The sequence below is a fragment of the Amblyomma maculatum genome, unplaced genomic scaffold, assembly GCF_055883805.1.
Source record: "Amblyomma maculatum isolate TAMU_Amacu unplaced genomic scaffold, ASM5588380v1 scaffold_20, whole genome shotgun sequence".
NCBI classification, from domain to species: domain Eukaryota; kingdom Metazoa; phylum Arthropoda; class Arachnida; order Ixodida; family Ixodidae; genus Amblyomma; species Amblyomma maculatum.
The window spans coordinates 887,536-1,031,714 of NW_028146745.1; the positions used below are offsets into that span (position 1 = coordinate 887,536).

Sequence of the window (144,179 nt, forward strand, 5' to 3'; positions counted from 1 at the left end):
TGTTTGTTAATGCTCGATGTCGCGAGTCACACCTTTATCAGTTTTGTTGTAGCGCAAGATGCACCGAGATCTGTCTTGAAGGTTCCGGCCCCTCGGGTGTCTTTCCACAATGTTCCAGCCCGTGCTGGTAGCTGTTTGCGAGGTTATCTAGATTGTTCTGGGCAGCCTTTAAATTGAGCGTTGCCGAGAGTGATGGGCATTCTTTATTCGACGATCGACGAGCCCGTTTGTTTCTATCGCCGCCGCCGAGTTGCCTAGTTCTTTTGCGGGTGCAAGTCAGTCCAAATAAAGAGTTTCTTTAGTGCAATCATCGACCTTTTATTTGTGTCGTCGACCTCGTCACCACTACGTGACATCTGGTGGAGGTGCTGCCTTTGATCCTTCAAGCGAAGACCCAAGCCGTGTTCCTGTCGCCCTGGAAGACCAGCCTACAGGTCACCGAGCCAGTCGCCGACTTCAAGGCCTAAAACCCGAACACGGTCTGCTGCCTGACCCCATTCAATCTCGGAAGGGATCGACGCTGACAATGGCCCAGCCTACTACAGCACCGGTTGTTTTCGTCCAACCCCGTGAGCCCCCCTGCTTCCACGGACGACCGGATGAAGATGCTGGAGACTGGATGGACCTTTTCGACCATGTGGCAGAATTCAACTGCTGGAACGACGCTGCGAAACTCAGGCAGGTCTACTTTGCTCTTCAAAGACATGCCCGAGTTTGGTACGAAAATCATGAGGCAGCTATGAAGGGTTGGGAGATTTTCAAGGAAGCGTTTTTGACTGCCTTTTCAAGCATCGTCCGAAAGGAAAGAGCCCAGGCCCTCCTTCAGTCAAGACTTCAACTTACTGACGAGCCTGTCCTGGCATACGTTGAGGAGATGAAGCGCCTTTTTCGACGCGCCGACCCTAACATGACCGAAGGTGAGAGAGTCAAATTTTTAATGCGAGGCGTCAAAGAATCGCTTTTTGCAAGTCTTGTCCGAAATCCACCAAAAGCCGTGGCGGAATTTGAAACGAAGGCGTCTATTATCGAGAAGACGTTGGCCACCCGGATGCGCCACTACGAGCGACCACTTCAGCCGTACTGCTCAACCAACTACCCAAACGCATCTGCAAGCGGAGAGAACCTTCGGGACCTCATCCGGGAGATCGTGCGAGAGGAGCTCCGCCGAATGCTACCATCATCTCAACACCCCAGGTGACGACGCTCGCGGCGTCCGTGAAGAAGTTCAGCAGGCGCTGGGCGTTCCTAAAGCGACGACTCCGACGGCTCCAGAGCATGAATCAGTAGCGATGGACTATGCAGCAGCATTATGTCGTCCTACACCCCGACGCGACCTCCCAAGCCCTCGTCGCTACCATCCTGCTTCCGAATGCCGCCCCTTGGTTCCCACCCGCCAAGTCTATCAACGACCCCCAAACCTCAGGAAGTGCGACGCCTGGAGGACTGCAAACAACCGGCCATTATGCTTCCACTGCGGTGAGGCCAGCCACACCACACTCTGCGCCACTGCCCGTACCGACGAATCGGTCTCCGCGGATTTGCACTCGACGCTCCACGACCACGCCCAGGTGAACGACCACAAGAAATTCACAGCTATCTGCGTAGCGGTGAGATTGCGCTACCAAGCCGTCGGTTCAGATCTCCATCGCCTTACAGGGCCCGGTTTGCGTCGCCAAGCCGTAGCTATGATGAGAGTATGCGAGGAAGCTCCCCAAGCCCGCGCAGGGGAAACTAAACAGAGCAACCTTTGGAGGTGAGGTTGCTCAACGGCAAAAAGACGAACATCCTCCACCGCCGACGACCACTAACGACGAAGCAGCAATTTCACCGCCGCTCCGCACGACGTCACTGACGACAACACGACCAGACTGCAAGCAGACACCGCCGCCCAGCGAAGTAACAACGGTATGCCCCGGCCATGACCTGATGAAACGACGGAGCCGAGATCGGACACTAAGGCCCACGTGCAATGCGAGGACGCCAACAAGTTACCTTGAAGTTGATATCGACGGTCGCAGAGTCACTGCCCTAGTAGACACCGGAGCTGACTATTCAGTCATTAGTGGACCGTTGGCCTCTCAGCTCAGAAAAGTTACCACCGCTTGGGATGGCCCGCTGATTCGCACTGCAGGTGGCAACCTGATTACTCCATCGGGACGATGCACTGCAAGAATAACAGTAAATGGGCGTACTTACCCCACCAGCTTTGTGGTCTTGCAGCAGTGCTCCCGCGATGTGATTTTAGGCATGGACTTCCTAAACGAACATAGGGCTATCATCGACCTGCGATCTAAGCTCATCAAGCTCTCTGCAGACAAAGCCATTCCTGCTACGACGACGTCGATTCAACACATCCCTCTAAACGTCCTCGATGAAGAATTGACCGTCCCGCCCCGATCAAGCATCGCAGTCTGCGTAGATAGCGCTAACATCGAAAGCGCTGAAGGCATCGTCGAAGGAAATATCGAATTGCTCTTAGAACGAGGTGTCGGCATCGCAAGAGGCATCGCGAAATTCCGGAGAGGTCAAGCTCAGGTGCTGGTAACCAACTTCACCGAAGAATACCGGCATCTCAACAAAGGCACGACGATCGCTTTTCTAGGCGAATTAGCGGACCTCCAAGATGTATTCGCCCTCCACGACCAAACGCTGAAAGACGCACCGGACCTGATCCATCAGCCCACATTTGACATCAACCCGGCATTGACCCACAACAGGAAAGACCAGATTCTCAGTCTGCTTCGAAGCTACGGAGAGTGCTTCTCATCATCATCGAAGGTACGACAAACACCACTGGCCAAGCACCACATAATAACGGACGAACACGCCCGACCTCTGCGCCAAAGCCCTTATCGTGTATCGCCGCGAGAACGCCAGGCCATTCGCGATCAAGTTGAGGAAATGCTGCGTGATGACGTAATCCAGCCATCGAACAGCCCCTGGGCGGCACCAGTCGTTTTGGTGAAGAAGAAAGACGGCACACTTCGCTTCTGCGTTGATTACCGCCGCTTGAATAGCATAACGAAGAAGGATGTCTACCCGCTTCCCCGCATCGATGACACTCTCGACCGGCTCTGGAATGCAAGGTACTTCTCATCGATGGACCTGAAAAGCGGATATTGGCAAATTGAGGTGGACGAAAGAGATCGCGAGAAGACCGCATTCATCACACCGGACGGTCTTTTTGAGTTCAAGGTGATGCCATTTGGCCTATGCTCCGCACCAGCCACATTTCAACGAGTAATGGACACAGTCCTGGCAGGCTTGAAGTGGCAAATTTGTTTGGTATATTTGGACGACGTTGTTGTCTTCTCGTCAAACTTTGAAGACCACCTAAAACGACTACAGACAGTGCTGGAAGCCATCAAGTCATCGGGACTAACTCTAAAAGCAGAGAAGTGTCACTTCGCCTACGAAAACTCCGGTTCCTAGGTCACATCGTTAGCAAGGACGGTATTCGCCCACACCCGGAGAAAACAGCTGCAATCGCACAATTCCCACCGCCTGCCAAAAAGAAAGCTGTGCGCCGATTCCTTGGGCTGTGCGCTTATTATCGACGATTTGTCAGAAACTTTTCGCGGATCGCCGAACCGTTGACGCAGCTTACAAAGGCTGACGTACCTTTTAAATGGGAAGCGCTGCAAGGAGAAGCCTTCGACGAACTTAAGCGCCGCCTGCAATGCCCTCCTGCACTTGGCCACTTTGATGACAACGCCAAGACCGAAATTCACACCGACGCGAGCAGTGTGGGCCTAGGAGCCGTTCTCGTCCAGAAGAGTGCCGGACAGGGAAAGGTAGTCGCCTACGCTAGCAGGTCCCTCACAAAAGCCGAAGTCAATTACTCGACGACCGAGAAGGAGTGCCTTGCAATCATCTGGGCCACTTCTAAGTTTCGTCCATACCCATACGGCCGACCATTCAAGGTTGTTAGCGACCATCATGCGCTCTGCTGGCTGGCTAATTTGAAAGATCCCTCCGGCCGCCTTGCCAGATGGAGCCTACGACTTCAAGAATTTGACTTGACTGTAGTCTATAAGTCAGGCCGGAAGCACTCCGACGCAGACTGCCTATCACGCGCTCCAGTCAACGCTCCCCCGAAGTACGATGACGACGACGCCTTTTTGGTACCTGTAAGCGCCAGCAGTTTCGCAGAACAACAGCGATCAGACCCTGAGCTGAAAGCGCTAGCCGATAACTTGGAAGGAAAGACCACTTCCCCTCCTGGTGTGTTCAGGCGACATTTATCATCGTTCGCGTTAAGCAATGACCTCCCAGTGAAGAACTTTGCAACCAACAAGACCGCGCAGCTTCTTGTAGTGCCTAAAAACCTCCGGGAGGACATTCCGCAGGCGTTGCACGATTTGCCCACAGCAGGCCATCTAGGATTTGCGCGCACGTTGCGTCGAATGCAGGAGAAGTATTACTGGCCGCGACTGCCTGTCGAATTTGCCCACTACGTGAAGACGTGCCGTGAGTGCCAACGGCCCAAGACGCCGCCGATCAGACCAGCAGGACTACTAAACCCGATTCCGCCCACAATCCTGCCCTTTCAACAAATTGGGATGGATCTCCTCGGCCCCTTTTTATCTTCGTCTATGGGTAACAAGTGGATCATCGTGACCACTGACTACCTTACCCGTTACGCCGAAGCAAGAGCACTACTAAATGGTACCGCGGCAGAAGTCGCCAAATAATTTGTCGAACAAATTCTCTTGAGACACGGCTCCTCAGAAGTGCTCATCACGGACAGGGGAACGGCGTTTACGGCAGAGGTGACGCAAGCCATCCTGGAATACAGTCACACAAGCCATCGACGAGCAACTGCGTACTATCCCCAGACCGATGGCCTTACGGAGCGCCTGAACAAAACGATCGCGGACATGATCGCTATGTACGTCGACGCTGAACACAAGACCTGGGGCGCCATCTTGCCGTACGTGATCTTCGCTTATAACACGGCAGTCCAGGAGACGACCAGAGCGACCCCGTTTAAGCTTATGTGCGGCAGGGAGCCCACGACGACGCTCGACGCAATGCTGCCGCACGTAACCAGTGAAGACAACCTTGACGTCGCCGCCTACCTGCAGCGTGCAGAGGAAGCCCGACGAATCGCACGGCTGCGTATTAAAGACCAACAGCGCACCGACTGCCGACGATACAATTTACGACGACGCCAGGCAGAGTACAATCCAGGAGACCAAGTGTGCGTTTAGACACTAATTCGCCGCCGCGGATTAAGTGAAAAGTTGTTGCGTCGATACTTTGGGCCATACAAAATCCTTTGCCGCGTCGCACCACTGGACTCTGAAGTCATTCCCGAAGGAACGTCAGCATCACAACGGCGACGCGCACGCCCAGAAATTGTACATGTTGTACGACTGGAGCCATATTACGCGCGTTAAAGAATCTGTGGTGTTTAAACTTTGCAGTGTTTTTGTTTCAGTTTCTTTGTTTTGGAACATTGAGGCGATGTTTTTTTTAAGGGAGGAGTAACGCCGCGAAACCTTCAAAACAGTATTTGTTGTTTTTTAACAGCCGCCGGCATACAGGCTTATCACTCTGATTCTGGACCGCGTATCAGTTACACAATCTTTGTTTGTTAATGCTCGATGCCGCGAGTCACACCTTTATCAGTTTTGTTGTAGCGCAAGATGCACCGAGATCTGTCTCGAAGGTTCCGGCCCCTCGGGTGTCTTTCCACAATGTTCCAGCCCGTGCTGGTAGCTGTTTGCGACGTTATCTAGATTGTTCTGTGCAGCCTTTAAATTGAGCGTTGCCGAGAGTGACGGGCATTCTTTGTTCGACGATCGACGAGCACGTTTGTTTCTATCGCCGCCGCCGAGTTGCCTAGTTCTTTTGCGGGCGCAAGTCAGCCGAAATAAAGTTTCTTTAGTGCAATCATCGACCTTTCATTTGTGTCGTCGACCTCGTCACCACTACGTGACAATATTGTTACGGACGACGAGGAAGAAGAAGCGGGCAGTGGCGCGGGCAGGAGCGCTCGCGCTAGGCCCGGGAACATTCAATAAACGTCATCTACCATCGTTATCGGTCATGTTCTGTGTCCTGTCTTCATCGGCTTGCCGCTACGTAACATTTGGTTGGAGGTGCGGCGTACGGCGTCCCCATCCTCGCCTTGGAGCTTCGACGCCATCTTCAAGCCGGGACCATCACCGAGGGCCCAGGGACATCGCCGAGCAGCTTCGCCCCAGCCCTTCAAGCCCAGACCTGAACAACTACCACCGCCCAGCCACCAGCCCGGACCTGAAGACAAGGAGAACAGACATACTGATCAGAACCGAGATGAAGGACCCGAAAGACCCCAATGACCCGAAGGAACCGATGGGAACGAACACGCAACCCCCGCCAAAGCTGCCCGACGTGACCTCGAGCCATCGGTCCCATGGACTCTGGTGACGGATGGTTGACAGCTCCAAGGGAGGCGGATCACCAACGCATCACTCATCGTACCGGCAATCTCCTTCTTCCTCTTCTTCTTCAAGCATCCAGACACGCCCATCATCATGCCATAAAATCATTAACATCGCTAAACTTCCTCGTCTACGATCGGGACGATCGCTCGGTGGCCCCGGGTCATGTTACGGACGACAAGGAAGAAGAAGTGGGCAGTGGCGTGAGCAGGAGCGCTCGCGCTAGGCCCGCGAACATTCATTAAACGTCATCTACCATTGTCATCGGTCATGTTCTGTCTCATGTGTTCATCGGCTTGCCGCTTCGTAACAATATATAAAGCTGTTGTCTGTCGAGCAGAAGGTTAGGCCTCGTGTTAGAATCTTTTCATCACTATCTTTTAAAAATTTGGAACAGTCAATCAAGCTTCTATCATCTACGTACTGGCACTTAGATGAAACACGTCGCGGTTATGAAAGCGTATGAGGTATGCCTGGCTTCCTAGCTGCTTCGATATGTCATCACCATCAGCAGCAGCAGCAGCGGCAGCGGCAGCGGCGGCCCTCGAGGGGCCCTCGAGGTCCGCCAACGTGAGGCTGGCCGCCTTGCACTGGCAGTACATGGATATGTCACGAACGAGGCCGTACAGGGCGACCTCGGATGGTCGTCCTTTGAAGCGCGTGAGACCACTGCCAAACTTGCCATGCAGCGTCGCCTGAGTGCTCTGCCCGACGGTAGATGATCCAGGTAGGTGTACAAGTACATAGTACTTAAATGCTACAACACCAAGTGGATGCTCCGAACTCGGAGGCTGCCGAAAAGTACGGAATTCCGCAAGCCGGCCTGTCAGAGGTACCCCATCCTGCGTGGAGAAAGAAGATCCGAAACCAGGTTCGGGAAGCGGAAACAGAGAGATGGCTCAGAGAAACACAGGCGAAGTCTGGCGGTATATTCCAGTGCCAAGCATACCATCACTAAAGCAAACCTCTACGACAACACACGAGGCAGCGGGCTGCTTTGCGAGGCACGGAGCGGCGTGCTGCGCACAAGGACAATACGAGCCAAATACACCGAGGGCTTGGATACCCGGTACCCCAGGTGCGGCGCGGCCGACGAGACCATCCAACATGTAGTGATCGAGTTCCCAGAACTGCGACCCGCCCTCACTACAACAGCGGCAACACCAACGGAGGCGCTTTTGACAGCACTCAGTCTACAGTCGACGTCACTACACGAAGAGACTAGGGTAATCATGAGGGCAGTGGAGACGACAAAGCACCGCCTCGAGGACTGGTGGCGCAACAGAGAAGCCTGTTAAATTTCTTCTTTCTCTTTCTTTCTTACTTCTTCGGACTATTTGACTGAACATTAAGCATAGAATTTTCTCTCACTCCTCAATTTTTCTACCCGTTTTTCCTGGCCTGATCCAGAACTTTGTGATCCCCCGATACAAAGGGGAATGGCTGCGGCGGCGGCGGCGGCGGCGGCGGCAGCAGCAGCGGCGGCGGCGGCGGCAGCAGCAGCAGCAGCAGCAGCAGCAGCAGCAGCAGCAGCAGCAGCAGCAGCAGCAGCAGCAGCAGCAGCAGCAGCAGCAGCAGCAGCATTCCGAAGGCAGGAAATCGTTGCACGGGGCGGCAGAAGGTTAGGTGGATGGACGAGGCTAAGAAGTTTGCAGGAATCAAGTCGATGCAGCTAGCACAGGACCGGGCTAATTGGAAAAATATTGGAAAGGCCTTCGCCCTGCAGTGGGTATGGTCAGGCGGCGGCGGCGGCGGCGGCGGCGGCGGCGGCGGCGGCGGCTGCTGCTGCTGCCGCTGCCGCTGCCGCTGCCGCCGCCGCCGCCTGACTATACCCACCGCAGGGCGAAGGCCTTTCCAATATTTTTCCAATTAGCCCGGTCCTGTGCTAGCTGCATCGACTTGATTCCTGCAAACTTCTTAGCCTCGTCCATCCACCTAACCTTCTGCCGCCCCGTGCAACGATTTCCTGCCTTCGGAATGCAGTTTGTTACCTGCGACTATCGGTTACCTTCTCTTCGCACATGTCCTGCCCATGCCCATTTCAGCTCCTTCAATTCCGATAGAATATCAACAATTTGAGCGATTTATCTGACCCACTCTGCACTCTTCCTATCCCTTAATGTTAGCCCTACCATTTTTCGTTCCGTAGCCCTCTGCGTTGTCCTCAACTTAAGTAGAGCCCTCTTCGTTAGCCTCCACGTTTCAGCCCCATAGTGAGTACAGGTAAGATGCAACTGTTGTATACGTTCCTCCTGAGCTATACCGGTAAGCTGCTGGTCATAATCTTCGAGGGCTTACCAAATGCGCTCCATGCTAGTCTTATTCTTCTTGCAATTTCGTTTTCTGGATCTGCGGTTACTATCTGTCCTAAGTAGACATATTCACTACTGCCTTCCGGGCCTCGGTACCTAACGTAAACTGCTGTTCCTTAGCGAGGCTGTTGAACATTACCTTAGTCTTCTGCACAATTATTTTCAAGCCTGCCTTTCAACTTCTCCTTTCTAGATCACCAATCACACCTTGCAGTTCATCTACTGGGTTACGTAGCAAGGCAATGTCATCAGCAAATCGCTAATTACCGAGGTATTCTCCACTACCATTACCCCTAACTGCTTCCATTCCAAGTCTCTAAACACTTCTTCTAAGCAAGCTGTGAATAGTTCTGGGGAGATCATGTCCCCTTACCTAATACTTTGCTTCATAGGAATTTTGTTACTTTCTTTATGCAGAGCAACGGTTTTTGATCAGCCACTATATCTTCTTTCACGTACGGCTCGTATACACCCTGATTTTGCCTGCATCACCGCCGAGGTTTAAACTAAGTCAAATGCTTTTTCGTAGTCAATGAATGCTATGTATAAGGGCTGACTACATTCCGAGAATTTTTCTATCACTTGGTTGATTGTATTAATGTGATCGATAGTAGAGTACCGTTTCCGAAAACCTGCTTGATCCTTTGCTTGATTGCAGTGTAAGGTTGTCCTGATTTTATTAGAGAACCTTAGTAAATACCTTATACGTACCAGACAGTAAACGGATTGGCCTGTAATTTTTATGGTCCTTAGCGTCCCCCTTATGAATGAGGACAATGTTTGCATTCTTCCATGGTTCCGGTACTGTCGGTGGCACCAGGCACTGCGTATACAGGGTGGCTAGATTTTCTATACACAATATTCCCCTCCGTCCTTCAACAAATCTATAGTTATCCGATACTATTCAGCTGCTTTCTTTCTTTTCATAGTTTTTATTGATTTTGTAAACTCGTCCTTCGTCACTGGCAGAACGTCTCTGTTTTTCCCTCCCCCTAATCTGATTACTGTCCTTACTACTCTGGCTAATGTGGAGATCAGTATAGAACTCCTCGGCTACTTTGACTATTTTGTCCATATTTGTGATGACATTGCCTGCCTTGTCCCTTAGCGCATGCATCTGTTTTTTTCCTATGCCCAATTTCTACACCGCTTTAGGGCTTCCCCCGTTATTTACAGCATGCACACTTTTTTCCTTGTTATACTTTCTCATTTCGGGCACTGCGTTTATTGATTAGCTTTGATATCTCTGCTAAATATGTCCGGTCTGTTGAATTGGAAATTTTCATACTATGGCGTTCCGTAATCACATTTTTTGTCTCCTTATACAGCTGGCCGGTATATCCCCTCTATCTATCCTACTGCCTACGTATACAGCGCACTCAGCAACGATAGCTCTGAAATTACTGTTTATTTCTTCTACGCTAATGTCATCCTTGGTTAGAGCTGAATATCTATTCTGTAGCGCGATGCTGAACAATTCTGCCCTCCCCTTCACCGTTAATTTGTTGATGGACTTCTTTGTTACCAATCTGTTTCTTTGCTTCTTCAGATTTAGACTAATTCGGGACTTTATCATCTTGTGGTCCTTGCTTCGCACTTTCCCGATAACCTCTACATCTTTCATAATTGCGTGGTTAGAACGCATTATGAATTAGTCAATTTCACATTTAGTCTTCCCGTTAAACCTTTTCCATGTTCACTTCCGGGTCTTTTGTTTTCTGAAGAAGATGTTCACAATTCTTAAGTTATTGCGCTCTGCAAGCTCAACTACGCTCTTAATTTTGGTTCCACACAAACGTCGTCGGTTCCATATAGGTTCCAGATAATATATCTGTATTCAGATACTATCAGTTTGCTGTATGTAGAACTCTACACATCTCGCGTCTCTGACCCTCTTTGTATCGTGCAAGATACGCATGCGCAGTGCCTACCGGCAACGTCATGCACTGACCACTGCCGGTGATACCAGCACGTGCCGGCATCGATCAGCCACTATAAAAGCGAACACCTTCTATCAATAAACGTTCATTCTGTTCTGGCATGTCCTGACTGATACATGGTGTCAGAAGTGGGCCGGCTGTTGGCCTTTCGAACAGTGTCTTGAAGGAAGCAGGGAACGTCCGTGCTAGCCGCCAGATAATGGAGCTACTCAAGCCGCCTGACCAACTACTTCTGTCTGGGAACATCGCAAAGAAGTGGGCGTTGTTTAGACAGAAGTTCGAGCTCTTCCTGCAGGCTACAGTGTCCACCAAAGAACCAAGGACGGAAGCGGCTAAGACGGCTCTGCTGCTGAGTGTTGCTGGGGACGAGGCCCTTGAGGTATTTAATAACTTTACCTTTTCGGAGGAGGAAAGCAAGGACGACTATGCAACGGTCGTGAAGAAGTTTGAAGTTTACTGTCAAGAGCAGCAGAATGAAGTGTACGAGAGATACACGTTTCGTTCAAGAATCCAGGCGGAAGGTGAAACCTTTGAACATTTTTTTCGTGACCTGCGGAAGCTAGCCCAGAGTTGCAATTTTGCAGCATTGAGTGACTCAATGATACGGGATCAAATAGTATTCGGCACAAGTAGTCCGAAGGTCCGGGAGAGGATGCTTAAAGTGAAAGACCTTACGCTGTTTAAGGCGGAACAGATCTGCAAAGCTGCGGAAGTGTCATCGCAGCAAAATGAGGCCTGGGGCCAGCTAGAAAGGCAAGTGGCTTCAGTGAAACAACGTCAGCGTTTCCGTTGTGGCAAGTGCAATCGAACACACGAGCGAAAAAAGTGTCCAGCGTTCGGGAAGACATGTTTTGCGTGCAAAGGGGCCAATCATTTCGCTGTCTGCTGCCAGAATGAGCCTGCAGTCGGTGCAGTAGTTCACGAGGAAAGCTTGGAAATCCTCAATGTCAGGGTCTGCACTGTCGAAAGAACACCTGATTGGATGGTTGCAGCTAAAGTAGCCAATCAAAATGTTCTTTTCAAAGTAGACACTGGGTCTCAGGCAAACTTGCTGCCCTATTCGGTCTTTCGTAAATGCAAAGCAGAGACAGTCCTGCAGCCAAGCAGCTCCATTCTTCGGTCCTACAGCGGGGACGAGATTAAACACTTCGGCACGGCGACCTTACCAGTGGTGATGAACGACAAGTCCGGAACTTTCACTTTCTTTATCGTGAAGAAAAGCAAGCAGTCAATACTTGGACTACACGCAACTGAGTCGCTGGGACTGGTGGTGCGTTCGGTGGAAGCCGTGGACACGGAGTGTTCTGAAAAAGTACTGCAAGAATTCCCGCAGCTCTTTCAAGGTACCGGCTGTGTTGCCCGTCCATACCGGATGGTTCTGCGCGAAGATGCCATACCAGTGATACAGCCAGCGCGACGTGTTCCGTTGGCATTACAAGAACCACTGCGGGAGGAGCTGCAACGCATGGAAAAGGCCCACATCATTCAAAGGGTCAACGAGCCAACAGACTGGGTGAGCCCACTAGTTATTGTTAGGAAGAAAGATGGCAAACTGCGGGTCTGCATGGATCCTAGAAACATTAACCAGTACCTGAGGCGGGAACACTACCAGATGCCAAAGCGTGATGATATTGAGGCGGAGCTCGCTGGCGCTAAATACTTCTCTCGTCTCGATGCAAATTCTGGGTTTCATCAGATTCCATTGGATAAGGACACATCAACAATTTGCACATTCGCTACACCGTTCGGGCGTTACCGCTTCTTGAGACTGCCGTTCGGGATTGCTTCAGCACCAGAGGTGTTCCAAAAAACATTGAGCGAGGTATTTGACCGAGCCCCAGGCGTGCGCGTGTATGTCGATGACATTCTGGTATGGGGTGCGACACGTGAAGAACACGATGAGCGCCTCCGTGGGGTATTGGAACTTGCAAAGCACGCTGGCTTAACGTTCAATGCCAACAAATGCAAGTTCGCTTGCACAGAGGTTGAATTCTTGGGCGACATTATCAGCCAAGACGGGATAAAGCCTAATCCTACGTTTACAGCATCATTTGCCGAAATGACAACCCCGGCTGATAAGACGGCTGTTCAGCGAATGCTGGGGGTGGCCAACTACTTTGGGAAGTATATTCCGCGTATGGCTGATAAGACCAAGCTGTTGCGAGATCTTATCAAAAAGGACACAATCTTTCAGTGGACAGAGAAACACGCCGCTGAATGGGCTGCTCTTTGCTCTGTTTTAAGCAGTACACCCGTGCTGGCAATTTTTGATCCAGCTAAGGAAACAAAGGTCAGCTCGGACGCATCAAAAAACGGTCTAGGAGCTGGGCTTTTGCAACGTCACGGGGATAGCTGGCGACCTGTCGCCTACGCATCGCGTGTCATGACTGAAACGGAACAAAGGTACTCGCAAATTGAGAAAGAAGCACTGGGAATTACCTTTGGCTGCGAAAAATTTCACCACTTTGTTTATGGAAGAAAAATTGTCATTGAAACGGATCACCACCCACTCCTAGCAATTGCATCGAAAGATATTGGCGATATGCCGCCAAGGCTTCAACGTTTTTTTTTACGCTTGATGAAGTACGATTATTCCCTTCATTTTGTACCAGGGAAACAGTTGCTGCTGGCCGACATGCTGTCGAGGTCATCGCCCAAGGAATCAGCGGACACCACCGGCTTCCCAGACGACGTAGAGGTTCATGCCGTTGGAGTGGTCACGGATCTGGTGAGCAGCAGAACAATGACTAGACTTGTGGAGGCTACTGCAAAGGATCCTGATCTACAGTCTGTTATAGGTTACATTAGAGACAACAGTGATCTGTTCGGCAGCCTGAAGCCATTCGCTGCAGAGTTGTCCTTCATAGAAGGAATCGTGTTAAAAGGGACGAAAGTAGTCATTCCAAAGTCTATGAGGGCAGAAATGCTTCGACGTCTACATGAGGGTCATTTGGGCTTGAATAAATGTAAAGCAAGAGCTCGACAGCTAATGTTCTGGCCCGGACTCTGCTCCGATATCGAGAGGATGTTAAACGGTTGTACTGTCTGCCAGAAATACGCGTACCAACGACAACGCGAGCCTTTTTTGATGCGGCCAACACCTCATTACCCTTGGTACAGAGTCGGCGTGGACATCTTCCAGCACGGCTGTAGTTCTTACCTGTGCGTGTACGATGCCCTCTCCAACTTCCCGGAAGTTGAACAACTCAGCGACACCACAGCTCGCACTGTTATTGACAAATTAAGCGCCATCTTTGCCCGCTACGGGATACCAGTAGAAGTTTGCAGTGACAACGGTCCCCAATTCTCCTCCCACGAATTTGCTGTTTTTGCATCCAGGTACGAGTTCCAGCACGTGACTTCGAGCCCTGGATTTCCACAATCTAATGGACTTGCCGAAAAAGGCGTTCAAATTGTGAAAAGAATCATGAAAAAGACGCAGGAGACACGTCAGGACTTCTGGTTGGGACTGCTGTCCTACCGGTCGACTCCATTGGAGGACGGTCGTTCACCGGGTGAGCTCCTGCAAGGCAGAAGACTGCGCACGCTGCTCCCTGACTTCAGCCGCCAGCCAAAGACAACTGTCTTCAAGCGCAAGCCACTGGATGCTAATGCTAAATCTCTACCGTGCCTCAAGAAAGGAGAGGTGGTTAGGATTCGTGACAAACAGTGGACCCGCAAAGCGCGAGTAGTGGGACCGGCTGCCCCGCGGTCATACCGGGTCATTACGGAAGATAACAAGCTGCTTCGCCGCAACAGAAGGCACCTAAACTCGACGCTGGAACCCTTCGAGAGCGGCATAGCCGAAAGTGAAGAGTCCGACAGTGAGTGCGAGCCCGTAGACGAGCACGTGCCCAGCCCGAGACTTGTAGCGGCGCCAACTACGGACGGGCAGTCGACGCCAACAGTAAGGCGGTCCTCCAGAATCAGGCGCCAGCCAACCTGGCTACACTACGATGGTAACTTCAACCAAATAACAACTCGCTGACCTTTCAAAGAACTAATAAACAGGGGAAGATGTATCGTGCAAGATACGCATGCGCAGTGCCTACCGGCAACGTCATGCACTGACCACTGCCGGTGTTACCAGCACGTGCCGGCATCGATCAGCCACTATAAAAGCGAACACCTTCTATCAATAAACGTTCATTCTGTTCTGGCATGTCCTGACTGATACACTCTTCTTAGCTGAAACGAGCGCATTTTAACTGGAACTCACTCTATTTAAATGGAACAGCCGTGTTTCCAACTTCAGTGGGTTCCACTTACCGGCAACGTGTTCGAAAGAAACATTATAGCATTCCACATAAATTCCGGCACTGGCGAAAAAGAAACAGGGAAACTTTCGACTTTTGTTCGGCCCTCAGAGCAGATGGCATCATTTGGAATTTGGACAAAACGTCAAGTAGTGCCCACTGGTGCAGCTAAAAGAGCAAACACAATCGGAATTTTTTCATATGGAATCAGATTACGTTTTCGACTGGGTGGTTGCAGTGGAGCACAAAATATGTTTGCCATTACACAGCGTACTGTACACATTTGATTCCAAGTTTGAAACTTTGTTACTGTCTTGACATTTAGTGCAAAGATTACTGCTGTATTTCTTACATTTCCGTAAATGGACACTGACGAGGGCTATAGCAAAGGAAAGGAAAACATTAGGCTTGATTACGGATTCTTTCTTTTTATCTTGATTATTGGCACAATTCAAATTCCGTGCACTTCGTGTACTTATGTCGCATGTGTGTCGTATATTCTGGGGCTGCGTGTTTTTAATGCACAAGTTTTCTTTTACTGTTTTCCAGCTGTTCGTAACTGGAAAACGAGCTCTGCTTTTGAAGGAGCTGCTTCGACTGCTGAACTTAAAGTCGTTTGTCATTTGCCGATATTGCTGCCAGACGACCCGCAATGCTGTGGTGATTCAGTATCGAAGGCCAAGTAAATATACATAATCCAACGAAAATTGAGGTGCGAAATATTCGTGTTCATAATCTCATGTACTAGCAAAATGGTGTTCGGTGGTGAGCCACCCAAATCTGAAGGTCCCTATTGAATTGTCGATAATAAATTCAGGTTGAACAGTATTTGTGGGTAAATTTGGAAGAGGTGAGATTTTGGGTATCCATGCGGCCGAGTTTTGAGGATGCGGGCAAATACCCTATGATAACATGTTCCGCGGACAGATTCTACATATATGGTGTGCTATACTAACGAATTAAAATAATGAAGACCCGCAGCACAACATGGGTGCCGCGCATTTCCCCGCCTGGGTTTGGTATATATGGGCGCGGACACTGTAGAGACGTGCATCTGCTGTCAGCTGCGAGCGCACTGCCGGAGTTAACCGCGGAGGCAACGACACAGCACACCGGCACCCTTTATGTTTCACCTCTACATGCAAACGCGGCAGGCGCGGTTGGGTTCGAACATTAATTGGTACTCCGATTCCGGCACTCTACGAGTGACGCGCTCAATATCACATTCGCTGCGGAGGCGATCTTTCTTAACATCGATGAAGGCTAAAGCATGCCGCTGCGCGCAAAGGTGGAAATGGAGTCCTACGTTTTACAGGCAAAGCTGCTTTATTGCTAACACTCATAAGCAAAACCAAATAAAACTATTTGGAGCAAAAATGTGGCGAGAACGTGCAAGTTCCGTATTCCACAAGTTCCTGTTCAGCAAGCCGCGCGAACGAATACATGCTAACAAGTTTGGGCAACCGTGTGGTTCACGCTACAAGCACGTGCCAGTCAGCTTACCCATCGCACATGAGTGAGTGTCTGCACTCAAAAAGCTCATCACGGCGCTTGCCACGAAAAGTTCAATCTCCCTAATCATACTAAACATTCAGTATACCTGCCACAATCAGGTTGACATGACCGTGCGCGTTGTCCAATGACGCCGAGCCCCAGGCTCGCCAAAAATTGCAACGTAGCGAACTAAACTCGACACTTCACACGCAGTACGCATCAGCAGGAGAGCGACGCGTTAACGGGCGGGATAACGAAAGCGGCGCGAAGCGCCTCATTACGGTAAGACATGGGCACGTTCCTGATGCCCACGAATCAGGGCGCCTTTTCAATCATGCCACTTCGTTTTGTTGCGCTTCTCAGTGCTCATCTTTTCTTCTCGCATCTAACTCAGAGGTAAGCTCACTGATTTTGAAGATCTGTTTAAATGTCATTATTGAGACTGCGTCACCTAGTTTCCTACGGCCCAGAAGGCCACGGATAACTATTGTCAGAACCAAATACACAATATGCGAGGTTTGTGCCTCCACGACACAAAGCAGCCGGCCTAGTGCCTAGGTAAGTGCTGACTGCTTGAAAACGTTGCACTTTGCTTGCAATCGCAATGGCTCGTCAGAAACATATAGTATAGTTTCCCTAACTCGCACAAACCGAGACTCCTCGCACATATTCATGATAGGCTGTGCGTTGCCAGTCGGCCTTTGTTTTTTGCTTGTTATTACAAACGATTCCGCATAAGCATTCTTAGCGAAAGCGCAGTGGCTGGTGTAAGCAATGAACTAAAGGCTGCTGGATGCAAGTACGCATGTTCTATTCTGGTCGCGGCGGCCGCATTTCGATAAAGGCGCCAATCGTGTCTCCCATGATGAACTCCTCATGATCCATATGTACCGAAATGCCTACAAACGTATCGCTCATAACTTGCGTCGCATTGCTGTTTTAATTGATATAACACAAAAAGAACGCTGAATTATGCAGACATATTGCTGCGAAACCTACAAAACTGTATTTGTTATTTTTTGGCAGTGGCGGCATGTGGCCTTATCACTCTGATTCCGGATCGTGTATCAGTTCTGTATTCTTTTTTTATTAACGCTCAATGTCGTGAGACGCACCTTTATCAGTTTCCTTGTCGCGCAAGATGCGCAGAAATATGCTTTGAATATTCCGATCAGCTCACGTATATTTCTACAATGTTCCAGGTTGCGCTAGTAGCAGTTTGCGACATTATCTACATTGCTCTGAGCAGCCTTTAAATTGAGCACTGACGAGTGCGACGGGCATTCTTTGTCCGACGATCGACAAGAAAGGTTGTTATCGCCACCGCCGAGTTGCTTAGTTCTTTTGCGGGCGTCGTCAGCCCAATAAAGACTTCGTTTCAGTACCATCACGCCTGTGTCTTCCTTTGGTGCGTACGGCCTTATCACCACCACGTGACATCTAGTGGAGGTGCAGCCCTTGATCCGTAAAGCGAAGACCTCAGCTTTGTTCCTATCGCACTGGGGGATCAGCCTACCGGTCACCGAGCCAGCCGCCGACTCCAAGGCCTACAATACGGACACGGTCTGCTGCCTACTTCGTTGATACTCCGAAAGGCATCAACTTTGGAAATGGCTCAGTAAACAGCACCACTCGTCCTCGTGCAACCCCGAGAGCTTCCCGCCTTCCAAGGACTGCCCGGTGAAGATGCGGAAGACTGGATGGACCTTTTCGACCGTGTGGCAGAATTCAACGGCAAGAACGACGCTGCCAAACTCAGAAAAGTCTACTTTGTTCTTCAAGGACTTGCCCGAATTTTGGTTTGAAAATCCCCAGACTTCTTTAAAGTATTAGGAAATATTCAAAGCAGTGTTTTTGATTACCTTTGCAAGTTCTGTCCGAAAGGAAAGAGCTCAGGCCCTCCCCCAAGCAAGGCCGTCCCGGTCTATGTAGAGGAAGTGAAGCACCTCTTTCGCCGTGCCGACCCTAACATGACCAAGGGTGAGAAAGTGAAATTTTAAAGGGAGGCGTTAAAGAGTCTCTTTTTGTAGGCTTGTCAGGAATCCACAAAAAATGTGACGGAATTTGAAACAGATGCGAATAACATCGGGAAGACGTTGGACACCGGGATGTGCCACTACGAGCGACCACTTTAACGGGACTACTCAAGCCGCTACCCCAGTGCATTTGCAAGCGCAGAGAACCTTCGGGATCTCATCGGGGAGATTGTGCGAGAGGGGCTCTGCTGATTGCTGCCATCATCGCAACAACCCCAGGTGGCGACGCTCGTGGACGTCGTCCGTGAGGAAGTTCGGCAGGCGCTGGGCATTCCTCAAGCGACGGCTGCGGCGGCCGCGATAGCTCCAGCAAAATACGCAACAGCGATGAACTACGCTGCTGCATTACGTCGCCCTGCGCCCCGACGTGATGACTTTCCGAGCCCTCACCGCTACCGCCCTGTTCCTGAAAGCCGCCCCTTGGCCCCCAACCGCCAAGCCTACCAACAACCCCAGGACCCCAGGAAGAGCGATGCCTGGAGGACAGCGAACAATCTGCCATTTTGCTTGCACTGCAGTGAGGCCGGCCACATTCAGCGCCGCTGCCCGTACCGAGGAATCGGTCTCCGCGGACTCAGTGTCACCGCTACGCGGTGTCATTGAGTCACCAAGCCGTCGGTTCGGGTCCCCATCGTCGTACAGGGCCTGCTAGCGTCGCCAGGCCGTAACTACGATGAGAGTGTGCGCGGAAGGTCTCCAAACCAGCACAAGAGAAATTAAATAGAGCTACCTTTGGAGACTCTTTAACATGTATGCCATGAACGTAAGGTTGACTACAATGCGCATAGTGTCAAAATGAACACTTTGTGAAACAAACTTAGGAAATAGCTACTAGAAAACTTCTTTCTTTGAGAAGGGCTCTCAGACGTTCGCTGCCGACCAATATTTATTTCTTTCAAGAATAACTATTTCTGCAAAGTATTTTCCTTTTCATATAAACAAAACCTCTTACGTTTCCTAAATCGTGCTATGGTCTTTGACGCATTTGAATTTTGGTGCTGGCGGAGACTCTTGAGAGTTCCTTGGACTGCCAGAAGATCAAATCAGTCGATATTGTCGACCATAAACCCTGACTGCTCATTGGAGGGTCAAATTCTAAAGTTATAGCTCAGCTACTTTGGCCATCCGATGAGAAGAGAGGGGTCGCTGGAGAAAGATTTGATGTTGGGAAAGACTGAGGGTCACCGGTGAAAGGGTAGGCACCGAACGCGATAGTTAGATGGTATCCTCAAGGCGCTGCAGAGGAAGTTACATGATGTTAGGAAGATAGTGAGGGACCGGAAAGCGTGGCGTGATATTGTCCATAGGGTCAGGAGGAGTCGGACAGGACTGGACGACTGAACTGAACTGAACCTTTGGAGGTGAACTTGCTTCAAAGAAAAGGACGAATATCCTCTATCGCCGACGACGAGTCACGAAGACGCAGACAATAAATCACCGATCCACAAGACGACAACGTCGACGAGATCACGATCAGGCTTCAAGTTGACATCGCCAGCCGGCTACGTGACGACGGTGTGCCCCGGCCGCGACCTCAGCACGAGACGAAACAGAGATCGAACACCGATGCCAACGTGCAATACTAGGATGCGAACAAGTTATCTTGAGGTTGCTGTTGACGGGCGCACGGTTACCGCCCTAGAGAACACCGGAGCCGACTACTCTGTCATCACTGGAGCTTTCGTCTCCCAGCTCAAGAATATGACAATCACTTTGGACTGCCCGCTAATTCGCACCGCGGGTGGCAACCTTATTACACTGTTGGGGCGATGCACCGAAAAGGTTACAGTAAATGAACGTACCTACCCTACCAGCTTCGTTGTCTTACAGCAGTGTTCCCGCGACGTAATTCTGGGCATGGACTTTCAGAACGCGATCACCGATCTACGATCCAAGCTCACCAATCCTTTGACGGAGAGAGAAATTGCTTGTACGACAACTTCAACACATCACGTCGCTCTCAACGTCTTCGACGGAAAATTGACCGTACCACCCCGATCAAGTGTCATCGTCCCTGTGGGTACAAAAGATGTCGAACTCGCGGAAGGGGTTGTCGAAGGAAACACTCAGCTATTACTGGACAGAGGACTTGGTGTCGCAAGAGACGTCGCCCATTTCCGTCACGGGCGAGCTGAAGTACTTGTCACGAACTTCACCGAGGAATACCGGCACCTGCACAAGGGCATGGGGATTGTTTTCCTAAACGAGCTAGCGGACACCCGAGATATCTTCGCCCTCCCCAGCCAAACTGAAGATGGTGCACCAAACGAAGCAATACAGCCCACGTCCGACATCAACGCAGCTTTACCTTAAGAAAGAAAAGACCGGATTCGAACTGTGCTTGAAATCTACTGTGAGTGTTTTGCTTCAGCGTCGAAGGTACGGCAAACCCCGTTAGCGAAGCGCCACACCATTACGGAAGAAAACGCTCGACCGCTACGTCATAGCCCCTACCGTGTATCGCCGCGAGAACGCCAGACCATACGCGATCAAGTTGAGAAAATGCTGCGTGATGACGTGATTCAACCACCCAGCAGCCTCTGGGTGGCACCAGTCATTTTGGTGAAGAATAAAGACGGCACACATCGCTTCTGCGTTGATTACCGCCGCTTGAATGGCATAACTAAGAAGGATATTTACCCACTTCCCCGCAACGACGACACACTGAACCGGCTCTGTAACGCTAAGTGCTTCTCGTCGATGGGCCTGAAGAGTTGGTAGTGGCAAACTGAGGTCGACGAAAGAGACCGCGTGAAGACGGCGTTCATAACACCGGACGGCCTCTTTGAATTCAAGATAATGCCATTTGGCTTGTGCTCCGCACCAGTACGTTTCAATGAGTAATGGACACTGTCCTTGGGGGCGTAAAGTGGCAGTATTCATTATTAATATAAAAAGCGCGGACACGAAGACAAATGACTAGATAAAAGAAAGCCACAGTACACGCGCTGACTAACAACTATGCCTAAGCCCTGCGCTGACTAACAACTATGCCTAAGCCCTAGGAGTAAAGGGCGTAGGCATAGTTGTTAGTCAGCGCTTGTACTGTGGCTTTCTTTTATCTAGTCCTTTGTCTTCGTGTTCGCGCTGTTTATATAATTAATGAATACGTACCAACTCGGCCAACAAAGTATCTTGGTAAAGTGGCAGATTTGTTTGGTATATTTGGATGACGTCGTTGTTTTCCCGTCACACTTTGCAAGCCATCTGAGTAGGCTTCAAATAGTACTTGACGCAATCACGTCTTCAAGTGCAACTTTAAAAGCAGAGAAGTATCATATTTCCTACGAACAGATATTTCTTGGTCATACCGTAAGCAAGGAGGGAGTTCGCCCCGACCAACAGAAAACAGCTGCGGTCAGACAGTTTCTACAACCTGCTGACAAGAAAGCTGTGCTCCGATTCCTCGAACTATGCGCATATTACCGACGATTCGTCAAGCACCTTTCGCTCCTCACTGAAATGTTGACACAGCTTACAAAGGCAGACGTGCCATTTCAATGGGAAGCACCACAAGCGGAAGCGTTCTAGGAACTTAAGCGGTGCCTGCAGTCCCCTCCTGTGCTAGGCCACTTTGATTAGAATGCGGAGACTGAGATACATACCGACGCGAGCAGTCTGGGCTTAGGCACCGTTTTCATTCTGAAGAATGCCGGACAAGAGACAGTAATCGCCTACGCAAGCAGGTCTCTCTCTCGGAAGCCGAAACCAATTACTCGACCACCGAGGAGTGCCTTGCGGTCATCCGGTCCTCTTCAAAGTTCTGCCCGTATACGGCTGACCATTCAAGTTGGTAAGCAATCTCCACGCTGTCAGCTGGCTGACAAATTTGAAAAAACCCTCCTGCCGCCTTGCCCGATGGAGGCTACGTCTTCGAAAATTCGACATCGCAGTCGTGTACAAGTCAGGCCGCAAACACTCCGATGGAGACTGCTTGTCACGAGCCCCCGTTAATGTGCCGGTGAAAGATGACGACGAAGACGCCTTTTTGAGACCGATAAGCGCCAGCCGTTTCACAGAACAGCAATCAGATCCTGAGCTGAAAGCTCTAGCCAATTGCATAGAAGGAAAGACTGCTTCCCCTCCTGGTGTGTTCAGGCGACATTTATCATCGTTCGCGTTAAGCAATGGCCTCCTCGTGAAATACTCAGCAGGACCGCGCCGCTTCTTGCTGTGCCTAAAACCCTCCGGCAAGAAATTCTGCACGCGTTGCACAATGAGCCCACATCAGGCCATCTCGGTTTTGCGCGCACGTTGCGTCGAATCCAAGAGAAGTACAACTGGCCGCGACTGCCTGCTGAAGTTGCCCACAACGTGAAGACGTGTCGTGAGTGCCAACGACGCAAGATGCCACTGATCACCCAGTATGACTACTAAACTCGATTCCGCTGCCAATCATGCCCTTTCAACAAAATGGAATGGATCTCTTCGGTCCCTTTCCATGTTCGTCCATGGGTAATAAGTGGAACATCGTGGCCACTGACTACCTTGCCCGTTAAGCCGAAGCAAAACCACTACCCAATGATACAGCAGCAGAGGTCGCCAAAGGTTTTGTCGCACAAATTCTCTTGTTACACGGAGCCCCAGAAGTGATCATCATGGACAGGGGAACGGTATTCACGCGAACCATCCTGGAATACAGTCATACAAGCCATCGACGAACAACTACGTACCATCCCCAGACCACTGTACTTACGGAGCGTCTGAACAAAACGATCGCGGACATGATTGCAATGTACGTTGACGCTGAACACAAGACCTGGGACGCCATCTTGCTGTACGTGATCTTCGTGTATAACAAGGCAGTCCAGGAGACGACCAGAGCGACCCCTTGCAAGGTTGTGTACGGCAGGGAGCCTACGACGACGCTCGACGCGATGTGGCCGCTCGTAACCAACGAGTACAACTTTAACGTCGCCGCTGACCTGCAGCGTGCAGAGGAAGCCCGATGACTCGCACGGCTGCGTATTAAAGACCAACAGCGCACCGACACCAGACCATACAACTTACGATGACGCCACGCAGATTACAGTCCAGGAGATCAAGTGCGGGTTTGGACTCCGATTCGCCGCCGTGGACTAAGCGAAAAGATACTGCGTCGATACTTTGGGCCATACAAAATCCTTCGCCACGTCGGACAGCTGGACTATGAAGTCATTCCCGACGGTACGACAGCATCACAACGGTGATGCGCGCGCCAGAAAGCGTACATGTTGTTCGTCTGAAGTGTTATTACGCTCGTTAAATAATCCATGAGGTTTAGGCTTTGTAATGTTTCTATAAAAGTTGCTTTGTTTATTTTGGAGCATTGGGGCGATGATTTTAAAAGGGAGGAGTAATGCCACGAAACTTACAAAACTATATTTGTTGTTTTTTGGAAGCCGCCGGCATGCGGCCTTATCACTCTGTTTCTGGATCGCTATAAGTTCTCTATTCTTTGTCTGTTGCAATATGCACCTTTATCAGGTTCGTTGCGATACGCACCTTTATCAGTTTCGTTCTCTCACAAGATGCGCCGAGATCTATCTCGAAGATTCCGATCACACGCGTATTTTTCTACAATGTTTCAGGTTGGGCTAGTAGCAGTTTGCGACGTTATCTAGATTGTTCTGAGCAGCCTTTAAATAGAGCGCTGACGAGTGCGACGGGCATTCTTTGTTCGACGATCGACGAGCACGTTGCTATCGCCGTCGTCGAACGGCCTTCAGTGACGCCTACTCCGGCGGCCCCCGGATCCAACTCGTCCTCGGAGTCCCCGCTGCAAGATACAGGGCCCAGGCGCCATGCTTTCAGCTGTGGTGTCCGGGGCTAGTGCAGCCATGGACCTGCCGCCTCCAGTCCAGCGACCTTCGAAAGCGCAATGCTTTCAGTTCACCCTACCGGAGCCTGCTCCGGCGGACGACCTAATTGATGCACTCGAGGCGGTCGTCGGTGTCGGGGGCCTGCAGTACCTGCAGCACCTCGGCGGAATAAAGTTCCTAGCTGCCGTCTCGTCGATGGCTCAAGCAACTAAGATGGTAGCGGCGGGCAGAATACTCGTCGCTGGAAAGCAAGTACCACTGGCGCAAATGGCTGCTCCAGTGGTTTACGTGACGGTGTTCCGTCTACCCCCGTCAGTGAGCGACGATTCCCTCTCCGCCGCTCTAAGTCCGTACGGCAAGGTCCGCGCTGTTACCGAGCCTGTTTTCAAGGGAAAGAGTTATGTGCGTAACGGAGCGAGGCTGGTAAAGCTAGACATGCTCCGGGCACCACCAAACTTCATCACTGTCGCTGGGCATCGTGCGATGCTGGAGTATCGTGGGATGAAGCGAGTGTGCTCCAAGTGCGGCACAGAGGGCCATTTTGGTGCTTCCTGCCCCGCGGCACGTTGTGGCCGCTGCTCCACGTACGGCCACGAGACAGAGGCGCGCCAAGCAGCGTGTAAACGGTGCGGCGGTAACCACGTGACCAAGCATTGCGTGATGCCGCGCTCGTATGCGGCCGCTGCTACGCTTGATACCATGTCGCACCAAGGTGGAAACGCCGCAGTGTCAGTCCTCCATGAGCCCTCGGTAGTGTCCAGTAAAACCTCCACTACACATTCTGAGGGCGAACTGGACAGGGCGACGACCGCCACCCAGTCGCCGGAATCCGACGTCAGGAGCTCGGAAGTTACGTCCGACGACGAGTCGTCGCGCGTGTCCTTCTCGTCAGTGACTGACTCGGACGCGTCGCACCTTCCCGCCACACCGACATACGAGGGCGCGGCTCTGAACGCATCCATTACGAAGGAGAGGGCTCTGCCCGAGGCCTATTCGGAGTCGGCGGCTTTCCTTTCCCCTGGAGCTACCGTTCAAGCCCAGTCGGAAGACTACAGTCATGAATCCCACCTTCCCAGAACACCTAGCCTCCTGCCCGGGTCGTTGCGCGCGTTGGGCGCAAGTGCTCCCAAGACCCGACGCACAAGTGTGCGGAAAACATTGATTTTGGATGGCGCTCACGAAACAAAGCGCCAGCACTCGGCATCGGATGGTGGAGCAAGGGCGACGACGCTCTCGGCTCCAAAAAAGAAGCCGAAGACCGCCGAGAACGACGCACCGATGGATGTATCGTTTTTTGAGACGTGAGCGCTGTGGCGCCACTCTTCAAGGTGACAGGCCATGACGGCCAACCTCATCCTTTCGCTTTGCGGTGGCCGAAGCGCCGCTACCTTGGCGCTCCACACCAGCCACTGCTATCTTATCGGTGCTACGGCTTCGCCGGCGCCGGTGGTGAATGATGGACGGTGCGTACGGTGCAGTGTGTGTTGGTTCGAGTGTGACTGTGTGCTTTCCTCTATATCCAATCGCTCTGACGGGACGTTTTCGCCGCCTATAGTCCGTATATCGCCGCTGCCGCGTCATCATCGAGCTAACAGCCGGAACCTCAGCGAGGACTTGTGGGACACCGTCATGCCTTTCCATGGCGCCGACGCAAGGTGCACTCGCAAACTTGGTTCGCAGAACTATATCGTGAGTCCTTCGCCGTTTTTTTTGTTCTCCAGCTGCGTTTCTTTGCTGGTTTGGTTTCATTCACTCATTTGTTATGATGGCTAGGTTTCGCTTTCTTATTTTTAGCGCGCAAGGGTTCCGTAATCCCGATAAGCAGCGGCAAGTGCTGCACCTTGCACGTTTGCATCAAGTTGATGCTTTGTTTTTGCAGGAATGCAATTTCCGTACAACTGCAGATGTCATTTCCTTTCGTTCTTATTTTAATGTTGATGCCTTTTTTTTCTTTGACGGACTCGCGGTTTTGCGGCGTGGGTGTCATTTTTCTTAACCCTGCATTCAGATCGAGTGCTCACTGCACATTCGGTCTCGACGGTCGCTTGATTGCGGTGGACGTTTTTTGGACGGCCGGAGAACTCGTTTCGTCAACGTTTACACGCCGGTCACGCGTAGTCTGACGAACGAGTTCTTCAAATCCATTGCACCACAATTTTTGGATGATGTTCCACACGTCCTGCTTGGAGACTTTAACTGTGTTTTGGACTCATGGCGCGACATCAGGGGGCCCAGACAGGGCACGTCACATTGTCATGCAAAAGAACTGGGGAAGCTTGTCCGCTCCCTGTGCCTTCAGGACGCATGGGTCGCACTACATGGGGAGAATTTAGTGGCAACGCGCACTAGGGGTCGGAGTGCTAGCCGGCTAGACCGAGTTTATGTCCCCTCTACCCTGCTAGCCAATTTGCTTGAGTGTGAGGTGCTGCCCTTTCCTGCAGTGGTCGGAAATATTAGCGACCATCTCCCAGTAATGGTCACTCTACAGGGGGCGCCTGGACGCTCCAACAGCCCACTAATGTGGCGAATGGACGCATTCATACTGCATGATGATGAGTGCATTACTACGATTCGCGCTGAACTGCGGGCATTGGTAGCGGATGTAACTGACTTGACTCCCACAGGCTGGGATACCCTCAAGTCACGATGGCGAGACGTTCTCGTGCTCACGGGGAAAGCGCGGCGCATCCGTGTTACTACGGCGCTTAACGACGTCCTCAGACGTATGCGGATTGTACGCGATGGCGGCGAGTTAACTTCCGCAATGGGAGAGTATCTTGACACACTGCGCACTCAGTATCATCGCATCCTTGAAAACAGCTCCCGCTCATCACGTATGGCAGCAGGTGCACGCATTCCCCTTGTTGACACAGCTGACATTGGTTAAGCGCGCTCGCAAGGTCAGTCTAAAGTTCGGCCACCGCAAGTGGATGAAGTAATCTTGGAAGATGGTACTCCCTCTTCAGATGAAGCCGATATCCAACGCATCTTTTGCGGCCATTTTGCTGCCCTGTTTTCTTCCCAGGGCGTCGACCAACGCGAAGGCTATGAAGAAGCAGTCAGCTTCTTCTGCGGGCCCCTCCCTCAGGTTCCTGAAGAGGCACGCGTGGCACTTTCATCTCCAGCTACTATGGAGGAGGTGCGCGACGCTTTAGAGGCCATGCATCAGTCAACTGCGCCTGGTCCAGATGGGATAGTGGCAGGTTTTTACACCACCTTTTTCGACATCATCGGAGGTTTGCTTCTTCTTTCAAATGGCACGAAACCACCCTCGTTTAGCGCAGTGCGCATCGTCTTGCTCCTATAGGATGGCTTGACACCATCAAGCCCAGCGTCTTGGCGACCAGTTACCCTCCTGAACACTGATTATAAACTGATTGCCACTCTACTTGTCAGAAGGCTGCGAGCCTACTTAGAGGACCTGGTAAGCCCTTACCAGTCCTGCGCGATACCTGGTAGGTCGGTGTTTGCCTCCCTTACGTTAACGAGAGATGTATTCGCTTACGCAAATGCCAAAAATGTCACTGGTATATTCGTTGCTTTAGGCCAGGCGAAGGCTTTTGATAACGTAGATCACAGCTATCTTTTTAATGTGCTTAGTTGCTTTGGCTTACCGACTGAATTTGTACGACTCATAAGATCACTATATAATGGTTTAGCCAGCCAACTCGTCCTCAATGGCACCATCGCAGGCAGTTTTGCGGTAACACGAGGGGTAAGACAAGGGTGCCCGCTCTCACCGGCCCTTTTCGTGCTTGCTCTGGATCTTTTTCTGCGTAAAGTAGTCACCGACAAACGAATTCGGGGCTTCCCAATGGTAGGACAGGAAACGCTAGTGGTTTCCGCGTATGCGGATGATACCTGTGTTTTTGTTCGGGACAGCGAGAGCTTCCGAGTCTTCCTATCCATCTTTGACCAATACGCTCTTCTGTCAGGTGCACAGCTCAACCATAGTAAAAGCCAGGCGCTGCGTTTTGGGTCTTTCAGAGATCCACTGCCTGTGGCGGTGAACTTTGTGGCTGCAGTCCGTGTGTTATGGATATTGTTCGAAACAAGTGGAGTTTCTTCCCGTACTTGGGAAGAGGTTGTGTTGCGAGCAACACACGCTCTTTCGGAGGCCGCACTTTTCAGCCTCTCACTAAGGGCAAAAGCCACGGTTGTGAGAACTCGTGTGTGCGCTTTCGCTTTTTATGTGGCACGCGTCGCAATAATTTCGCGCCGTACAGCGGGCCGTCTCGCGTCTCTTGTGGGCGCCTTTGTGTGGGACGGCCGGACTGCGTTGGTTGCCCGTCACTTGTTAACACTGCCGACAAACCGGGGGGGCCTCGGATTGCCGTGCATCCCTACTGTGTCGCGGGTGCTGGCAGTGAGGTTAGTGGGTTCCCTTCTCACAAGGAAGTCTTACCCAGGACGCTCACTACTCTTCTACTGGTTAAGCACGGCACGTCCGGATTTCAGCCCTGGAAGGCATGTAGGCCCCCAAGCGGAGAGGCCGTCCTCTTTCTATCGCGCTGTCGCGGGAATAAAAGAGGCGTTAGACGCTGACTCACCTGGTGCGAGCCTTACAGACACACCACCCATTCAGATTAGCGAACAAATCGCGTGTGCACGCCTTACACCGGATGAAGTCAGGATGACAACCATCTCCAAATGGCGGGCATTGGCGACAGGCCAAATGCCCAATGAAGTTGTAGATTTTGAGTGGAACAGGCGCTGGGGGGTTCTTCCCACGCGCCAGCGCCTCGCCAGGTGGGGCGTGGTGTACCCAACGATAGATTCGCCAATTGTGGGGGCGTAGAAACGTTGCAGCATGTTTTCTTTGAATGCGTTGTTGCACGCACGATGTGGCGCCTCGTGCAGCGCATGTTTAGAGGTCGCGTAGGCCCTGGCACAAGACGCCAGCGTGGCCTTTTTCCACGTTGAGTTGTCGCCGCCACCATGTATGTACTGTGGCGGCGTCGCTGCCTCGCTGAGGCACGTCGGACTCCTGCTCGCGCAATGTACCCAGCGCTGCGGAATCTGCGCCTCGTCATCTGGAAGTACTTGTCTGATCAGCTAGAAAGAGATGGTGAGGCGCGGTTTCTGCGGCGCTGCCATACGCGCTTCTTTGTTGTAGTTGAAAACAGGCTGAAGATGCCGGCCTTGCTGTACTAGCCTGCGAGCCTCGTATCCCTTTCCCCCCCTTTCTTAAGCTTAAGCTTGTACCCGAGGTATTAAGTAAGCGCAGTATTCAAGTTTATATTGCGCCTTTATGTGATGTAATATGTTGCCCTGGCAAACTGCCTTTCTTTTGGGGGAAAGCTTCCACATCTTGATGTGCGTCTGAGTTTTATTTCCCTTAAGGGAAGAGAGGCCGTACGGACAGCTTTGGCTGTGGTTATCATTACCCTTTGTTTGAGCACAGTGAATAGCGTGTATTATTGACTACTGTATAAAAATCGCACCCACGATCGTCTGTGGTTTCAAATGTACGTTCAAGGTACCAAATAAACTTCTCTTTGCTATCGCCGCCGCCGAATTTATTAGTTATTTTGCGGGCGCAAGTCAGCCCAATAACGAGTTAATTTCAGTACCATTACGCCAGTGCCTTCCTTTGGTGTGTATGCCCTTGTCACCACTACGTGACAATATTATCTATGCTATTGGGCCCATTTTACCCTGATTAATTTACTATTGGGTCTATAGGGTTAAATGTGCACCCTGTTGGGATCCCACTCTAGTTTTGAATTAGTTATGTATGCCACTCAAGTACAGATTGTCATCTCTTTGGTAAGTGCTGATATTAGTCGATAAGTGATACTATTTGTGTGCATGTTGTTGTGCTTATGTATATTTTCATAGCGGTGTTGTTTATCTCGTTACAGTTCATTGTAACATCCTTCTTCAATCAAAGTACTGGTCAACTGTGGCAGGAGACATACGTGGGCAACGAAGAGACTGCTTGCACTGATTTACACACATGCATGTGACTACAAATGCACTGTGCAACTGGTGACCGATGCAAGATTGCCCTTAGGATGGTGCATTTTATGAGGACACTCGCCACTGGCGCGCGGAACTTTACGAGTAGAGGGAAGTAATTTTTAACCGACAGCTTATATAGCTTGTCCGTCTGAAACGCCGTCGGCGTTTTAGCTGTCGGGAATGCTTGTCTGTAATACCCGGGTACTGCGCTGAAAAATGTATCGTAGTCGTTTCTAGTTATATTGATTAATGGTTGATGGTTGTGTAATATGCAGTTGGTGATTTATTGAAATCATTATAATGGAATAATTAAGGAAATTAACGTGTTAACAAATTGAAAGGGGTTGTTTAAATGTGTCAAAATGCTGCAAATGAAAAGCCCGTGACTGATGATGGTAATCATGAATATTTGTCTGCCAAATTGAATAATAAAATAATTCAAAAATTGAAAAAGAGGTATTCAAAGCTGTCAAGATGTCAAAATGTTCAGAATGAAAAGCCAATACCCAATGGTACTAATCGAGAGAATTTAATGTTTAATTGATCAAATAATTTTTAGAGCTGAAGAAATCAAAACTTTAAAAAGAAGGATCAAAGTTGTTCAATATGCTCACAATGAAAAGGAAATGCTTCATTATGCTAAAGAAGAAAATTTAGTTCGTAATTAATGAAATACCTATTTTAATTATTCATATTCGAAACATTGCTCAGAATGAAAAGCCAATGGTTCCAGATGCAAAGTATCGGTGTATAAAAATTAATAATTAAAAACAAACAAAATTTATAATGTGACGACAAAAACCGTCCGTGAGTGTTAAACGCTATAGCGTGTGTCTGCGTTTTCTATGTATGTGTTTGCAGCTCCAAACTGCTATACTTGTAAAAATCGTATTGGGGGACATGTTATCAAAATAATTCAATAATGCATTAAATATTAAATACCTATAAAGAAACGATTGTGGCGAGAAGTGAATTGAATATATTATTGATGAAATTTAGCAAAGCAAAGAATTATGACGGCTCATTGTTACTGAAGTTTTCTTTTATGAACATCTAATGTGATGAATTTGAAATGCGTTCAATGAAAAAAATATTTGTGAGGTTACTGTGAAATATTGCCAATCAAGTGGATATTTCTTTTTATGCCTTGAACTTCATGTCCAGGCTCATTTTTATTCATTGGGGCTACTTTTCTTGTGCTTATTGCCATTCACTCTCATGTGTGTCATCTGCTTGCTAGTATTCACAACCTGCTCGAAGAAGCTATGCTGAAGGTTGGATGGGAGAAGTGTGCAGGCACAATGCCAATAGATAACGCTTGACAGTGCTAACTGGTTAATGCTATTGCTAATATAGCCGAGTTATGCAGTGAATTGTTTACCCTTATACTTTTTAATGTTGTTTGTTTTGAAAAATAAGAGCCCAATACTACTTTTTGAAATTGGGTAGAAATATATATCCAACAGTGAAAGAACGAAACTCCAGTTCAAGATATAATATAGTCAGACAAACGGGAACTTATGCATGTCTACTGCGATTGATTGCGCTCTGTAACCATGGAGAAAAATTTTACCTGAAGAAAGACATTTTTATGAAAGGAGATTAAAAATCTATTGAGAGCTTTGGGCACGAACTCTGAAATTAGGAAAAGCTATCTTAAATTTTTTTCATATCGAAATAATGGCGGAACACAGAAACAGCGCATTTAAGTAATAAATAAAGCTTCTAGGCGAATTTCTTCGAATCTGATTTGCGGCACACAGAAAAAAAGATATAAAAATTACGGGGGTCACTGCAGAGGACTACTAGTATGAAAATAATATGATTTTAAAGGAGGGAACAGTGCCAAAGTATGTCATAAAGGTAGTCGTACCCTCCTAGAAATAAAAAAAAAACATTAGTATGTGGAGAACAACGCAGAACAGTGAAATTTGCGTTGTCAGTATTATATTAGAATGTAAAATATTATTTGTGTTTTCATAGGTAACCAAGGTACAAAATTATCAAATTCTCTTTGCTAAAGGGAGACTTGATCTAAACATGGTCCATAAGTGACAACTGGGAGGTGTATGTTCCTACTGTGAGTAATGAATAACTATTTCTAGAGAACCAAGGTTTTAAAGTTTGGCTCATTGCTGTCCACGATTATTTTTCGATTAAAGCTTGCTTTTGAGTCAAAACTTCGTTTTGAGAGTACGGTTGATATATTCTAAGCCAAGCTCATCGAAGGGAAGCAAAAGCTACAGCTTGAAGACTTCTTTCTCCAAGCTGCCTTTGCCCTAGAAGAGCTGCGTTCCATCTGATCACAAAGGTATTAAATTCAATAAGGCTATTGAAGGTTTTATATGCAAAACACAAATCAATACATACAAAGGAAGATGTCACGAATTTTATTTTGCATTGTGTGCCCTTCCAAGTGGCTAACACAGAGCTGTACTAAAGCATGGAATGAATAAATACCAATTCGTTGCCGCTAATAGTTGATTCTTTATGCCTAAATTTAGTAGTAGCAAGAAAGTTTCTGTGTATGCGTGCAATGGATAAATATGAACTCACTATCTACTTCATGTGCAGTTGACAGTATGTGTAAATATAGTGACTTGTATAATATATAAATCAGCACTTTTCAAAAATAATGCTGGTAATTGTTGAGCTTATTTTCATCATTATAACTGCAATAAAACATTTTTATTTTTTCCTTTGAAGGGACCCGACTCAGATGATGGAGCTTCAACTGGATCGTGCATATGTGTGACAGGAAGAACTAAGTTATCTGTGGGAAACATACTGGTTCGCTTAACAGTGGGAACTAGCATTCAACAAGCTTTGTTCTACTGTTTGACGACGAACTTCATCATCTGCCTGACATAACCCAATTTTTTTGGCCAACCTTTGGGATTACCTCCAACCATACTGTGTGAATGTCAGTGAATTGAGGTATAGCTCATGGGTTTAAAGCTGAAATCTGTTTTGGAGAAGCTAGAACTAATCTAGGTGCGAAGTTCGTGCCGATTACGGAATCTTCAGCTGCCACCCAGGTATTATTAGGAAAGTTAATGACACAGTTTTGTTCCTATGTTAAATATTATATTTATTTAATGTCTACAAGCTTTGTTAGGCTGATTGCTTTATGATCCACAAAATAGGCACCAACAGCAAACCTATGTCATCAGTTCCTGCAGTCGACTTCATCTGTTAACATAAACAACTTGGTTTACAAATTAGTTTGCAGGAGGACTTTTTTTTCGGTAATGTGGCAGCCTTTAATGTCCATGATCGCATGGGATGAGAAATCTTTGGAAATGCTCAAGAAATCAACTGATCCTTGGGACATACCTAGTGACCAAATTCTGTGTTACACACACACACACACACCTTTGTATTCTTACTGAAACTGCTTGAAGATTAGGTGCTTAAATTAATCATGTCTCCTACTGGTCCAGAAGTATATACTGCGCATTCGTGACGAACAAAAAATGGGGACGCACACACAGATACTGCGTTCGCGCCCCCTTTTTTGTTCTTTCCACTATTGCACTGCATACTTTTGTATCATGAACAAGCAAGCCAGTCAATACATATTATGCCCATTGTTTCCCTGACTTTCATGTTCCGTCATGTTATTACTCCAGTTATTACTTCCATGTTATGCCTTCCCTTCGAGGTTAAGCCAATATTACAGCTTATCTTTTCAACCATGGCATCTCATTTCTTGAAATCATGAAACACACCGTAAATATCGCTTTGTTGCTTAGAAAAAAAAACGTAATCTAACGATAAAAAATATTTTATTTAACAAAAATATGCGCAACTTACTGCGCAAACCCTCGTTCAAGGCCTATTCTTGATGTCACCTCTCCGTTCTTGCAATTCGCGGAGATCACAAATATTTATGGTTGCATTGGTTGAACTGTTTAATTATATTTGTTATAATCAACATGCAAGCATTTGTAGTGATATGACAAAACGTACCCGCATATCTATTATTGAAGGGAACCAATTGTGGAGCTCTCATTAGGTCGAACTCGAGTGCCTCACTATACACATAACGGTAGGAAGGAGCACTGAGCAAGGTTAGAGGGGGGAAGCCTCAGTTCGCAGGTCGAGCCAACGTTTCAACAAGTGGAATTGTCTTCGTGTTCGACCCATAACGGTTGTGGTTCATATTAGTTGTATGCTTCGGTCTTTCGAGACAGAATTCAATCCTATAGAAAACCTAATAGAATATTCTCGGATGTTCGCAAAACTTTGTTTCCGAAACCTATAATTAACCTTACACGGGATGAGAAATCTGATTACCTGAGAAGGAAAATAAAAAGGCAACAGAAGCAAGGAAATGTACAAAGTTTTCTTAATGTGTAAAACACTGGAAAGCCAAATTTATCTCTTCTTTTTAAAGGCCCTGCCTGACGTTGAGGGATGGATTGAAAAGGTCACACAAGGAAGCGATCAAAACACTATTTAGGTCCTTGCTATATACATAGATTTGAGACAGTTTATTTTTGTTCTAATTTTGCCGTTTGTTTATTTATTTACCCTCAGGGTCCAAGGGCATTGCAGAGGGAAGTGGGGGTGAATTAAAGAAAGTAAAACACAATACAGCAAAAAAATAAAACAAAACTAATGGTAATTATACAGTAAATGGTAACGACTGCGCAACAAGATATAAAAATACAAAATCAGCAGCAACACAACCGAGAAGTAGATGTTGAACAAGCAAAAGCACAAAAAACGACCGCAAAAGTATGTTAAACATTAGAGCAAAATAAGTAACAGCTGTGCGACAAGCAATGGCATCTGTGATTTCAGCAATGGCACGAGGAAGGCGATTCCAACTGTTAGAAGTGTTTGGAATGAAGGAGTTATGGCAGTATTTGATGCGACTATATGGAATTCCTAATTTTGGACGATGATCAATGCGTGAAGGGTAGGACGGCTTCGTCAGAAGTTTCTGTCTGAGATATGTATTATAGTGAAACATCTTATGAAGCAAACATAGCCGAAATACTTTGCGGCGTTCCGTTAGAAGAGGCGATGACAAGGAAGATGTCATGGCAGTCAGCGTGACTGCCATAAGTGCGATAATAGCTAGACAATATAAAGCGAAATGCGCAATTCTGAACCCTTTCTAGTTCTGTAATGAGTGAAACGACGTCTGGGTCCCAGACAGAAGCTGCATACTCCAGTTTCGGACGAACCAAAGTTTTGTAAAGAAGAAGTTTAGTGCGCTAGGACAATGTGAAAAGTTTCTTCTGAGGTAGCCAAGAGTTTGGTTAGCATTATTAACTACGTGATGAGCATGCAATTCTCATGACAAGTTATTAGTTACGTGAACAACTAAATATTTATATGAAGAGACAAATTCAAGAGGATCAGTGTTGAGGTAGTACGAAGGGGCTGATGTGCTAACGCGAGTGATACGCATATGTTTACACTTGTTAGTGCTAAGCTTCATATTTCAACGCTGACACCATTCAGAAATGCTGTTATCGGATTGTAATATGTAAACGTCATGATCATTGTTAATTTTACGATAACACAATCATCCGCAAAGAGACCAATTGATGAAGTAAGGTTTGCCGGCAAGTCATTTATGCATATGAGGAAAAGCAGGGGTACTAAGACTGAACCTTGCGGCACACCGGAATCAAGTGGGGAAAACTCGAGTCAGAATTATTTTCTGTTACGAACTGAGATCGATTAGCAAGAACAGAGTGAAGCCATGAAAGCACCTTTGCATGCAAGTTCATTCTGCTTAGTTTAAAGAGAAGTAATCCATGTGAAATTTTATCAAAAGCTTTAGAAAAGTCCAGGAATATGCAGTCTGCCGACGAGGCTTCGTCAACAATGCAATGGAGGTTATGAGTAAAACATAAAAGCTGGGTCTCACAGGAGAATGTTTTGCGAAAACCAAGCTGAAAATTACTGAAAAATGATTTAGTGTCTAAAAATGTAGCAAGATGAGAGAAGAATACGTGTTCCATGATCTTGCATGGTGTTCAGGTGAGCGATATGGGCCGATAGTTATTAGGACAGTGTTTATCGCCAGACTTATGCAGAGTGATTACTTTTCCAACCTTCCAGTTATCGGGTGCGCAGCCTGTAACAAGCGGGATTGCTGAAAAAGTTTAGACAGGATAATGGACGAGTACGCCTTTGCATATAACAAAAATTTTGAATTTATTTTGTCAATCCCAGTATGGGGACACCTTAAGCCTTTCAATTATGCGTGTCAAATTGTTGTGTCAAATATGATGGGGTCCATCAAAGGGAAGTCTGTGGTGGGATAATTAGATAAGATGGTTACGATTGGAGGGACCGAAAACGACAAATAAAATATAGAATTTATTACAGAAGCATATTTATCCGCAAGAAGAGCTTCACCATTCGTCGATCTAAGGAGGAGATCAGACGTATCTTTACGGTGCACTATGTTCCAAATTTGTTTTACATTAGTCCTCAGTAATGAGGGCAGAGTTTGGTCAAAACATGATTCCTTGGCATTTTTTATAGCTGTTCGGCATACTGCTGCTGCCATAAGATGCACCTCCAATGGAGACTGTAAATTGGATCTCCTAGCAGAAGGGAATAGACGCTTTTTCTTGTTAGCAAATCTTTTTATTGACTGAGTAAACCAAGGTTATTGCTTATTAGTCGTCACGGTTCTTAGAGGCATGTATGCGTTAGTGAGCAAAGCAATCTTTTCTTTAAAAAGATCCAGTTTGCGCTGACCAAGCGTTGGGTAAACCCTAGTAAAAAATTATCTTAAAAAGACATCTCTTGGTTAATCATGATAAAATCAGCTCTGATGTAATCCCTGATTCGTTTCATTTCTTTCTCGCGATTAGGAACAGAAGTATTTAGTTCAAAAGAAAGCAACGAATCATCGCTTAACCCGGGAAGGTATGAAATGGAAGTGACAAGGTCAGGAGAGCTGGTTTTATTTATTTATTTTATTTATTTATTTATCTATTTCAGATACTGTCAATCGCAATCAGGAATTTTACAGGAGTTTGTTCTTTACTCATACAGGCATACACATATGTACAGAAGGGTAAAATCGAAAACTCTTACAATACTAGCAAAAAGAAAAGGAAGCAAGCATATAAAAAATCAAAGATACAGTCATTCACAGGTTGACGTCATCACAGGTTCACATTATACATAGAAAATAAAACAAACACACAATGATGTCATCACTTCCTCGTGGTTGACAATATACAATTTCCGGCAAGTTCAACAAATTTGTCGATAGTCGACTGCGAGACCACTTCCTGATCTAAAGAGTTCCAGTCTCGCACAGCTCGCGGGAAAAACGAGAATCTGTATGTGTTATTACCACAAAAATATTCTTGAAGTGTGAGATGATGCTTATGACGGGTTTCTCTGGAGGTATTAAAAGAAATATAGGTGTCAGGATTTACTTTATTCTTGTTATGCAGGATGAGATACAGAAAATTGAGACGTTGTAGCATCGCTCGGCTAGATAATGTACGAATACCGATCTCGGCCAGCATCTGCGTCGGCGAGTCGGTTCGCCTATATCTGTTACAGATAAAACACGCGGCTTTTCGCTGGACAGCTTCGAGCGTAGATATTTGATTTTGGGTGAATGGAAACCACGCCACGTTCGCGTATTCAATTGCTGGGCGTATAATCGTCTCATAAGCCAGAAGCTTGGCTTCCTTTGTAGAGTAGCGCAGGGTCCTTTTCAGGAAGATTAGTTTTCGCATCGCTTTGTTTGCCACATATTCCACATGAGCCGCCCATCCGAGATCTGGTGATATTACGACGCCCAAATACTTATACTGAGTGACAGAGTTCAGGATGATGTTGTCGCAACTGTACGAAAAACAAAGCTTGGATTTCTTTTTTGTAATTGACATTGATACTGTTTTATTAAGGTTGATGGCCATTTGCCAGTTTGAGCACCATTGGAGTATGAAATTAAAATCCTTGTTAAGAGCAATTTGATCTTGGCGCTTTTGCACTTCTCTATATAGAACGCAGTCGTCTGCGAATAACCTAATCTTGGATTCCACCTTGCTAGTTATGTCGTTTATAAACAGAAGAAACAGGATAGGGGCTAAAACGGAGCCCTGAGGTACACCCGAAAGGACGGGTGCAGTTGGGGAAGTGCGGGCACCGTACTGAACAAACTGGCGGCGATCGGATAAGTAACAGCTTATCCATTTAACAATTCGCTCATCCCCTAAAATGTGCTTAGGTTTTGATAGCAGTTTTGCATGGCAGACACGATCAAAGGCCTTAGAAAAGTCTAGATAAATTACGTCTATTTGGGTTTGGTCGTTAATTGCTTTAGCGAAATCATGCAGTTTCTCTACCAGTTGAGTAACGGTAGACAGACCTCTCCTAAAGCCGTGTTGGTAGGAATGGAGGATGTTGTTTTTTACAACAAACTCTGGGATCGATTTTAAAATTATATGTTCTAAGACTTTACAGCAAGTACATGTCAGAGAAATTGGCCTATAGTTTGAGTGGCAAGACGAATCGCCCGACTTTTAAACTGGCACGATTTTCGCAATTTTCCATTCAGCTGGGAGGCATTTTTCGGAGACTGATTTATTGTAAATTAAGCATAAGTATTTTCTTATAGGTTCAGCATAACGTCTCATAAAGCAATTGGGGATTTCGTCTGGGCCACTGCACTTTTTGTCATCTAAATTTAAAAGCAGCGATAACACACCTGCTTCGGTTATAACTGGCGCGCCTAGAGCATCATTTTGCTCCATATTATCCGGCCTGAAATCATGCGTGATGCCATTATCAGGTGTAAATACGGAACAGAAGTACATGTTAAACGCTTCCGCTTGTTTGTTTTCTTCAGTCGCTGATAACGGTTTTGGGGCGTTGTCTTTGCGATTGATATAACGCCAGAATTTCTGTGGGGATTGCTTGATAAAGTTACTGAGCGTTGTACTGCAAAAGTGTTGCTTCGCTACTTTTGTTTTTCCTTTATCAATCTGTTCAATGAGTTCACTTTTTGGCAGTAGTCTCGAAGTGGGCGTAGTTTGTTGCGTTTCCTTAATCTTTTAATTCTGCGTTTTAAATGTATCACTTCGCGTGTAATCCACGGATTGTGCTTATTTATAGTCTTTTTTACTAGTGGTACAAACTGCCTCAGGCAGTGCATAATATGAGCCTTGAACTGCAACCAGATTTCATCAGTGCTGGCGGAGCCCTCAGTAAACAGGTAACACCTGTTTACTGAGGACTTAGGTAGTTAACACCTGACCTAACACGCTGAATGATGATGACACAGGTGAGTTTGACCACACAATGAATTTTCAGTTGAAATCGCCGACTAAAATGATAGGAACGTCCGGAAAGCATACAAAAATCATATTAATAGCATCATGTAGTTAATCACAAAAAACTGCACACAATGGTGGCGCGTAGCAAATGCCCAAAATCAGTTTCTTAAAAGACACACGAAGTTCGACCCATATCATTTCAAATGAGTCACAACATTCATGCATGACGAAACAAGGTGGTCAGCAACTGCAATCATAACACCTCCGCCACATCGTTGCCTTCTATCAGATTGGTATATATCAATTTTTTTTTGCAAATCAGAAGTTCACTGTTATCGTTCTTTGACGAAAGCCGCTTTTAGGTTAATAATACTATATTAGCCTCCGCTGAATCAACAGCAGAGATAAGTTCATTGCGCTTAGGTAGAACACTTCGTATGCTGGTGTAAAGAACTGCAATGGGATGCGCCGTCACAGATGCCAATCCACTGCCCCTCACACAGTCCTATGGGGCGTCAACCTCTGGCGTCGTAGCCTGAACTGTCTCTGCAGGTGATGAATCGCGAGATTGCGACCTGCAAGAGCGAAAAACCAAAAAATTGGTGTCTGTGATACGAGCATTAGACATACTGTCCCAAATGTAGCGAACGTTCTCGATAAAAGCCTGATCATAGAGTAATTTGACCTCGAAACCTGTCGTCGAAAATGTGCAGAAGCATCCCCAATTTATTTCCTAATAGCACAAACATTGGATGAAAAATCTTCAGTTAAAATATAATGAGACGCTTTAAGTTTTGAGACATTTTTCATGACCAACGACTTTTCCTGGAAGTCCAGTACCTTGAGGATAGCTGGGCGTGGATGCTCTTTCCGCTTTCGACCGAGTCAGTGGCAACGCTCTATGTTAGGGGGCGGAATGTTTAGTTTATCGGAAAAGATATGTGCAAAACTGTCAAGTAAACTATTTGCATTTTCACCTGGATTTTTTTTTTCAGGCCATTTATGTTACTATTGTTGCGACGGGGTCGGTTATCAAGGTCATAATTCTTTGCAACCAACCGAACCACAGTTAGAGTTATGTGTTTTAATTTTGGAACGCAAGACATCGGAATCACTAGCGCTAACTGTTAAGCCACATGGTGACGTTTCAAGTAGAGCCACGCGGGTTTCAAGCTCATCAAAACGTGAGTGAACGGAACCTTGAAAGGCCTTGATATTGTCAAGGTCCTCAGTCATCTGCTTCTGTCGTTCAAGAACTTCGGCAAGCATGGTCACAATGTTATCCGTTTTAGTTGAACATGTTACAGTAGCCGATTGTTGAGCGGCCTTTGCAGAGCGCGTGCACAGTACAGGACTGTCATTAGTCTCATGATGAGTTTCCGGGCTTCTTTGAGGGTTCAAATCTAGGAGGTCCCGTATTGAGCTCTACGTCTCCACTCAACAAAAGACGGCTGATATAATGCATGGCGTTCGAGCGCAAATCAACTGCGTCTTGTGGGCAAATAAACAGCAGCAAAGATCGATTGTCTGATTTTAGGCACCGGTTATTCTCAATGTAACATACCTGCACAATGAAGCGACAGAGCTTTAGCATTGCGTCACAGCCACTGTTGCTTTGCCCACTGAAAAACGAGGCCTCGGATGGCGCTTTTAAGCTCTTGGCTGGGGCTGTCGCGGTGCTGTCGATGTCGACGGTGCGCTCACAAATACCAAAGTTCCGTGGTTACACGCAGAAGCCGAGCCGTTGATCCACCCGGCAAGCCGTAACTATCGCACACAGGGGCGATAAGGCAGTCGGGCGATGTACGGACGAAGGTTTCCGCGTGCTGCTGGTAAGTCGATGACCCGCCTGGGACACATACGCAGATGACGCCACTTGTATTTTTCTATGAAACCGGCTTGACGATGGATCTAAGGATCTGCACAATGAGGAGACAGCTCTTTAGCATGGCGTCACAGCCGCTGTTGCTTCGCCCACTCTAGGTTTTTATGAGCGATTGATGTACATAGAATTGCTCATAAAAATTGCTTAGCCTTCCACTTTTGTCTCCTGCTGCTGCCTCTTTATTTTATTTTACAAGTCATTGAACTATGGGCTCCCATACTAAAAAATCAACCTTTAGAAAGCATTATTTTATTGTTTGCTCTGCTTGCCTGCCCTTGGCCACACTTTTTTTAATAAAGCAAAACATACATAAACGCTGCCAGTGATAGTTGTCGTGCCCAACTGAAGAGAAGGTATGTCCAAACGTTGACTTGGGAACTGCGGCCTACTTTGCACCGCTGTTCACTTTTTTATACTGTGTACTATGTTCTGCTGATTGTTCTACCTGATCAACATAATTCTAATTATTTCATCCTGCTATTCGCGATACCTCAACACTATAGTTTCTTGTGATTGCAAGTACTCAAGCAGCAGCTAATATAATACAATTTTGAACAGAGGTGGAGTCCCTTAAACTGTACACTATACCTCTCAGTATGTAAGTAACGTCAATGGTGGAAACGTTTCTCCCACATGTAAAAGCGCTCCTAATGCAGTTAATTGCTGCCTGATACTGAATCAGTATCATTATCCATATCACACCAAAACCCTGCAGTGTGAATGCACTCAACAGCCAAGCACGTCTGGCTCCCCTGCTACGTCGAGCAGGAATTAAGAAGATAAACCAAGTTAGACACTATGTCGGGCAGAGACTTCGAGCAGGGAAGCCATTGAATAGCTCAACCACCAAGCAAGTTAGGCACCCCTGTCGGGCATCAATGTCGAGGAGAGACGCCAGCAGATAGGTTGAAAAATGTCTAGAATAGTTGGAAAGACGTTCCAGTTACATGTATGCTCCACATAAAAGCCTTACAGTTTAACGGGAACGTTGTTTCACATGGACAGTCTACTTTTATCTGGAACACTGCCCCACATATATAAGCGGAACTTTTCTAAAAACGTTCCGCTTACTAACTGGAACTTTATGTGGAACCAGATTGAGTGTGAGAGCTTCCCCCTGCTATTCCTAAAACCAATTCTATCGTCACGCACTGCCTGGTCTCCTGCCTGCTTTTTCCCTACCTTGGCATTGAAGTAGCCCATTAGTACAGTATACTGCGTCTTTACTTTCCGCATTGCCGTTTCTACATCTTTGTAGAAGCTTTCCACTGACTGGCAATCATGACTACTTTTAGGTGCGTAGGCCTGTACAACCTTCAGTTTTCACCGCTTATTAAGCATAATTAAGATCCCTGCCACCCTCTAGTTAATGCCACAGCATTCATATATATTATCAGCTAATTTTTATTTACAAAGCAACCTAATCCTAATTCTCGCCTTTCCGGTAAACCTCGATAACACAGTACACGCCCATCCTTCAATACAGCATATGCCTCATTCGGCCTCCTAACAGCACTAAGCGCTAACAAATCCCATTTCATACCATCTAGTTCCTTTAACACCACTACTAAATTAGATTCACTAGCAAGGGTTCTAGCGTTAAATGTTGCCTGGGTCAGTTTGCAATGGCGGCCTGTCCATCAGACCCAGGAATTCTTAGCAGACCCTGCTGCGCCACCCACAAGTCTGACCGCTGCCGTCGTGAGTTGCTCCGCTGCCGCTGGTGACTGAGGGCTGGTGTTTTGTAGGGCTGATCATAAGAGGTTGCCAACAATTACAGCACCAGGGTGGCCAACTCCTGTTCTGGTGAGGGAGTGCGTTATCTACAGGCAGCTTATCCCTTATAAATTTGCGCTGTTTTTCGACAAGTTTTCCTTCTTTCCTTTTCATGAATTCTTTTAGTACTTGATGCTCGCCCGTGGCTTATGCTATTTTGACGAATTGGTCGTAAATTCAACTTTCTCCTGAAAGGGTTTTTCTAAAGTGGCTATCCAAGCTGATGATGAGTCATCTAAATATTTTTCCCAGAGGATGAACAGTACACTTTGGAGCGCTACGAGAGCGCACTTGAAATTAATGCTAAGTCCTTTCGTTAAAATGTTTGTAAGTATGTAAATGCGATATATAGTTAGTGCGTTTTGCAGCTAACATTCTAGCGACGAGCCAAGGATGGCGTTTATGCTGGGAGGTTTCGTCTCTAGCCATCATTCTTTTCCGTTTGTTCCAAAAGGACTTCCTGATATGCAATACGTGCTTAAGGAGCTGATTTAGGGCTGGCGTTCGTGATGAAGTCCACTGCGGTGTCCGCCTCGCAGCTGATGTATTTCCTACAATGTGTTGGTGGCTGTGTGAGGGTAATGCGGTGTTTTTTCGAGTCTGTGGGCGCGGGTTGTTTCGCTGGTGTTGTATGCACATGTCGCGGGTAGTAACAATGGGAGTCCGTGGGTGTTCCGGTTCGTTGTGAGTTTAGTGTGTGGTCTGTTGTTCCATCCTGACTTGAAAGGTGCGTGTGATAGGTTCTCGTATTTGCGTCCCTGCTCAATACAGTTTTATATTCCCACAACCACGACATATTTCACCTACGAGACATGGCGTATGTGTTAGTAATGTCACTGACATTTTTAACTTATTAAACGACACTAATAAACCGATTCTAAAGCCAGATATAAACTTCTTCCCAACGAAAGATAGCTCAAATAAATATGGCATTCACCGCGATATAATTTCATTGGCGAGGAGAATGCATACTAAGGGATTATTTGCCGAAAACTCAAATAAGATATCGGAAGCCTATACTCAGAGCCCCTAGAACATATTTCCCTAATGCAGAGCACAGCTCCGAACGTCACTATATATTAAGTCCGTCACAAAAGAAAATATTGGAAAAGAAAGCGAGCTCGAAAGCTCAAAAAACTCTTACAATTTAAAGAGCTATTTATGACAACCTAGCTTCTATAACTGATTTTGTTATCAAGCTGCAGCAAAAAAGGTGGCACTATAGTTGTTCTCCAAGTCGAAAATTACTAAAAGGCGCCTACAGACAGTAACAACTCTTGCCACTATGTAAAGGTAATTACTGTTACGACAGAACAGTTCGGTGAAGTAATCACGTTTAAAATAGGAAATTTATTAACCAGGGAAATAATTATCGAGACTGACAACAAATTTCTTAACCGATCGAACAACCAGCAGGTAGATTATAACTATAATGCCTAAGATTCATGAGATTTCCGCAGAAACATTACTTACCACAGACAAACAGCAAGGCGAACCGTTTCTAACAATAACACGCAAACAAAAATATCTCATAATATTCTTAAATTCAGTTCAGTTGAGTCATTCAGTCGTGTCCGACTCTCCGTGACACTATGGACCATATCACGGCATGCTTTCCGGTCTCTCACTATCTTCCTAACATCACATAACTTCCTCTGCAGCGCCTCGAGGATGCCATCTAACCATCACGTTTCCTGCCTACCCCTTCTGCGGTGACCCTCAACGTTTCCCAACATCAAATCTTTCTCCAGCGACTCCTTTCTTCACATCAGATGATCAAAGTAGCTCAGCTTTAACTTTAGAATTTGACCCTCCAATGAGCGGTCAGGGTTTATGGTCGACAATATCAACTAATTCGATCTTCTGGCCATCCAAGGACCTCTCAAGAGTCTCCGCCAGTACCACAATTCAAACGCGTCAATTATCGGCGGTCAGCCTTCTTCACAGTCCAACTCTCGCATCCATACATAAAAACTACAAAGACCATAGCACGAGTTATAGGGATCTTTGTTGGAAGACTAATGTCTCTACTCTTTACTGGGCGGTCAATGCTAGCCATGGCTCTATTTCTCAGAAGCAGGCGTCTCCAAATTTCATGGCTGCAGTCTCCTTCCGAGGTAACCCTGGAGCCTAAGAAGAGAAAATCTGTCACAGCTTCCACATCGTGTCCATTGATGCTCCAGGACTTGATAGGGCAAGACGCAATAATCTTTGTCTTTTTAATGTTCAGTTTAAGCTAAACTTCTCACTCTCTTATTGTACGCGCATCAGAAATTTGAGTTCCACTTCCATTTCTGCCATTAAAGTGATATCCCTCCAGATGAAGACTTGTCCAGACCGGCCTTCCTCATGATGCACTCAACATAAGCTAAAATAGGCAGGGCGACAGTATGAAGCCTTATCTCATTCCTTTCTCAATTGAAAAGAGATCAGTAAGAGCATGCCCAGTTCTGACTTTGGCCTCTTGCCCTTCATACATGTTCCTGAAGAGACAGATGAGGTGAATTGAAACTCCCATCTCTTGGAGCGCTTGCCAAAATCTGCTGTGATCTACGCAATCAAACGCTTTCACATAGTCATTTGAGCAGACTTAGATGGGTTTCTGGAACTCTCTTGCTTTTTCCATGATTCAGTGAAGGTTGGCAATCTGGTCTCTAGTTCCTCTGCCCTTGCGAAATCCAGCTTGCTCGTCCGGAAGCTCCCAATCCACATACTGCTGCGGCCTACCTTGGAGGATTTTCAACATCACGTTGCTAGCAGAGATAGATATACTTCATAGGTATACGGGTTATTGTTGATTACTACTTGAAAAGGGCTTCTATACTTTCATCAAACGGAATATGAGTGTGTGAGCTGTGACATCCACTTACACAAGTATTAGGCTATCTGGAAGGTTGGTCGTGTTATTAGTAAGCTGAATTATACAGAGCAATTGAGGTATGTAGTGTAGAAACGAAGGCAGCTGGGGCGCGAGGTTTGCTAGGTGGTAATTTGACGCTCACTGCCTTGTCGTGGCGGAGGGGCTTGCAAAATTCGATGAAGTCGTGAGCTCTGCTGTGTAGGGCCACCCAAGATAGACAGGTCACGGCAGAAAGTTCTGACAAAATGTGATTCACTGGAGAAGGTTATGGTAACCCACTGCAGTATTCCTGCCAAGAAAGCCCATGGCCAGTCACAATAGCATTAATGATATGGCGCCGGACGATGAGCCCCCAAGGTTGGAAGGCGTCCCATATGTTATTGGGGATGAACAAAGGGCGATTACTAGTAGCCCTAGGACGAATGAAGCGGCTGGGCTAAACACAAAAGGACGTTCAGTTGTGGATGTGTCAGGAAGCGACCGGAAAGTCCGATGTTGCAAGGAGATATATCACATAGCAACATGGATAGTAAGATCTATGACGCAAGGAAAAATGGATGTCGTCAAGCGAGAATTGGACAGATTAAACATTGATACTTTAGGTATCAGCGAGCTCAAGTGGACCGGAATGGGAGAATTTAATTCCGGTGATCATTATGACTTTTATTGTGGCCACGAATCCAGTGGCAGGAATGGGGTCGCTCTCATAGTAAACAGAAGAATGAGCAAAGCAGTGCTAGGGTACAACCCTAAAACGACCGAATGACTTCACTTCGGATCCAAGGTCACGCTTTAGGCACAACAGTTATCCAAGTCTATGCACCAACCACTACTGCTGAAGAAGCTGACGTTGAGAGATTTTATGCTGACCTGCAATGCCTTTTAGGCCGCACTCCATCATCAGACGTCCTTTTTCTAATAGGAGACTGGAATGCTAAGGTGGGAAGAGAAGAAATATCCGGAATTACAGGCAAGTTCGCAAAATGAAGCTCTGCAGAGGCTAGTAGAGTTTTGTCAAGAAAACAGCCTGACCATAGGGAATACTCTTTTTCAACAGCACAAAAGGCGCCTGTACACATGGACTTCACCGGATGGTCTGTACAGGAACCGCACTAACTGCCATCAAATCCCATTTAATACTATTTAGTTCCTCTAACAGCACTGCTAAATTAGATTCACTAGCTAGGGTTCTAGCGTTAAACGTTGCCAGGGTCAGTTCCCAATGGCGGCCTGTCCATCGGAACTAAGAATTCTTAGCACCCCCTGCTGTGCCACAGGTCTGACCGCTGCCGTCGTCAGTTGCTCCGCTGCCGCTGGTGACTGAGGGCCGGTGTTTTATAGGGCTGATCATAAGAGGTTGCGACCAATTACAGCACCAGGGTGGCCAACTCCTGTTCTGGTGAGGGAGGGAGTTATCTACAGGCAGCTTATCTCTTATAAATTTGCGGTGTTTTTCGACAAGTATTCCTTCTTTCCTTTTGATGAATTCTTTTAGTACTTGATGCTCGCCCGTTGCTTATGCTATTTTGTCCAATTGGTCGTAAATTCAACTTTCTCCTGAAAGGGTTTTTAAATTGGCTATCCAAGCTGATGACGAGTCATCTAAATATTTTCCACAGAGGATGAACAGTTCACATTGGAGCGTGCCAAGAGTGCACTTGGCATTAAGGCTAAGTCCTTTCGGTATCATTGCTTTCGTTAAAAATGTTCGTAAGTATGTAAATGCGATATATACTTAGTGCGATTTTCAGCTAACTTTCTAACGACGAGACAGGGACGGCGTTTATGCTGGGAGGTTTCGTCTCTAGCTATCATTCTTTTCCGTTTGTTCCTAAAGGACTTCCTGATAGGCAATTCGTGTTTAAGGAGCTGATTTAGGGCTGGCGTTCATGAAGAAGTCCTCTGCGGTGTCTGCTTCGCAGCTGATGTATTTCCTACAGTGTGTTGGTGGCTGTGTGAGAGTAATGCGGTGTGTGTTTGAGTCTGTGGGTGAGGGTTGTTACGCTGGTGTTGTATTCACACGTCGCGGGTAGAAACAATGGGAGCCCGTGGGTGTTTCAATTCGTTGTGAGTTTAGTTAGTGGTCAGTTGTTCCGTCCTGACTTGAAAGTTGCGTTTGATAGGTTCTCGTATTTGCGTCCCTGCTCATAACAGTTTCCTAACCTAACAACAGCGACATATTCCACCTACGAGACATGACATATGTGGTAGCAATGTCACTGAAATTTTTAACTTATTAAATGACAGCAACAAACCGATTCTAAAGCCAGATCTAAACTTCTTCCCAACGAACGATAGATCAAATGAATATGGCAGTCATGGCGATATAATTTAATTTGCGAGGAGAATGCGTATTAAGGAATTCTTTGCCGAAACTCAAATACGATATAGGAAGCCAATACTCAGAGCCCTTAGAACATAGTTCCCTAATGCAGAGCGCAGCTCCGAACGTCACTATATATTAAATCTGTCTCAAAAGAAAATTTTGAAAAGAAAGTGAGCTCGAAAGCGCAAAAACCTCTCTACAATTTTAAAAGCCATTTATGACAACGTAGCTTCCAGAACTAATTTTGTTATCAACCTGCAGCAAAAATGGTGGCAGGATAGTTGTTCTCCAAGTCGAAAATTACTAAAAGGCGCCTAAAGACAGTTTAACAACTCTTGCACTATGTAACGGTAAATACTGATACGACAGAACAGTTCGGTGAAGTCATCCTGTATAAAATAGCAGATCTATTTCCCGGGAACTAATTATTGAGATTGACAACAAATTTCTTAAGTGATCGAACAACAAGCAGGAGAATTATAACTAATGGCCAAGATTTATGAGATTTCCGCAGAAACATTACTTACCACAGACAAGCAGCAAGGCGAACTGTTTCTAACAATATTACGCAAACAAAAAATATCTCATACTGTGCTTAAATTCAGTTCAGTTCAGTCATTCAGTCGCGTCCGACTCTTTGTGACCCTATGGACCATATCACGCCACGCTTTCCGGTCTCTCACTATCTTCCTAACATCACATAACTTCATCTGCTGCGCCTCGTGGATGCCATCTAACCATCGCGTTTGCTGCCTAACCCTTCTCCGGTGACCCGCAACCTTTCCAACATCAAATCTTTCTCATCAACTCCTCTCTTCTCATCAGATGACCAAAGTAGCTGAGCTTTAACTTTAGACTTTTAACCTCCAATGAGCGGTCAGGGTTTATGGTCGACAATATCAACTGATTTGATCTTCTGGCAGTCCAAGGAACTCTCAACAGTCTCCGCCTGTGCCACAATTCAAACGCTTCAATTCTTCGGCGGTCAGCCTTCTTCACAGTCCAACACTGGCAACGATACATCACAACTGGAAAGGCCATAGCACGAGTTATACGGATCTTGGTTGGCAGACTAATGTCTCTGCTCTTTACTGCGCAGTCAATGCTAGCCATGGCACTCTTTCCCAGAAGCAGGAGTCTCTTAATTTCATGGCTGCAGTCTCCTTCCGAGGTAATCTTGTAGCCGAAGAAGAGAAATTGTGTCACAGCTTCCACTTCTTGTCGATTGATGCTCCAGGACTTGATAGGGCAAGACGTCATGATCTTTGTCTTTTTAATGTTCAGATTAAGCCCAAACGTCTCACCCTCTTCTTGTACGCGCATCAGATGTCTCTTGAGTTCCACTTCACTTTCTGCCATTAAAGTGGTATCATCCCCATATCAAAGTTTGTTGATACATTTTCCAGCATTCTTCACACCAGCTGAAACCTCGTCCAGACCGGCCTTCCTCATCATGCACTCAGGATATCTTTCTCAATCGAAAACAAATCAGTAAGAGCATGTCCAGTTCTGACTGTGGCCTCTTGCCCTTCATACATGTTCCTGTAGAGACAGATGAGGTGAATTGAAACTCCCATCTCTTGGAGCGCTTGCCACAATCTGCTGTGATCTACGCAGTCAAAAGCTTTCACATAGTCATTAGAGCCGACGTAGATGGGTTTCTGGAACTCTCTTGCTTTTTCCATGATTCAGTGAGGGTTGGAAATCTGGTCTGTAGTTCCTCTGGCCTTGCGAAATTCAGCTTGCACGTCCGGAAGCTGCAAATCCACATACTGCTGCGGCCTACCTTGGAGGATTTTCAACATCACCTTGCTATCATGCCAAATAAGCGTGATCGTGCGATAGTGGGAACAATCTTTGGCACTGCCTTTTTTGGAATGGGGATCTAAACCGACCTCCTCTAATCCTGTGGCCACTGCAGGGTCGTCACATTTGCTGACATATAGTATACAGAACATTAACAGCGTCATGGTTGAGGTTTTGAAGCAATTCAGCTGGAATGCCATCAATTCTGCTAGCTTTGTTCTTAGCAAGACTGGCTAAGGCCCATTAAACTTCACTCTTCAGGATGCCCGGCTCGAGGCACGTAATCACAACCGTCTTATGTTGGTTTTGCACTTCCGGGTCCTTCTTGTACAGCTCTTCTGTTTATTCCTGCCACCTCTTCTTTATCTCTGAGGCTTCAGTGAGGCCCCGCCTCGTTTGTCCTTTATCACGCCCAGGTTAGCACAGAAGCTTCCTTTTATATCTTTGATTGCCTTATACAGAGCTCTTGTGTTCCTCAATTGGCTGTTGTCCTCAACTGCTTGGTACTATATGTTCAGGGAGGCATTCTTATCTCTCCTTGCTATTTTCTGAAAGTCCGGATTGAGAACCTTGTATCTTTCTTTCTCCCCTAGAACTTTTGCCATTCTCCTTTGCACAGCTATTTGCAAAGCCTATTCATATAACCAGTTTGCTTTCGTGCATTTTTTTTTGCTTTGAAACTACCTTAGTAGCAACTTCTTGTATTATATCACGAACATCAGTTCACATCTATTCCGGCTCTCTGTCTGCTAGATATAATTCTTGAAATCGATTCCTCACTTCCCCAGCATATTCTGATGGAATTTGATTCAGATCATACCTGAAAGGTTTTCCTCAATTGAAGCTTAAATTTGGCAACAAGAAGGTGATGATCGGTGCTACAATCGGCCCCAGGCCTTGTATTTACAGCTGGTATAGCGCTTCTCCATCTCTGCCGGCAAAGAATATAATCAATCTGATTCCTGTACAGACCGTTCGGTGAAGTCCATGTGTACAGGCGCCTCTTGTGCTGTTGAAAAAGAGTATTCGCTATGGTTAGGTTGTTTTCTTCACAAACCTCTACTAGCCTCTGCCTAGCTTCATTTGGCTCACCAAGACCGAACTTGCCTGTAATTCCGGATATTTCATCACTCCCCACCTTTGCATTTCAGTCTCATATTAAAAAAAGGACGTCTGATGATGGAGTGCAGCCTAAAAAGCATTGCAGGTGAGCATAAAATCTCTCAACATCAGATTCTTCAGCAGTAGTAGTTGGTGCATAGTCTTGGATAACGGTTATGTTGAAAGGGTGACCTTGGATCCGAAGTGAAATCATTCAGTCGTTTTTAGTGTTGTATCCTAGCACTGCTTTGCCCACTCTTCTGTTTACTATGAGAGCGACCCCATTCCTTCAACTGGATTCGTGCCCACAATAAACGACATAATGAACTCCGGAATTAAATTTTCCCATTCCGGTCCACTTGTGATCGCTGATACATAAAGTATCAATGTTTAATCTGTCCAATTCTCGCTTGACGACAATCAGTTTACCTTGCGTTATAGATCTTACATTCCATGTTGTTATGTGATATATCTCTTTGCAACATCGGACTTTCCGTTGGCTTCCTGACAACACATCCACAATTGAATGTCCGTTTGACTTTATCCCAGCCGCTTCATTCGTCCTGGAGCTACTCGAAATCGCCCTTTGTTCATCCCCAATAACATATGGGACGCCTTCCAACCTTGGGGGCTCATCTTCCGGCGCCATATCATTCATGCTATTGTGACTGGTCATGGGGTTTTCTTGACAGAAAATTTTGCAGTGGGTTTCTATTACCTTCTCCAGTAAATCACATTTTGTCAGAACTCTCTGCTGTGACCTGTCTATTTTGGGTGGCCCTACACAGCAGAGCTCACGACTTCATCGAGTTTCGCCAGCCCCTCCGCCGCGATAAGGCAGCGAGCTTCAAATGACCACCTAGCAAACCTCGCGACCTAGCTGCCTTCGCTTCTGCACTACATACCTCAATTGCTCCGTATAATTCAGCTTACTAATAACACGACCAACATTTCAGATATCCTAATACTTGTAAAACTGGATGTCACGGCTCACACACTCATATTCCGTTTGATGAAAGTATAGAAGCCCTTTTCAAGTATGAATCAACCCTACCCGTATACCTATGAAGTATATCTATCTCTGCTAGCAACGTGATGTTGAAAATCCTCCAAGTTGTGCTGCAGCAGTATGTGGATTGGGAGGTTCCGTACGTGCAAGCTGGATTTCGCAAGGGCAGAGGACCTACAGACCAGATTGCCAACCTTCACTGAATCCTGGAAAAAGCAAGAGTTCAAGAAACCCATCTACGTCTGCTCTATTGATTATGTGAAAGCGTTTGACTGCGTAGATCACAGCAGATTGGGGCAAGCTCTCCAAGAGATGGCAGTTTCAATTCACCTCATCTTTTTCTTCAGGAACCTGTATGAAGGGCAAGAGGCCACAGTCAGGCCAGGGCATGCTCTTACCAATTTGTTTTCAATTGAGAAACGATTGAGACAAGGCTTCATACTGTCTCCCTGCCTATTTTAGCTTATGTTGAGTGCATCCTGAGGAAGACCGGTCTGGACGAGTCTTCAGCTGAAGTTATATCACTTTAATGGCAGAAAGGGAAGTGGAACTCAAGATACTTCTGATGCGCGTACAAGAAGAGAGTGAGAAGCTTAACTTAAACTAACATTAAAAAGACACAGATCATGGCGTCTTGCCCTATCAAGTCCTGGAGCATCAAGGGACAAGAAGTGGAAGCTGTGACCGATTTTCTCCTCTTGGCTTTGAAACTTACCCCGGAAGGCGAGTGCAGCCATGAAATTAGGAGACCTGCTTGTGGGAAAGAGAGCCGTCGCTACCCTTGACCGCCTTGTACAGAGCAGATACATTAGACTGCTAACCAAGATCCGTATAACTCGTCTTTCCAGTTGTGAAGTATGGATGCGAGAGTTGGACTGTGAAGAAGGCTGAACACCGAAAATAACGCATTTGAATTGTGGTGCTGGCAGAGACTCTTGAGAGTTCTTTGGACTGCCAGAAGATCAAATCAGTCGCTATTGTCGACCATAGACCCTGAGTGCTCATTGGAGGATGAAATTCTAAAGTTAAAGCTGAGCTATTTTGGTCATCGGATGAGAAGAGACGAATCGTTGGAGAAAGATTTGATGTTGGGAAAGGTTGAGGGTCATCGGAGAAGGGGTAGGCAGCGAACGCGATGGTTAGATGGCATCTTCGAGGTGCTGCAGATGAAAGTATGTGATTTTAGGAAGATAGTGAGAGACTGGAAAGCGTGGCGTGATATGGTCCATAAGGTCACGAATAGTCGGACACGAGTGAACGACTGAACTGAACTGATATCTATCTCTCTTTAAATTAGTCCTAACTATAATTTATTTCGAGTTTGATTCATCTTAATATCCGCAGAAAGTGAGAACCTACAGGGCACTCCATTCGGGCCTACTTACGCGAATATATTCATGGGAGTTGTAGAATCCAAAATACTAAATCGATTTCCAAACAAACCACTCACTATACCTTCGCGATATTGACGATATGTTCATGATATGACAGCATGGCTTCGAATCATTTTAATTATTCCTCTCGCATCTAATAAATATCACAGTAGCGTTAAGTGTACTTCTCAGTCGTCGCAATTGAATGTCGACTTGCTCGATACCCCTTGTCGAGGGGAAAGCCTAAACTAAAAATTTCTTTGTAGAGAACGTCAACGGATAAACCACAATACCTAGAATATACATTCATCCTCCAAAACCCCGTAAGCAATACATATTTTTAGGACAGGCCACACGGCTTAGAAGAATGTGTAGCAATATGAATGCATACATAAACGAAATACATTAATTTAAAGCAACAGTAATTCGTAGAAACTATCCCAAAGACTCCCTATATATGGCCCGCGAAATGCAAGCAATTTAAGAAGCAACAACGTACTCACGAAACTGCCAAAGGACAAAACTGAATGCCAACCTTTGTTTGCAACAAAATACTTCGATGCCTTTCAAAACATAAACAATATTGTTTGGAAATACCAATCCTTCCTACAGTGTAATGAATGCCTGACGAAAATATTTCCGGAGGCACCAATGGTAACGCACAAACGTAGCACACACCTCGGAGATATTCCCGTACATTATTAACTCGAAAACAAGCATCCAACAACACCACATAATTGCTCTCTCTAGATGTAAGACCAGCAGTTATATACAAACAACAACACATGGTTAAAAGTAAATAAAGCGATTTCACGTTTCGCACTTAATCAGGCGTTAATTGCACATCTTCAAGACAGGACAGTCAATTAAAATATTGTTTAACGCCGATCAGGCAGGCACAAGCACAAACCTCTCGAAAGCTGCTTCCCTGAATTTCAAATAAAGTACCATAAGTTCGAAGAATAAATCATATATTCTCCAGCCACCATTTAAATCTTCAAGGTACAGAAGATATAGAGCGGCATATCTAATCCATAAATTTAGCACATTGCAACCAGCAGAATTATATATCAGCACGAACGTCAAAATCTCTTAAACACTGTGACATATATGCCCTGCATCGCTGGACGTAAAAGAAGACAACGATCAGAAGCAGTGACACAGAAGACGACAAAGTGGCAGCAACGTTTAGTGCTAGAAGAAGGTTAACGCTGCTGTGATTCTGTGCTTTGTGTGCTGCGTCATCCTGGACTAACCTTCGTGCACTAACCTTGCCACGTATCATCTTGGTGGAGGTGATCAAAGATCCCCGTGTGCACACATAAATTCATTTAAGCAGCCGAAAGCTGGATTTGCGCAGCGGCCGCCACCTACCTGGGATCACAACGTCAACAACGGCCACTATGACCTCTGACGAAGCTCCTACAACCGCAACAATATCGGCTCAACGACTCGTCCTCACAAAAGTCCGCCACCCTCACATCTTCAATGGCGAAGACAAGACAGATGTTGACGACTGGCTGGATGAATACGAGCGATGCAGCCGGAACAACCATTGGGACGCGACCATCATGCTAGCCAATCTGATATTCTATTTGGCGGGAACCGCTCGCACATGGTCTCAAAATCACGAGCACGAGCTGGTGACCTGGGAAATTTGCAAGCAAAAGCTTCAGGACTTGTTCGGGAAGCCAATTGGACGGACTCTCGCAGCCAAAACCAAACTTTCGTCTCGCGCCCAATCCACCACGGAGTTCTACCTGGCCTACATTCAAGACGTGCTCGCGTTGTGACGCAAGGCGAACAGCTCCATGCTGGAAATTTAAAAGGTAGGGCACATCCTCAAGGGCATTGCAGATGACGCGTTCAACATCCTCTTCTGCATGCATTGCTCTACCGTCGAGTCGGTGCTTCAAGTTTGCCGAAGATTCGAGCAGGCTAAACAACGATGCCTGGTACATCGCTTTGAGCGCCTTCCAAACACGGCTGCCACATCATCCTGCTATGATCTGGCTCCTCTGCAAAAGCCTTCTCAGTCCGCAACAATGAATCGGATCGTCAGGCGAGAACTCGAGGCATTAGCTCCTGCACCATTCCCGTCTCCAGTGCCTGACACTGTGGCCATGATACAGGCTGTTGTCCGACAGGAACTTGCCAACGTCGGTCTTTCCTCCAACCCCGTACCGCCCTCGTCACCATTGCATCTTGTTCCTGTAGTGGCTGCTGCAACCCCCAGCCAAGCTCCCCCACGTCGCTACATTAATCGCAATCCTGCAGAGTGGCGCACCTCAGATGACAGGTCGATTTGTTTTATTTACCGGCAACACTTCCCGTTATTGCCGCAGTCGCACCGTCCCCCCACCTCGTTCCTATTACAACACTGACCATCGGTACTACTACGGACCTCGACGCTTCCCTGCCCAACCTGAACAGCTCCGCCCCGCATATGATGGACCTGGACACTTCCCTGCTCACCCAGATGAACCTCACACCGAAGCCGTCTCAAGTGTCCGTCACTCCAGCCGATCTCCATCTCCACGGTCTCGTCAATCTCGTTCACCGCTACCTCGTCGCAAATCCTCCCCATCATACGCCGGCGCCCACTCGGGAAACTAGCGAGTGCAGCACCCGGGAGTGACGCTGCATTACCGACCCGGACTGTCAACTCGGAACTGACCCTCGCACCCAGACGTAACCTCATTGACATTTTTGTGGACGGAGTCTCAGTTTCTGCCCTTATTGACACTGGCGCCCACATTTCCGTCCTCAGTTCCTCGCTCCGTCAACGCCTCAACAGTCCTCACACCCGCTTCCTCATCTACCGTTCGTGTTGCTGATGGCAATACAGCTACTGTGATCGGTTTGTGTACTGCGAGAATTACCATGGCCGACCGCCATATCCCTGTCCTATTTACAGTCCTCACCAGTTGCTCTCACGACGTTATATTAGGACTCGACTTTTAACTGCACATTCCGCGCTCATTGACTGTTCTTCTGGACTGCTTCATCTGGACCTGCCACTTTGTCCTGACAAACAGGCCTCTGATACTTCAACTCTGCGTCTCCGCTCCTCTACATTTACTCGTCTGCCACCAGAAGCTGCAGTGTGTGTGCTAATGTCGCCTTTCCCCTCCGTTCCTGATGGCGACTACGTTGTTTGCCCCATAACCGACGGGACACTACAGCGTAGAATCGCTCTCCCTCATAACATTGTGCACGTAGAAAATAACGACGATTATATTCAGGTCTTGAACTTCGGCCTTTTTGTACACGTTCTTCCTGAGGGCATTACTCTCGCCGAACTGACCCCACTGTCTGACGTCACAGTTGCCGCTCTTTTGCCTGACCCTACTGCTAAAGTGTCGACACGACCTGCACCGTCCCCATCTCTGGAGGCCCGCATATCAGGAATGGTTGCATCTAATTTGCGCCCTGACCGTGCTACAGCACTTACGAGTCTTCTGAATTCGTACAGCGATATTTCGATTTTGGTAACCGCCCCTTAGCACAAACGTCCCTCGTTACTCATCTTGTCGACACCGGAGACGCCCGCCCAATTCACAGAAGACCTTATCGAGTCGCCATTTCTGAACGACGCGTCATACAAGATGAAGTGGACAAGATGTTAGCAAAAAACATTATAGAGCCTTCGAGCGGTCCCTGGGCTTCGCCTATCGTGCTTGTTAAAAAGAAGGATAATACCTGGAGATTCTGCGCTGATTACCGACACCTCAACAAAATTACAAAGAAAGACGTTTACCCGCTCCCCAGGATAGATGATGCCCTCGACCGCTTACACGGTGCCAGCTATTTCTCTTCCATTGATCTTCGGTTCGGTTATTGACAGATCGCAGTCGACGAACCGGACCGAGAGAAGACCGCCTTCGTCACTCCCGATGGCCTGTATCAATTCAAGGTGATGCCTTTCGGCTTGTGTAATGCACCCGCAACATTCGAGCGCATGATGGACTCTCTCCTGCGCGGCTTGAAATGGACGACGTGCTTTGTTATCTCGATGACGTCATCGTATTTTCTTCTACATTCCAAAGCCATCTCCATCGCCTTGATGCCATTCTTGGCGTCTTCCGAAGAGCTGGCCTTCAGCTGAACTCAAAGAAATGTAGCTTCGGCCGACGTGAACTCAAGGTGCTCGGTCACGTGGTCGACGCCCGTGGCGTTCAACCCGATCCAGACAAAATACTTGCTGTAAGTGCATTTCTTACACCCCGTTGTACCAGTGACATGCGTAGTTTTCTTAGGCTTTGTTCCTATTTTCGGCGGTTTGTACCTAACTTTGCGGATACGGCTCCTTCACTCACCAATCTTTTGAAGAACGACGCTCCATTTTGCTGGGACAAAGAACAATCCCAAGCCTTTTCTGCGCTCATTGCAGCCCTCACCAACCCCTGGCACACTTCAATCCTTCGGCACCAACGGAGGTACGCACCGACGCCAGTGATCACGGTATTGGTGCCATACTCGCCCAGCAACAGATGGGTCGCACTCGCGTCATTGCTTATGCCAGTCGCCTCCTTTCAGCGGCTGAACGAAATTACTCAATCACAGAACGTGAGTGCTTAGCCCTCGTGTGGGCCATTACAAAGTTTCGCCCTTACTTGTTTGGCCGCCCGTTCTCCATCATCACCGACCACCATGCCTTATGCTGGATTTCTACGCTGAAGGACCCTACTGATCGCCTAGGTCGTTGGGCCCTCCGCCTTCAGGAATACACTTTTTCTGTCGTCCACCTGTCTGGCCGGCTGCACGCTGACGCCGACTGCCTGTCCCGCAACCCGGTAGATCCCCCACCTGCGAGCGAGTGCGACGATGACACATATGTGTTGGCCATCTCTGACCTTTCAAACATTCGCCATGAGCAGCGCTTAGATCCGAAGCTTTGCAGCATAATCAATCGCCTCAGCACTGAACACCTTGATGCTACCCTCGCTCTGTTTGTGCTCAACAACGGCACCTTATACCGACGGAAAATACGACCAGATGGAGCCGAGCTTCTGCTCGTAGTCCCCGAACACCTGCGTACCACCGTTCTTCAACAGCTGCACGACGCACCCACAGCGGGTCATCTTTGTGTATCTCGTACGTACGATAGCGTCCGCCGCAGCTTCTTTTGGCCAGGTCTCTATTGATCTGTTCGTCGTTACGTTGCTTCTTGTGACCGGTGTCAGCGACGGAAGAAGCCCTCGGCTATGCCTGCTGGATCCCTGCAGCCGATCGACATCCCAGTAGACCCGTTTTCCCGAGTTGGCGTTGACCTCCTCGGGCCTTTCCCACTTTCTGCGTCGGGGAATAAATGAATTACAGTGGCCACGGATTATACTACGCGCTACGCTGTCACCCGAGCGATACCCACCAGCTGTGCAAGTATGTGGCTGCGTTTCTTCTCCACGACGTCATCCTGCTCCATGGTGCTCCACGCCAGCTGCTCACTGACCGTAGCCGTTGCTTTCTTGCTCGAGTAGTCGATGAAATTCTTCGGTACTGCTCCATTAAGCACTATTTTACCACCGCCTAATATTGACAAACGAACGGCCTCACCGAACGCCTCAACCGCACGCTCACGGACATGCTGTCTATGTAAGTCTCGGATGACCACCGTGACTGGGATATTCATTTGCCGTTTGTAACGTTCGCGTACAATTCCTCTCATCACGACACAATGGGCTACTCACCGTTTTATCTTCTATACGGCCGCGACCCTCCCCTTCCTTTTGACAGTGTATTGCCTTCCACCGCTAACGCAGTTGCTACGTTCGTGACGCCATCTCCCGAGCTGACGCAGCCCGTGTTATTGCTCGCCGACGACTGGCCTCCTCCCAAAATTCTCAAAAACGGCGCCATGATTCTCGCCACCGGAATGTCCACTACTCTCCGGGCTCTCTCGTCTTGCTTTGGACTCCCGCTCGTAAAGTTGGGCTGTGTGAGAAGCTCTTGCCACGATACGCAGGACCCTACCGTGTTTTACGGCCAGTCACTCCTGTGACATACGAAGTCGCCCCTGTACATCCCCCGCGACAGTCCTCTATGCCACGCACCGAGATTGTTCATGTCGCCAGAATGAAGCCGTACTACCCCTCCAGTAGTTCGTCCTAGTGCGCACCGGGCCTGTGCTTTTCGTGGGGGAGTAATGTGACATACATGCCCTGCATCGCTGGACGTAAAAGAAGATAACGATCAGAAGCAGTGACACAGAAGACGACAAAGTGGCAGCAACGTTTAGTGCTAGAAGAAATTTAACGCTGCTGTGATTCTGTGCTTTGTGTGCTGCGTTATCCTGGACTAACCTTTGTGCACTAACCTTGCCACGTATCAATAAATTCCCCTTGCGCCATAGCTAGTCCGGAAAACAATCCAGTAAGACAACACGTGTACACTCTATCCTCTTTCCGCAATAGCGTAAGCTGCAAGTGTTTTTCCAAACATGCTGCCTTTCATCACCTCCTATTTTGGGTGGCCCTTAAAACGTTCTTCGACAGCATATGGCCGGTGTGGTTCACTTGCCTTTTTTATTGTTCTGTTTTTGTCATTCTTCACTCCTTGCGGAAATCTTTTGAGAGCTGTTCCCAAGCGGGTGTATTTTTATCAGGACCCTTTGGAATGCCTGTCTCCAGTCAAGAAAGATGTGTCTGCGCTAAAATTGCTTCAGGTTCGCATTAATCATATATCCTGCTTTGTTGTTTTTCCTGCTGCTTTCGATTTATTTCCTTTTCAGGTCACAGGATAACCAGTTCTATGCTGAGATATGCATACCATAGAAACGACATAGGCGATAATTAACAGAAGAAACGAAAATATCTTCTTGTGAAGCCACGCTTTTACAGGCAAAACTTCTAAATGGAGTTAAAAAACAGACACGTTTTAGCAGAAGGCGAGAACAGCATTTTTCTTACCCTTTTTAATACATTATGCGCCATACAATTAGAACAGAGTGAACGATATAAGGAAGTTGGGAACAACATAGATATGAAATCTTTGTATAATTTTTTCAGTGAAACAGAGAATATGTACTCATAAAAAAAGCGAATAGCCAGAAAACGTACTGAATCGAAAAAATTGTATGTAAAACAAACTAATAAGGGCCGATCGGTAAACTTAGAAGAGACCACTAAGATGAGAAGAAGGTTCACAAAGTTTCCAGGAATGCTCTGGTAATTACATGGGACGTGTTACGGAAAAAGGAGAAACGAGCAACTGTCTGACATAGAGATATGTTGAACGGAGTCCGCCAGCAGAAACTCACCTGAATAGGTTATCGCGCCGCATAGGCTCAAAACTGGAAGACCATAAAAACCTCGCAAACGTTCGGTGAAAGCTTTTGAAAGTAAGGCCCCGCGCAATGGAGTACCTGCAAAACATTATAAATGTTTGTCGCCAGAAACATATTACAGGCTTGTGCTCGACCAAAAATGTATAGGCGATGCGGAAAAAAAAATTGAGCATATTTTTCGGTTGTTTCGGGACCCGCTCTTTGCAGTAGCACCCACTAAATTTTAAAGCATGAAGGGGAACTACAAAGGTATTTAGGTGGAACACGAAACCGTTCAATTTCAGTGTAATGAGTCAGTATTGCTCCCATTATGCGAACCGCAGGCCCGAACATTTACACTTATTCATTTGAGCGCCAGATATAATGCCAAACTGCAAATTTGGGGTTATAATTTTGTCAATGCTGGGTTTGTCCGAGCAGCAAAACGCCAAATATAAGGCGTAAGATTTCCCCTAACAAATGTGCACCCCTTAAGTACTGTTGATTAAACATTGGCTTGCTCGACAAGAGAAAGCAAAGACGAAAGCTGGACACGATGAAATGCATTCGCAAGGCCAATCTGGAGTAGAGCTAGCTGTTCATAAGAGCCAGAGCAAGAGTCGAGAATTCTACGTGCAATACGTATGTTATTTTGTATGGAGCGGCCTGTCAAGCCACACGCCTAACCAGGGCCAATGAGAACCGTCGTCACAGGTTGTAAACAATCTGATAGAACTTTCGCAAAAAATTTTGTAGTCCACATTTGCCAACGTGATTGGCCTGTAGCCATCCACTGAGAGAATTTTTTTTTATCCGTACTCTTTGGAATTAAGACTGTGATTCCTAGTAAAGGAGTCAGGAAGGACCCCTACACCTAAACTTAAAACGAAAATCTCTAGCAAGACTGGGCTCAGCAAAATAATTTGTGTGAGACTTTATCAAAAGCTTTAGAAAAGTCCAGGAATATGCAGTCTGTCAATGACCCTTCGTCAACCATGCAATGGAGGTGATGAGTGAAACATAAAGGCTGGGTCTCACAGGAGAATGTTTTGCCAAAACAATGCTGAAAATTACTGAACAAAGAAGTAGTTTCTAAAAATGTAGCAAAATGAAAGAAGACGACGTGTTGCATGATCTTGCATGATGTCCAGGTGAGCGATATGGGACGATTTGTTAGGACAGTGTTTTTCGCCAGACTTATGCAGAGTAATTACTGTTCCAACCTGCCTGTCATCGGGTGCGCAGCCTGTAACAAGCGCGATTGCTGAAAACGTTTAGACAAGATAATGGACGAGTACGCCTTTGTATTTAACAAAAAATTCAAATTTATGTTGTCAATCCCACAGGACGAGGACACCTTAAGCCTTTCAATTATACGTAATATTCCTATTGTGTCAAAAATGATAGGGTCCATCAAAGGGAAATCTGTGGTGCGATAATCAGGTAAAATGGTAGCGATTGGAGTGACCGAAAACGACAAAGAAAATATAGAATTTAATACAGAGGCCTATTTATCCGGAGGAACAGCTTCACCATTCATTGAGCTAAGGAGGAGATCAGACGTAACTTTTTGGTGCACTATGTTCCAAATTTGTTTTACATTAGTCCTCAGTAATGAGGGCAGAGTTTGGTGAAAACATGATCCCCTTGCATTTTTTAGAGCTGTTCGGTATACTGCCGCTGCCATAAGATACGCCTCCCATCGAGACTGTAAATTGGATCGCTTAGCAGAACTGAATAGACGCTTTTTCTTGTTAGCAAGACATTTTATTGACTGAATAAACCAAGGTGATTGCTTATTTGTCGTCACGGTACGTGGAGGCACATATGCATTAGTGAGCAAAGCAACCTTTACTTTAAAGAAATTCCAGTTCGCGCTGACCTAGCGTTGGGTAAACCCCAGTAAAACACTATCTAAAAAAAGGCATACCTCTTGGTTAATCATGACCAAATCTGCTCTGTTGTAATCCCTGATTCGTTTGATTTGTTTATCGCGATTAGGAAGAGAAGTATTTAGTTCAAAATGAAGCAACGAATGATCGCTTAACCCGGGTAAGTATGAAATCGAAGTGACGAGGTCAAGAGAGTTCGTTAACACCTGATCTAACACGCTGAATGATGATGACACAGTGCAGGTTGGTTCGGTGGTAAGTTGTGATAGATTAACATTTGCACACGTGAAAAAAGTTACTGCAATCGGTCGAGAAGAAGCAGGTGGGTTTGACCACACAATGGATGGATAGTTAAAATCGCCGACTAAAATGATAGGAGCGTCCATAAAGCGTACAACAATCATACTAATAGCATCATGTAGCTTATCTACCAAAGAACTGCCACACAATGGTGGCGCGTAGCAAATGCCCAAAATCAGTTTCTTAAAAGACACACGAAGTTCGACCCACATCATTTCAGATGAGTCACAACATTCATGCATGACGAAACAGGGTGGTTAGCAACTGCAATCATAACACCTCCGCCACATCGTTGCCTTCTATCAGATCGGTATATATCAATTTTTTTTGCAAATCAGAAGTTCACTGTTATCGACCCTTGGCAAAAGCCACGTTTCAGTTAATACAACTATATCAGCGTCAGCTGAATCAACAACAGAGATAAGTTCATCGCGCCTCGGTAGAACACTTCGTTTGTTGGTGTAAAGAACTGCAATGGGATGCGCCGTCACAGATGCCAATCCACTGCTCCTCACACAGTCCTATGGGGCGTCAACTTCTGGCGTCGTAGCCTGACCAGTGTCTGCAGGCGAGGAATCGCGAGATTGCGACTGGCAAGAGCAAAAAACCAAAACGTTCGGGTCTCTGAAAGAGCATTAGACACACTGTCCCAAATGTAGCGAACGTTCTCGATAAAAGCATGATCATAGCGTTATATGACCTCAGAACCCTGTCGTCGAAGATGTGGAGAAGTATCCCAAATTTATTTCCTCATAGCCCGAACATTGGGGGAAAAATCTTCAGTTATATAATAATCATACCCTTTAAGTTTTGAGAAATTGTTCATGACCAGCAACTTTTCGCGGAAGTCCAGTGCCTTGAGAATAACTGGGCGTGGATGCTTTTTCCGCTTTCGACCGAGTCAGTGGCAACGCGCTATGTTAGGGGGCGGAATGTTTAGTTTATCGGAAAAGATATGTGCAACTCTGTCAAGTAAAGTATTTTCATTTTCATCTGGATTTTTCTTCAGGCCGGTTATGATAATATTGTTGCGACGAGATCAGTTATCAAGGTCATCATTCTTTGCAACCAACCGAGCCACAGTTCTTGTTATGTGTTTTAATTTCGGAACGCAAGATATCGGAATCACTAGCGCTAACTGTTAAGCCACATGGTGACGTTTCAAGTGAAGCCACGCGGGTTTCAAGCGCATCAAAACGTGAGGTAACGGAAGCTTGAAAGGACATAAAATTTGCAAGTTCCTCAGTCATCTGCTTCTGTCGTTCAAGAACTTCGGCAAGCATGTTCACAATGTTATCAGTATTAATTGAACATGTTATGGCAGCCGATTGTTGAGCGGCCTTTGCAGAGCGCATGCACAGTACAGAAAGACTGTCATTGGTCTCATTGCAGTTTGATAAGATTCCGGGCTTGTTTGAGGAGTCAGATCTAGGAGGTCCTGTATTGAGCTCCACGTCTCCACTCAACAAAAGGCGGCTGATATAATGCATGGCGTTGGAACACAAATCATCTGCGTCTTGTGTACAAAGAAAGAGCAGTCATGATCGAATGTGTGATTTTAGGCACCGGGTATTCTCAAGATAACATACCTGCACAACGGAGAGACAGCGCTTTAGCGTTGTGTCACAGCAGCTGTTTTTTTTCGAGGAGTTTGCCACAAGGGATAAGTTGAGAAAGGGGGAATGGGATGCAGGAGATAGTAAGTTAAAAGAAGTGAAGTCAAGTTGTGCTTATGTATTCGAGAAGGTTGGCACTGTAGCGATTGTCCATTGTCCATTTCTCATAATCACTATCGCGATTCCACCGCAGCCCCACCTTCATGATTATCCGTTGCCTAATGTGCGTCGTTAATGGACACGTCCACAACAAGTGACGCACATCGCTGACGTCAGGTGGAGTCTCACATTGAGGGCACCTGTCAGTCACTGGTAGATCTTTTTCCCGCCATCGATGTCGAACAGATGGGTCAGAGCCGCCCCTGCCCGGATCCGGCGCACTGTCACCTCCTCTTGCCGAGTAAGACTACGGGGGGGATGGTGCGAACGCGGAGGAATGAGAGCGCGTGTTCGCTGGCACAGAACTTGCGAATCGGAAACGTGGGACAGGAACGGATCTGGGGGAAGAGGGGAAGGTGGTGGATCGTCTGATGGTTTATATGCGTCATAGCATCTGCTTGTATGTTATGTGTATCGCAAGCATGGCCGCGAATCCAGTGTATGCGAATAGGACATGGGTACTTTGAGCATAGCAAATGTATGGACTGTGTTGCTTTGCCCACTGAAAAACGAGGCCTCGGATGGCGCTTTTAAGATCTTGGCTGGGGCCGTCGTGCTGTTGCCGATGTTGATGGTGCGCTCACAAGTACCAAAGTTCCGTGGTTACACGCAGGAGCCGAGCCGTTGATCCACCCGACAAGCCGTAACTATCGCACACAAGGGCGATAGGGCAGTCGGGCGATGCACTTGCGAAGGTTTCCGCGTGCTGCTGGTAATTAGATGACCCGTCTGGGAAACATGCGCAGATGACGCCACTTAGGGTATTGTTCTATGAAACCGGCTTGACGATGCATCCAAGGATCTGCACAATCAAGAGACAGCGCTTTAGCATTATGTCAAAGCCGCTGTTGCTTTGCCCACTGAAGAACGAGGCTTCGGATGGCGCTTTTAAGCTCTTGGCTGGTGTCGTTGCGGTGCTGCCGTTGTCGACGGTGTGCTCGCAAGTGCCAACGTTCCGTGGAACACGTAGGAGCCCAGCCGTTGATCCAGCTGGCAAGCCGTAACTATCGCACACAGGGGCGATAGGGCAGTAAACTCACTTAAAGACTGAACACTATACCTCTCAACATCTAAGTAACGTCGACGGTGGAAACGTTTGTCTCACATGTACAAGAGCTCTTGTAATGCAGTTCATTGCTGCCTGATACTGAATCAGTATCATTATCCCTATCCCACCAAAAAACTGCAGTGTTATTGCACTCAACAGCCAAGCACATCTGGCTCCCCTGTTACGTCGAGCACCCAAGTAGCACAAAGTGGGATATGACGTGGGGGCCCGCGTTGGGCCCGTGAGGGCAGCCCACACGGGCCCCATGCGGGATTTGCAACACGTACCCAGAGGGGCCCCGCGTGGGCTGCCCAATTTCGCCGCGATCGGTCCCAAACTGTATCCGCGTGGGCAGCCCAAATGGGGCTGCCCGCATTCAGCCCAGGTAGAATGTGGGTAGGACACCAGAACCATTAGTGGGTCCCACGTTTGTGCAGGCAGTGACATCCATTGATCAAGGTTTTAATTTTAAGGTCGATTAATCCCTCCAATATCTGAATTGTACAAGCGCGGAATTTGCGAAAGCCAGTTGACCCACGTGCTGCCCTCATGGGTTGAATCGGGCCTTTTCAGGGCTACCCAAGTTCCAATAATCAAGTGTGAAACATTAAGCACTATTTTTTTTGCTTGTATTCTACACTCAGTAACATGAAAGAAATTTTCGTTTTTTATATACTCGTAAAGCGGAACAGTTACTGTTTCATATTCTCTGTCGATACTGCATAATTAACGTAGTTTGTAGAGTAAACATAGATAGTCTTTCTTCATTGCATAGATATGCTTAGGACAGATATGTGAAACCTCCAGAAGACGCAATTAGTGGCCGGTATAACATGATTTACATAAAGAAAATGGTGCCTTAAAGATAGGGTGGAGACGTTTCAGAGCGGTATGCCCGCCTACGGCCAATTTGGGGCCCACTGCGGCCTTTCATGGGCCGCCCCAATTGTGCTGACCTTATTTTTACCGCATGGACTACGAGTATATGTTGCATTTTCCCCCAAGTACCCCAAGAAATACCCGTGTGGGCAGCGTGGTGGTGACCTCGTTTTCAGCCCGGCCGCAAACCATGTGGGACCTATTCGGTTTTTGCGTGGGTAGCCCCAGTCGGATTAGCCCGTCATATATTTGCTTTAGGCCCAGATTTGCATCGCATCTGCCCTAAATTGCCCCACAAGAGACCGATGCGGGCAGAAGCGGGAAAGAGTACTTGCCTGCCCCGCTAACGGCCATGCGGAGCTTATCTAGGTATTTGGTGGGCAGCCCTATTTGGATATGTGGCGCAAACAAAGACAAACACAGGAGAAGACCCACAACACACGCGCACACTACCAACTGTAAGAAGAACCGGAAAACACTTCCTCTTCTACACTCAGGCACGTCTCAACTTTCTCTTCTTCTCATCTTCCTCTTCTTTGCCAAGGGGAAAATGGCACTCTCTTCCTCGCAGACCATAACCTTGTCCAAACATGGCGGTGACCAATCTCTTCTTCCTCTTCTTCTATTCTTCCTCTTCTTTACCAAGGGGATAGTGACACTTTCTTCCTCTCAGCCCAAAAAACATCGACCAAACATGACAGTCACAAATTCTATACTGTCTTGTAAATCCACACCTCTGCATTGCCCAGTAACTCCTACCACGCTGGACAGGCAAATATCACCACATAATCACAAGTCATACACTAAAAACACCACCACACAAATACAGCAAATACAGTAGGACATGTCCATCTACACCCCATAACTTAAGTAGTCCCTATCTATTGAGAAACGTTATCTTGCCAACATCTAAGAAGCCACGAGGCCCATGTACTTGAGGGGAAAAAAAATTCTGCAAACTCCCATGGCCCCAAAAACGTAAGATGAGTCCAAGAATAACAACTTTAGGCCAAGAATAACAGCTTGAGGCCCGATAATAATCTCGTTCTTTGCATAACTCAAGAGGATTGCTCAATAAAATTAAATTCTTTTCTACGTAAACTCAACGAAGCTTCACTAATGCATCTCTCATTTTTCTTCTGTATCCAATACGCCTCTAAAATTTCGCGTGCCATCTTATCCCGACTCTTGCCTAATATGTTTAACCTGCTAAACAACGGCTCACACTTGCACTTTTGGCAGTGCAAGGCTAAATTTGACCCTTTGCCATTTTCTATGGACTTATCATGTTCCCTCATTCTATCATTATTAGATCTTCCTGTTTGCCCTATATATAGATTACCGCACGTTAGAGGAACCTCATAAATCACCCCCACCCGACCGACATCCAATAAAAGTCTTAACATGCTTCTTATCGCATTGCCCTTTGTTTTTTCTCCCTATTATTGCACATAACCCACCCAGCTTATTGGGGGCAGAAAACACAACTGGCAAACCAGTTTTGCCAGTTGTGTTTTCTGCCCCCAATAAGCTGGGTGGGTTATGTGCAATAATAGGGAGAAAAAACAAAGGGCAATGCGATAAGAAGCATGTTAAGAGTTTTATTGGATGTCGGGTTGGGGTGATTTATGAGGTTCCTCTGACGTGCGGTAATCTATATATTGGGCAAGCAGGAAGATGTATTAATGATAGAATGAGGGAACATGAGAAGTCCATAGAAAATGGCAAAGGGTCAAATTTAGCCTTGCACTGCCAAAAGTGCAAGTGTGAGCCGTTGTTTAGCAGGTTAAACATATTAGGCAAGAGTCGGGATAAGATGGCACGCGAAATTTTAGAGGCGTATTGGATACAGAAGAAAAATGAGAGATGCATTAGTGAAGCTTCGTTGAGTTTACGTAGAAAAGAATTTAATTTTATTGAGCAATCCTCTTGAGTTATGCAAAGAACGAGATTATTATCGGGCTTCAAGCTGTTATTCTTGGCCTAAAGTTGTTATTCTTGGACTCATCTCACGTTTTTGGGGCCATGGGAGTTTGCAGAACTTTTTTTTCCCCTCAAGTACATGGGCCTCGTGGCTTCTTAGATGTTGGCAAGATAAAGTTTCTCAATAGATAGGGACTACTTAAGGTATGGGGTGTATATGGACATGTCCTACTGTATTTTCTGTATTTGTGTGGTGGTGTTTTTAGTGTATGACTTGTGACTATGTGGTGATATTTGCCTGTCCAGCGTGGTAGGAGTTACTGGGCAACGCAGAGGTGTGGATTTACAAGACAGTATATAATTTGTGACTGTCACGTTTGGTCTATGTTTTTTGGGCTGAGAGGAAGAAAGTGTCACTATCCCCTTGGTAAAGAAGAGGAAGAATAGAAGAAGAGGAAGAAGAGATTGGCCACCGCCATGTTTGGACAAGGTTATGGTCTGCGAGGAAGAGAGTGCCATTTTCCCCTTGGCAAAGAAGAGGAAGATGAGAAGAAGAGGAAGTTGAGACGTGCCTGAGTGTAGAAGAGGAAGTGTTTTCCGGTTCTTCTTACAGTTGGTAGTGTGCGCGTGCGTTGTGGATCTTCTCCTGTGTTTGTCTTTGTTTGCGCCACATATCTGAATACGATGATGCACCAACTAGCCTCTCAAGCCGTTATTTTGAGCCCTATTTGGAGCAGCCCAGAAATTTTCTGCATGAATTCCACATTTTCGTCTGACCTTCCTTCAAGTACCCCTCAAGGGTCCCATGTAGGCAATGTGCGGGAATACCCGTATTTAGCCCCACCGCGGCCCATGCGCGACCTATTCGGCTTTTGAGTGGGCAGCCCCAATTAGATTAGCCCAGGCTTTTCCTACACAAAGCCCAAATTTAATTTGCATCGGCCCTAAAATTTCCCAAGCGGGACTCTTGAGGGCCAGATGTGGGAATATGTAATCAGTTAGCCTTTTCTGCGCCTATATGATGTCCAGATGGGGAAAGCAGGGGCAAGCCCTTACAAAAATGCATGTTGGGTGTCTAAAGAAATTCGGATCAGATGTGTAAACATACGCTGTTGAAACTCTATTGAAAATCATCGACATCTTTGAAGGTGCCGTGTTGACCTCATGTTGAGCTCTTTTGGAATAGTGGCCCATGTGTTTCTTAATAGTGCTTTTCGAATTCGCACCACTGAAATTCTGTTGATTTCAGGCTCAACTGCTTCAGAAACTCTGCTAGTGACGCTTTTTGATTTTCTGCTACCTTTCCACTCCTGAACAACAGAAAATAGTACACGACCATCGGTTTGCCAGGAGCAGACATGAGGTGGTTTTCATTAATGCAAAACTAGTACAGTACATCTCCTAGCTGCGACAACTCACCACATTATATGTTCTGCTCGACCAATCAACAATCCTGTCAGATCAGTGCTTGGTAAGGATAAGTATAGTGAGGCTTAAAAGAACAACAAAAAAGATTTTGTTATTTTAAGTCCGATTATACATGCTCACTTAATAACGTATACTCTGACCTGGCTAGATTGTTGATTGGTCGAGCAGAACATAGAATGTGTTGACTGATCGCAGCAAAGATATGTGCTGTATTACTTTTGCATTAATTCAAACCAGCTCGTGTCTGCCACTGGCTAACCGTTGATCATACATCATTTTCTGCCGTTCCACAGTGGAAAGGGAACACAGAATTAAAATGCGCGTTAATAAGAAACGAAATAAGGATTGCATCGTTGCTGAACCCATACCATGAGCTGGGTTGTTTATTCGCTTTATTTCAATTCATGCTCAAGGTATGACGCCAGGCAGTTCTTTGTGTAAGATTCTGATACATCCGGGAACTCCTCACATGCGTAAACTGAAATAAACAATGGAAATCATAATTAGGGTGTGGTATATACTAACCAAAAAATAAAGCGAAGCGATCTGTATGCTGCCCCACGTCCTAGGTCAAGAAATTGCATTTCTTGTCTAAAATGAGTTGGCACTCTTTTTCACTGCTTAGTTAGCATCGCCGCTGCTTCCAGAACTCGCCAGCATTACCCTACGGCGCAGGTACGGTATCGAAATAGTACGACACTGTGCCGAACAACCCGTCAAGAACAGTCACCATTTAAAAGAAAGAAAATGCCGCGTCCGTGGTAGTGATAAACCTCGTTCTCTTTATCTCTCTCCCTTCCCCCCCCCCCTCTTTTCTTTCCGACGAGGCTGGCTTGCCTGCCGGAAATATGTACATACGCGCTGCATTATCTTGTAGCACATACTGTACAAGACTGGCATCAACACGAAAAGGAAAAGCAAAACACTCACCGAAACACAGACGCTCAGTCCGCCCCGCTTTTCGCCTTGAATCCAAAACGCCTGCGATTGTTCAACTTCTTAAACACGTTCTCTTCGCGCAGAAGCTCTATCCCAACAACGGACTCCTCCGAAGAGTTCAGTGCGTAGGGGTCTGACTTCACTTCGCGCTCCGATGTGAACAAAACAAACTTCGTGATAAGAGCAACCAAAGAACCTCCACACGATGCTTCGCTCACAGTGCAACATACGACCACGGTGGCGGGAAAGCGCCAACTGACCCACCGCCGCACTCACGTATACACGCGTCGCCGTGCAAAGCAAACACATGCAGAAAAGGGGCGCAGAAAAACGATTTTACTTCGGGGAAAAGGGGAAGCCGCGGCCACGGCGCGAATCCAGCCATGCCAAGGCTGCCTCGGTGTGGAGAAATGGCCGAGAAGGCAGAGCAGGGACACCGCAGGGAGCCCCCTCCGAGCAACAGGAAGCAACCCCGACCCTCCCGTCTTGCTGGCGCCCGTCCGCGGGGCACGGGGAGTGTGCGTACGAAGGGGACCGGCCGAAGCAGGCGGCCGAATGCGTGTTTGAAAAAGAGTTACCGGAAGAAAACGTGCTTTATCCTTCTTTTTTTTAATACAGTGAATGTTTTTGTTATTCTTGTTCACTAGTATCCGTGTGATCAAACCGTGATTATTAGCACACCCCAATACTTAAAGTGACTTAATTTTAGCGTGGTGGCCACTTCAAAAAAAGAAAGAAAGAAAAAAAAACTTTCGAAAGACACGCAGAGCGGTGAAGGATTTCAATGCAGACTGCACCTTATTTTGCGGCAATAAGCTATGGGCAAAAACATCTAAGCTTCTGCAGAATGTCAGACACTGAAGCATATACTGAACTTTGCAACTGGCTTAATGAAGCTCTGCCCTGCCCTACATAGTAGGTTAAATCTAGGATCGTGTTCGTTAGTGCGATGACTCACTGAACTTATTTTTGATATAAAATATATACGTATATCCTAGCATTACAATTACCTTGTGTGACATACAAAATATGATCTATTACGAGGTTTGACTATATAGCATTCAGTGATGTGTTTGCATTAATAGTGAGGGGAGCCTTTGCCATCATAAAGTTTTCAGGGCCATATTTTCGCTACTTTGTTGCGAACCGTGAGCTAGGTGTGCACCGTTTGTGAAAAACTGTTCATATGCACTTTAATAAACATGAACGTGCACGCAATTGGGCGCTGCTCTTATATTACGTTGCAGAATTTGGCCAATCGTTAATTTCAAGTGAGATCAAAGATGCATAACGAAATCGCTACATGTTCTCAACATTGACGCCTACCACTTAAAAACATGGGTCAGCACTACAGTATCCGCTATTTTTTTTCGTGAATGTTGAAAACTGACCGCAAAAAGCACATAGAAACAATAGTACAGAAAGTCTATTGGGTAGAACACAATGAAAATTTTGTTGACCGTGTGAAGACTATACTCAACTGGGACCGAAAGTCTATCGATATTCAATGAATTCAAAAGGCGGTCAATAGTCCGACAATGGAGTTTCAAAACCCATTTTTGTAAGGGAGCCCAAATTGGGCTTGCCTGCTTGATCCCTAAAGGGGGCCCTCATGGGTGTTATTGTGGTTACCCAAGCCCAACAACTTGCCCCCCAGGTGGGCCACGTAATGTGTGCTACTTGGGCAGCAATTGAGATCAACCAAGTTGGACACACATGTCGGGCAGCGACTTCGAGCAGGGAAGCCATTGAATAGCCCAACCATCTAGCAAGTTAGGCGCTCCTGTAGGGCATCAATTTTGAGGAGAGAAGCCAGCAGATAGGTTGAGAAATGTCCAGAATAAATGGGAAGACGTTCCAGTTACATGTGTGCTCCACAGAAAAGCCTTACAATTTAACGGGAACGTTGTTTCACAAGGACAGTTTACTTTTATCTGGAACACTGAAACACGCCTAACCAGGGCTAATGAGAACCGTCGTCACAGGTTGTAAACAATCTGATAGAACTTTCGCGAATATTTTGCAGTTCACATTTGCCAACGCGATTGGCCTGTAGCCGTCCACTGAGAGAAATTTTTGTTTATCCGTACCCTTTGGAATTAAGACTGTGTGATTCCTAGTAAAGGAGTCAGGAAAGACCCCCCCATCTAAACTTAAAGCGAAAATCTCTAGCAAGACTGGGCTCAGCAAAGGTTTGAAAGCTTTGTAAAAGTCGCATGATATGACATCAGGGCCAGGTGTTTTAGAGAGAGGTAATTGTTCGATTACCTGTTCTATTTCTTTCAATGTGAAAGGAAGTACCAAAGATAACAGCACAGTCATCATCTGATAAAGCCTTTATAAGAGCCCTGAAGTTAGCTAGTAAGTCCAATTTAGGAGTAGCGGAAGCATCACTGAGCAGTACCGTGTAGTAGCTCACAAACACAGAGATGATATCACAGGTTTTCGTTATAAGGGTGCCATTTGACATCATTCCTGTTATCAACTTGGCAGTAGCAAGACGGTTCTTGTCAAGTAGAGCTTGTCGCGTAATGGTGTCACAGTGCAATGGACAGTTTGTACGAGATCGAACTATGGCACTCCTGTATCTACAGCATCCTGTTTTTGTATTTCACACTTTGCACTAGCAATTTCGAGTAAATATTGCCGCGTGTCTCTGGGAACCGAGAAAGAAGAGGACGAAACTGAGGGTAGTGCGTGGAACGGATCCGTTCAGTGTTCGCTGTCTTGTATTCGTTACATTTTCTGGTGGACGAGTAGGGTACGATTTCCCTTTTTGCGGAGTTCCACCCCTCAAGGGCAACCAAGAGCTACCACGGATTTAACAATGGTCCATCGCAGTTGCAGCTGCCGCCTTCGAGGTCAGTCGCCATGTTTCGGGCCTCGTTCCTGCACGCCTGTGGCCAACATGCATAGATCAAACACGAATATTGAGGCTAACGGATAGTGTTCACGACAGTTCGTCGTCCTCCAGTCTCCAATGCCACCGTCCTTCTATGGCAAGCTCTATGAGGACGCTGAAGACTGGCTGGACCAATTCGGTCGCAATTACAACGGCTGGGATGAGCAAAGGAAGCTTCATAATTTGTACTTTGCTCGCGAAGATTCAGTGCGGGCGTGGTTCGTGAAGCACGAAACGACATTACCATCATGGGACCCCTTTCGTCGCCAGCTGTTGACGACCCAAACCGCCAACGACAGAAGAGAGCGTGCGTAGTCGGCGCTGCAATCTTGCTACCAAGCCCCTAACGAAAGTATTGGAATGTACTACGAGGACATGATCCGTCTTTTTAGGCATGCTGATCCAAATATGTCAGAGGAGAAGAAAGTGCGCCCCCTAATGCACGGTGTGAAAGAAAAACTATTTGCTGGGCTTGTGCGCAATCCACCTGGCACGGCATCAAATTTTCTAACGGAGGACACCACGATAGAACAAACACTTCGACACAGGGCTCAGCACTATAACTCTAACGCGTCCACAATGTCCCTGGTCGTCTATGGTTCCGGCTTCAACGGTGCATTAAGGGAGCTTATTCGCTCTGTGGTCAGTGAAGAGTTGAGACACATTCAGCTACAGGGTCTTTCGTGAGAGAGTTAGGCAAATCGTCCCGGACCCATCTGTACCTGGTGGGTGGCCACCGCCACCGAGTGTGCCAACCTACGCGTCCGTGATTCAGCAGCATATCCTCTGTGATTCTCCAAGAGCGAACACTGAGCGGATTCGTTCCACACAATACGCTCAGTTTCGTCCTCCTCTTTCTCGGTTTCGAGCTACAAGCGTCATTTACTTAGGTGCCTCACATTCTAATTCATAGAGGCTATACAAACTCTTATGTAAAGCACTCCAGGGATCAGGAATAGCGCATCTTTCTCATTCTCTAGCGTGAGGGTGACGGTAGTAATGATAAGCTAGTAGCGGCGTATTTCGGGCAAGCGTGTTTGCAATCAAATCGGATACGATTAGATTTAACTAAATTGGTTTGGATTGAACTGAATTCGATAGCTCTGATTTGGATTGAATTAGTTTGGTATTTGAATTACACAGGATTGGATTTCATTGTATATTACTGCAGTGAACTGCACTTGAATGCAGGTTGAGGACAACGCAGAGGGCTATGGAACGAAAATGGGTATCGTCATCATCATCATCAGCCTGACTATACCCACTGCCGGGCGTAGGCCTCTCCCATATTTCTCCAATTAACCCGTTTCTGCGCCTAGCTGCATCGACATGACCCCTGCGAACTTCTAACCTCATCCTCCCACCTAACTTTCTACCTCCCCCTGCTACACTTTCATTTTCTTGGAATCCAGTTTGTTACCCTAAGCCACCATAGGTCTCTCCTCGCACTACATGTCCTGCCCATGCCCATTTATTCTTCTTGATTTCCACTAGAATCTTAGTAACATGAGTTATTTCTCTGACCCCCTCTGCACGCTTCCTATCTCATAATGTAACCCGTACCATTTTTCGTTCCATAGCCCTCTGCGTTGTCTACAACCTAAGTAAAACCCTATTGGTTAGCCTCCACGTTTCAGCCCCATAGGTGGGCACAGTTAAGATGCAACTGTTGTATACTTTCCTCTTGAGCGATACCGGTAAGCTACTAGTCATACTCGGCGAGTGCTTGCCAACTGCGCTCCATTCATGATTCGAATCTGCGGTTACTACCTGTCCTAAGACATATTCGCCAACTAATTTCATTGCTTCGCTACCTAACGTAAACTGGTTTTACTTCCCGAAGCGGTTGAACATTACCTTAATCTTCTGCATGTTGATTTTCCAGCCTACCTTTCTACCTTTCTTGCCTAGCTCACCAATCATTCTTTGCAGTTCATCTCCTGAGTTACTTAGCAAACCAATGTCATCAGCAAATCGCAGATTACTGAGGTATTCTCCATCTACCCTTATCCCTAACTGCTCCCATTCCAAGCCTCTGAATACTTCCTCTAAGCAAGCTGTGAATAGAACTGGGGAGATTGTGTCTCCTTGCCTAACACCTTTCTTTATGGGAATTTTGTTGCTTTCTTTATGCAGAACTATGGTTGCTGTGCAGCCACTATATATATCTTCCAGCACTTCCACGTACGGCTCGTCTACCCCCTGATTTCGCAATGACTGCAGCACCGCCGCGGTTTCTACTGAGTCAAATGCTTTTTCGTAATCAATGAAAGCTATGTATGAGGGCCGGTTATATTCCGAGCATTTTTCTATCACCTGGTTGATGGTATGGATATGATCGATAGTAGAGTACCGCTTCTGAAAACCTGCTTGATCCTTTGCTTGATTGCAATGTAAGGTTGTCCTGTTTCTATTGCCGATTACCTTAGTAAATGCATTGTAAGTAACAGACAGTAAGCTGATTGGTCTGTAACTTTTAAAGTCCTTAGCGCCCCCTTTCTTATGAATGAGGATAATGCTTGCGTTCTTTCATTGTTGCGGTACCGTCAGTAACACCAGGCAATGCGTATACAAGGTGGGCAATTGTTCTACCACGATATCCTCCCGTCCTTTCATAAATCTCTAGTTACCTGACCCTGTTCATCTGCTTTCTCCCTTTTCATAGTTTCTATTGCTTAGTTAACCTCGTCCTTTGTCACTGGTGGAACGTCTGACTGTTTTTCCCTACCGCCAATCTCAGTATGGTCCTGACTACTTTGGCTACTGTAGAGATCAGTATAGAACTACTCGGCTACTTTGATTATCTGGTCCGTATTCGTGATGACGTTGGCTGCCCTGTCCTTTAGCGCATACATGTGATTTTTGCCTATGCCCAATTTCTCCTTCACCGCTTTTAGGTATCCCCCGTTCTTTACAGCGCGCTCAATTTTATTCTCCATGTTATTTTATTTATTCATTTATATAATACTGCGGACCTTGTTGTGGCCCGGGCAGGATGGGCATACAAAGTACAGATTAATTACATTAGCAGACGTAAGAACAAGAGGACCAATATTATGGGTAAAAAGAACACTCGGTCTTGCAACCGAACAATTCCTAAAACAAAACGTGAAGTGTAAATGTACAAATGAACCGTCAGTACAGTTTAGGCAGTGAAAAGTAATGTAACACAAAGGTCAATGTCAGTAATTGCCAATTCACTAGAAAATGAAATCAGTAATTCAAACGGTCAATGGAATCAGTACTGTTTACTAGCGACTGAGGTAAATTATTCAAATCAGTTATAGTACCTGGCAAAGAAGGATACTTAAAAAGGTTACTTGTGGCATTATAGGGACTCAGAGAGTCAGCATGACGATGACGTGTTCGGCGTGCGGCCATTGGCATTACATAAAGCTCAGGAGTGAGGGTGAGGAGATTATTTTTAGGAAAAAAAAGAAATTTCAGCCGTTGTATTTTTCTTCTTATTTTCAATGTCTGAATGCCATGTTGTCTCATTTTTTCTGTCGGGGAATCATACAGTATTTCGAAAAAAAAATTCTGATTGTTTTACGCGGTAATATTTCTAGTGTATCAATGTTTTTGAGTAAGGGTCCCACACTATGCAGGCATACTCCAGGTTTGGTCTGATTCTTATTGTGTAGGCTAAAGTTTAGTTTCAGTGGGAGCCTGTTTTAGTTTATGACGTACAAGACAGAGTTTACCAAAGGCTGAGTCACATACGTTAGAAAAGTGAATGTTTCATTTCAGGTTAAGAGTTATTGTGACGCCAAGATATTTGCATTCCCCAACCTAGGCTAGTGGCTAAGATCCAAGACTGTAAAAAAAAAGATAGGTTATTTTTTGTTATCTTCAGGTAAACTGTTTTGTTAGCACTTACCTTCATGTTTCAACGATTGCACCAAGAAAGAAGGCTTTGAAGTTGATTGTTCATAGTTATGTGATAATCGCGACCAGTTACCTCATTGAACAGTACACAATCATCAGCGAACAATTTTATTTGAACTGGTTCTGTGACAAAGCTTGCATTGTCAATAATATAAATCAAGTATAATAAAGGCCCTAAAACACTGCCCTGAGGGACGCGTGAGGTAACTGGAAGTTCATTAGAATGGTAAGTATCGATACTAACAAATTGTTTTAGGTTAGTGAGGCCTGCTGAAGCCCAATTAATAGTCGAAAAAAGAAGGGTGATTATCTGAAGTTTTTCAATTGCCTTGAAGTGTGAAACAAGGTCAAATATTTTCATGAAATCTTAAAATATTACATCTGCCTGGCTGGATTTGTCTCGAATATTCGCACAAGAATGAATAACCGATGTTAATTGGTGACAGTAGAAAAACCTTTTCGAAAGCCATACCGCTCAGCTGACAGTACACTGTTATCATTTAAGAATTTAGTAATGTAGTTAGCTATGGTGTGTTCTAGCATCTTGCAGCATGATGACGTTAGCGATATTGGGCGAAAGTTATTTATCAGTGTAGATCCCCTTTCTTCGGCACAGGAACTAAGCTTGCGGCTCGCCATATACTTCCTTATATCGGCCACTTTGCGCTTATTGATTAGCTTTGATATCTCTGCCAATTCTATGTGGTCTGTTGCATTGGAAGCTTTCATACTCTGGCGTTTTTTAATCAAATCTTTGGTCTCCTTAGACATCTCAATGGTTTCCTCTCTAACTATCCTACCGCATACTTCTACAGCGCTCTCAGTAAGGAAATCTCTGACATTATTGTTCATTGCTTCTAGGGTAACGTCGGCATCCTCGGTGAGAGCTGAATATCTATTCTGTAGCGAGATCCTGAACTCTTCTGCCCTCCCCCTCACCGCTAATTTGTTGATGGACTGCTTTCTCACTAATCAGCTGCGTCCCTTCTTCAGATCTAGACCAATTCGGGACCTCACCATCCTATGGTCACTGCATCGCACTTTCCCGATTACCTCTACATCCTACATAATGGCGAGGGTTGAACACAGTATGAAGTCAATTTCATTTTTAGTCTCCCCGTGAGAACATTTTCATGTCCATTCCCGGTATTTCTGGTTGCTGGAGAATGTAGTCATGATTCATAAGTTATTGCGCTCTGCAAACTCAACTATTAACTCCTCCCGTGCTATTCCTACACTGTAAAAACAAAAACATCTTTTTGGGCATTTGATTCAAAACACCCTTACATCCTGAGTTTAGGGTGTTCGTGCCATTGGAAATCACCTCTTGCATGCCAAAGGGGTGCTTTGGTTGGAGAATATGCCTTAGGGTGTTACGGGCAAGCAATATCACCTAACATACTGGGGGTATATGGCTGCGTAACTTCGTAGCCTTTTATACACAAGCGGCGCTGCTAATATAACCCAACACCTAAATAAAGCACCAAAAGTAACGCTAAAATTAAAATTACACACGAGTGCTTTCTAAAACTGAAACAGAAACTGAAACAAAATTTCACCGCCAGGAGGCCGCCGGTAGCTACGAACGCTCTTTTCAAATTTCACAATATGCCCGTTAGCATTGTGGGGTGCGTTTCGACCACGTTTCGGCGAATGCTGAATGTGCTTCTTCGATTGTGCACCCTCGTGAAATGTGTTGCATTTCCCATGCATATGTGTTACAGAAGTGTGTACGCTTGTGAAGTGCCTTCTACATGTGGTGTTTAACGCAAACGGGCATTTATCGTGTCGGCAAGTGTCCGGGCTTCTTTTTGCTTTGCTCAGGCCTAATGCTGCACCGCTTTATGTTTGAGATGTTCGAAAAAAGAAGGCATGGACGATTTTTTTTTCTGCTTGACTAAGAGGTATATGCGCCGACTACATTGCACTCGCGCTGAAATCGCACTGGTTGGTTCGGTGCTGGTGATACGAAGGCGGACAGCGTACTTTGCGGCTGACGCAATCGTCTGTAAATGTAAGCCTATTCTCACGCATATTGCGCTTTGTGGGAACAGTGTCCTACCCGATTGCTGCATTCTGTGTCATTTTGTGCCGGAACGCTCCAGAATGTGCTGAAATGAAAACGTGAGACATGCGCTTGTTTTCACCTGGCTGCCAAAATGACATCGCACATGTGGTAGATGTCGCGGCGAGTTACGCAGATTTCGCGCAAGAACATCAGTCTCAACTTTCTTGAACAGAAATAATGTATGTGCTATGTTTCCTTGCATTTTGTACGCGCAGGAGGTTCACGAAACGATTTTTGTTTCTTGACAGTTTGATACTTGCGCTCAGTTCGCAACGACTCGGTTTTGTTCTACCGTTTCCGTTCGTGCGGCAAGGTCATGTTGGCGCACTACCTTAATTCTCCTAGCACTCTCGACTCCCCCCTCCTCCCTTATCTCTTACACTTCGCGCTCGCTCTCCTGAAACCTCTTTCATGCTTCGTCATCTTCTTTCACTCGGAGCGCTGCGATCCCCCCCCCCCTTTTTTTTTTTTATTTACTCGGAGCATAGGCGCGCACCGTCCTGCTGCTCGGGGAGCGTCCTCGCACAGCCCTTCTGTTTAGACTTTTTGTTCGAGGAGGCTATGTTCGTTCTCGGCGGCCGTTCAGCAGGCCCGCCTTTGCGCTCGTGTTCTCGGCATCGAAGTGCGCTGGTCGGCTGGCCTGGTTGCATAATAGTTTATTCCAAACTGCGTAAACTATATGCCGCTATCATCAGCCCATGTTAACTTCCCCGCGTCTGGATTTGCCTTTTTTAATCACAATGAGAGCATTTTTCATTTTACGGGGACCATATTATGCGGTTGCATGAAGTGTGAATTTGCATTTTTATTATGCTGCTTTTGCTATGGCGTTTACTTTCGCTCTCGAAGAATCATTTAGGTACGTATTTTATTTTCAGCAAGACTTCAATTAAGGCACTTGTACACGTGCTAAGTCAGCTGATGCGGTTCAAATCATCCAGTTTTCATTATTTTTGTGGTCACATTTCAACATAACTGTTTGACCGCATTACTTGATTTTTGTAGTATCTTTAGACTAGAATAAATGGATATTCGATACTGATGCCTCAGCATTCAAGTAGAGGTCGACAGCTTGAATTCTGTGGCCAAATATTTTACCGGATGTTGCTATTACAGAGTTTGATTCTGACCAGATGTTTACTTTTTTTTTGTCTTTTGCTTGAATGTACATATGAAGCGGTTATCATAGCCTTAGTCGCATATGTTTACCTTCTTTGCTCATCACAGTGCGCATATTGCAGGCAAATTTGTGACTTACTGTTACTAAAAAATTTGTAATGTATGTGTTGAAAGCAGTTTACTGATTTAAAGGGCCTAGAAAACAATTTGACTTTCATATGCTAACGATGCATGTCTGTAGATTGTCTCTAAGACTTGAAGCCTACTTTTTAAAGCTGAGCGGGGACCGTTAGTTTAGAGATATATTACATATTTTATTGCCATTCAGCCGTGTGCCAAGTTGAGGGAAGGAGGATCATAATTTTTGCTTTGTTCTTTTTTATACTAGACTTACCTTAATATTTCTTGCAGTTTGGCGATGGGTGGCAAAATACTGATGGCTTTTGCAGTTTTCTGAACTTAGTAAATATTTGTATTTGCTGTTTGCTAATGCCAGTTTTTTTTTTTTCAGATATGTACAAAGGCATCAATTGCCTTAGCTTTTGTACAATGATTTTTAATATTCAGTTACTTGAAACATTGAGTAAAATGAATTCTTTATGGCTACCATTCACACAAACTTGCAGCTCTTACATGACGTCAACATGCTGATCAAGAAGGACGGCAAAGAGGCAGTTGAAATTGGCCTTAACAAGACACTTGTCTTGGTTTTGAAGGACACCATTCGTGCAAGAAAAAAGGACATTGCCCGGGTGCTCGAAGTATGTTTTGAGGGAATGCGTGAAAAGAAAAAGAAGCGTAAGTATTAAGCTGTTTCCTTCTGTTTGCTGCATGTGCTATCAAATTGGCAGTTTTTCGCTAAATGCCTACATTTGTGCCATTTCGCATTGCCTTATAGATATACTAAAAACATGGCTGAGCCTCAGAAAGAATAATAAAACCATAACTAGCCTGTGCATTTCTTCATATGTAACAATTTTCGCATTAGCTAAATTTAAATTACCTATTGTTCTTCTCCATTGCAATGGTGCAGCCTTTTCGAATCTGTTCAACTAGTAGCAGAGAATTAGGTGATACCTGATTCAAATCTTCACAAGCTTTGCTAATTTTTGCTGTCAGATGTTTGGCTCTCAGTTTGCGTGCCTCTACATGTTTTCAATGTTGTTTATTTGCCTTCCTAAATTAGACAATAAATTATCGCCTCAAAACTCGGCTGTCTCTTTTTACCAGCAAGGAGGTACAACATTGTTGTGTTGCTTATTTCTATTGTAGATGTACAGACAGTAAGCATTCTGCAACCCTTGGCAAACATTGGGAACCAGCCGGGAGCCCTGGATGTTGTTTGTATCATTTGTAAGTTTTCTCTTTGTCATTTGAATATTCCGGAAGCCTACTTGAAACCGACATTATTAGCGAATTTTCTTTGTTTCTAAAATGGTTTACAGTCTAACTTGTAATATGTATTAGTGATTCATAATTGAAATAGAAATACTGCACAAGTTTTCATCACAACTGTGAATTCTTTGCTGTGAAAGGATTATTTGCACTGTAAGTACAATCAAAAGAACTTTTAAGAGAGTCCTGCCATCACATGCTTACCACGTCGTATTGCATACAAGAGTCACCTGATGAAGCACTGGTAATGTCAAGATTGGTGCAGTGTGCCATTTGACTAAGCACTCTGCTGCAGTGGACCAGCAGTGCTTTATCAGATGGCTCTTGCAGGCAGCTTGGTGGGGTTTAGCATTTGCTGGAAAGGGGTCTCTCAACCTGCTCATGCATGCTAGTACCTAACATATTCCTAATGTCTGGAATATATAATCTGAGACTGCTTCAAAAGAAATATTTGCCACATTGTCTTATCCTACAGGCCTCTGAAGAAGGGTAATGCAGTTTAATAGTTGTTTTAAAAAAATGCTGTAATTTGCTAGCCAAGTTTGAAATGATGTAATGATTTTAATTCTTCTGAGATTAGGTTTACCACATTGGTTGGGAGAAAATACTGCTGTGTGTCAAGGTTCATGCTGTATAAATACAATGCCTTCAACTAAAGATGCTAACATTTCATGCATTAACCATGTGGCACTGTCATAGACATTCTCATTTATAGTAAACATTCTCAATAAATTCAAATTGTTATTTTTGCATTTCACGTTAGTCAACATATTTTTAGTCATCATCATCATCATCATCATCATCATCATCATCAGCCTGATTATACCCACTGCAGGGCGAAGGCCTCTCCCATATTTCTCCACTTAACCCGGTTCTGTGCTAGCTGCATCCACTTGACCCCTGCGAACTTCTTAATCTCATCCGCCCACCTAACTTTCTGCTGCCCCCTGCTACGCTTTCCTTCCCTTGGAATTCAGTTTGTTACCCTCAGCGACCATCCGTTATCCTCTCTTCGCACAACATGTCCTGCCCATGTCCATTTCTTCTTCTTAACTTCCACTAGAATGTCGGTAACTTGAGTTATTTCTCTGACCCACTCTGCACGCTTTCTATCTCTTAATGTTACCCCTACCATGTTTCGTTCCATAGCCCTCTGGGTTGTCCTCAACTTAAGTAGAACTCTCTTGGTTAGCCTCCACGTTTCAGCCCCATAGGTGAGTACAGGCAAGATGCAAGAATATTTTTAGTATTCGAACCTTTAGTATTTCAAAGTGCTCAGACTGCCTGCCGCTATAACGTTTACAACTTCTTGAAAACTTGAGCTTCCTGCCGCCTCTTGAGGCTCACCACTGATGTTCTGGATGTATATGCATACAATGTGCTATGCGTGGAAAATGTTTTAACATGCCATGCTTCAGTGTTGACATTTTTTAGAGCTTCTGCTGTTTGGTTGTTTGGTAATGCTCTGCTGTTGCACATGTAATTGTAGCTCAACTCGAAGCTCCAGTGTATACTTTCAATGAATAATGTGTGATGAAGTTTCAGAACTGCCACATAGAGCAGCGAGAACAATTTTTCCTTGTTACTAAACCTTAAATGTAAACACTTCAGGAAGCATTGCGATGACCTAGGGCTTGGCTGGTTCATACTTAGCACAAGAAGACGTGCAAAAGTTCAGAAATGCATTATGTGTTATGTATTACATGCACTTTTTTTTTGTAGTGCCCCATCACTAAGTATGCTCTTTCCACGTTTTTTTTGTTTGGTTCTGCAGTATCTACTTGGCCAGTGCAGGGTATGCTGTAGGCCTAGTGTGAAGCCTTCAATTGAGCCAGCTGTTAATATTTTAGTAGTAAACACCGTGCTCCAGTGTTGTTTATTGTTTATTTACATTTTTAACTATCATAATAAGCATTCCAGTTCATGTGAAATGAAAAGTTCGGGTGGCAGCATAGAAGTTCTCTAATCCAGGTGCTTTTGATGAGTGTAGCCATTTTTGTTTGATAAAATAGCTTGCATAATCTAAAATTACCATGCAACAGCATGCTGCATGAATAAAAATGGGTTGACCTTATGTGCTCTCATTTATGACTTGATCAGACTGCTGGCTTTGTGCCTCCTGAACCAACCATAACAGTATACTCTGCATTGTTAATTGTGAGATAACCACCAGTGGTTTCCGATAGGGCCCTTTTCCAGCACACTGCTGTACACTAAAGGGGCATTGGCGTATTCAAAATATAGAGTAGAAAATATGTTGAATTTGCTTTTTGCCAGGTGCAGTCCATATTTATACAGCTGCTCTGTTATGCACTTCTTTCACAATTTTATCAAGGAACAGGAAGAAAAGCCTGACACGCCGTGCGTCGGATATACTGGGAGCAGCATCAAAGAAGCTGAAGAGCATTTCCCCTTCATTCAGCAGCAGAAGCTTCTTCGAGTCATCGACTCTACTTAGGGTATTGTTCCAATAATGGGTCGATTTTGGCTGTTCAATCTGACATATGGCAAGGGGTCCGACAATTTGTGCTGCTTTATAGAGCACCTCTTTTTGGGTGTCTGCGTGTCCAAGCCAAGATGCGCTGCACGACGCTTTATTTCATCGCTTAAGGCCGAATTTTATGCAAGCGCGCGCGTTGACACTGACAAAGAGAAATGCCACTGTGCTGTTGTGTTCATTGTTCGGTTCTGTTTTTGAAAAAAATTGTATACTTTGTTGTCTGCATTTGTTGGAACTGTTTTGCTTCTTTCATTTGTTTAGGTATTTACGTACATACCAACTATGTTTTTTGCCCGTCTGCTAGGCTCTCGGTGGAGAGTGGCAGTATTATTAAATAAATGAGGTTCCATAGCGCGCATCAATGAAGAAACAAAACACAAGTGCCCCCCTACCCCCCTCCCCCTCCACCAGCACCCGAGCACCCACTAGCCCGAACCCGGACCCTTCTATGCCGACTAAAATACTTCCAGTTTCCTTCTGTGTGACATTTTTTTGTAACATGCTCTGTGAATTTGAAAAAACAATCATACTGGCATGGGCCATTCGAGATGTCCCAATAATGGCATGCAGCATCTCTTTACATGCTCATTTGGCATTACAGGTGGTTAAAAGGAATACCATTAAGCTTGATTGCAAATGTGCACATAGGAAAACCATTAAGGAACGTGTAGTGGCAAAAGTAATTCCTAATTAGGGATTACAATATATGGACGTTATCCGCACTGATTTTTATCAAGGGGTGTAAGGGTGCAATGCCACTGCTTCCCCCTTGCAATAGGGTGCAAAGGTGATGAAAACACCCCAGTGCATTGGCCCCATAGAAGGGTGTTATGACCAACCGAAGCACCATCTTTGAGGGTGTACTGGCACTCTGAAGCCACTTTTTTTCAAGGGTGCATGGGTGTTAGTTATAGACATGCGAAAACACCTAATAAGGTGTTTTTGTTTTTACAGTGTAGAGCCAATGCCATAGTCTTCTACTGCCTGGTTTAATGCCTGATTTTTCTCAACCTTGGCATTGAAGTCGCCCATTGGTACAGTATACTGCGTCTTGACATTTCGCATTGCCGATTCTGCATCTTCGTAGAATGTTTGAGCTGCCTGGTCATCATAACTACATGTAGGTGCATAGGCCTGTACAACCTTAAGTATATACCACTCATTAAGCCTAATTACGATGCCTGCCACCCTCTCATTAACACTAAATATTCATTTATATTACCAGCTATATACTTATTGACAAGAAGACCTACTCCTACTTCTCGCCTTTCCGGTAAACCTCGACAACACAGTACGTGCCCATCCTTCAGTACAGTATATGCCTCATTCGGCCTCCTAACCTCACTAAGCCCTATGACATCCCATTTCTTACCCCCGAGTTCCTCTAACAGCACTGCTAAACTATAGCTTCACTAGCTAGGGTTCTAGCGTTAAACGTTGCCAGGGTCAGATTCCACTGGCGGCCTGTCCAGTGGAGCCAGGAATTCTTAGCACCCCCTGCTGCGCTACAGGTCTGACCGGTGCCGTGGTCAGTTGTTGCGCAGCCGCTGGTCACTGAGGGCCGGGGTTTTATAGGACTAATTATGGAAGGTTGTGGCCAACTCCTGTTTTAGTGAGGGAGTGCGTTGCCGGAGATGTTCACCGGGATAAGGTCGCACCCCTAACCTATATATGCAATTGCATTGCCACGCGGATTTTTTTTTCTTATCCGGTGGAGATTTGCGCGGCACAGAAATTCGAAGCGCTGTCCTCTTGCATGCAAGGAGGATATTTTACCGCTGCGTCACCGCTGCACCAAATGTGTATGGGCAACACTAAAGGATAGGAAATGTGCCGAGTGGGTCAGAAAATACCTAAGTTTACTGACATTCTAGTCGAAATCAAAAATAACTGGGCATGGGCAGGAAATGTAGAGCGAAGAGAGGATAACCGATGGTCGCTTAGGGTAACAAACTGGATTCCAAGGGAAGGAAAGAGTAGCAGGGAGCGGCAGAACGTTAGGTGGCGGATGAGGTTAAGAATTTCGCAGGGGTCAAGTGGATGTAGGTAGCAGAGGACCGGGATAATTGGAGTAATATGGGAGAGGTCTTCGCGTTTCAGTGGTTGTAGTCAGGCTGATGAGGTAGATGATTGCGTTGGAGAAAATTACATTGTATTAGTTGGACTGAGTTATAATAGACTGGATCGGATTGAATAACCCTCGATTTGATGGGATTAGATTGGATTGGAAAGGACCGGAACCGCAGTCGTGGTTAAGTGGTTTGGGAGTCCGTCTCGGCTGCGTGGGATGGTTCGTTCGAAACTCGCCGCCGGACACCCACCGGTAAGAATGGGTACAAGCATCCCTCGGCCTGGCGCCGGGCTCTCACAGGGCTGTGCGCTTAGAAGAGGCTCTGCAAACCCCGCTGCGGTCCTTCTGGGGCAAAATAGTTTCGAACATTCAGCCTGCAAAAGTGGTTCGAGTTACCGTGTTTCACGGGATTCAATACTGAAAACGAGCCGTGTCCTGCTCACGTGAAAGCCCAGAAGAGTCTTGAAGTTTCAAGTACGAAACGCTCTAAGGCAGCGTGTCGAAGGACGTACACATTCACTGTCACTGACGAAGTTCACTTCTCAGAGATCACTGCAGTTCTGGGCAAGTCCGAATTTCCGGCTGTCTCACTTTACGAGAAAGGAGTAGGCAGCCCAGCGCCAAGCCCACATGCTTTCGCTACGCGTGTCTTGACCTAGTTGAGCTAAGCCACCGCCAACGTCAAAGCTTAACTATAACTCCGTATCATTCGCTAGCCCTCGGTTTAACCAGAGCAAAATCAAAACTAATTTTTGTTCAACTATCGCTCGAGCATTTTGTTGTCTCCTAAATATCTGTATAACAATCAGAATCTCGTGGTTTTAATAACTTCTGTTCACTTAGTTCATTATTTACTGTACAGAAAATGGTGCATAGATCCGCCATAGATCTTAAAGCACGAAGACAAACCAGTTAGAATAAAAAAATATGCCTAAATGGTCCCCGCTGATACCCCTACAGCGGCACCACCACCTCTTCCTCCAGCAAGGGATTCTCAGGAAGCGTCAAATTACAGGGCAGCATGCGTGCCGTACCTACTCTGGTTGCTGAGCGGAAAATACTAAGTGTCATAAGTGCATAGCATGAGGACATAATGACAAACGTTCAGATTTTTGAAGGTAATAATTAACGTTCATGAATAAACGAAAGCAGTACTGAGGGAAGACTGCAAATAGTCAAAACAAGCAACGTACCCAGTATTGTTAAGCGAATAGAAGAGTAAATTAGGGGATCGTTGTGACGCCCGACAGAAAGAGGCCAACACTCGGTGAGGCCAATAAAAGCGTAGGGCATTGTTAGTAATTATTTATATATTTTTTTTGTTATTCACCTGCAGTTGTCCTGTATTTTTTGTGAAGACAGTAATCAAATATAAAGTAAAAGGAAACACAACGCGCCGGAAGTAAGAAAAGAGCCCACTACTTTTAAATGTCGCAACCGGTGATATTAATAACTGAGCTACATCGATAGCTCTCACCCTCTACATACTTCGTTCTAATGTTGCCTGTAACTGAACCATGGGAGTGGTCCCCAACACCATCCCCATTCATAGAGCCGGGCGTGTAACGTGGTGTGTTACCGCGAGATTCCCTTGGAACGTGATCGAATTTACAAGGAGGGCGGAAGCTCTGCAAGAACCCTCAAGCGCTACCCATGGCTTCAGGAACAGCCAGAGCGTGGACCCTCGTAAGCTCTCTAGGAGGAGATTGAAAGATAACGTTTTTGTAGTACACAAATATTAAAAGTGAACTGAAGGTGAAGAGTAGCGAAGGGTAGAGAATTTGCTTAATTGTTTCTTTTTACTCACCTGTAAAAGCACTGCAATCATTTTAAGGAGATATATAATTAAATGCAGGCTGGTAAGAGCACCGGACTCGATGTTTCGAAGCCGAGGGTTCGGTTACCACCATCGGTGCGGTATCTTTTCGTTCAATTTTCATTACATTCTTTTTCTTCATTAAAAATTTACAGTACTATAGCAGGTAAACTACAAAAATAAATAATAATAAAAACCTTCTGTGCTTCGCTTGACCTCACCGACAGTTGGCTTCACCTATTCGTCTAAAATGAATTATTTTACATATTACCCGCACTGCTACCAACGATGTCATTGTAAACGCTATCGATGTTTTTACTTCTTTTTGCTTTTATCTGTGTGCCCTTTAATAGTTTCCTCAATGCGTTTGCAGTGCGTTGTTTGCTTTTTACAGGAAAAGCAACGAGCGTTTAAAGCAGATTTCTTGGACCCTCGAGAATATTTCAGCCTGACACTTAGTTTAGACTACGTCTTCTAAGTTTCCTACACATGCGGTGGACCGGTAGAAAATCGCCTTTCAAATAGCGGCGCATATTTAGAAAGAAAAAATGCTTTTCGCAAAGAAGTATTTTTAAATGTCGCAGGCTAGCGTTGAGTGACGAAACAGGGAATGTTCTTTTATGAACTCTTCATGGTAATTTGAATCAATGTCGTGGCGCCAGTGCTTTTGTTGCTATATGCAATATGACAACTTTATTTTTTTATATGTGCATTTCTTGTATAAAACTGAATGCACCCTTCGCATGACAGCAAGGTTATTTTATTTATTAACATATTGTTTGATTGAGCACCGGAAAAGTTAGTGTTCTGGAATATAGCCGCGGTAGTTCCGCGTGAATTATAATAAACAGCTTTTTCTTAAACAAGAATGTCTTTAGCGATGTGCACTTCTGTTTTTGTTTATTCCTATGTAACATCGCTTTCAAAACTTTTTGTCACGATTCTACCACAAGCCGACTGTGCGTTGCTGCTAACATGACTTTCGGTGCAAATGTGTTCGCGCTAAGGAATGAATAGATATCATAACACAGAGAGGAAAAACTATGCGAAAACCATTTATATTTATTACACGCATTCTTGATACACTGTAAAAACAAAAACACCTTTTTGGGAATTTGTCTGATTCAAAACACCCTTACACCCTGAGTCTAGGGTGTTCGTGCCATTGGAAATCACCTCTTGCATGCCAAAGGGGTGCTTTGGTTGGAGAATATGCCTTAGGGTGTTACGGGCAAGCAATATCACCTAACATGCTGGTGGTATATGGCTGCGTAACTTCGTAGCCTTTTATACACAAGCGGCGCTGCTAATATAACCCAACACCTAAATAAAGCACCAAAAGTAACGCTAAAATTAAAATTACACACGAGTGCTTTCTAAAAATGAAACAGAAACTGAAACAAAATTTCACCGCCAGGAGGCCGCCGGTAGCTACGAACGCTCTTTTCAAATTTCACAATATGGCCGTTAGCATTGTGGGGTGCGTTCCGACCACGTTTCGGCGAATGCTGAATGTGCTTCCTCGATTGTGTACCGTCGTGAAATGTGTTGCATTTCCCATGCATATGTGTTACAGAAGTGTGTACGCTTGTGAAGTGCCTTCTACATGTGGTGTTTAACGCAAACGGGCATTTATCGTGTCGGCAAGTGTCCGGGCTTCTTTTTGCTTTGCTCAGGCCGAAGGACTGCTGCACCGCTTTATGTTTGAGATGTTTGAAAGAAGAAGGCATGGACGATTTTTTTTTCTGCGTGACTAAGAGGTATATGCGCCGACTACATTGCACTCGCGCTGAAATCGCACTGGTTGGTTTTGTGCCGGTTATACGAAGGCGGACAGCGTACTTTGCGGCTGACGCAATCGTCTGTAAAGGTAAGCCTATTCTCACGCATATTGCGCTTTGTGGTTACAGTGTCCTACCGGATTGCTGCATTCTGTGTCTTTTTGTGCCGGAACGCTCCAAAATATGCTGAAATGAAAACGTGAGACACGCGCTTGTTTTCACCTGGCTGCCAAAATGACATCGCACATGTGGTAAATGTCGCGGCGAGTTACGCAGATTTCGCGCAAGAACATCAGTCTCAACTTTCTTGAACAGAAATAATGTACTACGTGCTACGTTTCCTTGCATTTTGTACGCGCAGGAGGTTCACGAAACGATTTTCGTTTCTTGACAGTTTGATACTTGCGCACAGTTCGCAACGACTCGGTTTTGTTCTACCGCTTCCGTTCGTGCGGCAAGGTCATGTTGGCGTACTACCTTAATTCTCCTAGCACTCTCGACTCCCCCTCCCCCCTCCTCCCTTATCTCTTACACTTCGCGCTCGCTCTCCTGAAACCTCTTTCATGCTTCGTCGTCTTCTTTCACTCGGAGCGCTGCGACCCCCCCCCTTTTTTTTTATTTACTCGGAGCATAGACGCGCACCGTCCTGCTGCTCGGAGAGCGTCCTCCCGCAGCCCTTCTGTTCAACCTTTTGTTCGAGGAGGCTATGTTCGTTCTCGGCGGCCGTTCAGCGCGGCACGCCTCTGCGCTCGTGCTCTCGGCATCGAAGTGCGCTGGTCGGCCGGCCTGGTTGCATAATAGTTTATTCCAAACTGCGTAAACTATATGCCGCTATCATCAGCCTATGTTAACTTCCCCGCGTCTGGATTTGCCTTTTTTAATCACAATGGGAGCATTTTTCATTTTACGAGGACTATATTTTGCGGTTGCATGGAGTGTGAATTTGCATTTTTATTATGCTGCTTTTGTTATGGCGTTTACTTTCGCTCTCGAAGAATCATTTAGGTACGTATTTTATTTTCAGCAAGACTTCAATTAAGGCACTTGTACACGTGCTAAGCCAGCTGATGTGGTTCAAACCATCCAGTTTTCATTATTTTTGTGGTCACATTTCAACATAACTGTTTGACCGCATTACTTGATTTTTGTATTGTCTTTAGACTAGAATAAATCGATATTCGATACTGATGCCTCAGCATTCAAGTAGAGGTCGACAGCTTGAATTCCGTGGCCAAATATTGTACCGGATGTTGCTATTACAGAGTTTGATTCTGACCAGATGTTTACTTTTTTTTTTTTTTGTCTTTTGCTTAAATGTACATATGAAGCGGTTATCATAGCCTTAGTCGCATATGTTTACCTTCTTTGCTCATCACAGTGCGCATATTGCAGGCAAATTTGTGACTTACTGTTATTAAAAAATTTGTAATGTATGTGTTGAAAGCAGTTTACTGATTTAAAGGGCCCAGAAAACAATTTCAGAAAACAAAGTCTAATATAAAAAATAACTAAGCAAAAATTATGATCCTCCTTCCCTCAACTTGGCACACAGCTGAATGGCAATAAAATATGTAATATATCTCTAAACTAAGGGTCCCCGCTCAGCTTTAAAAAGTAGGCTTCAATTCTTAGAGACAATCTACAGACATGCATCGCTAGCATAAACGATGCATGTCTGTAGATTGTCTCTAAGAATTGAAGCCTACTTTTTAAAGCTGAGCGGGGACCCTTAGTTTAGAGATATATTACATATTTTATTGCCATTCAGCCGTGTGCCAAGTTGAGGGAAGGAGGATCATAATTTTTGCTTAGTTATTTTTTATATTAGACTTTCCTTAATATTGCTTGCAGTTTGGCGATGAGTGGCAAAATACTGATGGTTTTTGCAGTTTACTAACCTTAGTAAATATTTGTATTTGCTGTTTGCTAATGCCAGTTTTTATTTTTTTTTCTGATATGTACAAAGGCATCAATTGCCTTAGCTTTTGTACAATGATTTTTAATATTCAGTTACTTGAAACATTGAGTAAAATGAATTCTTTATGGCTACCATTCACACAAACTTGCAGTTCTTACATGACTTCAACATGCTGATCAAGAAGGACGGCAAAGAGGCAGTCGAAGTTGGCCTTAACAAGGAACTTGTCTTGGTATTGAAGGACACCATTCGTGCAAGAAAAAAGGACATTGCCCGGGTGCTCGAAGTATGTTCTGAGGGAATGCGTGAAAGGAGAAAGAAGCGTAAGTATTCAGCTGTTTCCTTCTGTTTGCGGCATGTGCTATCTAATTGGCAGTTTTTCGCTAAATGCCTACATTTTTGCCATTTTGCATTGCCTTATAGATATACTAAAAACATGGCTGAACATCAGAGAGATATTAAAACCATAACTAGCCTGTGCATTTCTTCATATGTAACAATTTTCGCATTAGCTAAATTTAAATTACCTATTGTTCTTCTCCATTGTAATGGTGCAGCCCTTTCGAATCTGTTCAACTAGTAGCAGAGAATTAGGTGATACCTGATTCAAATCTTCACAAGCTTTGCTAATTTTTGCTGTCAGATGTTTGGCTTTCAGTTTGCGTGCCTCTACATGTTTTCAATTTTGTTTATTCACCTTCCTAAATTAGACAATAATTTATCGCCTCAAAACTCGGCTGTCTCTTTTTACCTGCAAGGAGGAACACCATTGTTGTGTTGCTTATTTCTATTGTAGATGTACAGACAGTATGCATTCTGCAACTCTAGGCAAACATTGGGAACCAGCCGGGAGCTCTGGATGTTGTTTGTATCATTTGTAAGTTTTCTCTTTGTCATTTGAATAGTCAGGAAGCCTACTTGAAACTGACATTATCAGCGAATTTTCTTTGTTTCTAAAATGGTTTACAGTCTAACTTGTAATATGTATTAGGGATTCATAATTCAAATAGAAATACTACACAAGTTTTCATCACAACTGTGAATTCTTTGCTGTGAAATGATTATTTCACTGTAAGTACAATCAAAAGCACTTTTAAGAGACTCCTGCCATCACATGCTTACCACGTCGTATTGCATACAAGAGTCACCTGATGAAGAACTGGTAATGTCAAGATTGGTGCAGTGTGCCATTTGACTAAGCACTCTGCTGCAGTGCACCAGCAGTGCTTTATCAGATGGCTCTTGCAGGCAGCTTGGTGGGGTTTAGCATTTGCTGGAAAGGGGTCTCTCAACCTGCTCATGCATGCTAGTACCTAACATGTTCCTAATGTCTGGAATATATAATCTGAGACTGCTTCAAAAGAAATATTTGCCACATTGTCTTATCTTACAGGCTTCTGAAGGTGGGTAATGCAGTTTAATAGTTGTTTAAAAAAAATGCTGTAATTTGCTAGCCAAGTTTGAAATGATGCAATAATTTTAATTCTTCTGAGATTAGGTTTACCACATTGGTTGGGAGAAAATATTGCTGTGTTTCAAGGTTCATGCTGTATAAATATAATGCCTTCAACTACAGATGCTAACATTTCATGCAGTAACTATGTGGCACTGTCATAGACATTCTCATTTATAGTAAACATTCTCAATAAATCCAAATTGTTATTTTTGCATTTCAAGTTAGTCAACATATTTTTAGTATTCGAACCTTTAGTATTTCAAAGTGCTCAGACTGCTTGCCGCTATAACGATTACAACTTATTGAACACTTGAGCTTCCTGCCGCCTCTTGAGGCTCACCACTGATGTTCTGGATGTCTATGCATACAATGTGCTATGCGTGGAAAATGTTTTAACATGCCATGCTTCAGTGTTGACATTTTTTAGAGCTTCTGCTGTTTGGTTGTTTGGTAATGCTCTGCTGTTGCACATGTAATTGTCGCTCAACTCAAAGCTCCAGTGTACACTTTCAATGAATAATGTGTGATGAAGTTTCAGAACTGCCACATAGAGCAGCGAGAACACTTTTTCCTTGTTACTAAACCTTAAATGTGAACACTTCAGGAAGCATTGCGATGACCTAGGGCTTGGCTGGTTCATACTTAGCACAAGAAGACATGCAAAAGTTCAGAAATGCATTATGTGTTATGTGATGCTCTTTGTTTTTTTTTTTTTTGTAGTGCCTCATTACTAAGTATGCTCTTTCCATGTTTTTTTTGTTTGGTTCTGCAGTATCTACTTGGCCAGTGCAGGGTATGCTGTAGGCCTTGTGTGAAGCCTTCAATTGAGCCAGCTGTTCATATTTTAGTAGTAAACACCGTGCTCCAGTGCTGTTTATTGTTTATTTACATTTTTAACTATCATAATAAGCATTCCAGTTCATGTGAAATGAAAAGTTCGTGGGGCAGCATTGAAGTTCTCTAACCCAGGTGCTTTTGATGAGTGTAGCCATTTTTGTTTGATAAAATAGCTTGCATAATCTAAAATTACCATGCAACAGCATGCTGCATGAATAAAAATGGGTTGACCTTATGTGCTCTCATTTATGACTTGATCAGACTGCTGGCTTTGTGCCTCCTGAACCAACCATAACAGTATACTTTGCATTGTTAATTGTGAGATAACCACCAGTGGTTTCCGATAGGGCCCTTTTCCAGCACACTGCTGTATACTAAAGGGGCATTGGCGTATTCTAAATATAGAGTAGAAAATATGTTGAATTTGCTTTTTGCTAGGTGCAGTGCATATTTATACAGCTGCTCTGTTAAGCACTTCTTTCACAATTTTATCAAGGAACAGGAAGAAAAGCCTGCCACACCGTGCGTCGGATATACTGGGAGCAGCATCAAAGAAGCTGAAGAGCATTTCCCCTTCATTCAGCAGCGGAAGCTTCTTCGAGTCATCGACTCTACTTAGGGTATTGTTCCAATAATGGGTCGATTTTGGCTGTTCAATCTGACATATGACAAAGGGTCCGACAATTTGTGCTGCTTTATAGAGCACCTTTTTTTGGGCGTCTGCGTGTCGAAGCCAAGATGCGCTGCACGACGCTTTATTTCATCGCTTAAGGCCAAATTTTATGCAAGCGCACGCGTTGACACTGACAAAGAATAGTATTAATATTGTGTACTGCGATTATTGTTGCATACGACTAACGTTTTGTTGTTGATTTTTCAGAAATGTCACCATGCTGTTGTTTTCATTGTTCGGTTCTGTTTTTGAAAAAAAATTGTATACTTTGTTGTCTGCATTTTTTGGAACTGTTTTGCTTCTTTCATTTTTTTAGGTATTTACATACATACCATGTATGTTCTTGCCCGTCTGCTAGGCTCTCGGTGGAGAGTGGCAGTATTGTTAAATAAATGAGGTTCCATAGCGCGCATCAATGAAGAAACAGAACACAAGTGCCCCTGCCCCCCTCCACCAGCACCCGAGCGCCCGCTAGCCCGAACCCTGACCCTTCTATGCCAAATAAAAGACTTCCAGTTTCCTTCTGTGTGACATTTTTTTGTAACATGCTTTGCGAATTTGAAAAAACGATCATACTGGCATGGGCCATTCGAGATGTCAAAATAATGGCATGCAGCATCTCTTTACATGCTCATTTGGCATTACAGGTGGTTAAAAGGAATACCATTAAGCTTGATTGCAAATGTGCACATAGGAAAAGCATTAAGGAACGTGTAGTGGCAAAAGTAATTCCTAATTAGGGAATGCAATATATGGATGTTATCCGCACTGATTTTTATAAAGGGGTGTAAGGGTACAATGCCATTGCTTCCACCCTGCAATAGGGTGTAAAGGTGATTAAAACACCCCAGTGCATTGGCCCCATAGAAGGGTGTTATGACCAACCGAAGCACCATCTTTGAGGGTGTACTGGCACTCTGAAGCCACTTTTTTTCAAGGGTGCATGGGTGTTAGTTATAGACATGCGAAAACACCTAATAAGGTGTTTTTGTTTTTACAGTGTACTCTTTAGCCAAAGCGACTTAGAGAAAGTATTAAAGGCATACTGTAAAAGACTATAAAATAAATTAATTCCTCCTTCCAAGCGATTGCTTCGGTCTTTTGGCCCATTGTAAATGCGAGGGCGTAAGACTATTCTATTTAAAAATGCGTCCAGCATAACACAAACACCCGGATGTGTGTACGGCTCGCGTACAAGACTAAACATTACGACGACGAGTTTTGCTGCTTAACAATCACGCCGATTCTTTCTGATAAAAATTGCTAGTCAACTTGCGGCTTATGGGGTTAATAGTCTCCAAATGTTAGCCCAGTTATGCAACGTTTTTCAGTGGGCTCTCTGAAGTTCACAAGTGCATCTTCGCGCCGCTCAGCTGAGAGTGCCATGAAAGAGCACCGCGAGGCACACGTCCTGCAATGCGCCCCCCCCCGCGGCAATAACTTTTTGCATAGCACAAGTCTCCACATCTCTTGCTCTCATAGAGGTCGTTTCTCTGCTTTTAGAAGTGAAATACAAAGTCATGGAAGATAAGAATAACGTGAGGTTAACCTTCAGGACATATATAAACTTCATTACGTATTTATTGTTCTTAAATAGCCTCAGGCCAGGGGAATGGCTTACAAGAAAATAAAAAGAAGTTTTAGCAACATAACAGAGTTTAAATAATGCGACTGGGTATTAAACACCATCTAAGGTGTGATGTGCTGAACATAAGGGTAAAATAAAATGGTATAGTTTAAAGAGTTATACTTATTATGTAGAATGCTAGCTACTTCGATTAATGTAAATATTTCTGAAGAATCAAGACGTGCTTGTTCACCTAAAAGCAACACGGGGCGTAAAGGAATATCTTCGCTGTAAAATGATAAAATATAATTTTTTTCATAAAGTTAAGACATAATTTACTGTCAATTCACCACCGCACCCTTCGCAGAGGGGTTGGTTTTCTTTTTTGAGTAACAAATTGTGATTGAGGCGGGTGCGTTCCTTGCGCAGGCGACATAAAGTTACTTCTTCAAAACGTTCCTTATGTCTACAGTATTCTCAGTCTCCTAAAAAGGGATTTACAGAGTGTAATATGTTGTTTACTTGTTCGTCCCTCACAAGATGCCATTTGCCTGGTAATTAACTGCATACTAGTTTTATACAAACCCTCAGTGTCATGCTCACTTCTCTAATTTGGCCAAATTGTGCTTGAGTTGCACATGCATCAGCTTTGTTTTTGTTTTTTTTTTTGCCCTCAATCGCAACAAGGCCTGCGAAATTTATCTTCTGTTTTCGACCTGGTATTTTAGCTATGTTATCAAAGGCGGCATTGGCCTGATGCCAACCTACGGCCGTCCATCTGCTGCTGGTCGATAGAGCACCTGTCCGTACACGGGTGTTCGACCGATTGACGGCCCTTGGTTGTTTACCAGGTGGGCTTAGGTCAGGTAATGCCTAAAGCCCAAGATCGGGCACCTGACTGAACGTCGACCAATTTGGCCATGGTTGCTCATCCATTGGGCGAATCATGGTCGGCCACGCACTAGGTTGAGCAAGTCTCGGCCAGCGCCAGCAGCCCGAGCACATTGGCCAGAGTGAACGCCGAACTGTGTGTCAACGCGGTTGCTCGGGTATATGGAGGCCCAAAATTGGCCACGTACCAGGTTCGCAGCAGCCGGGGAGCGCCCACGGCCTAAACAGTAAACAGTTTACTGGATGTGGAATACATTCACGAGGCAGCGTAGGAAAGCGTTAAGCACGACTTAGACCAATCATACAGAGGCGGTTTTAATAAGGTAAATTCAAACAGAGAATCCTCAAACGCAAGATATTGCACCACATTCCTTTATATAAGCATCAGAGATTGCAGGAACCTGCTCACCTAAGTCTACCATCCATAATTTAGCACCTTATTTTTAAAATTTTCTATTCAGTTTGCGAACCCACTGCGGAATTCCTACGTACATGAGATGCAAGCCAGGAATAATAAATTTTTCGGGCTTGCTGATGTCGACATCCCTGAGTCAGACTGTTACAATGGCAGAAACACTTCTGATAAAAATGAAGGCTGGTGTGAGCCGAAATTAACCGGCGGGAAAAGAAAGGCCGCTGTGAATCCATTTTCCCACATTGGAATTCACGGCCGGCAAAATACGGCAAACAGGCATGTGTACCCATGACATTTTCTGCCCCCCCCCCAGACTTGCCCATAAGTCATCGACTGTAAGAAGAGGCCTCGTCAGTGGTTCGCTAAGTGACCCACCAGTGGCGCCTACGAAATTCCATTGTCGCGTGCGAAATAGTATATAGGACAGACGGCCCATTGCGTGAATTATTGACTTACGGAACATGCACAATACATGAAAAACAAGGAGGGTGAGGGATTTGGTTTGCACGGCAGCTCTTGCACCAATTGTGCAGCACGGTTCCGACACGTGAGAATTCTCGGTAAAGGCAGACGTCAGACAGCTTGTGAAACTTGATATGCCTTTTATACTAAAAAAGCAGGTTCCAACTGTAAGCGTTGTACGTAGGTGTTTTTTTATCAGCCTGAGCAAACATTTTTGTCAAGGCTGCTTTGATAAGATCGATGCCTTTTTGTTTATACCGTGTACGTGTGCGTATTACCTTAGAAGGCTATGCATGTGAGCTGCTTTCATGTGATTAATCAAGACCAGAAAGTGCCGATGCTGCTCTTTACCTTGTGTGCATCAGTGTTCCACTGAATACCCTATTATTATGTCTGACAACCAACCAGCTCAGCAGTTAAGACTCAAGAACGTCCACGTTATATGTTGTGCGAGAGCCGAACAGTCACATTGGTATAAATTTTTATTATCATCATCATCCTCAGCATGACTATACCTACTCCAGGGCGAATCCCTCACCCATATTCTTCCAATTAACCCGGCCCTGTGCGAGCTGCATCCACTTGACCCCAGCCAACCTCTTAACCTCATACGCCTAACTTTCTGCCGCCCCCTGCTATGCTTTCCTTCCTTGGAATCCAGTTTGTTTCCTTAACACGTTCACTGCGTTGTGGCCCACCGGTGGGTCACGCAATGCAGTCCAGCCGCGCTGGCGCCAACAACGAGGCGTTTCTTGCAGTGCGGCGACGATATGTTTCCACAAATACATGGAAATGCGTTTCCACTATCATATCACAGATGGCGGTAGAGATATAACAGATATAAAATTTCGCAGATAACGAGGAACCGAGCGCCCAGCAGGGTCGTCTCTATCGTATTCGACCCTTGATGAATAAAATGAATCGCAATTTCTGCTCAGTGTTGGAGCCAGGCAAAGAGATTGTCATTGACGAAACGATGATTCCGTGGCGTGGGCGCCTCGCCTTCAGGCAATACATCCCAGGTAAATCCCACAAGTATGGAGTCAAGCTATACAAGGCCTGCACGAAGGAAGGCTATACATTGAAAGTGCAAATATATGCCGGAAAATCTGACGCCATAGCGGGCATGGGGCATGTCGAAGAAGTAGTGGTAAATTTGATGGCTGGCTTCACCGGCTGTGGTCGCACACTTTTCGTGGACAACTTCTACGCGAGCATGCCGCTTGCGTCACGCCTGTTGAAGGATGATACATTTTTATGTGGCACTCTCCGGTCGAACCGAAAGGAGCTTCCGAAAAAAGAAGTTGCAGAAGCTAGAGTAAAAAAAGAGGAAGTCGTTGGTCTTGAATCCCACAACGGCGTAAAGGTGCTAAAGTGGTTGGATAAACGGCCCGTTCTCATGATGACAACGGCTGCTGAGCATGACGCCAACCTTGTTGATAAAAAACGAGAAAGGGTGAGCTGATCATGAAACCGCGTACTGTCCTCGACTACAACGCGGCGAAAAAGGGCGTTGACTACAGTGACACAGTGACCAAATGACGTCCTACTACTCCTGCCTACGGAAAGGGCTCAAGTGGTATAGGAAAGCTGCGGTGGAGCTCATCGTTGGAACTGCAGTTGTGAACGCATGGGTTGTCCGTTCAATGGTGGACGGTAAAACATCGCCAATCATCGAATTCCGCGAGGACTTGGCACGCGCACTTTTCGCCACAGCTAAGATTGAGACCGAAAGGACACGCGGAACAAAGCGCGCCCATACGCATTAACAGGCCGATGGACCTGCACGGTCTGTCCGAAGGAGATGTACTGGATCCTACGCATCGCTGAGAGCTCGCAGAAGCCCAGAGCAGGCAAGGGTAATGGCGAAGAAAGATTGTTACATTCTGCACAAATTGCGAGGGAAGGCCATTTATGTGTTTGCCATGTTTCAATCTTCTGCACGAGTAGAACTCCTGAACATAGACTGCGTTTTAGACATCGTGAGCTGGTGGCACTTAAGACGTTTAGTTGCAAAGGCTGTGACTTGAACTGTTTTTTTTTTCTTCGGAAAATTATTCTGGAAATATTTCAATAAAATGTCGAGTTTGAAGTGTAATTCTTGTGTCTTGGTGCTTAGTTAATGCTGAAACGCAGGGTCACGTGGCGTTGCCCACCAAGAGGAGCTGGTCAGTACGTAGCAAACGTAGCAGGCAACGGCTTCAGAACGCAAACTCTTTACTGTGGAAACTCGTGCATGCCCAGTAAAAGAAAGAAGAATCGAGGGCGCGAGAGCAACAAGAACGACTGAAACTCTTGGCCGCGATCTAATTACATAAAGCAGAAATTTTGTCGACAGAAAGGGCGCCGTTTTTCAAAGACATCCTTGAGAACTTGTTTCAGTCACGTTCATTGGGGATGAAGCGAGCAGAGTCGCGGTAATAAATGACTCCATAAATTCTCCAGGTGCCGTATGCTACAAGGATCCATGATCCATTTGGTTCTTTACATCAGGTCATTTTTGTTCGATGACGTAGCCGTGCTATTCAAACGTTCGTGGGAAGCGACATGACTATTGGCTCATTGGCGACTGGACCTCGCTATTGGACGCACCTTGCAGCCAATATTGAATGGCAACGAATGGCGAAGGCTATCGTCAACCCAGGTATCTGCTGCTTTTCATTTCTGTGATTGGTCGATCGTCTGTCAGGCTTAATTGCGTCACGCGAAAGAGAGTGGAAAAGGGGCAATAGATTCTTATAAAATGCGGCCCCAGAGGAAGCAACTTCCTGGAAATGCACGGGCCAAGTGAACCACTTGATTTTCTGCCCTAGCATACATGATTGAAGTAGCCCGCGCAAACTGCGACTGAAAATGCCAGTACAGCCATCTTTCAGCAGGCAGAAAAAACAGCCTCATAAGTGTGTCCCACCGATGTGTCACGCCGCACCCGCGGAAAGCGTCGGGTGACCCACCGGTGGACCACAACGCACACAGATCAAAACTATGATAAGGGGCTGCGCAGTGAACGTGTTAAGCGACCATCGATTATCCTTTCTACACGCTAAATATCCTACCCATGCCCATTTCTTCGTCTTGGTTTCCACTAGAACCTCAGTGACTTGAGTTATTTCTCTGAACCACTCTGCCCATTTCCTGTTAAAGTTATCCCTACCATTTTTCGTTCCATAGCCCTCTACGTTGTCCTCAATTTAAATAGAACCCTCTTTGTTAGCTACCATGTTTCAGCCCTTTAGATAAGTAAAGGTAAGATGCATCTGTTGTATACTTTCTTCTTGAGCAATACCGGTAAGCCGCTAATCATAATCTGGGACTGCTGCCAAATTTGCTTCATCCTTGTCTTATCGTCCTTATAATTTCCCTTTCATGGTGCGAATCTGCGAGTACTACCTGTTCTTAATAGACATATTCGCCTACTACTGCCAGTGCTTCGCCACCTAACGTAAACTGCTGTTCCTTTACTAGGCTATTGAACATTACCTTAATCTTCTGCATATTGATTTTCAAGCCTACCTTTTTACTTTTCCTGTCTAGGACATCAACCATTGTTTGCAATTCATCCCCCGAGTTACTAAGCAAGGAAACATCAGCAAATCGCAGATTATTGAGGAATTCTCCGTCTACTCATATCCCTAAGTGCTCCCATTCCAAGTCTCTGAATACTTGCTCTAAGCAAGCTGTGAATACTACTGGTGAGATGGTGTCTCCTTGGCTAACACCTTTATTTATGGGAATTTTGTTATTTTCTTTATGCAGAACTATGGTTGCTGTGCGCCCCCTATATATATATTTTAGCAATTTCACGTACGCTCGTCTACACCCTGATTTCTCAATGCCTCAATTACCACCGAGGTTTCTACCGAGTCAAATGCTTTATATAATAATATGATATCTTCTATGATATATATATATATAACAGGATATCATATAATATAATAATATGATATCTTATATGATTATATATATATATATATATATATATATATATATAATGTGATATATTATTAATAGTTTATATATTATATTGCCACCTAGTGTCCCCCATGTTCGTGCTACGCCTGGAAGAGAACACTGAAGTTGACTCGCGTGCTGTGCGCCGAACTTTGCCTGCTGGTAAAGCTTTGTCCTGTCGTTTTAGTCACGTCTAGCCCTGTTGTCCGTGACATATTTTGGTGCCGGCGCAGGGCATCGATCGCAGTATATGTCCTGCACTCCTCTGCATACCCAGGATTCAGGTCCTGTGCCAATCGACACTCCTGTTCACCGCGCTAGCCGGAGGAACCTAGGCCTACCACCTGAGCACGGGCCGTTGGAATTCACCACCGCAGCCGCCCCTCGACCTGTCTTGGAAACTCCACCTTATTACACGCTACAGAACCCACGACTGCCTAAGGCTTTCCACGGCTGTCAGACGGAAGTCGTCGAAGACTGGCTCGCCCAGTTTGGAGGGGTCGCCGCATTTAATCAGTGGGATGACGCCGCGAAGCTCAGGAACATCTTCTTTAGCCTGGAAGATGGCGCTCGTACTGCTCGTACTTGATGCGAGAATCGCGAAAGCGCACTAACATCGTGGCGCGAGTTCTGCCGCTGCGTTCTGGACACCTACACCAGCCCGGATTACCGAGAACGAGCGGAGACGGCTTTACGCTCTCGCATACAGATGCGTAACGAGACCATAACCATGTACAGTCATGGACAATATTTTGCGAGACGCCGGAGCCCCGTTTCAAAGCTGCCTCTGGGCCACTAGGCGGCGTGGTGCGCGCGTCGAGGTTGCGCGGGCCGATGACTAGGCGCATGCCCGTCCTATATGCGTCCGCTGGCCTTTCTCCTCGCTCGTTTTGTTTGCAGCGCTGCTTATTCCGCACTTGGGCGCGGCTGGCGCTGTTTACTGCTCGCGCCGCTCGAGCTATGCGGCCGTCGTGCTCGGCGTGCAGCCAGTCGAAAGCGATAACAGCGCTCGTGCACGGGGCCCGCCACCTTTATACCGAATCATTTAGATCTGTTTCTTTTTTTCTTTCAATAATAACATAACTTCTGGCATGCGATAAAGGTCTCGTTTCTGCAAACTGCCCACTGCGATGAAAACATCTCGATAAAGACACTCGGTCCTTATGCTTCAACTGCGAGCGTTAGCGTGCATCGCAACTCATTCATAGTTATTGTGCCGACCAAAAGCGTAAAAGAGAGAAATAATCCTAAAGCAACAAGTTTATTGTCATAAAACAAAAAATAAAAATAAAACAATGCAGACATCACTGGCAAACGAAAAATTCCTAATACTTGGTGAAACCGCCATCAGCAGCGATGACGCTTGCCAACCGGCGTGGCATCGATTCGTAAAGGGAACGAACCACATCTGTGTCCGCACGAAGCCTTTCCCATTCACCTCTGATCGCTTCCCAGAGTGTGTCTGCGTTGGCATCCCCAATGTGAGACCTCATCAGGTGAGCTTTCAATAGGCCCCACACATTTTCAATGGGACTCATGTCGGCTCCCTTCGGAGGCCATGGCAGCTGCCGCACGCCACGAGCGTCGAGAATAGCGCTCACTTTTCGAGACGTGTGTACAGGACTCCTATCTTGTTGAAAAAGGTAGAATCCATCTGGGAATGGTCCGTCAAGGACATATGGCGTTAACACACTCTCAATGATGTCGACGTAGGCGTCCGAGGTGAAGGATCCATCGACTCTCACCAGAGGCCCCAGTCCATTTCTTGACATGGCGCCCCATACAGCCACGGAACAGCGACCACTGGAGAACACATTTTGCACGTATGGCGGGTCGTATCTATATAGGAGAAGAAAATCAGTACAAAGTTATAATTTGGGTCTTATGCATCAGGTTGAGCGCGAGTGAAAACTAACTTTTCCGTGTAAAAAGGTTTGATTAGCAACTGTGAATCGTTTCTAAATAATTAGTACTTGAACCATGCTACTAAATGCAAGAGTTGTTTCGGAAGAGCAATTACTTTAGAGTAAATTGCGGCATCGGCACTAAGAAGCGTTTGCTAATGGACTCTCTTCGGAAGGGCGCTTCATCAACATCGTGCACCTCCGAGATATTGCATGCTGAGGAGGAGTATTCGGCATTGTTTACGACGTATATTTCATTTGGGAACACGAAGACAGCAGTTTGCCGCTATATCCTACTTTATTCGTATTCTTCATATAAAATATTCAAGATTTACTTAGACGCAAAAAAAAAGGGTATCCATACCTGCAATTCACTGGCCTCCAAACTCGGCACTTCTGGTCCCAGCAGGTGGAAAAAGAAGACTCGTCCGAGAATATAACTTCGGACCAGTCGTCCACAGTCCACCCTTTCAGAGAGTTGGCGAACTCGAGCCGTTCCTTGCGCTGTTTAGTTGTCAGATGCGGCTTCTGGGCAGCCATGCACGATCGGAGACCAATTTCTTTCAGCCGCCGCCTGATAGTTTTAGCAGATATATTCAGTGCAAGTTCCTTGCGGATTTCTTCTGCAGTCATGAAGGGGTCGGCCACCGATGCCGCTATGATCAGGAGGTCATCTTCTTCTGTTGAAGCTCTCGGTCGACCTGGGCGCTTGGAATCTGCCAGGCTGCCTCCATTGCGGAAAACGCGAATGGTTCGAGCTACTGCAGATTTGGAACGACCGGTACGGCGAGCAATTTCTCGCTGGGGAACACCTTCCACGAAGAGACATGCAATCAGTCTCCTGTCGTCGATCGGCACTCTTGGAGGCATTTTGCAACTGGCAGGATTTGCGATGAAATTATATAGGTTTTCCTGGATATCGCTAACCAATCATAAATCAAGTAACGTCGATGGCTGAGCAGAAAATATAGGCGTTATGTGGGAAGAATGCTTGCGCTATCTCGCCTTTCTACGATCAGACGATGCAAGCATGTGCTCATCAGCCTTATCACGTCAGAGTGACTTTTAAACAACTATAGTTCGAAAATTACGGTATTACATCACATAAAATGACAGTATACATTTTACGGCCTTACGTCCCCGACGTGATAAGGCTGATGAGCACATGCTTGCATCGTCTGATCGTAGAAAGATCTGATCGTAGAAAGGCTTCGTGTGGACACAGATGTGGTTCGTTCCCTTTACGAATCGATGCCACGCCGGTTGGCAAGCGTCATCGCTGCTGATGGCGGTTTCACCAAGTATTAGGAATTTTTCGTTTGCCAGTGATGTCTGCATTGTTTTATTTTTATTTTTTGTTTTATGACAATAAACTTGTTGCTTAAGGATTATTTCTCTCTTTTACGCTTTTGGTCGGCACAATAACTATGAATGAGTTGCGATGCACGCTAACGCTCGCAGTTGAAGCATAAGGACCGAGTGTCTTTATCGAGATGTTTTCATCGCAGTGGGCAGTTTGCAGAAACGAGACCTTTATCGCATGCCAGAAGTTATGTTATTATTGAAAGAAAAAAAGAAACAGATCTAAATGATTCGGTATAAAGGTGGCGGGCCCCGTGCACGAGCGCTGTTATCGCTTTCGACTGGCTGCACGCCGAGCACGACGGCCGCATAGCTCGAGCGGCGCGAGCAGTAAACAGCGCCAGCCGCGCCCAAGTGCGGAATAAGCAGCGCTTCAAACAAAACGAGCGAGGAGAAAGGCCAGCGGACGCATATAGGACGGGCATGCGCCTAGTCATCGGCCCGCGCAACCTCGACGCGCGCACCACGCCGCCTAGTGGCCCAGAGGCAGCTTTGAAACGGGGCTCCGGCGTCTCGCAAAATATTGTCCATGACTGTACGTGGAGCACATGACTAGGCTGTTCCGACGATCTGACCCGGCCATGCCCGAAGAGAAAAAGGTGCGCCATCTCATACACGGCGTTAAGGAACAACTGTTCGCTGGGCTCATGCGCAGTCCGTCGAGCACAATTGCCGAGGTTTTTTCGGAGGCAATCAAAAGGATGCTCCAGCAGCAGTATACGACCTACGACAGGCCGGTACTCGCAGCTTCGCTCACGGAGCCGCATTCGGCCTTCAGAGCTGCTCCGGATCTCCATCCGCTCCATTTTGCGTGAAGAGCTCGAGATGCTTTTTGGTGCTCCCCAGCCGACGGTCGGCTCTGTCGCTAGCATTGTTCGAGAAGAGTTCCAGCAAGCATTTCGGCCTTCGGTACCATCTGCTAACCCGCCATCCTTTTCCACCGAGTCCTGTCGGCCAACGTATGCGGACATCTTGCGAAGCCCCCAACTGATTCCACACAATTACTGCCACCCGACCAATGCTCACCGTATTCATCCCACCCCGACCCGTACATAGACAACCACCCCGACCCGTACATAGACAACCACCGACCACCCCAGCGAAAGGCAGACCAGTGGCATGCCCCAAATCGGCAGCGCCTGTGCTTCCACTGCTGAGAACCTGGTACCCTGTATCGACAGTGCACATATCGACAACTGGAACGGAAGGGTTTCCCCATCGACATGCGTAGCCCTCCTTTAGGCCAACGACCCCGGGATATTGAGGACTACGTAGCCCAGCAGAGCATGGCGCCAACTTTTAGACGACAGTCATGATCTCCGTCTCCACGCCGACCATCTCTTCAGCCCAGCTCTTCCTGGATGGCGCAGCGACGGTGGCCTATTCCGAGCCGGGAAAACTAAAGACAGCGACCTCAGGGGGCGAGGTCGCTTCAAATCGGCGCTACGAAGACCCCGCTACAACGCGACCTGTGAGCGACCGTGACTTGGCGGCCCCGACGACAGTTCGTACAAGTGAAGACGGACTCTCGCTGGATATGCCCGTGGTCCTCGACGGCTATAAGGTTAGCGCATTGGTAGACACTGGTGCTGATTTAAGCGGGAAGCTTGCGGCGCTTCTAAAAAAAGTGATGATGCCATGGTCTGGCACGCAGAGTCGAACCGCTGGCGGGCATGTCGTAACTCCGAGCGGTCCGTGCACGGCGAGAGTCCAAATTCGCAAATCCACGTTTGTTGTCAGCTGCCTTGTGATACCTTACTGCTCCCTCGACAGTATCCTTGGTGTCGATTTTCTCCGGGAGTATGGGGCCATTATCGATCTCCGGAAGCGTACTGTGACATTTTCGACCGAGAAAGCTTATGATACTGACAACGCACACCGCCAAAGCCGCGCCCCTCTTCGAATTTCTGCCGAGAGCGTTTCTATTCCACCACGTTTCAGTGTTTTTGTGACTGTTAACTGCGATGAGCTACGTGACGGAACGGCGGTCGCTGAGGGCAACCAGTCCCTTTTGTTCACCTACGGCATCACCTCGGCGCGGAGTCTCATCACCTCCGTAACGGCCGATCTGAGCTCCTGGTGACTAACTTCACGAACGAACCCCGCCATCTTTTCCGCGCTACCGCAATCGCATTCGCCGACGCCTTAGCGGACGTTTCTGAATCTTACATACGCAGAAGCTGAAAATGTGCGCCCATCCTTTGATCGTCTGGATATGTAATGTAATGCCCTTATGTTACGTAATGCAATATGTAATGCCTTCGAGCCTTTAAGGGAAAAATAAATGAAATGAAATTAGTACAGATCTCTCGGAAGCAGCAGCACGACCTGCGTTCTCTCCTTCCAAAATACAGTGCTTGTTTCGTGACGTCATCGAAAATTCGGCAAACGCCTCTTGTCCAGCACCGTATGATTACTCCCGACGATGCCCGCCATATACGCCAGCAGCCGTACCGCATCTCAGCGACGGGACGTGAAGCGATTCAGACACAGGTTCAGGAGATGCTTCGTGATGGTGTCATCCAACCCTCCAACAGTCCGTGGAAGTCCCCTGTCGTGCTGGTGACAACAAGGATGGCACCCTTCGCTTCTGTGTTGATTATCGAAAGTTGAACGACATCACTCAAGAAGACGTCTACCCGCTACCCCGTATCGACGATTCGCCCGACAAGCTTCGTCGCGCCCAGTACTTCTCCTCCATTGACTTGAAGAGCTAGTACTGGCAGATTGAGGTCGATGAGCGCGACCGCGAAAAAACAGCTTTTGTCACCCAAGATAAAATGTATAAGTTTAAAGTGCTGCTATTCAGCCTATGTTCAGCGCCGGCTGCTTTTCAGCGCGTGATGGACACCGTTCTCGCCGGCCTAAAATGGCAAATCTGTTTAGTTTATCTCGACGACATTGTAGTCTTCTCTGAAACCTTTGGAGAACACCTCGAACGCCTTCGCACAGTATTAGATGCCCTCCGGTCAGCTGACTTGACGCTCAAGCCCGAGAAGTGCCACTTTGGCTACAAGAGTTGACGTTTCTCGGTCATCTTGTGAGTGCCGCACGTGTTAGGCCAGACCCCGAAAAAACTGCCGCTGTCGCCAGATTTCCCGTTCCTGCCACGAAGAGGAGCTTAAAATGTTTCCCGAGTTTGTGTGCATACTACCGCCGCTTCATCGCCGACTTTTCCAAGATAGCCGCACCCCTCACCCGCCTCACGCGGGGTGATACACAGTTCGTGTGGGCCGCCCAGCAACAGGAGGCTTTTGCGGAGCGGCGCAGATGACTGCAAAATACCCCTGTTCTTGCGCGCTTTGATGACGACGCTGCCACCGAAGTCCACACCGACGCCAGCAACAACGGCCTTGGCGCTGTACTCGTCCAACACCAAGCTGCCATTGCGTATGCCAGCCGCACGCTCTCCCGCGCTGAAACAAATTATTCCACTAAGGTAAAGGAATGGCTCGCTGTTGTGTGGGCAACTATGAAATTTAGGCCTTACCTCTATGGCCGCGCGTTTAAAGTCGTTACTGACCACCATTCTTTGTGCTGGCTGGCCAATCTCTGTGACCCATCGGGGCGGCTAGCACGATGGAGCCTTCGCCTTCAAAAATTTGATTACTCCATTGTGTACAAATCTGGTCAGAAGCACGAAAATGTTGACGCGCTCTCGTGGGCACCCGTCGGATTTGTCGATAGCGTCACTAATGACAGAGGTTTTCCTGGACTAGTGAATGCCTCAGACATGACCCGACAGCGAGCGGACCCAGAACTTCCACCTGTCATTGACCACCTGTAGGGTCACGCTGCTGACGTCCCCCGCCAGTTTGGAAGGCACCTGTTTGCATTATGTCTTCGGAATATCGTTTTATTCAAGAAAAACTCCAGCACTGTTGATCGAGCGCACCTCCTTGTCGTGCCGGCCGACCTTCGCGACGATATCCTTTTTGCTTGCCACGATGAGCCCACCTCCGGCCACTTGGGCTTCGCACGCACACTCGCTCGAGTTCGTCAAGCCTATTATTGGCCTAAACTTTCTGACGCCTTTCATCGCTACGTCAGAGGCTGCCGCGAGTGTCAACGTCGGAAGGTGCCTCCTCTCAAGCCCGTGGGTTTGCTCCAACCTATTATTCCACCTCGGACGCCGTTTGACCAAGTTGGCATCGACCTACTGGGCCCATGTCCGCTGTCATCGATGGGTAACAAATGCATTATAGTCGCGACCGACTATCTCACACGTTATGCGGAAACCAAGCCAGTGCAGCGGGGCACATCAATTGAGATCGCTCAGTTCTTTATGCAGCAAATTGTGTCGCGTCATGGCGCACCATCCCTAGTAGTAACCGATCGAGGCACCGTGTTTACGTCACAGATCATGCACGACGTGCTCGAGCTTAGTCATACCAGCCACCGAAAAACTACTGCATATCACCCGCAGACGAATGACCTCACGGAGAGACTCAACAAAACCATCGCCGACATGATCGCAATGTACATAAAGTCGCAGCACATACACTGGGATGAAATTCTCCCCTCCATTACATATGCCTACAACACGGCCACCCAAGAGCCGACGCGTTTTACACCATTTCGCCTAGTCTACGGACGTGACGTTCAGGCAATGTTGGATGCCATACTTCCGAGCTGCACAGATGATCATCCACTCACGCCAGACGCCGAGCAGTTTGCTCTGCGCACTGAGGAAGCACGTCAACTTGCCCGCATTCACATTTAGCAACAGCGGGGCACGGACGCACGCCGCTACAACCTCCGTCATCGGCACGTCGCATACCATCCTGGAGAGAAAGTTTGGGTGTGGACCCAGGTGCGTCGGCCCGGCTTGTGTGATAAACTGATTTCCCGTTACTTCGGACCTTACGAAGCTCTGCGCCTAGTCGCGGAAGTGACATACGAAGTTCTTCCAGTGGGTACTGTGCAGCCCTCGCGTCGGCAACCACGCTCCAAGGTCGTACACGTTGTCCGCTTGAAGCCCTATTTCAAGCGGTAGTGCGCTATGCGCTTGTTTCGTTGTCGCGTAGGGCCCCTTACCCCGCCTCCGTTATCTATGCTGTCCATGTGCTTATCTTTGTTTTTGCTTACATTGGTCATCGCTCGCGCTCCGTCCCTTAGTTCTTTTTTTAAGAGGGGGAGTAATACCACCTGGTGTCCCCATGTTCTTGCTGCGCCTAGAAGAAGATAACACTGAAGTTGACTCACGTGCTGTGCGCCGAACTTTGCCTGCTGGTACAGCTTCATCCCGTCGTTTTAGTCACGTCTAGCCCTGTTGTCCGTGGCAATATATATGGTTTATTATTATGTTTTATGATATGGTTTTCTTCTGTATTGTAATGTGGATACGTACACGTCCGGAAAATATATAAGCGAAAATGAAGAATGGCAGCTGTGTAATCAAATCAGCCGTATGGCCAGACAGCAGGAACAAGGATGATAAAGCGGGGCTATCTACGTGGTGTGGCCGACAGCATGAAAGCGTGAGAAAGCGTGAGCCGGCGAACCTTGTTCGGGGCAGCCATAGATGCGGCATCCGATACTGCGGACATATGTGTGAGGAAAAGAAAAAAAGCACAATATAGATAAAGAGGAACAGCAGCAACAAGGAGCGCGAGCTTTTGAACGGTGTCACGTAACATGTAGCCTCGACACAATCCTTCCCGAGCATTTTTACAACCGCCAGAGCCAAGGTAGATATACAATGGTAGCGAAGGCTCCAAGACGCCCATTGGTCCAAAAAATGGCGGCTCATGGGCACCGCCATATTGGGGGGCAACTATGTATGAGTGACTTCAATGACGTCACGCATACGTATGTTTTTGCGCGAATTTTAAAGTGGTCTTTTTATAGAACCCGCATTTTCAAGCCGGTATCTCATGAAGGTTGCCTTTCAGTGCGCACCAACCTTTGCCAGTCAAATGTGCTCCAGTTCCTGCTAGTTATGGCCTTGCTAGTGTGCAATTCGGAACCCAATGAAAGTAACTGGCAAAGAAGGCAGCATAGAAAGGCAGGAACACTTTCAGACGCTGGCTTACCTTGGCTGGCTAAGAATGCATTCATGCATGATTCGTAGTGGAAACCTTGGTGGAAATACTGGTGCTAGTACTTTTGAGTACAAGGTATGATGCACGAAGCACAGGCTTAAGTGCACAGTTTGCAATACAGTGTACGGCAAGTATGGTTTTCATATTCATGGTTTATTACAGCAACCAAACAAATACAGTGATAAAGCACACCAACAAAAAATACGCGTCACAGGCAGCTCAAGCAGTAGTTTCTTTAAGCTGACTATTCATCTCAATGGTGACAGTGCGGATAGAAAAAAGCCCTGCAGTTCCACGACCGTTGCCAGGTAGGAAATTGAAAAGCATAGAAGACAGTGCTAGGACAGCTTCAATTGAGGCAAACATGACATGACATAAGTAGGCGCATCAACATGGGTCGCAGCCTTTTTGACTACAGATACGCAGACGGTTCGAAGTGCTTGGAACAAACCCGCAAGTCTCGCAGCTGCCACGGTGTCTTCTCCAGGCTGACGTTGTGGTAGAACTGCACCCACGCTAGGCACCTGGACGTGATGCAACGTGCACGTTATTCACAATTGCGCCGTAAGGAATACTGCATACTCCAAACGCCAATGCGTCATTATTCCTGTCAGTGCTAACTGCAGTACAATATACTTTCATTATATCTGAACAATGGTAGTAAATGCTCGCCCCAAACTCTCAGCTCCTAAGAGGGCGGTTACGCACGCTCGTCCTCATGCCATGCGGGTAGCTATACTTTTCTATGGTTAAGATTGACGAGAATGAAGTGCGTTTAAAGTTACCCTAACGGTCATGCATATGCAGAATAGCAATAACAAGACAGGCAGTAACTCCTGCCGAGTGAATTCAGTTAAAGCACCCTCAAGGCCGCGCATATACTCGTGGCTGAATTTCGATACTACCAGTTGCGAGGGTGAAATTGGCTTCGCGGTGTTGGAAAACTAAACAGTGTTGTGCTCAGACTTGTCAGGCAGCACAATTGGTTTTAAATTGGCCTTCCGGTCAGTGGCATGCGCGTGCTTACTCCTGAGAGCCCGGTATCAAGTTAACGCTGGTGATAGCCGGCTGCATGAAACTCACCATAAATCAGACAAATGGTGGGCCTCTATCGCACAGCTCAGTACTTAAAGTGTGCGCCCTGTAGTGTAGTACATAACTATTGCCAAAAAAAATGAAGCCACGTGCGCACGAACTGGTTACAGAAACAGCAGCGAACCGCCCAACGAAAGCATTCGGAGCATACCTAGAGCAAACGCCCTGTAGCAGACACACTGACAAGAGCTCACCTGAGAAAGTCCAGCGGGAAGCGGTGTAGCTTGACACCGACGGCACTGTCCATGCTGTCGCAGTGTGCCACGGCGCATCGTTTCTTCGCACGCCGCAAGCTCATCTTGAAATAAAGCGCTAAGCGCTTCAAAAGAACAGCGCGAAGCGTGCAAAGACGGAAAAAGACTTCGCACTGGCCGCACGTCAAAGGAAACGACAAAACCGAGAAAACTGCCGCAGCGGTGCGGCGGGGTGCAAATTTTACAAAACGGTGACAGAGAAGCGACGCGCAAGGGCGACGAAAACTTCGCAAAAGGGGCATTTCGAGACTGGCGATAAGAAACCGCTTCGTGAGCTCCAGCGGCCACTGTGGCCGGGTGCCGAAACAAGGTCTGCAAAGTCAAGCTGCAAATGCACCGCACACTCATTCACAGGGGGCGTAACAAGAACGTTGCAAAAAATTAAAAATGTGGCGTAATGTTTTGCTGAAATAGTTTACCTATTTTATAAAACGTGGCATTAAAATATTTATTTCTTTATGTTGTTTTATAGCGTTTTTATTTGTGCTTTTGAATTTCATTACCTAAGTGCTACGCTCCCCCCCCCCCCAAAGTGGCTGTGCTGCTGTCGCACTAAACCGTTTTTGGGCCCAGCCTTCGCCACCATTTTACATCCGCCTTGCCAGAGCTGCCTGTACCAGCCACATATGGATGGGTGACGTTGCCACTGTCGAGCGGCTCCGGATTCCCCTACGTTTCTAGTTCTCATTGGCAAGAGCCGACCGCAGTAGATTAAGCCAGTATCTGACACATTTTTTCTCGGTACAACATGAACTGAAGTGCTAGTTGGTCAAAAATAGCATGTACCGCTTCATTTAAAAGAATCTTTGGCTGAGTGGCTGTAGCCTCCACATTCTACCACATGATGAAGAGGCCCGCCCAGCGTACTCGCTACCCGACAGTCCCCATGTTCCTCGGCGCTTTTGTTCAACTGATCGCTCGCGAATTTTTCGGTCTTACACATGTGTGAGTAACTTTAAGATTTTTGTGCTGTCATTTCGTTTGTTAACTCTGTTCATGAACCATTTATTGTGCAGCAAAGGGTATACAGATCCGTCATATACGTAAAAGCACGAAACAAAGCATCTAAACTTATGCTTTTATTCCCTTTGTTACCTTAATTTCATAAGTTATTTACTGTGCAGCAAAGGGTGCATAGATCGGCCGTAAATATAAAAGCACGAAGCCAAGCAGGGTAGAGCAAATATGTGACTAACCGGCGCTTGCAAATACCCCCACAGCTTCACCACCACTATCCCCTCCACCAAGTAGAGGAAAAAAGTAATTGCCGGGCAGAATGAGTGGCGTACATGATTTTGACTGGTGAAGGGAAAACAAATAATGTCATAAGTGCGTAGCTTGAGGAGAAAATGAAAAACTTTCATATTTTTTAAACTCAGTAATTAACTTTCTTGAAAGAACGAAAGTGGTACTGAAGGAAGACTGGATGTAGACAAAACAAGCAAAGTACCCTGCACAGTAAAGCGAATAGAAGGGTAAATGAGGGAGTCCTTGTGAAGACCGACTGAAAGAAAATTACTCAGTGAGGCCATGAAAGTTTAGGTACTTTGTAATCATTTATTTTTGTTATTCATCTGTAGTAGTATCGCATCATTTTAGAAAGAAAGTTAATTAAATACAAATTCGAAGGCAACACAAAGCGGCGGTGGTGAGAAAGGAACAACAAGACCTCTGAATATCGCATCCGGTGCAGTTAAAAACTGAGTTATATCGACGGCTGTCGCACCCTCTACATACTGGGTTATTATGTTGCCTAGCTGTAACTGAACCATGGGAGTTTCCCGAGCGCCACCCTCATTGATAGAGCCGGGTGTGGAACGTCCGGTGTTACCGCGAAATTCACTTGGAAAGTGATCGAATCGACAGGGAGGGCGGAAGCTCTGCAAGAACCCTCAAGCGCTACCCATGGCTTCAGGAAAAACCAAAACAAGGACCTTCATAAGGTCTTTAGCAGGAGATTGAAGGTTAAGATATTTATGGTATACAAATGTTAAAAGCCAACTGTATTTGAAGAGTAGGAAAGCGTAGGCAATTTAATAATTTATTTTTTACTCACCTGTATTAGCACTGCAATCATTTAAAGGTGATGGATAGTCAAATTGGTAAGAGCAGCAGTAATGATTAGCTGTTCGTTGCCAATCTTCGGAGCGACAGAAGCCTCTCCAAACGTGGTCATTTGGCAGTGAAGAAGCAGTAGACGATAATCAGATGATGGTTGAGAACAATTATGTTTACAGAAGAGAAACTAGTATACATTGGCAAACTGTGAATTACAGTAATAAGAGTCACAGAGACAACTGTAACTTAAAACAAAATAGACTCTCACACAGAGAAGTCACTCTGCAAGCCCATATTTTTCTACCGAGCATTTCGCTTAAAGCCTAGAGACTGTAAATACGTGCTAAGCACGGAGCATCAATCTTGACTGCCGAACAGTCCGAGCACCGCTTTTTGATGACAAAGATCATCAAAGACCTCAGGGCGGCCACCTAAGGGGATCCGCCCCGAAAATGAAACAGCCACTCAAATTATTCAAAAACATGCCACAACCCCAGTGGGTTGGGAATAATCTTGGACCCAAGTCATTAATTATGCCAAATAAAAATACAACATTCAAAACACACATTCTGTCGCCGGCTCCCAACCCTCTCACACGGCGCCTGTCTTTACCTCCCCTCCTCAGCGTGTTTGCGACGCGACCTTGCAGCTGACGCCTTTGTTAAAGAAACACCGCGAGGGATCTGGAGACTCGGCTACCCAGCCGTCCCGTTCAAGGAAAAGGGGGGGGGGGGGAAGCGGCACTGTCCCAGAGCAGTGTACAGTCGTCATTGCTCGAACCCGATGTCTGGCTACACAGCGGGAGACCGCTGGGCTGATTCGCTCCTTGGGAGGGTCAAGGGTCGCGCCTATTGTTGCCTTCTGCAGGACATTTAGTGAGCGCTTGTGGCAGTGCAAAAGGCTTCATTAACGGCGTCTCCCTGCACCCATGCTTGGCGCCACGGCGGGAGGTCACTGGGCGGGCCGGCAGTAAAGTGGTTCGCAGAAGCGTGCAGCTGTTCCCGGTTGATAAGGGTGCGTCTGCCGTTCGCTTTCTGGCGATGCCTCGGGGCGAAGGGACAAAACAAACCAAGCCTCCCGCGCGCCCCGCGGGCAGAATTTAGCGCCCAAGAAGAGGGGAGAAAAGAAGAAAAAAAAACAGCGCTCGCTCTTTGGCCTCGGCGCGTTGGGGGTTCGACCGCCAGCTCGACTCCACGTGCGAGTCGCTTTTCACGGCGGCCTTACACGTCCCTCCTAAGAGGGTAAATGAACCTGGCATCCGGTCATTTACACACAAAATAAAAACACAGGCCGCTACATTCCTCTTCAGGCGACCATTTCGCCAGGCTACAGCGCACCTAAATCCGTCCCCACTGAGGAAAACCGTAAATTGAAGTCGGGCAATAAAACCAATACAAAACAACTGCACTGAAAACACAAAATTTCTGCATGACAGCATGCCAAATCTTGCATTGCGTACCGCAGTGTGCCCTATATTTGCTGTACATGAGGCACCATGTAAAGACATACAAAAAAAATTGCACTACAAGAGCGCGTGTAGGCTAAACAGAGTTCGCCATAACCCGAGTCTCAGCACAAAAGCACTCCTGCGTGCAGCACGGTTGTAGCACGCGTCACACATCACATAACACGGCGGGTGACAGGAACACTCACGCCACTGCACAGTTCCCGCTCCGTCATGCAACTGTCTTTACACCACTGCTTGGTGTCGCCAAACAGTTCCGTGCACGCCACCCGTTGAGTGAGCAGGAACCTTCGCGCCTGGTCAGGCGAGCATGGCTATGCCAAATAACCAGATCCAAAATTGGACAGTAAGGCTTTCTTCGTCCCTGTACTTTGTACAAGATTTGTACGAGGGCTCTAATGACGAGGCTAGCCCATGCAGTTTCCTGCGCTGGCGAAGTGAGTTTGGCACGCGCCTGCTGCTATAAGCCGGAACACTATAGATCTCGTGCGAACCTCGGCGCCCGCGTTGTCGTGTAGCAGTGGCCTTTAACGCCTGCGGCACATTGTTGCCGCCTCCCGCGGCGCCAGCACTAGAGATCCTTGCACTGACCGTCGATGGAAATAAAAATACAACATTCAAAACACACATTATCTCGCCGGCCCACAACCCTCTCACACAGCGCCTGTCTTTACCTCCCCTCCTCAGCGTGTTTGCGACTAAAGTCCCTTGATAATTTGAAAGTAGCGACACTCTCCTCCGAGCCGCGCTTTCCTTCTCGATTCTCCTCGCGCAGCAGCGGCGAGCGCTGCGCATGACACGCTTTTTCTCCTTGGCGCCCGCCGGTCGGCAGCAGCAGCGAGTGAAGCGCGATCTTTTGGGCCAGGTCTGCGCTCCAGGAGAGCACAAAAGTTTTGAAAAATTGCGAGAAAAGCATTGAGAATGGCAAACGTAATGTTCATGAATTGATTGGTTTCTTCTTAGAACTGTTTGAATGGCCAAATACTGATAAACAAAGCTTCCAGGCGAGTTCTGTGCTGCAGACACTTTTGAAGTCACATGATAAGGTGTTTTACTTTGTGCACCTAATCTAGTACTGCCTCTGACTTTCTGTTTTTTTTTAGAGCGTGAAATCTGTCACCGCGGTAAAACTCCGAAAAACGATCCAGGTTGGTGCTTTGAACTTCAAGATCAGAGAAGGTAAAAGCAGGACTTAGTCTATTTCGCTACTGTCAAGCAATCTGTCTAAGCATGATATATGTCACGTGTTCAACCATGAGATTGGATTATTGGTTAATTGTACATGTATTTTGATCAATTACGGGGCAAATTAATTGATATTTTGTAAATTACAATTAAAATCTCAATTTTAGCTGCGACATCGAACCATATACCATTGGAAAGCTTAGGCCAAGTGTAATGGCACTGTGCTAGTTAGCGATCCGCAATAATCTGTGTTAATTAGTTATTTTGTGTAAACCCAAACTTTGAGCTGTTTCTTGCCTCGCCCAGGCAGCACCAGCCATCGGCCCAATATTGCGGATTCAATGGGGATTACTGGCACACAAGTGGCTCAATGGTGCCAATGACCTACCAATAATGCGTAGCCATGCTATAGCATAAGCATTATTGGCCCAGTGAACTTCACCCATATCCCTTATTGGTAATCAACCGGCTAACAGCGGTCAATAATGCCCACGCATATTGAACCGCTTGTCAATATTGTATACACAATGAGACAACCTGGTCATTATTGGCCAACCATCTACAATGGTTTGCCAATATCTTTCACACCATGGTATAACCTGGTAAATATTGTCCGGTCAGTAACAAGTTCTTCTCAATATTTAATATATCTAGACATACAGTGGTCAATAATATCCAACCAACTTTGGCGGCCTTCTAACATTGTAATATCTTGGTTTCTACTGGTCGATATTGTCTAATGAGCCTTAATGGCTGGCCAGCATTGCACATATCATGGCACAGGTTGGGCAATAATGTTTTGCCAATATGGCTGTCTTGTCAGCATTGAATATATATTGGCATGCATTTGTCAACATAGTTCTGACAGTCATGGTGGCCTGCCAAGAATGTATACAGGTCGGCTGACTGTGATGACTGTGAGGACTGTGATGACTAACCAGCATTGAACATATCATGGCATAGCTTGGTTAATATTGTCCGGTCATTATGGTTGTCTTGTTAACATTGAATATATCTTGGCATGCGTTGGTCAATATTGCCCCACCAGCTTTGGTGGCATACCAACATTGCATATATCTTGGTTTATAGTAGTCAATGTTTTCTAATGAGCTTTGATGGCTGGCCAGCATTGTACATATAATGGCATAAATTGGTTAATATTGTCCGGCCATTATGGTTGGCTTGTGCGCTATAAATAAATCTTGGCATATATTGGTCATTGGTGACCCGCCTGTCATGACGGCCTGCCAACAATGTATACATATTGCATTATATTGTGCAATATTGTTTGATGACCTGGGATGGCTAGCAAGCATTGCACCCTAATGGCCTAGGTTGGGCAATAATGTTCTGCCAATATGGATGGCTTGTCAACATGGAATATATATCGACATAGATTGGTCAATATTGTCCCGTCAGATGTGGTGGCATCCCAATATTGTATAAATCGTGGTTTCTAGTAGTCAATATTGTGTAACGAGCTTTGGTGGCTGGTCACCATTGCACATTTCAGGCTGCGGTGGTGCTAAAAAAACAGTAGAAGCAGCTCTGACCGACACAGACATTTTTCAATGTGCATGTATCCCAATATGACAGTGTTTTTGGGCTAATTTCGTCCCAACTAAAAATTTCGCTGGCATCAGATCCTTGGGATGTACTTTGCGGGGCAACATTCATTTCGGATTGTTGCAACTGAGGTCTGCGAATCTGCGCTAGCAGTACGGTAAGATACTTTTTTTTGCATGATTTGGTGCAGCATGTTGTCAGCCTTGATCATAATGTCAATAACCGATATGCTTGCAGGAACGGGAAGTCATTTATTTCGACCGCACCACGCCAGTCAGTTCTGAACTGTATTTTCAGCGCACTATTTTGTATGCATAAACTCTGGTCATAATGACAACATTTACGGCGCAGAGGTGGCCAATTTTTATTGAAAAAGAAAAATGTGGCCCTGTAAAACATGATGCGTGTTTTGTGTGATTTTCAGGTTACAACTTCATCACGCGTGTTGTGTGTCTGAAGTGATGAATTTCTTTTACATACTATGTTCAAAACTCATGGTTAAGGTGAGCTTTCTGGAACATGACTTTAAGTTGCGAGCGAATATTTAATATTGTAATTTGCCGTTATGAATGCGCGTTTGAAATGGTCTAAACAACGTGTAGCTTATTCACGTGTTTGATCTTCCTCCTGCGCTAATCCCGAGTAGTAGAAGTGTCATAGAATAGTCAGCAGGTGCAGTTTTATAATTGATTGTAGGAAACTAAAAGCATCCGGAAAGAAGATCTGCCGATGCACTTATTCTTACTGCTAAATTTTATTATTTGCGGAAATAAATAACTTTTCGTTCAAAAATGCACTTATCCACAATTATAGATTGTCATATCGCGCAGAAAAAAGGGGCTTGCCTGAAACATGATACTTTAGCTTCTACTGTCCGCGCAAGAAATGTATCAAAAAAAATTCTGATAAGGGGATTCTTATTTACAGTTGCTGCCATAGTTCTTATACTTTACCACACGTACAAACTTGTTCCCACAACAAGCGTAATGCTAAGCTACGGATTTCATAATTTTTTCAATTTGAGTATATCATACGAACCCCAAAGCATCTGTGTCGTACGTTGTTTTGGCTGCAGCTCTGACAAACTTTAAAATAGTCTGTTTGCAGTAATGATGCGAAGTATACTAATTTTAGCAGCCGCGGTCGGAGTGCGACTGCCATTTTTTGCGTCTCTTTTTTCTTTTGTAGTTTCTTTTAGTTCTTGCGGCAATCGATCCTAACAAAAACTATTCAAAGGAAAGCTATTGATTTGAAGCATGCAGTTATGACAACGTCTTTCGATCACAAAGGCACTACAAGTAGAAGGGGGCAAGCACTGACTACCATTTAACGAATAGATAACGGCAAATATCATTTTGTTTTATGTTTCCAGCATCAAGAAAACATCCACATGGGAAGCTGTGCACAGCTGCCAGATGTCGCAACCAATGTAACCAAGTTAAAATGGCAGGCCTCACCGAGTATGCAGCTTATTTCAACCTGAGTAAACCAGACAAGAAAGTTGTCTGAGGGCCAACAGGTGGTGCTTTATTTTGCATTTTTACTCCACGGTCTAGCTGTACATCCACTTTCCAAAAGTTTTTTCTCTTAATGGGATTTATGAATGTTGCTTTTATTTCTAGGTGCCATCTGCAACTTTTTCCACGCCCTGTAACTCATGCACACTTAATAAATCACCATGCAATGTGCCTTCCGGCTGTATTATTTTCTGTGCAGGGATATTCTCAGCCTACTGTATTTAAATAAAAAGCTACATTAAAATCTCAGCACTGCATCTGTATGGGATGGCATTGTAGTTGCCGATTAGCCATAGCGCAAAATAGCAACTAGCCGTAGTACTGATTATTGCATTCAGCGCTATTATGTGCCACACTGCCAATTGCTCTGGCTGGATGCCAGTAATGCAAAACCAGTGGGCAAGATTGGATTGGAAATATTGGGTAGCCGATAAATCTGGCTGGATGTCAGTTGTGAATATCCTGTGAATAAGCATGGATACAAGATATTGGATTCCCAGTCAGCTTGGCGGGATAGCCGTGATATAACAACCAGAGAGTGAGATTGGGTGGAAGATATTGAGTAGTCATTGAGTGCCATTGAATGCCAGTAAACAAGGTAGTATGCCAATGCTGGTTTTGATAGGAGAGCCAATCAAATTGGTTGGCATATATCTTGGCTCTTTGTGCGCCCCAATCAGACGCCAATATGGACCGATATTGGGACCAATATATACAAATATTGGACCAGTGGCGGTCCATTGATGGCGTGCTGCTTGGGAGGCTTGCCATGGCTGTCTTGGATGCTGATGGAGGAATTAAATAATTTTATGAGTGCGCGGCCACTCACTGACTTCGCGCGTGGTTAAAAGACAGCAGGGTACACTGGGAGAAGTGGTGGGCCCTATTGCCGACACACTGAAGTTCTGGGGCAAGCATGCTGTGGCCTCATGCGCTATGTAAAAGAGCGTAATTTCATTTAACGCAACAATCAAATAAAAAAACAGGGGGCACATAAGTCTTCAACGTGCGGAAATGAGAAAGCGTATAACTGCCAATTCCTTAACTATCGCTATCCTATCTGTCACTATATCTACTATGCCGTCAAGTGACCTATCATAACTGTCACTATTCGCAACAAACACTATCACCTCACTATCCGGGCCTATTACTATCATTTGTATTATTATCCGTAACAGTCACCATCATTAGCTATCACTATTCATAACCATCACTATTTAATCTGATGCCGTCCCATGACCCATTGATATACTTCAATTTTCGTTGACTTACGTTGTCAGTCATATCTATTACCTCATAATATCTCACGAGACAAGTATACATTGACTTTTAATTCTTATACTTTCTTATTTTGTCATAAATGGAGGTGGGAAAAGAGCAAGCCACAGAAATAACTGACTACTATCATCGCGAGGTTCATGTCTCTGTCGAGGAGGCTTCCCTTGCTTCAGGACAGGTCGGTGAGAGAAAATTGATGGAACTGCGTTGGGGCTCAGTTTTTTTTTTCAAATTCGTGTAATATTGGCGGCTTAAAGCGGTCTTCGGTAAAGTGTAGCTAGAACATGAAGCGATGAGTTAATCACTCAGGCTAGGTGAAAAAAAAAACTTCTTGCATACAATTGAAATGAGTAATATGTTACAGTGCAAAGAATTGTTAGTCGCAAAATGTTCCCCTATTTTTATATCATAACTATAATCATTATTGATTGTTTAAGTTTCGTAAATACAGAAAATTTATGCAATTATTCAGGCTGATCTGACATCGATGGGAAAGCGTTTCTGCTAGTAAATGAATACGCGGAATCGCGGTTTTAGAGCTCCAGCTTTCAAAGCGAAGGTAACCTGCCAACGCCTAGTCGTCATGGTCAAAGTGAAGCGTGTGTGATCTTGTGAACACCCCCTGCACATTGGCAATATATCTGATAAAACGAATGCATACTTTTTAACCCACGCGGACGTCGAAGCATGGCAAGATACATTGAAGAATTGACAAAAAAATGCCCTACGACCTAACTAGTGCAGATTACCCGCAATACTTCGGGTTTACTTGCCAAAGAGTTTTTCAGGGCCAGCATTCATTGCTCCTGAATAACCGACGCACACTACAAGTACAAACTGGAAAGACTAGCTCCTCTACAAACCCCAATTTTGATTTTTAGTGAAGCAGGTCAGGACTCCTAGCATAATCGCGACAAATGCAATCGAGAGACTGTACCTTTCCAGTTATCACTGACATGAAAAAGCAGATTATAGTGCCGTATTTCTGACTACAGAAGTCGACAGCGTGTGAAATGATGGAGCCTTGGAGGCTCGCAGAATATTCAACATGCTGCAGAGGACAACCTTATTTTTATACAATGAACATGTTGCCGCCACAAAAATATTGAGGAGCAAGCAGGAATAGAAAATGCAGTGTCAGGTGACGCGTTATTACGGGGAGTGAGAAAGGCGCATTACATCGCAAACAACCCTGTTCTTTCTAGGAATAAACTTCTTTGACTAATCTTGTGAATCCATTGACTCTTGCACAAGCCGTCACGCTTGCCTTGAGGTATCATGAATACCGCATAACCATCTTCAGGCCGCTTGCTGCAGTTGTACGCGCAACAGCACGGCATAGAGCTTGCACGCTGCAATAAAAGCACAGCGCGCGATATTCGCTCGCCGAGAATAGGAGAAAAATGGCGCGAAGGAAAAAGAAAACACAAGGAAAATGCAGGACGCGCGTTGGTTTACAAGGGCAACGGCAAGGAGACCAATCGTCGCTCAGGAAATCGGGCGGAAAGCCGGCCTTCAGCAGATGGGTGCGCAAGGGCGAGGAGGAGGCGAGGAGGTAGCGCGGCGGCGGCAGAGTTCAATCGTTGGCGTAACTTTCAAAGTATCAAGGAGTTTTATTTGCAACGCCACCTTGCAGCTGACGCCTTTGCGAAAGAAACGCCGCGGGGGATCTGGAGACTCGGCTACCCAGCCGTCCCGTTCAAGGAAAAGGGGGGGGGGAAGCGGCACTGTCCCAGAGCAGTGTACAGTGGCCGTTGCTCGGACTCGATGTCTGGCGACACAGCGGGAGGCCGCTGGCTGATTCGCTACTTGGGAGGGCCAAGAGGCGCGCCTATTGTTGTCTTCAGCAGGACATTTAGTGAGCGCTTGTGGCAGTGCAAAAGGCTTCATTAACGGCGTCTCCCTGCACCCATGCTTGGCGCCACGGCGGGAGATCACTGGGCGGGGCGGCAGTAAAGTGGTTCGCAGAAGCGTGCAGCTGTTCCTGGTTGATAAGGGTGCGTCTGCCGTTCGCTTTCTGGCGATGCCTCGGGGCGAAGGGACGAAACAAACCAAGCCTCCCGCGCGCCCCGCGGGCAGCATTTACCGCCCAAGAAGAGGGGAGAAAAGAAGAAAAAAAAAACATCGCTCGCTCCTTGGCCTCGGCGCGTTGGGGGTTCGACCGCCAGCTCGACTCCACGTGCGAGTTGCTTTTCACGGCGGCCTTACACGTCCCTCCTAAGAGGGTAAATGAACCTGGCATCCGGTCATTTACACACAAAATAAAAACACAGGCCGCTACATTCCTCTTCAGGCGACCATTTCGCCAGGCTACAGCGCACCTAAATCCGTCCCCATTGAGGAAAACCGTAAATTGAAGTCGGGCAATAAAACCAATACAAAACAACAGCACTGAAAACACAAAATTTCTGCATGACAGCATGCCAAATCTTGCATTGCGTACCGCAGTGTGCTCTATATTTGCTGTACATGAGGCACCATGTAAAGACATACAAAAAAAATTGCACTACAAGAGCGCGTGTAGGCTAAACAGAGTTCGCCATAACCCGAGTGTCAGCACAAAAGCACTCCTCCGTGCAGCACGGTTGTAGCACGCGTCACACATCACATAACACGGCGGGTGACAGGAACACTCACGCCACTGCACAGTTCCCGCTCCGTCATGCAACTGTCTTTACACCACTGCTTGGTGTCGCCAAACAGTTCCGTGCACGCCACCCGTTGAGTGAGCAGGAACCTTCGCGCCTGGTGAGGCGAGCATGGCTATGCCAAATAACCAGATCCAAAATTGGACAGTAAGGCTTTCTTCGTCCCTGTACTTTGTACAAGATTTGTACGAGGGCTCTAATGACGAGGCTAGCCCATGCAGTTTCCTGCGCTGGCGAAGTGAGTTTGGCACGCGCCTGCTGCTATAAGCCGGAACAATATAGATCTCGTGCGAACCTCGGCGCCCGCGTTGTCGTGTAGCAGTGGCCTTTAACGCCTGCGGCACATTGTTGCTGCCTCCCGCGGCGCCAGCACTAGAGATCCTTGCACTGACCGTCGATGGAAATAAAAATACAACATTCAAAACACACATTTTCTCGCCGGCCCACAACCCTCTCACACAGCGCCTGTCTTTACCTCCCCTCCTCAGCGTGTTTGCGACTAAAGTCCCTTGATAATTTGAATGTAGCGACACTCTCCTCCGCGCCGCGCCTTCCTTCTCGATTCTCCTCGCGCAGCGGCGGCGAGCGCTGCGCATGACACGCTTTTTCTCCTTGGCGCCCGCCGGTCGGCCGCAGCAGTGAGTGAAGCGCGAGCTTTTGGGCCAGGTCTGCGCTCCAGGAGAGCACAAAAGTTTTGAAAAATTGCGAGAAAAGCATTGAGAATGGCAAAAGTAATGTTCATGAATTGATTGGTTTCTTCTTAGAACTGTTTGAATGGCCAAATACTGATAAACAAAGCTTCCAGGCGAGTTCTGTGCTGCAGACACTTTTGAAGTCACATGATAAGGTGTTTTACTTTGTGCACCTAATCTAGTACTGCCTCTGACTTTCTGTTTTTTTAGAGCGTGAAATCTGTCACCGCGGTAAAACTCCGAAAAACGATCCAGGTTGGTGCTTTGAACTTCAAAATCAGAGAAGGTAAAAGCAGGACTTAGTCTATTTCGCTACTGTCAAGCTATCTGTCTAAGCATGATATATGTCACGTGTTCAACCATGAGATTGGATTATTGGTTAATTGTACATGTATTTTGATCAATTACGGGGTAAATATATTTGATATTTTGTAAATTGCAATTAAAATCTCAATTTTAGCTGCGACATCGAACCGTATAACATTGGAAAGCTTAGGCCAAGTGTAATGGCACTGTGCTAGTTAGCGATCCGCAATAATCTGTGTTAATTAGTTATTTTGTGTAAACCCAAACTTTGAGCTGTTTCTTGCCTCGCCCAGGCAGCACCAGCCATCGGCCCAATATTGCGGATTCAATGGGGATTACTGGCACACAAGTGGCTCAATGGTGCCAATGACCTACCAATAATGCGCAGCCATGCTATAACATAAGCATTATTGGCCCAGTGAACTTCACCCATATCCCTTATTGGTAATCAACCGGCTAACAGCGGTCAATAATGCCCACGCATATTGAACCGCTTGTCAATATATTATACACAATGAGACAACCTGGTCATTATTGGCCAACCATCTACAATGGTTTGCCAATAGCTTTCACACCATGGTATAACCTGGTAAATATTGTCCGGTCAGTAACAAGGGCTTCTCAATATTTAATATATCTAGACATACAGTGGTCAATAATATCCAACCAACTTTGGCGGCCTTCTAACATTGTAATATCTTGGTTTCTACTGGTCGATATTGTCTAATGAGCCTTATGGCTAGCCAGCATTGTACATATCATGGCACAGGTTGGGCAATAATGTTTTGCCAATATGGCTGTCTTGTCAGCATTGAATATATATTGGCATGCATTTGTCAACATAGTTCTGACAGTCATGGTGGCCTGCCAAGAATTTATACAGGTCGACTGAATTGTGATGACTGTGAGGACTGTGATGACTAAGCAGCATTGGACATATCATGGCATAGCTTGGTTAATATTGTCTGGTCATTATGGTTGTCTTGTTAACATTAAATATATCTTGGCATGCGTTGGTCAATATTGCCCCACCAGCTTTGGTGGCATACCAATATTGCATATATCTTGGTTTATAGTACTCAATGTTTTCTAATGAGCTTTGATGGCTGGCCAGCATTGTACATATAATGGCATAAATTGGTTAATATTGTCCGGCCATTATGGTTGGCTTGCGCGCTATAAATAAATCTTGGCATATATTGGTCATTGGTGACCCGCCTGTCATGACGGCCTGCCAACAATGTATACATATTGCATTATATTGTTCAATATTGTTTGATGACCTGGGATGGCTAGCCAGCATTGTACCCTAATGGCCTAGGTTGGGCAATAATGTTCTGCCAATATGGATGGCTTGTCAACATGGAATATATATCGACATAGATTGGTCAATATTGTCCCGTCAGATGTGGTGGCATCCCAATATTGTATAAATCGTGGTTTCTAGTAGTCAATATTGTGTAACGAGCTTTGGTGGCTGGTCACCATTGCACATTTCAGGCTGCGGTGGTGCTAAAAAAACAGTAGAAGCAGCTCTGACTGACACAGACATTTTTCAATGTGCATGTATCCCAATATGACAGTGTTTTTGGGCTAATTTCGTCCCAACTAAACTTTTCGCTGGCCCGGACATCAGTTTATGTTCAAGTGTAGAAGGTGTTCCTACGCCATAAGTAACTTGGGCCACCATATATACAATGTTTTTTTAAGATTAATGTACAGATATTCTTAACATTATTTGACTGAGCTGACCACACAAAATGCACAGAAGCGCCCATCATGGAAAATGTAGAATATATTTTTCGTGATTTACTAATTGTTGCCGATGACTTGCGATTATATTTGACGATTTGGTAGAGTACTCTTTCATTTACGATTTTAGGCACAATTAATTGTTATGTAAAATTTTGCATATAATATCTTCGAGACAATTCCTGCAGACTAGAGGGCCGGATGTAGATCACGCGTGGACGTGGCTAACACAGATAGTGTTCCAAACTTTAGCCAAGTGTTGAACGAATTCTGACAGCACATGGAATCTACACTGCAGAAATTAGCGAAGGCGAGATTAATGATGCTGCGCACGGTGCATCACGTATCATTATCGTTATCAACTAAACGCAGCGTCATTACCATTGATACTGTCATCATTGTCATTACCTCTAATTGCGGCGTCATTCTCGTCGCTATCATTACGGTAGACAAGAATTATACGTATACGTATGCTGCTTGTTTCGCGATCCAGGGTTCTGCGCAGTTGGTTAAAGCGCTTGCTAGGCTAGGAGTCCGATTTCCGGTGGAGACGATTTGTTTTTCTGATCTCGTCAAACCAGGATGATTGAAAGTGATAGACATATCAGTGCACAGATCCTGAACACATCTCGGCAGCAACTATCGCGCATGGAATTTCGTTCTATGGGCCTATATATACGCATACGAGTGCACAAGCATACGCACACGCTCGAGCACACATCTGACAAGCAAAAGTTTAATAGATGCGTGTCCATGAAAAAACTCCTGCGCAGTCAAAAACGGAAGGTACTCAAAGGCAAAGAACGCAACAGAACATGTGAGTTGTTTGAACAAACACCAGTCGCTACGTTTGGATAGTAAACGCAGAAACGATCGAATATATCCGGTGAATACACATCCTGTAAACGTTTGTCTATGATTGGAAACACGCACGCGTAGCATCATTATTTCCGGCTTTTTTACGCGATAGAAAGAAACCCTACATATGTTCAAGCGATAGCAGAGGAGTCAGAGATCGATCGTGCTAGCCAATCAAACACTCACTGTATGATTCGCCATTACGCTAGCTGTTTCTGGCATTCAGCATCAGCAGCGACTATACCACGCCTCAATACTAGCTGTTCTTATAGACAGATATGTTGGGCTGCTTTCAAGGCCTTCGAGTTCTAATATCTACTAAACACAAATTCGCATCTTATTCCTGTACTCTTTAGCGCTCTGCTGTGGGCTTCAGCAACAGGCAGATAAAGGCTGAACGACTTTAGTCATCGCTTGGCAGCGCATAAAATATTTCAGCTCAAAGAAAAAATACAATCAACATATTCTACGCTGTCTAACTAATTCACTTGACAAGAAAAGAAATCTGGACTGTACTAGAATGGTCCTTATTCTAATGCGACCTAAATCGCACACTGCCGACACGTTGAGTGATAAAAAAATAAACAGCACTACATATGGCAAGGCAAACGAAAAAATAAAAATTTAAAACAATTACTTACAGTGCAATGAATGCGTGCTCATGCGTCACCAGCATATATGGTAACAAAATTGAAATTGCATAATAACAATGCTCTCTATCGAAGTTATTTTTGTTCAAAAGCTGCAATACATGGCTCATAATGATGCATTTGACTTTTGACAGCGTTCTCCTAAGCACTGATCAGAAACTATTCTTCAGGCATTCTATGCCTTATTATCCAACCATATAATCACCGCACCGAATGCCGAAGGCGTTTCCCTCCAGAGAACTAAACAATTCTATCCCATCGTATCAACCAGGTAGCTAATGGCAATTCATATATATTCAAAGTAACGCGAGTGCGTTATTTAGGCAGTTTTGGGGCATTGTTAGAGAACACCACTCTCAAAGAATTTAACACATGATTGAGAATTAGGTTTCCTCTCTGTAATATTCTGCCGCTTTGACAAGCGCAGCTTCCGCGAGCTGAAAGATGATTTTACCGCGCTTCTTTCTCAGGTCTACACCTGAGAAAGAAGCGCGTATTTCTTGCTGCTTTATATGCCCACGCTTAGTTCTATGCGCATTTTTTTTGTTTAAACGTCGATCTGATTTGACAAAAAAAAAATAATCAACATGGGAATTTTAACCTTAAAGCACCCGTAGTTATGGTCGTGTTCGCTTTTCTTTTCCTTAATAGGAATACAGCAAGTATACGGGCTGCTGCATCGTTCAGTTGCGCGACATGACGTTTCAAGAGCACTCTGTCATGAACCTGTGTGCCATCTCTAGTAAAAAAAATATGTCCATTTGCTCGAACCGAGAACGATTCCGTGAAAACTCAAGATTGTTTTACGTATGTGATTATTACTGAAAAACATAGGTAAAACGTATTTTGCATAAACAAAAAAATGTAGCGAAATTTGGCACTGAAATCGTTACCGAGCCAACAGTCGAGGCGACCAAAGAGCTCCGAACGCACTTCTCGTTGTTTTAGCGAAGCCGAGGGCAAAACTGCGCATTCCTCCTCACAAGCTTGGCGCAAAGAACACATGGTTTCCATTCTCTCATCCTTTCGTCGCCTCTCCGCCCGAGGGCCTTGAGTAAGCAATTTTCCAAACCGCTTTCAACTTCACATCTTGTAGCCTTTTCTCCCTCTGAAGCAGTCATCGCGGAAGGGCAGCGACTTTGACTGCCCTTTCATTCTTCCCGGCTAGGCATGCGTTGCTCACAATGCCCCCCATTCTACTCCCCCGCACTCTTCCCTTCCTTCGCGCCAACTTCTTCTTCTTCTAGGATGTGTGGAATATTCTTGGGGGGGGGGGGGGTGATACCAGACGCAGGTTATACCGGCCTAATGTCACGGCGGAACTCTTGGAGTCCGCGGGAAGGGGAGATGGGACGTGGGGAGGGGTGGGGGGAGTCAACTTTCTTGGCCGGCAGCCTTCTGGGCTCGCGCGGTACTACGGGACCTCTTTCATTTCTCTCACCGCCTTCCGATCTTCATGCCTCCTCTTTCGACAGATCTCAAGCAAAAAAAAAAGAGAAAGAGAGAGAGAGTGAAAACACAACGACCCTTCTTCCCCCTTCCAACCATGCCTCGAAACTCGACACAAGCGGCTGATTCGGAGGCGTCCGGCCGGCTACACAATCCCCACCCGCTCGAGCTGCTCGAGCTCCCGCAGCTTTGGACAGCAGAACCGATAAACCAAGACTTGTGAAAGTTCCGATTCGTTTTAATGGGCATGACTGAAAGAGGATATTTGTGAGTACCACCACCATTTTAAGTTGTTTGTTCATAACTGAGCTCTCTGAGATTATTTCTTGCTTTGTCTCCTTGTAAGATCGCTACTTTTTCTTACCAGGTGTATAAAGCATCAGATCCTTGGGATGTACTTTGCGGGGCAACATTCATTTCGGATTGTTGCAACTGAGGTCTGCGAATCTGCGCTAGCAGTACGGTAAGATACTTTTTTTTTGTATGATTTGGTGCAGCATGTTGTCAGCCTTGATCATAATGTCAATAACCGATATGCTTGCAGGAACGGGAAGTCATTTATTTCGACCGCACCACGCCAGTCAGTTCTGAACTGTATTTTCAGCGCACTATTTTGTATGCATAAACTCTGGTCATAATGACAACATTTACGGCGCAGAGGTGGCCAATTTTTATTGAAAAAGAAAAATGTGGCCCTGTAAAACATGATGCGTGTTTTGTGTGATTTTCAGGTTACAACTTCATCACGCGTGTTGTGTGTCTGAAGTGATGAATTTCTTTTACATACTATGTTCAAAACTCATGGTTAAGGTGAGCTTTCTGGAACATGACTTTAAGTTGCGAGCGAATATTTAATATTGTAATTTGCCGTTATGAATGCGCGTTTGAAATGGTCTAAACAACGTGTAGCTTATTCACGTGTTTGATCTTCCTCCTGCGCTAATCCCGAGTAGTAGAAGTGTCATAAAATAGTCAGCAGGTGCAGTTTTATAATTGATTGTAGGAAACTAAAAGCATCCGGAAAGAAGATCTGCCGATGCACTTATTCTTACTGCTAAATTTTATTATTTGCGGAAATAAATAACTTTTCGTTCAAAAATGCACTTATCCACAATTATAGATTGTTATATCGCGCAGAAAAAAGGGGCTTGCCTGAAACATGATACTTTAGCTTCTACTGTCCGCGCAAGAAATGTATAAAAAAAAATTCTGATAAGGGGATTCTTATTTACAGTTGCTGCCATAGTTCTTATACTTTACCACACGTACAAACTTGTTCCCACAACAAGCGTAATGCTAAGCTACGGATTTCATTATTTTTTCAATTTGAGTATATCATACGAACCCCAAAGCATCTGTGTCGTACGTTGTTTTGGCTGCAGCTCTGACAAACTTTAAAATAGTCTGTTTGCAGTAATGATGCGAAGTACACTAATTTTAGCAGCCGCGGTCGGAGTGCGACTGCCATTTTTTGCGTCTCTTTTTTCTTTTGTAGTTTCTTTTAGTTCTTGCGGCAATCTATCCTAACAAAAACTATTCAAAGGAAAGCTATTGATTTGAAGCATGCAGTTATGACAATGTCTTTCGATCACAAAGGCACTACAAGTAGAAGGGGGCAAGCACTGACTACCATTTAACGAATAGATAACGGCAAATATCATTTTGTTTTATGTTTCCAGCATCAAGAAAACATCCACATGGGAAGCTGTGCACAGCTGCCAGATGTCGCAACCAATGTAACCAAGTTAAAATGGCAGGCCTCACCGAGTATGCAGCTTATTTCAACCTGAGTAAACCAGACAAGAAAGTTGTCTGAGGGCCAACAGGTGGTGCTTTATTTTGCATTTTTACTCCACGGTCTAGCTGTACATCCACTTTCCAAAAGGTTTTTCTCTGAATGGGATTTATGAATGTTGCTTTTATTTCTAGGTGCCATCTGCAACTTTTTCCACGCCCTGTAACTCATGCACACTTAATAAATCACCATGCAATGTGCCTTCCAGCTGTATTATTTTCTGTACAGGGATATTCTCAGCCTACTGTATTTAAATAAAAAGCTACATTAAAATCTCAGCACTGCATCCGTATGGGATGGCATTGTAGTTGCCGATTAGCCATAGCGCAAAATAGCAACTAGCCGTAGTACTGATTATTGCATTCAGCGCTATTATGTGCCACACTGCCAATTGCTCTGGCTGGATGCCAGTAATGCAAAACCAGTGGGCAAGATTGGATTGGAAATATTGGGTAGCCGATAAATCTGGCTGGATGTCAGTTGTGAATATCCTGTGAATAAGCATGGATACAAGATATTGGATTCCCAGTCAGCTTGGCGGGATAGCCGTGATATAACAACCAGAGAGTGAGCTTGGGTGGAAGATATTGAGTAGTCATTGAGTGCCATTGAATGCCAGTAAACAAGGTAGTATGCCAATGCTGGTTTTGATAGGAGAGCCAATCAAATTGGTTGGCATATATCTTGGCTCTTTGTGCGCCCCAATCAGACGCCAATATGGACCAATATTGGGACCAATATATACCAATATTGGACCAGTGGCGGTCCATTGATGGCGTGCTGCTTGGGAGGCTTGCCATGGCTGTCTTGGTATGATGCTGATGGAGGAATTAAATAATTTTATGAGTGCGCGGCCACTCACTGACTTCGCGCGTGGTTAAAAGACAGCAGGGTACACTGGGAGAAGTGGTGGGCCCTATTGCCGACACACTGAAGTTCTGGGGCAAGCATGCTGTGGCCTCATGCGCTATGTAAAAGAGCGTAATTTCATTGAACGCAACAATCAAATAAAAAAACAGGGGGCACATAAGTCTTCAACGTGCGGAAATGAGAAAGCGTATAACTGCCAATTCCTTAACTATCGCTATCCTATCTGTCACTATATCTACTATGCCGTCAAGTGACCTATCATAACTGTCACTATTCGCAACGAACATTATCACCTCACTATCCGGGCCTATTACTATCATTTGTATTATTATCCGTAACAGTCACCATCATTAGCTATCACTATTCATAACCATCACTATTTAATCTGATGCCGTCCCATGACCCATTGATATACTTCAATTTTCGTTGACTTACGTTGTCAGTCATATCTATTACCTCATAATATCTCACGAGACAACTATACATTGACTTTTAATTCTTATACTTTCTTATTTTCTCATAAATGGAGGTGGGAAAAGAGCAAACCACAGAAATAACTGACTACTATCATCGCGAGGTTTATGTCTCTGTCGAGGAGGCTTCCCTTGCTTCAGGACAGGTCGGTGAGAGAAAATTGATGGAACTGCGTTGGGGCTCAGTTTTTTTTTCAAGTTCGTGTAATATTAGCGGCTTAAAGCGGTCTTCCGTAAAGTGTAGCTAGAACATGAAGCGATGAGTTAATCACTCAGGCTAGGTGAAAAAAAAACTTCTTGCATACAATTGAAATGAGTAATATGTTACAGTGCAAAGAATTGTTAGTCGCAAAATGTTCCCCTATTTTTATATCATAACTATAATCATTATTGATTGTTTAAGTTTCGTAAATACAGAAAATTTATGCAATTATTCAGGCTGATCTGACATCGATGGGAAAGCGTTTCTGCTAGTAAATGAATACGCGGAATCGCGGTTTTAGAGCTCCAGCTTTCAAAGCGAAGGTAACCTGCCAACGCCTAGTCGTCATGGTCAAAGTGAAGCGTGTGTGATCTTGTGAACACCCCCTGCACATTGGCAATATATCTGATAAAACGAATGCATACTTTTTAACCCACACGGACGTCGAAGCATGGCAAGACACATTGAAGAATTGACAAAAAAATGCCCTACGACCTAACTAGTGCAGATTACCCGCAATACTTCGGGTTTACTTGCCAAAGAGTTTTTCAGGGCCAGCATTCATTGATCCTGAATAACCGACGCACACTACAAGTAGAAACTGGAAAGACTAGCTCTTCTACAAACCCCAATTTTGATTTTTAGTGAAGCAGGTCAGGACTCCTAGCATAATCGCGACAAATGCAATCGAGAGACTGTACCTTTCCAGTTATCACTGACATGAAAAAGCAGATTATAGTGCCGTATTTCTGACTACAGAAGTCGACAGCGTGTGAAATGATGGAGCCTTGGAGGCTCGCAGAATATTCAGCATGCTGCAGAGGACAACCTTATTTTTATACAATGAACATGTTGCCTACATACATATTCGCCTACTACTTCCAGTAGCGAAATACTGGAAGTAGTAGGCGAATATGTCTACTTAGGACAGGTAGTAACCGCAGATCCGGACCATGAAAAGGAAATAACAAGAAGAATAAGATTGGGATGGTGCGCATTTGGCAAGCACTCGCAGATTATGACTAGCAGCTTACCGGTAGCGCTCAAGAGGAAAGTATACAACAGTTGCATCTTGCCTGTACTCACCTATGGGGCTGAAACGTGGAGGCTAACCAAGAGAGTTCTACTTAAGTTGAGGACAACCCAGAGGGCTATGGAACGAAAAATGGTAGGGGTAACATTAAGAGATAGAAAGCGTGCAGAGTGGGTCAGAGAAATAACTCAAGTTACCGACATTCTAGTGGAAATTAAGAAGAAGAAATGGACATGGGCAGGACATGTAGGGCGAAGAGAGGATAACCGATGGTCGCTGAGGGTAACAAACTGGATTCCAAGGGAAGGAAAGCGTAGCAGGGGGCGGCAGAAAGTTAGGTGGGCGGATGAGATTAAGAAGTTCGCAGGGGTCAAGTGGATGCAGCTAGCACAGAACCGGGTTAAGTGGAGAATTATGGGAGAGGCCTTCGCCCTGCAGTGGGTATAATCAGGCTGATGATGATGATGATGATGATGAACATGTTGCCGCCACAAAACTATTGAGGAGCAAGCAGGAATAGAAAATGCAGTGTCAGGTGACGCGTTATTACGGGGAGTGAGAAAGGCGCATTACATCGCAAACAACCCTGTTCTTTCTATGAATAAACTTCTTTGACTAATCTTGTGAATCCATTGACTCTTGCACAAGCCGTCACGCTTGCCTTGAGGTATCATGAATACCGCATAACCATCTTCAGGCCGCTTGCTGCAGTTGTACGCGCAACAGCACGGCATAGAGCTTGCACGCTGCAATAAAAGCACAGCGCGCGATATTCGCTCGCCGAGAATAGGAGAAAAATGGCGCGAAGGAAAAAGAAAACACAAGGAAAATGCAGGACGCGCGTTGGTTTACAAGGGCAATGGCAAGGAGACCAATCGTCGCTCAGGAAATCGGGCGGAAAGCCGGCCTTCAGCAGATGGGTGCGCAAGGGCGAGGAGGAGGCGAGGAGGTAGCGCGGCGGCGGCAGAGTTCAATCGTTGGCGTAACTTTCAAAGTATCAAGGGGTTTTATTTGCAACGCCACCTTGCAGCTGACGCCTTTGTGAAAGAAACGCCGCGGGGGATCTGGAGACTCGGCTACCCAGCCGTCCCTTTCAAGGAAAAGGGGGGGGGGGGGAAGCGGCACTGTCCCAGAGCAGCGTACAGTGGCCGTTGCTGTTGCTCGGACTCGATGTCTGGCGACACAGCGGGAGGCCGCTGGCTGATTCGCTACTTGGGAGGGCCAAGAGTCGCGCCTATTGTTGTCTTCAGCAGGACATTTAGTGAGCGCTTGTGGCAGTGCAAAAGGCTTCATTAACGGCGTCTCCCTGCACCCATGCTTGGCGCCACGGCGGAAGATCGCTGGGCGAGCTGGCAGTAAAGTGGTTCGCAGAAGCGTGCCGCTGTTGTTCCCGGTTGATAAGGGTGCGTCTGCCGTTCGCTTCCTGGCGACGCCTCGGGGCGAAGGGACGAAACAAACCAAGCCTCCCGCGCGCCCCGCGGAGCGAATTTAGCGCTCAAGAAGAGGGGAGAAAAGAAGGAAAAAAAAAAACAAAACAACAGCGCTCGCTCCTTGGCCTCGGCGCGTTGGGGGTTCGACCGCCAGCTCGACTCCACGTGTGAGTCGCTTTTCACTGCAGCCTTACAGCACCGGAAGCGACATTTCGAAGTTGAGGGTTCGGCTACCGCTATCGGCGCGGTGGTTTTCCTTTCATTTTGCATTTCATTTTTTACCACTAAAATAATTACATTAGCATTGCAGATAAAGTACAAAATTAAATAATGATAAAAAGGTATCTGCGCTTACCTGGACTTCGCCGACTGTTGGTTTGTCGTGCAAAAGGAGTTGTTATATATATTAAACGCATTGTTACCAACGGCGTCATTCTAAACGCTATCGCTGTTTATACTCCTTTTGCTTTTTCCTATGTGCACTTTAGTAGTTTACACAATTCGTTTCCAGTGCCCTTTTTGATTTTTAACAGGAAAAGCGATGAGCGTTGAAAGCAGATTTCTATTATCCACGGGATCTTTTCAGTGTGACAGACACTTCATTTGGTATACGTCTTCTAAGCATCATGCACATGCTGTGGAATTGGTGACGCTCATCTTTCAAGTTACGGCGCACATTTAGAAATAAATATTCTTCGCGAAAAGGATTTTTAAATGTTGTAGGCTAGCGATGAGTATCGAAACACGGATTGTTCTTTTCTCTCATGGCGATATGAATCAGTCTTGCCGCAACAGCTTTTGCTCCTATATGTATTTTACAGTTTTGTATTTCATGCATGCATTCCGTAAATCAATTGCAGTGCGTTCTTTTCACGACAGCAAGGCTTATTTTAATGATGAGTATATTGTTTTGATTGAGCTCTAGAGAAGTCAGTGTTTTAAAATAACACCGCCGTAGCAAACTGGTGAAATATAATAAACAGCTTTTCTTGAACTAGAATGTCTTTACCGATGTGCACTTTTGTTTTTAATTTATGCTTTGCAGGCATGGCTCTCAAACATTTTTGTGACGATTCTACCATAGCTTACTGTGCGTCGCTGCTAAAGCGATTTTCAGTACAAATGTGTTTGCGCTAAGGAATTAATCGATATCATAACACAGAGACAGAAAACTATGCGACAGCTTTTTATATAAAATTTCACGTAATTTTTATACTCTTTCTCAAAATAGGCTTAAGAAAAGCAATTTAAGGGTTACCGTAAAAGTCTAAAAAAGTATATATATTGCTCCTTCCGAGCGAATGCTTCCGCCTACTGGGTCATTTTTAGTGGGAGATCGTAAGACTATTTTATTGAAAAATGCGTGCAACAGAACGCAAACACCTGGAAATGTGTACGGCTCGCATGCAAGGCTAAATATTAGGACGGCAATGTTTTTGCCTAAGTCACCGCAATTCTTTCTAATAAAATGTGGTACTAAGCTTTCTTTTGAAAAGGTTAGTAGTCTTCAGATATTAGCCCGGTTATAAAACGCTTTCAGTGGGCTCTTTGGCGTCCAAAAGTGAACGTTCGCCCCCCTCTGCAGAAGACGATAGAAAAGAGCATCGCGATGCACACGTCCTGCACATCGCTCCGCCCACGCCATTAAAGTTTTGCAGGCATATATCTCCACCTCTCTTGGTCTCATTCATATCATTTATGTGCTTCTAGTAGGAAAATACAAAGGCATGGCCGATAATCTTAAGGTGAGGTTAAACTTCAAACCTGTACAAACTTCACAAATATGTATAGACTTCAGGACGTATTTATGCTTTTAAATACCCTCAGCTCAAGGGAATGGTTTCCAAAACAATAAAACAAGTTTTAACAATATGAGCGTCGCTTTGAAAGGTGGGATGGTTATGAGGTTTTGTTTGTTATATAAGGTTCTAGGACTCGAGAGCCACTAAGGCTAAGAAGCGCCGAACACGAGGGTAAAGCCAATTGTATGGATAAAAAAAGTGATACTTTATGATTATTTAGAATGCTAGCTACTTCGATCAACTTAAATATTTGTGAAAAATCAAGACGTACTTTCGCCTAAAAGGAATATATCTGCTGCAAAATAATCATTTTTTTCATGAACAAAGACATGATTCACTGTCAATTACCCACCGCACCTTTCGCAGAGGGAATTGTCTTGTTTTTGTAGGAAAAAATTGCGAATGAGATGGGTGCGTTTGATTCGCAGGCGACATAAAATTACTTCTCTAAAACGTTCCTGATGTCTTCAGGATTTTGTATCTCCTATAATCCGCTCATCTAACTGGACCATCTATAATATAGCTCCTTAATTTTAGGATTCCAATTCATTTTTCGAAGACACCCCGGACTTCGTGCATGCGTAAGGGGCAAGACAGGATTATTAACAAATTCGTCGGGCTTGTTGACGCCGGCTTCCCTGAGTCAGTCTGTTGCAACGGCAAAAACGCTTCTGATAAAGATGAACGCTGGTGTGAGCCGCATTGAACAGTCGGGTAAAGAAAGGTCTTTGTGGATCTATCAACCCACCATGTTATTCACGGCCTGAAAAAAGTGGCGAACAGCCTTTTATACCCATGGCATTTTCTGCGCCCCGTAAGTTTACCATAAGCCCTCTCATAACGTGCGAAAGCCAAAAGGTAGACTGTAAATAGTGGCCTTGAGAGCCGTTCGGTAATTGCGCCATTAATGGCGTCTACGAAATGCCATCCTCTGCTCGAAAATCCTAGATAGGAGAGACAGCATAATGCATGAACGACCGACTTAGGGAACATGCAAAAGACACTGAAAACAATGAGGGTGAGCGACTTGTTTTGCACTGTTGGTCTTTCTCCAATTGTGCATCATGGTTGTGCGATCTGCGAATTCTCCGTAAAGGCAGACATCAGACAGCTTGTGAAACTCTAGATGCCTTCTATACCAAAAAAAGCAGGTTTGATGTGTATGCGTGGCACATAGGTGCTTTCCTAATAGGCTCAGCAAACATTTCCGCCACGCCTGCTTTCACGAGATCGATGTCTTTGCTTTAATACCGTGTACGCGTGCATATTGTCTAAGACGGCTATGTATGTCAGCTGCTTTCATCTGAATAAACAGTTCGCGTAAGCGCCTGTGGTGTTATCTTGTGTGAGGAAGTCATTGTGACTCCCTACTGATAGAAGCTTACACTCAGTGAGGCCAATAAAATTTTAGAGTATTTATTATCTATTTCACGTGGAATAGTACTGTATCCTTTTAGGAAGAAATTTATTTAAATTCAAAGTAGAAAGGAACACAACGCGCCGGTGGTGAGAAAGAAACCCACGACCTCTGAATGTCGCATCCGGTGCTATTAAAAACTGAGCGATATCGATGACTGTCTCACCCATTACACACTCGGTTATTAATGTTGCCTGTAATTCAATTGGGGAGTGGCCCCTTCATCCGCGAGATTTACTTGGAACGTGATCGAATCGGCAGCGAGGGCGGAAGCTCTGCAAGAACCCTCAATCGCTACCCATGGCTTCAGGAAGAGCCAGAACGTGGACCTTCGTAAGTTCTCTAGAAGGAGATTGAAAGTTAAGTGTTTTCTGGTACACAAATGTTAAAAGCCAACTGCAGGTGAGGAGTAGGAAAGCGTAGAGCATTTGCTTAATTGTTTATTTTTTACTTACCTGTATTCGCACTGCAATCATTTTAAGGAGACAGATAATTATATACAGGTCGGTAAGAGCACAAGACGCGATATTCCGAAGTCGAGGTTCGGTTACCATTATCGGTTCGGTGTTTTTCCTTTCAATTTGCAGTTCATTTTTTTGCCACTAAAATGGTTACAATAGTATTACAGGTAAATTGCAAAATAAATGATGATAAAAACCCTTCGCTCTTCGCTTAACCTGGCCGACTGTTGGCTTCTTCTATTCGTGCAAAATGAATTAAAATACATATTAATCGCACTGCTACCAACAAAGTCATGGTTAACGCCTTCGTTGTTTATACTTTTTTTTCCTATACCTATGAGCACTTTAGCAGTTTACTCAATTCATTTCTCAGCGCTGTTTATTCCGCAAGCAATGCTACGCCAGGTTTCAGCCCGTCGCGTAAACCCGGCCGGTAGCCACGTTTGACGTTTAGAGCGACCGCTGAAAGAGCCCCTCTTCAAGCAATCGGGTAGACCTGGTCGGTAGCCACGCCGCACCACAGAAGAAGAAGGATAAGATGGTGAAGAAGAAGAACATAAAGAGAATCTACGTCGGCTTGGCTTAAGCAACCTACCGGGTTTAAATAAAGCTAAACCCCAGCTAATTTTTTGCTTTCTAACTGAAGCAGCGACGACCGTTTACAGCAGATTTTTAGGAGCCTAGGAATCATTTTAGTCTTACAGATACTTCGTTTTGTCGACGTCTTTTAAGTATCCTACACATGCTGTGGACAGGCAGAAAATCCTTTCAAGTTACGGCGCTTATTTAGAAAAACCTTTCTTCGCAAAAGAAGGAATTTGAAATGTTTTAGGTTAGCGTTAAGGTTTGAAACAGTGATTGTTCTTTATTGAACTATTCATGGTAATATGAATCAATGTCTTGCCGCCAGTGCTTTTGCTGCTATATGTATTTTGACACTTTTATTTTTCCTACGTGCATTTTTTCTACCAAACACAATGCATCCTTTGCCTGACACCATGGTTTATGTTTATTTATTAGCACATTATTGTGATTACACTCTGGAGAAATTAGTGGTTTAAAATAACACCCCAGTACGTAGGTAACTGCGAGAAATATAATAAGCAGCTTTTTCTTGCACTAGAATGTCTTTACAGATGGGCACTTCTGCTTTCGTTTATTGCTTTGCAGGCATGGCTTTCAAAAATGTTTTTCGTGATTCTACCACAGCCGACTGTGCTTTGCTTCTAAAACAATTTTCAGTACACATGTGTTCGCGCTAAGGAATAAATCGAAACTATAGCACAGAGAGGGAAAACTATAGGACAGCCTTTTATAATTAATTTCGTGTATTTTGATACTCTTTCGCCAAATAGGCTTAAGGAAACTCTAAATTTATACTGTAAAAGACTCTAAAATAAATAAATTCCTCCTTCCGAGCGAATGCTTCAGCCTATTGGCCCATATTAAATGCGAGGCCTTAATAGTATTTTATTGGAAAATGCCTCTAACAAAACGCAAGCCCCTGGACATGTGAACGGCTCTTGTGCCAGGCTAAATATTACGACGACGCTTTTTCTGCCTAACAGTCCCCCCCAAACCCTTCTAGTAAAATGTGGTACTCAGCTTTCTGTTTGTAGCGTTAGTAGCCTTAAGAGTTTAGCCCGGGTATACAACGCTTTTCAGTGGGCCCCCTGGCGTTGACAAGGGCATGTTCGCGCCGCTCGGGAGAGAGCGCCAGAAAACAGCATCGCGAAGCACACCTCCTGCACTGTGCTCCGCCCATGCCAATTATTTTTTGCATGACACAATTTTCCACGTCTTCTGTTCTCATATATGTTGTTTCTTTGCTTCTAATAGAAAATACAACGTCAATGCCGATAAGATTAGGACAAGGTTTAACTTTAGGACATGTATAAACTTCAGAAAAATATATACACTTCAGGACGTATTTATGTTTATAAATACCTTCAGGTCCGGGGAATGGTTTACAAAAGAACAACACCAGTTTTAACAATAGGTTTAAACAGTGGGAGGGTATAAGTTTTTCTTAGTTATATTGAATTTTCTAACTCCAGACCCACTAAGGCTATGACACGCCGAACACAAGGGTAAAGGACAATATGGTATGGATAAAAGAGAGTGATACTTTAGATTGGTTAGAATACTAGCATATTCGATGAAAGTTAATATTTTAAGGACCAAGATTGTGCTTATCTAAAAGCAACATTAGATGTAATAGGATATGTTCACTATAAAACCATATAAAATAATTTTTTATGAAATAAGACATGCTTTACTGTCAATTCGACCCTGCGCCTGTCGTAGAGGGGTTTGTCTTGTTTGTTTTTTTTCAGCAAGAAATTGTGATTGAGGTGGGTGCGTCCGATGCGCAGGCGACAGAGATTACAAGAACCTGCTCACCTAATTGGACAATTCATAATTTAGATCCCTAATTTTAAGATTCTCACATTATTGTTTCCAATACACTTCGGACGTCGTGCGTTCATGAGTTTGCAAGTCAGGATTATTAACCAATTTGCCAGGCTTTTTAAATCCAGCTTTCCTGAATTTGAATGTACCAATGGCGGAAATACTTCTGACGGAGATGAAGGTTGGTGCGAGCAGAATTCAACCGGTGGGAGAACGAATTCCTTCGTAGATTCATACGTCCAAAATGTTATACACGGCCTGCAAGAAGTGCAGAAAGGCCTATGTTCCCGTGGTATTTTCTGCGCCCCGTAGGCTTGCCTATAAGCCGTGTCATAACTTGCTATAGCCAAAAGGTCAGCTGTAAGGAGAGGCCTTGTTGGCGGTTAGCTAAGTCCACCACCAGTGACGTCTACGAAATTCCATTTTCTGGCGGAAAACCCTATATAGGAGAGACGGCACGTTGCGTGAATGGCCGACTTAGGGAACACACAAAAGACATTGAAAACAATGAGGGTGAGCGACTTGCTTTGCACTGCATGTCTTGCACCAATTGTGCAGCGCGGTTCCGAGACGTGAGAATTCTCGGTAAAGGCAGACATCAGACAGCTCGTAAAACTCTAGGTGCCTTCTATACTAAAACACAGGTTCGAACTGTGTGATTGGCACGTAGGGTTTTCTTTATAAGACTGATCAGATATTTCTATCACGCCTGCTTTGATGCGGTTTATGCCTTTTCTTTGATAGCGCGTACGCGTGAGAATTATCTGAGGCTATGTAGGTCGGCTGAGGTCATCTGAATAAACGGTTCGAGTAAGCGGCGATGGTGTTCTCTTTCTTGTGTGTGTCGGTGTTGAGCTTAATACCCTAATATTTTGTCCGACAACCAGGTAGCTCAGCACTTAACACTCTCTAATATCTACGTTACTCATATTGTAAAAGAAGGCTAGGTCGAGACGGTGAGGTCGTGACGGCAAGGACAGCGAAGCCTTGTCTAGCGTTTTAATCCGATCACGAACCCAGGCGCGCGCCGGAGCCGGCGCCGCGGGACGATGATGATGGTATGTACAAATGAAAGAAGAAGATCATGGCATGTACAAATGAAAGAAGGTCCACAGAAGGCTCACAATATTATGTGTGGAGAGCCAAACAGTCACTGTGGTGTAGATTTGTTATCGGCCTTTTTCTTCTACGTGTTGTAATGTGGATATACAGACGTCCGGTAAAGATATAGGCGAAAATGAAAAAAGCCAGCTGTGTAATAATTGCAGTCATTAGGCAAGACAGTATAAACAAGAATGATAGATTGGGGTATTCTTCATGTTATTTCCGACAGCGTCAAGGCGTGAGGAAGCGTGCATTCACGAACCTTACTCGGGGGCGCAATACAGACGGCATCCG

At 45.7% G+C, this 144,179-nt stretch overlaps 1 long non-coding RNA gene across 1 annotated transcript; it reads left to right on the forward strand.

Moving 5' to 3' along the window:
• Positions 1-92,759: 92,759 nt before the first annotated feature.
• LOC146171499 (uncharacterized) lies at positions 92,760-95,539 on the forward strand. Its single transcript, XR_014702863.1, has 3 exons — positions 92,760-92,874; positions 93,348-93,428; positions 95,341-95,539. It is a non-coding gene; the product is annotated as an uncharacterized LOC146171499 (long non-coding RNA).
• The last annotated feature ends 48,640 nt before the right edge of the window (positions 95,540-144,179 follow it).